Source organism: Malaclemys terrapin, chromosome 1 (genome assembly GCF_027887155.1).
Source record: "Malaclemys terrapin pileata isolate rMalTer1 chromosome 1, rMalTer1.hap1, whole genome shotgun sequence".
In the NCBI taxonomy this organism is placed as follows: domain Eukaryota; kingdom Metazoa; phylum Chordata; order Testudines; family Emydidae; genus Malaclemys; species Malaclemys terrapin.
In genome coordinates this window covers 298126531-298270709 of record NC_071505.1, presented here as the reverse complement: position 1 = coordinate 298270709, position 144179 = coordinate 298126531, and the positions used below count along the sequence as shown (strand labels likewise).

Genomic DNA, 144179 nt, shown 5'->3' with positions numbered 1-144179 from the left:
CTTGAAAGTTAACTGAGGCAAGAAAAATCTGTAGCCCACTGGTTAGAGCGCCCACAAGGGGGACTCAGGGTCTAGTCCCTGGACCTAGATGAATATTTGTACAAAATGAAAGATCTTCAACTGGAAAGCTCAAGCAAAAGCCCAGTGGTTCAGGTGCTCACCTGGGCTCAAGTCCCTACTCCAGATCAGGCAGAGTGATTTGAACCCAGATCTCCCACTTCTGGGTGAGTGTTCTCACCGCCATAGGCTGTGACTCCATGGGTGCTCCAGGGCTGGAGCACCCACAGAAAGAAACATAGTGGGTGCTCAGCACCCACTGGCAACCCTGCGGATCAGTGCCTCCCCCTCCTCCCTGCCGCCGGCCTGCCGATCAGCTCCTTCTCTTCCCTCCCTCCCTCCCAGCACCTCCCACCAGCCACAGAAGGCACTGGGGGGGCAGTGGGAGGAGCGGGGTCAGGAAGAGGTTGGGGGAGGGGGTGGGAAGAGGCGGAGCAGAGGCGGAGCAGGGGCAGGAAGACGTGGGGCTAGGGTGGGGGCTTGGGGAAGGGGTGGAGCGGGGCTGGGGCAGAGTGGGGGTGGGAAGAGGCAGGGCGGGGTGGAGACTTGGAGGAAGGGGTGGAGTGGGGGTGGGGCCGAGGGCACAGCAGGCATCAAGCATCCCCTGGGATCTAAGTAAGTCAGCACCTACGCACACCACAACCATTATTTGTGAGAAACAACTGACCCGGCTTCTGGACAGGGTTCACAGCTGTGAATCCCTACTGGAAGAAAGTGTCTGCCCCCCAGTCCAGAGTTAGGTGCCTAACTCCCTTTGAGGGGTGGGGCTTACGCCACACCTTTCTCCTGAGCATTTCCTACTGGCTAGCTTAGAAGGCTCCCTGCTCAACTCGCTGGCTTTTGTGAATCCCATTCTTAGGTGCCTAACTCTCTCCATGAATAGGGACCCTGGGTGCCAACTTGGGGTGGATTTCACTAGGCAGCAGGACAGCTAAACATTAGTCATTGCAATGCTGAGTCTAAGTCCCCTTTGTGGCTCTAGCCCTAGAAGCATGCAAAGCTTGTTTCAGCCGGGCCTCACTCTTATATATCTTTAAGAATAAAGGACCCAAGCCTGTTAAGTGCTGAGGTCCATTAGTTTCCACTGACTCAGTAAGGCTTCAGCATAAAGGCAGTGTAGTCCAGTGGAGCAGGCACAGACCTCTAACTCAGGAGAAGCGCGCTCTGTTCCCAGTTCTGCCACAAAGTCACTGCACACGCTTGCAGTGTATGTCTCTATCCAACCTATTTTACAGCTGGGGAAACTATTGCCTTCCTTTGAGATCTACAGAGGAAACAGCGCTAGGTAAGTGCTAAGTATCGGTAAGTATTGGTTGAGGGAGAGTGGCCCTTCACAATAGGCACCACCCCTGCACTGTGTTGATCATCAGCAATCAGGGACCAAGATCAGTATGAAAAGGTAATACTGTTTCTTTCAGTCAGTGAAATAGTCCTAATTGAAAACTGCACTTGACCAGATGACATGAGATGGAGAGAATCTGTTTCAAATGCTAGATAAAAATCAAATGTCACCAGCATTAAACAACTTATCCAATTTTAAATCTGGGTGCAGTGAAATTATAGCCCTCACTGGTCATGCCTGCGATAATAGGTAATCTAACAAAACAGTTTCCATCATAATCCCCTTAATTAAAGGCTGCTGTGTTTAAAAAGATGGGTCTGGATTTAACAAAGGAATGACCATTTGACAATTACATACAGAGTATGTGCAAGAGAAAATCATCTCATATCAACAGGTATGCACTTAAAAATACAGGTTCTGCACAGCTAGTTGAGTGTACACTTACTGAAGCCAACAGAGTTCTGTCCAGGTATGCCAATGACAAATTTGCCCCATTATGGAAGTGTGTATACAGTGTACCACTGTTCAATTCTGTGCAAAACACAAATGCTCATATAGCAGGTGCATAAGGGTAAAGGTGTGGCAGGGAATTACAAGTGGGTCATTATAATGACTAAGTAACTGAGTGACCTTTTTATAAATTCTAAGTAATTTATTTTTCCCTGGAACCATTGCAATAAAGCCATAGTTAGGAGCAAATCAGGAAACAGAGTGCGCCGTTCTGTAGCTATCATAGGCAGAATTTATGAAAAGTCCTCAGACCTCACCATATGCCTGCTGAGATTGACTGTTTAAAGTTAGAATTGCATTACGTCCTTTAGCCAAAAAAAAAGAAGAAGGACCTGCCTAAGTGGGCGCCACACAAAACGTCTGTTATCCACCTAACTATGGGCCTAATTCCACAAGCCCTGACTTATATATGCAATTCCATTAAAGTCAAAGAGACTATTTTTGTTAGGACTACTCATGGAACTAAGGATTTTGCAGGATTGGGACATAGTTGGATGTGGACCCAATTCTTCCATCCTCTCTCATTTACTTACTTACAAGAGTACTGATAACTCAGGGGGACTATACTCATAAGTACTATTCAAAGTGAACAGGAGTGACAGAAGAGACCCCTGGATTAGCAGAAAAAGGCTTTGAATGGACCAATCACAATAACAGATTTTGGCATCCTTTTTAGCCCAAGTTTGAACAGACAGGTAGAACTAAGGATCCTCCAATCCCCACAGGCTGTTTTTCCTGGTTTGGTCTGAGACTCATTAACAAGGCAGTCTTGGAAAGCTGGCACTGCTTGTGGGCACAAAGGGCCAGATTTAGGCACTTTGAGATACAGATAGGCAGCTAGCGAGATTTCCCCATTGGAAGTTGGGCACCTAGACCGTTTGGAAAATCCCAGCAGGAGCTAAAAAAGGTGCACAGTCTCCCCATGGGGCTAAAAGAGGGATTCACAGAAGCCAGTATACTGACCCTTCTGAACTAGCCCATAGAAAATGCTGAGGAGAGGGGTGGGGCCTACGTTCCTAAGTCGAGGCCAGAGGATTCACAGCTGTGACCCTTGTCTGGAAGTTAGGTGCCTCAGCCAGGTCAGTCCTGTCTCAAGAAAAACTGAGGGGGTTCTGCTGTTCCCACCCCCTTTACCAACTACCCCAGTGGTCACAACACTTACTTGGGATTTGGGAGACCCACATTCAAATCCCTCCTCCACCTGACAGGGTGCAGAGATTTGAGGCCACATTTCCCATATTCTAGGGCAGTACCAGGCTGTTGGCTATGTTGGGATGTTACACTCAGTCTCTGCTCCTGGAACTGTTTCACTTGGTGTAACTATTGATTGAGTCAATGGGGGAGGGTGTGGACCCAAATGTTAGATTTAGGCCCCTTATTCCCCCTTGTAAGCTCTACCTGCATCTTTAGGTGCCTACATACTTTTGAAAATCTGGCTCAGAGAGGACTACATTCTGTGGGGCTGACATCTTTCACAAGAACGGCATTCATGTTCATTTTAAAAGTAAGTAATTCATTACTTCTTACCTTTGATGGGGAGTGTTATCTCTTCAAAAATGTCTCTTAACATACAGCAATACAGCAGTGTCTCTATAATTTTCCTTGCATTGTACAAAAATCTGACAACAGGATTTCAAAGCCTTCAGGATTTTTCTTTAACCACAGCCCATCAATTAACTTTGTGTACGTATATGCAGTTCAGAAGCAACTGAAGCAAGTTTTAACTGAACATTATTGAATCCATTGTGTTATTTTCTAAATGAGAGAGAAGCAAACACTGTAATTTGGACCTAATGTGCCTTTCCAGACTTCCTTGACAGCTCCAGACAAAAGAAAACAAACATTTTGCTGACGGTTCCCTCTCACAAGTGGACGGGTACTTTTAGCATTTTCATGAAAAACTAAAGAGTGGGATTTTCAATAGCACTCAGCACTGGCCTTACTCTGCTCCTGCTGTAGTCAGTGGGAGCTCCTAAAGAGCAGGAGGGCTACTGCTGATTTCAATAGGAGCAGATTTAGGCCAATGCTGAGTGCCATTGAAAATCTAACCCTTACGCCCTGGTTCTCCAACTGCCTCTGTGCAGATGGTCACCTGCATGGCTGCGTGACAGCTCGGCACAGACAGGCAGGAGGCATTTGCAGACTCAGGGCCTAAAGGGTGCATTTGAAAGGTACCTATGTAGCATATGCAGTAAATCCTTAAAGCTGTGCCTTTAGGAACAGCCTTGAGCAAGAGGAAGCGTGTCCTCTGAGGCACAATTCCCTCCTTGCTTACAGGGTAGCAATTTCCTGCTGGCTCTGACCATTCCCTGCCCCCACTCTGAGCTGGAAGGAGTATGCATATGTACTGCTTAATCCTGTGTGCCTACGCCCAAGGTTATTCACAGTCCAATACAATATGAAGACCAGGAGCAATGACTTGAAGCTGGTGAAGGAGACATTTAGGAAACAACTAGATATTAGGAAAATGTTATTAAGGGCAATTGAGCAGGGGAATAGATGGCGGAGTTTCCATCACCCCAGGTATTCAAGAATAGGTTAGATAACAGGCGTGTGGGAGTGAGCAATCCTGTAAAAGTGCAGGTAGTTAGACTGGATGACCAAAGTGGTTTTATCCTAGACTTAGTATTTATTGAGATATGAAAGCACAGGTTCTATGGCCACCAGGGAATTCAGACAATAGCTCTCTGAGTCTTCAGTTTCATCTTCCTTAAAATCCCTTGCTGATTAATTGAAATGCTGGGACTATACACACCAGAATGTTGGCAAGCCAATATATTATTGTATGCATTGATACAACTTCAGTGCACTTCTGAGAAGTGCAAGACATCCTTGGGACCCGCTCGTTCTCATGGGAAATGCATAAAACTATGAAAGGCATTCTCAGTATGTTTATAAATATTCAGAAACTCTATCCTAAAGATTGCAAACCCTCCTCTTTTATCACACTGACATGCCCACAGCCCTCGGAGAGAATGTGTGTAACCACTACATTCTAATCATAGGGAAATCTCTAAATCTAAAAGGCAAAGCTGAATTTTCCACAAGGAAAATAAGCAACATGTACAATCATGAAAAATAATGCAACCAAGGCACCAATTCAAATCACCCATTTGGAGTAAAGGGGCTGTTTGACAGGGATATAGAAAAATCAGAAGAGGTAACCAACAGACAATGTATTTCTTCGTTTTTCCTAGTAACTAATTATTAAAAATACTTGTATAGCTAACATAATATTGGATGTTATTATTTTTAAAACTACCTTTTTTTAAAGCAAGAGTTTGCAACTGCTTAGCACATGGGCTAATTAGATATTACTTATTGATTCTAATATATCAATATGATGCATTAAAGATACCTGATTGTCATCCCAAGAAAGAGAAAACTTTTATCCGCAGAAAAGCTATACCATGGGCAGTAGCAGTAAAAATCTTCCCTACCACATTGCCAGGAAGGGTCTTGTTATACAGACACTTGTTCATGGAACTGAAATTGCTACTCATTTTACATAGGCCGTCAATCAGCCTTCAGAAAGCTTCAGCCTTGTCACTACCAATCTGGGATGGATTCAGACTAGTGACTTGGTTAAACATTTTGTAGCTCAGAGCCATCTAACCCACATAGGGATGGAGCCACTGTCCACTGAAGTCAATAGAAGGAGTCCCACTGATTTCAGCTGGCATTGGATTGGGCCCCATATATTGCAAAAAATGTTAGGAATATCTAACAAAATCCACCATGTGTGTAATTACCATATGGTACTGAGTTCAGTGCCAATTACTTTCTGTAGAGAGATGGGAGAGCAAAATATTTAGGCATGTTCACTGTTGGCAGATCTTTAATTGAAACCTGAAGCGGTAACATCATATTTCCAATAAGGTACTTGGAAGAAAATTAATCTAAGCAGCACTTTGTTTTTCAGGAGTTTCAGCCTCAGTTTCTAAGGCCCAGATCCACAAAGAGACTTAGGGATTGCAACATTTTGTTAGGCCATCTGTAAGTGTGTACAGAGGCCATGATCCAAAACCCATTGAAGGCTCAGACTAAAGGTATATCCCAAATCAGAAAAGACAATAAGAGGACCAAAAGAATGCCACCGTCCCTAAACAGCAGAGGGCTGTTAGAGGCAAAAAGGCATCCTCCTGGGACTGTCAACAAGGGAATGAGAAAGATAAGGTTTGTGAGGAAATACCTTTTATTGGACCAACACCTGCTGGTGAAACAGACAAGCTTTTGAGCTAAACAAAGCTCTTCTTTAGGTCTGGAAGTGTCCTGTGTCACTCAAAAGCTTGTCTCTTTCACCAATAGAAGTCGGTCCAATAAAAGATATTGCCTCACCCACCTTGTTTCCCTCATATTCTGGGACCAACACAAATACAGCAACTCTACAGACAACAAGGAAATCATACCGATGACATCTTTTGATTGATGAGGTCTTCTGATTGTTTTGACACTGCCCTTCTGGGATCTGAAAGAGACCACCAGTTTTTTTCCCCCCACAGACACAAGATTGGCGAAGATTTTCATTTCAATGAAGTGAGAAGACTATTTATCCTTCTGTTGTGATCCATCCACCACACCGGGAGGAAAAACTGTCTTTGTCCATTGAAGTGTTGGACGCAAATAGCGTTGTTTATAATTTTGACGACCTGCTTCTCTTTAAATGTTAATCACAGAAATCTCAGAGCAAGTCCCTCAGCTGGTGTAAATCCACATAGCATAATTGTCATGGAGCTATGTCCATTTACACCAATCAAGGATCAGACCCTCTGACTTTACCATCCACCAGTGTCACCTCCCTTTTCTTCACAGCTCTCCAGCAGTAAATGTCCCATTCCACAAACAGTTTGGTCTTTCAGTCTGTTACATAGAGAAGCAAATCCCAAAAGATGCCAAGCACCAGCAATTCACATTGACTTTGATATGGGTTGCTGGTGCCTAGGACCTCCCAGGGAACAGGTCATGTCCCAGAGATCCAGGTACCATTTAAATCTTCCATTGTCTCCTGTCAACCCTATTTCTCATATACCATGTTGGCCCCATTAGCCAGCACCAGCTACAAAGGACGTCACAGGGATAAATAAGGGCTTCCCGCACCAGAGCCAGAGAGATCCTCTTTAATCATTGGGCCCAGTGGCCCTCTATTTTTTTCTCAGCTAATGAGTGGCCTCATTCCTAGATGTGTGGGCCCAGCTTCCCTGTGTTCCCAGTGGGCTTTGAGCACTAGTTTCCCTGTGTTCTTTCCTTCCAATACTTTATCTTGCTTCATCAACCTCAAGTCACTATTTCCTTTTTACCTTTTGTTTTAATATCCAGGTCTTGTACTTCCAGAATCAAAATAGGCTCTGTAGCTGGACTGAATGATCCCAAGCCAAATTTCACAACATCTATTGTTTGCAACAGAGAGGGGGGAGGGAAAATTAACATTTCTGATAAGCATCATTTTCTTACAGCAACAGTTTTCTTAATGACTGAGTGCCCATTGTAACATAGTCTAGCAGTCAGTAGATCCCATTAGCTCTGTGATTCAAAACTGTGTCATTCACAGCTGCAGATATGCACTGTTGACTCCCCTTGCATGAGTTCAACTGTCTGAATGGTGCAAAGAAATTAAGCATATCTAGCCAAAGCTCTTAATAGCCACTGATGCAGAGTCTGAGCCATAAGTGTTGGGGAATTTCCCTTCACGCTAGAAACACCTGTTATTGTGGCATCCCGCACATGACATATAGGATGTTTTGAACAGTGTGTGTCAGAGGGGAAACTAAGCAATACAAATGTAATTCTACATGACCAAATTAACAACACTAATGACTCATACTAATGAATCTGGTACTATAACTAGTGTCCTACTAAAACACTTTCTTTTCAACTATTTCACAAAATATAGACTATAAACAACCAAAATGCGTTCCCTAGTTCATACCAAGATGTGTATACGGTAGCAGGCAAAGCTTCCTGAAAATTAGACTTTATAGGACAGATCCTGATCCTCCAGCTTAACCTGCCATCTGAGGTCTCCCTAAAGCAGATGTACAAATTTTGAAGATGGAATTCAGACAGCCAGTTTTGAAGAGTTAGCTCCCAGAGTATAAGCATGACTAAGAACTAAGAAAACTACACCACCACCAAGCTTGGTACTCACTACATTTACAGTTTAAAAGGCATCTTTTTTTCTACTAGCCTACACAGTCTATGGTTTACAGTTAGACAAAAATGTAGGGCATCTTTTCTATTGTCTCCAAAACACAGTGGAAACATACATTGCTGCGTAGACACACACACACACACCCAGCATGTCTTGACTAAGTCCAGGGTCACAGCATGAAAAGCTCAGAATTTTTTTAAAATATAAAAATGAAAGAAAATGGCATGAAAATGTTAACTCCTCATTACCAGGGACAGAAAACGTATGCAACTGCACACCATCAATTAAAAAAAAAAAAAATCAGTGCTAAGAGTGAGTTCAGCCCATATCGTTTTAAAAGATTTAAAATCACATAGACCACCAAGAACAAAGACACATCATAAAACACACTAGAAGCCCTCCTCCACAAAAAATTAGACCTAACATTTTTAAAAGCTAACATTTCCTCTTCCTAATCAATACTTAGCAAGCAAAATGGAGTCATGGAACAATTTTAAAATCAAGACTGGATGTTTTTCTAAAGGAATTTTTTCCGGGGAAGTTCTACGGCCTGTGCTATACAGAAGGTCAGACTGATAACACTGGTCCCTTCTGGACTTGGAATCTATTTTCTCAAAATTCTTGGAAAGCCCTTTATTCTATAAACAGCCAATAGCAAACAAGCATCAAGGGCATATATCCATTTCTGGACTGCCAGGTTTGTTTCTTTCCTCCACTAGTACATATTGCAGTTCCTAGTTACTGATAAAGCAACTCATAAACATGTGGTTTTACATCTGACTAGTAGAAAATGTAATGAAAGCACAGTGGTGGCAGAAAGCTCCTTAAGAGTAGGGAAAGTCGATTAAATTCATCCCTGGTGTCATTCTTCTAAAGCCAAACAAAAAACCTATACTCAGTAGCACTTCATCACTTTTAAAATGTAGCGTGCAAAGAGACTAACCACGAAGAACTTGGAAGAGAACCTACAGCCAGGCTTAATGCAACTGGCTGAAGAGGTGCAATGAAGTCCATGGTACCCAACACCCACTTGGGATAAATCCAGCCTATACTTTCTGGGCGTGAATGCATTATAGAGACCGCTCCCACTCCCAGTCATGTCAATTGTAATACGTCCAATATGTCCACAGCCAAAATCCTCGTTCAGTTCCCGCAAACATCAGATGGAAAGAATCTCAAGAGGCATTATCAGAAAGAATTCACATTGAAACAAACACTTTGTTCTTCCATTTGTTTTCATTCAGACACCTTGCCATTAATAATTATGACAGGGGATGTGATAAATGTCTGCTCAACACTTGTAAGAACAATATACTTTACCAAACACCAGAACAGACAGGAAAAACCTTATAATAAACTAATTCTTTCTTTCACTAGTCACTATTGCTGTGAGTCACTACAGCTTTGAATTGCATTATGCTGATTCCTCCAGGAAAGGAGTACACTAACTCTACTTTGTTTCTTTTAGGTTGATGGAATATTTCATTTTCCAACTTCAACACTATGTTGAAATACCACTCCCTTTAAGTTCTTTCCAAGCTGCATGAAGCTACCTTTTAATAGCCAATAGCAGCTAAGATACCAGAATTACACAAACCAATCCACTCTACGGATGAAATCCTGAGAGTGTTGATTTCATTGAGTCTCATGGGCTCAGCATTTTTCTTGATTTAGTCCCAAGTGCAACAATCTAGATTTAGAGAAAATATAATTCCCGATCCTGCAAGATGCTGAGCATGTTTGGTGTGATGTTGAGTTCCCTCAACTCCTATTGGCTTTGTAGGAAAGGAAATATTCTGAGAACCACAGAGGAGGAGATCAGGAGGATGCAGGATTGAGCCCTTGAAAGAAATCTAAATTCATGATTTCATGGGTAGAAAACTCAGGGACACAGGTCTGTAATTTAATAAATGTACATTAGAGGTTCTGAGGTATTATGGTATCTAAAGGAGGAAAAGCAAATAAGCAGGAGCAGCAAATCTGGGGAAACTCAGGCAGATGATTTAACAATTTGCTCTTAATGAACTGCACAATATGACACTTATATAGCAATTTGGGGTTATTGTCAACAACCCTATCTCCTTGGAGACTGACTTATGCCGCAGAGAAATATTAGATGGGAAATTAAGGTTAACAAAGAGTTTCCTACTGTTGTTCCTGGTAATATGAGCACTTTCCACATGAGTTCTAATTCTGTTTAAATGAGAAAGAGGAAGGGGGGGGGAATCCAAACAAAGGACCTGATTGTGCATCAGGATCAGCATTCACGGGGAACCCTAGTAAAGTCAGACACACACACACACACACACACACAGGTGCATGCTAGTGAATCCCGGTGCAGGGTTGGGACCATAAACTAGTTTCCTTTTTCTTTTTCAATGAACATTTTTGACTCTTAACAAGCCTCCTGAACGTAATTATTTTTAAGTTTCCTGTGTGTGCCAGAGCTACCTTAACTCAACTGCAATAACTGATTTTCAGCAAGGTCCTGTTTTTACCCAACTGGAAGGGTAAGTTGTTAATGTCCTTGTGCCTCAAACATGTTACTTACCCAAAGTTGCATTGGGCCTGACCTTGACAGGCCACAAGCCCCTAGATCTCCCTTTGCAGACAACGTGATATATAGGTCTTCAGCACCTCTCAGCATGGGGGCCAATGAGAACAGAATGGTTCTGTCAGATATAAACTTAGCTCTCCTGAGATGCCTATCCTTTTCACGTCATCTTTCACAATCCCCCCCAGTGTCCTAATGTGAAGCAGCTTAGGCAGTCAGATGAGACGAAACTTGGCAAGAATCACCATTTTTCTTTTAAAACGTATCCATCGTCTTCAGCAACAATCATTATTATTATTCCAAACTATAGGAACATTTTGTGCCAGCCTGCGCTAAGAAAACAACAAAGATACTAAGGGTCAATGCTGCAAACCTCTATTCATACAAGAAGTCAATTTGTCATATGAATATGGCTGCTCCAGGAAAGATACAGCACTAAATCCCGGATTAACAAACTCCTCGGTGGGACCCCAGGAGCAAGGTAGAGTTTGCAGGATCAAAACCATACTTTGAAAGTAATGATTGCTCTACTTCTAGGTCAACAAGGGAAATAAAACAAACAAGCATAAAGCAGTCAGACACTCATATTTGGCCAGAGTCAAACAGAACTCAAACCTCTAGTGTATTGAGCGATCAGAAAATGCTGATCTGGTGGAATTGAAACAGTCCAATGACAGCAGGAATCTTGGGTTTCATTCCAGGCACTGGAGGGGAGTGTGCTCCAGCGGGCAAAGACTCCTCTGCCCATTTTCCAAAAGCTTGACCCCTTTTGCCTCTTTCCCTCAAACCTGTTCCTGTCCCAAGCCTGTCTCTTTTCCAATCCTGGCTTCTTGTTCCAAGTCCCATTCTACTTTTCTACCCAGTCCCAGCCTCCACTCCTCAGGCTTCTCAAACCAGTTCAAGCCTCCTTGCCCAGCCAGTTCTCATCTCTCCCCTTTGCCCCCACTCCTTGGCTCCAGTCACCTTGCCCAGCCAGGCCCAGTTCCTCTTTCCTGGCTCCTCATCTGATCTGTCTCTCCCCTCTCACCCCTTGGCTCCCACTCACAAGGCTCCTCATCCAATCTCAGTCAGCCCCTGCCCTCTCTCAGCTCCTTGACCAAGTCTTTGTCCAGCCAGTCCCAGTTCTACCTCCAAACCCCAGATCCTTGTCAAATCTGTCTCTCCTCCCTGTTTTTCCCCATAGCCAATCCATTTCCCTCACCAGGTCACCAATTCTAGTCTCCTTGACCAATCAGGCCCAGCCTCCCCACCCATCTTGCTGTTTCAGTCTCCTCACCCAACCAATCCCACTCTCCCCACTCCAACTCACTGCCCCAATTTCTTTCCCAACCCATTTCTTTTCCTCCCCTCTGCATTTGATTCAGGTGGCTTCCTTCCTCCTCCATACTGCCAGGGAACCAGCAGGGGGGAGGCGGTCATCAAGATCACAGGAGAGAAAGGTTCCCTGCTCTCCTTCCAGTGCCCAGCCCCAGCCTGGCCTGGAGCAGCAATTACCGGGAAAGTCCTTCTGAGCCATCATAATCCTGATATGGAACATGCTCAATCGCTCTGTGGGGATGGTGCATACACAGCCTGGTTAGCACTAGGAGCTGAGAGAGGGTTGAGCATGCTCATTGAGGATGGAATCTATTTTAGCTATTAAGCTCTAGCAAGTCTTTGCTGAGCATGTGCAAACTGCTTTCAAAGACATGGCCAAATATAGGCGGATTTTCATGGGGCTAGCAAAAGGCACATCCCTGACACAAAGGCCGTAACCCCTGCCAAAGTTCAAGTCCCTGCTCAAAGTATTGCGGGCACTAGAGCATTTCAAAGAAAAAGTCACCGGAAGTTTTTAAGCTGGGCAAAATGTATTTTTCCCTAGCCTCCTTCATGGAAATGACACAGCTATTTTAGTTAATGTTTTCCAGAAAAACATTCAGCCTGAGGCATGGAAAAATTCAGCTCAAATTATTAAAATTTGGCAAAAATTATAAGCAACTGAAAACAGGGTCTTATCATGGGGAGTGTGAGGAAACCTTAATAATAGTATCTGCTATCAGCCCGGCCAATAAGAAGAATAATAATTTTTAAAGAATGGAAATAGCCTAAAAATTTCAAGCGCATTCACAATAATCTTTGCTACACGTCTCTTTCTTTCTGCTACTCTCTTCCCCAGCCTCTTCCTTCCCTGGTCCCATCGTATTATTAAAAGACTGAAGGCAGACTGGATGCTGCGTATGTTTGTTGTGTAGGACATGCACTCAAGTAGTTTCCACTACAGCTGGTAGTTTTGTACTACTGCACATTACACAATAACACAGCATTATTCTCAACAGTTCTTTAGTGTTCTATTCTTTCTGAAACAGCCCAAGAGTTTATCGAAATCCATGTGAGAACACAGGAAACTGTGTTTCCCCAACCCCTGAAATATCTCCCTGAGGAAGGAAGGTATATTGTCTTTTTGGTGCTTCGGTTTTGCTTGTGAGCTGGTTCAGTGAGCCTGTTTTTGCACTACGAAAGCAGACCAATTCAAATCTTCTTTGAAAATGCCATGTCTGCAAGACAATGTTTGTGTCCTTTTAATTCATGAAAATGGCTGGGTTTCCAGATTCAATGTAGCATTTCCAAAGACCGTGCAAACATGAGAGCTATGCTGATTTACACTAGCAGAGAATCTGGCCCATAATAAGGACCGAGCAACCTGAAAATGGTTTGTAAAACCCAGATCATCATCTAACTTTATTTTGAGACAGGGAAATGTACTTTCTGCAATTTTTTTTGCCCCGGGACAAAAAAACAGTAAGCTTTTTTTCCAGCATGTAGAAAAATAATATCAACATTCAAATATCTGTGATCAGGTGGTTCTTATAATCTTCAAAACTCTGAAAGTGAAACGGAACTAATGATGATAAAAATGGGCTAAATCTTGAAATCCTGACTCCTTTTTTACTCAGACCCTTTTCCAGTCATTAGGAATTTTGCCTGAGTAAGACACAAGTAAAAAAGGAGTAAAGATATCAAGATTTGGCCCAATAAATAAGATAACTCTTAACAGTTATAAAGTGGTTTACATGATGAAACTTTAATATGTACGTCACCATAACTTCTCTATAGAATTATAGCCTCATTAAGTCAAAATGAGCTTTTTTTTTTTAATACCATAAAAATGCTTTTAAAAATTCTTCTCCCCTCCCCTCGTTCTCTTCTGCTCCTCTCTGTCCTCTGCAAACACAAAGGCCGCAATTCAGGAAAGCACGTAAGCACATGCTTAACTGTAAGCATACGATTAAGAGCTTTCCCAAACTAGGGCCAGAGTGTCTCCTTTTGAATCACTCCCTTAGTGGGTTGAAGAGTCCTCCTCTCTCCTTCCTGTCCCACAAGCAGCTCCCTCCGACATTTCCATTCCCAATTTACGTTAGGTACCAAAGACCCAATCCTGCAAGCGCTTATGTATTTGCTTAACTTTAGGTCCAGGAGTTGTCCCATTGACTTCAGACTTTCTCAACAGATCATTGATTTCTCACATCCAAGAAGCTAAGCATGTAAGTGTTTGCAGGATCAGGACCTTAGTCCAGTGTTGTCATTGGGATCTTCCTGTTGACTTCAATGAACTTTGAAATATGGCATAAATTTTTGACAGTGAGAATAATTAACCCATGAAACAACTGACCAAGGATTGTGGTGGATTCTCCAACACTGAATTTTTAAATCAATATTGGATGTTTTCTAAAATTATTATGGGAAGTTCTCTGCCCTGTGTCATACAGGAGATCAAACTAGATAATCATAATGGTCCTTCCTGGCCTTGGAATGTATAAATCAAACCCTCAAAGAATTTTTTTAAGAGCTAAGCCAGTTTGGAGAAAGTTGTCAGGAAAAGCTCAGAGCTTCATCTTGAGAGTTGCCAAAGCCCTTCATTTCCTGATAAAGCTAATGGGTGTTAAAGATGCTCAGCGCTCCATATGAGCCAGCTCTCTGGGTGAAATGTCCTGCTGTGCAGAAGGGGGAAGTGACACCTCAGCCTCATACTGGCCCTCTGCACGGAAGGGAATTTCATCCTCCTCCTGTATAAAGTTCTCAGTGTTTGGTGACTCCTGAGACTTGGCATGTTCCAGCCTGCTCAATGTGGAAAAGAGAGCACTTAAAAAAGGTGATTTCAGTGTTCCCTTCCTCTCTCTGCAATTCATATAATGGGACACTTTCAGGAGGGCAAGACATGCATCAAGTTCACAGGATGCCTTCTCCATTTACTGACTCATAAATCTTAAACAGGATAGATACTTCCCAGCAACAAAACAAAGACTCCATTCCCAGTGGGCTTTTGTACTGAAGATAGCTTGTTATTCTCTCTTTTAGTTTAGATAGATGATAGCATATTTTGAAAATTACATGCAATCAGCTTTGTATTCCCCGTTCAACCTCAGAATACTACAGGGCATGAAAATGTGATGCATTGTTCCAATGCTCAGGGCTGGCTCCAGGCACCAGCTTAACAAGCAGGTGCTTGGGGCAGCCAAGGGAGAGGGGCGGCACCTGCGGCAATTTGGGGGCGTCAAGTCCCTCACTCCCTCTCGGAGCGAAGGACCTGCTGCTGAACTGCCACCGCCGATCACGGCTTTTTTTTTTATTTCTTCTTTTTCCAATTACCGCCGCTGATCGCGATCGCGGCTTTTTTTTTTTTTGCTTGGGGCAGCAGAAATGCTGGAGTCGGCCCTGCCAATGCTTATGAAAAATAATAACCTTTTTAAAGAAAAAAATTAAATACAGGACTTTAGAGCAGGTCCATTATCACTTCAAACTCTCTCCTCAACCCTTTCTGCAAAGGCAAAAAATATACTTAAAAAGCTGCAGAATAAAGGGTGTAGGGGCACTAGTTCAAGACCCCTAGATACATTTTTTTATACTCTAACAGGGATACAGTTGTACTTTTTAATCCAGTGTCTCTGCTGTCCAATTATCTGAATGCAATTTAGTCTTGGGTGGATTATAATAAGTTCTGCTTGAATGCAGCCAAGATAGAATCATCGTCGTTTGGTATAAGGCCAACCGTTAGGGAGTGGCAGCTTGCTGAAGTAGAATTCTCAGGGTCATTTTGGATTCTAAGCTTCCTACAGTATGTCCAATGTAAGCATGTAATCTAAGCTTTTACCACTCCAAGAATACCGCCAGGATATAGCAGTCACTGTAGGAATTCTTATTTGCTTGCTTATTTTGAAGTAATTCTAATGCCACAAAAGATGCACAGATAAGAAATTATTGGTACACCTGCTGCATAGGACCTATAGCTATTTCATATTCACTAGTTCTCCAGTTTTCAGAGAATCTTCCAGGCTAGATATGATGGTCTTGTCCCATCAGCTTCTTGATTTTGTTGTAAATCATAAAGTGAAGTGCACACAAGTAAGCAGAAGTTCTGCCTTTTTTTTTTTTTTCTTTCTTTTTTTCCTTTTTTTTTTTTTTATATAAACTTTGCCGTGTGGAAGATCCTGCTGTAGGCTTTCAGAAAAGGACTCTCTTTTAGTGCTTTTTAAACAGCAATGATAAACTCTGCAATTTAACCAGAATGACACACTCTTTATTATGTGCCTTGGAATATGTGCCTAAGGAGGTGTGAGTTAAAGGGGTAGGAACTCGCTTTTTACAGGGTATTATACCACGAACTTCTATGTAATTTTCACATATGACTTCCTGTAATACCATCAAGTCTCTATTGTCTTCTCCGGAACAAAGTCTGCTACTTTCCTCATTTTTAAAATATACTTGACATTTAAAATACCATCAAAAGCTTTGAGGTTTTCTGGCAGAAGCTCTAAAAGCCTTGCTTCCTGTTACTTCTACTCTACAAGCAGACACACAACACACACACACAGAAATTCACAACATTGCCTCACACCCTCCAGCTAGCCTGGATTTTTAGTGGGTGGGGGGGGGAAGTGACTCTTTTCACTTTCTCTCTCCAAAAATTACATCAATTCCTAACCTCTTTTTTAAAAAGAATAAGTCTTAAAGACAACCTTATTTTGCCTCTCTTGAGGTCCCTATTGCTAGCTGTCAAATGTTGACACAGTTTATGAACTAAATTCTTTGGTTCACTAAATCTACTCAGACCTATCACACATTCTATTTTGGCCAGTTGTCTCCTGTTTTTAGCCACTTTCTAAAGTTCTCCTGCCTAGGAGTCTCCTGAGTTGGAGAGCTGAGGAGAGATTCTAAACTGCACATTGATGGGGGGGGTCCTCCATTGTTAAAGTCATCGTGAGGGTACAGCAAGGAGTTCCCTTGCTAGTGTTTGCGCTCTCTTGACATTTCTGAACTGCTTCTCTTCACAGGGCGCTAAACAGGGCTGTTATGCTGCTAAATTCATGCATGGGATTGATAACCACTTTCAATGGCTACATCCTCAAAGGCCCAGGCTTCAAGCCCCCAATTTATAGAGCAACTTGTTGTAGGTGGGAGGGTGTTCCAGACCTTAGTCCTGGCTTCTATTCTCACAGACATCAAACTTCTCTTGTAGAGTGCCCCAGTAGTTCCCAACACAATACTGGACAGTGAATATTCCATTCACAGCCTCCTAAACTCTTCTGAATGACCCATTGTGCCAGAGGCTGATAGTGAAATAACTCCTGGATTACAACCCTGTTTGCTGGAGTGCCTCTCCCCAGAGCTCCGAGTATGTTGATCCTGTGAATAATGGAAGGATCTTGGCAATAGCTTCCACCGGATAATATCCATTTCCTCCCACATAAGAACTCCACTTCCAGCATGAAATATCCTTAGAAGGATATTTTCATTTAGGTAGGTATTCTGCCTTCACAATCAGACCGTCAGATAGGTCCTTAGCCTTCCTTCTTTGTCTTAAAAAGTTCTGTGTCCTGGTACACACTAATGGTGAAGACATTCAAGTGGTCATCCAATATTCATAACAGCATTAACCCCCTTTGCAAAGGCTTTGACTGTAAGACAGCCTATCAACTGCATTAATTCACTAATACTGATGAGTCCCTCTGCTCCTACTGTCTGGCCTATGGCAATGGTTGTACCTCGCTGAAACGGATCACTGACATTTTAGATGCCATCTTCCTTACTTCTCTAAACATCTAGCAACATGTTCTGGTCAGTCTCATTTCTTACCACAGACAGCAGCACACTTCAAAACCTTTGCCCTGTCTGGTGCTGCTCATGGCTAGTCTCAGATAAGTAGGCTTGATTTGTGGAATGTCCACCTGCTGCAGGGAGCTAATGTTATGCTTTACTCCTTCCTCTTCAGAGCTCATCGTCTAAGTCCCAGGGCTGTCAAACGCAAACATTTTATACAAATTTTAGTTCCATGAGTTAATGATACAAAAAAAGCTATGTAAATGTTAAGTTTTTGCCAAACTTACTTATCCTCATAGCCATCCAGGTGAACAACGTTTTGTCAATATTCGAGTTCCAGTTCTCAGAGGAGTAGAATCCTTTTCAGTGGGTTTGCGGGTCAAGCATTTATGGGTAACGGCTACATTTTCTACATTAGAAGAGGCAATTCTGTGAGATATGGGAAATGGGTTAGATTTAGACTAAGATGTTCTAACAGATTCACAAATGCTTATGTTTACAGAAACCATAGTCTGCCATATACAAAATAGCTACAGTCAGAACATTATTGCTTTTCACAGTTAATAGGGCTGGATCCCCCGCATTCTCTTTTCCCCTTTAACTGTGCCTTCATGTATGACGTTCACTAATTCTGAAAAGACAGTTCCTAGAGATATTAAAAGCAGAACTGCCTCACTACACTTGGCTAGGTTTCTGGTAATGTATCTTTAATTCTGCACATACTGGTAATACATTTATTTATACTGTATATTGTGGATTTGCTATTATACAGAGAAGGCAATACCATACCTGGTAGAAACAGAAGTAAAGCAACCTTTCAAATTCTTCCTTGCAAATGCTGGATCTTAAGCAGCAATGTGTGAATGCTCCAACCTGGTACATTGGAAACAAGCGCTTGGCCTGCTTGATAAGCTAGCAGCACTCACTTCAGCCTAACAGTATTCCAGCAATAGATCTGCAACTGCAAATACTTTTGAGTTTCTTGACTTACAGTTAAAGACGAAGGGATAGGTTTTATTTACACTAGGGCAACATTTCTCAAACTGGTGTCCCCAGGGAGTCCATGAGGGTACTCCAGGGGCTCCGTGGGCCCAACTGATCAACTCCTCCCGCTCCCTCCCAGCGCCTCCTGCACACAAGGGAATTGCTGTTCAGAGGTGTGCAGAAGGCACTGGGAGGGAGAGGGAAGAGCAGAGACAAGGCACACTCAGGGGAGGGGGTGGAAAGAGGCAGGGAAAGGAGGGGCAGCGGTAGAGTGAAAGCAGGAAGAGGTGGGGTGGGGATGGGGCCTTAGGGGAAGGGGTGGAGCGGGGAGCTTGGGGGCCCGCAACATTTTTTAAAACAAAATTGGGGCCGGAGGGAACCACTCCACTAGAGAATGTATTTACTATTTATTTTACACTGTCTTACCGGTGAAATGATGACACTCTGCCTCACAATGGAGTTTTATGAGCTGCACAGGCTGATTCCAAGAAGTATCTTTGGGAAACTATTCAAAAAGCTTCAGAAGCATTGATGTTCTACACTCACTAGCTAGAAAAGGCACACCCAGAGGGAGATAAGGTCTTGCCGGTGTTTCTGAGAAGTTTGTCCATGCTCCTGGTAAAACAGATTTTAAAGAGGATACCTACCAGGAATGGATTTTTTAAACATTCACTCAGGTTACTTCTCAGCTCTCGAGATTCCATCTCAGTAAGAAACTGAAGGAGAACGAGAAAGAAGTTAGATCGGCTATTTTACTTGTCTTAACGTGACTCTATGGAAGGAAACATTCACTGTTACTATTGTAAATTAGGGAGAACAATCCAATTGTTTCACCTGGGTTGAAATGCCACAGAATTACACCTCAGCATTCTAAAACTAGTCTAAAGGCTATTAAAGTTCCATGGCTGACCAAAAGACAAATGTAAGTTTATCTGGTCTCCAAAACACTTTAGGAAGAGGATACTGAAGCAGTAAGAGACCCAAGGAATGAAGATGTAGTTTAAAAGGTATGAAAAAACAGAAGTACCCTAAAGAGATTACATGATTATTTTCAAACAACTATGTGAAATATATTGTGCATTATACCACATAACTCAAAGAACTTGGATCACCATTATATCATCTAAGAGCAGCCGCCAGCCAAGAATCCAATCCACTAACAAGTGGCTGAGCTGCCACATAAAAGCCGCCACAGGAATAGGACACTGTTACTAAGAAAAGTTGCTAGGAACAGAAGACTTCTGGCTGCTTTCTGTACCTCCTGGTGACAGAAAATTGTAGCTTGTGATCAGCTGAGCTAAGTCATTACATGATGTTTCAACCAGTTTTTTCCTTTCACTGCTCACAGGCAGAGGACAGGCTGAACCCAGAATTCCTGAGTGGCAAATAAGCACTACATTTGTCAGTTTAACTTCTGAAAAAAAAAAATCTTATCAATTGGCTGATCGGCTCCTTCAGTTCTCCTGTCTGAAAAACTTGTACCAAACAGACCTACTCTCCATTGTCTTCACAGAGATGAGAGGGGAAATGTTGGCATTTCAAATAAGAGGGCCTTTGTAATAATAATTTGCACAAACGTACTTTTCATCCAAAAATCTCAACGCTCCTTACAAATGTCTAAAACAAATTAATTAAGCTTCTAAACCCTTCTATGAAGGAGGTAGCCACAGTCTCTGTAGGAAAACTACGTGGATTCTTTAAAAACATATTTCGGTTGGAAATGAATTGGCTAGAAACTAAATAAATGCTGAATTTGATACCTTAAAACTAGAGCATTAATGGATTTAGCAGCTTGAATTTTTCCAACAAATGCAGTATTATAGCTTAAACTCTCCAAGGCTGTAAATCCCAGACCCAAGATATCAGGCTTAACCTAAGCACAAAGGTCCCCTCAGCATCGGATATACTTCTCACAGGTGCTGAGTTTTATTTTTCTAACCAGCCAGTTCAAATTGAGGACAGTTTAATAAAACAGAGCAAAATATCCCAACAGTGACCTAGTCAAAGTATCATGTGCTGTGGGCATGATCACACCTTACCACAAAACTATGTTTGAACTGGTCATTAGACAGGAAACTATAACTTGCTGCACCTGGCCACATACCACTTGACTGTTGTGCTGAAGGCTGATTCTCTGAAAATGACATCTAGTGCACAGCAAGCATAGTCCGAGTGACAATACTGTTAGAGGTTCATCAGGTAGGAGGGGTGTCAAAGAAAATTAGGATGGTCTAAAAAAAAAAAAATCAAAAACTCTCACCCTCCTGGAAGCCGAGTTTTTATCCCGAAAAGAGAGAAGTGCCAGAGCCTCCAAAAAGTCCAGTAGGGACTTTGTTATTGATATTGAATTATGTAAGTGTAACGCTGACAGACCCTGCTTGTCGGCAGGCAGGACCAAAACTGGGATCTCTGGAGCTAAATGCATGTGCCTCTACCGCATGGCTATTAGCTAAGGCTGTAGAGCAGACTCATTAATCTCTCTCTCTAAGTGGTCTCGGTGCCACTAGACGGGACAGAACACCACACCCAGGAGGTGTGTGGGTTACATAAGCATGATACGAATTTTCTGAGGTGCCAGTTAGATGTGAAAGCTGAAATCTACCAAATGAGATTTGCCAATTGGATAAGCATTATCACCAGTATCCGACTGGAATTTCATTAGGAAATCTCTTTGTATTGAATCCAGGGAGCATTACTTTACTAATTTTACCACTAGGTTCTTTCCCGGTCCACTTTATCTTGGAGAGTATTTTTCAAATCAGGCCACTTAGTTAATCTTAACCAATCTACAAATGTATTTATTCACCAACGATCACATAAGTATATAATCCATAGTTTTATAGATCAAGTGCAGATACACCAAACATCCTAGGCACGTACCGAACGCAAAATACACATGCAGTTTTGTAAGAGATTAAATAGATCAGTGTTGGAGCCCAGCAGCTCTACCCAGTTCTTTAGTACTTCTAATACAGTTATCACACTTCACATAATTCTCCAAAATTTCTAATGCACTCTCTTCACCACACACAAATAGGGTGTGATCCATTGTTTATTTTTGTTCTGATCCATTTTTCAAAATACTTTCTCTACGTATCACTGGGTCAAACTGCCAACATAACAATTTCTCCTCATTAATCTAATAGCCAGAACACTGCCCAGATTCTGCTGCATATTCCAAACATCCACTTGTTGAAGTCTGTGACTGAAGCAATTATTTTTAAAATCTGCATCTTGTCCTACTGTCATTGGGCATGGAGAACAATTGATCACCATCCTCTTTATAACAGCTCTTCCCATGTTTGAAAATTATCAGTTCCCCCTCATGCTTTTTTCCTCAAAACTAAACATGTCCAGTTGTTTTAACCTTTCTTTATAGGTCAGGTTTTCCATATCTTTTCCTTATATCATTTTTGTTGTTCTGCTCTGGACTCTGTCCATATCCTTAAAAGGAGACATGCAAAACTGGACACAATATTCCATCTGACACCTCACCAATGCAGAGTAGAGCTGGACAATTTCCTCATGCGTCTTACAGATGACATTCTTGTTAATACAGCCCAAACTGATATTAGCCTTTTTTGCAACTGCATCACAGCATTGGCTCAGATTCAATTTGTGGTCCACTATAACCCCCAGATCCTTTTCGGCAGTACTACTGCCTAGCCAGTTATTTCCCATTTTGTATTTGTGCATTTGATTTTTCTTTCCGATGTGTTGTACTTTGCACTTGTCTTCATTAAATGTCATCTTATTGATTTCAGACCAATTCTCCAATTTATCAAGGTCATTTGAATTCCGATCCTGTCCTCCAAAAGGCTGGCAATCTCACCCAGCTTAGTGTCATCTGTGAATTTTATAAGCATACTGTCCACTCCATTATCCAAAGCATTACTGAAAATATTGAACAGTACTGGACCCAGGACTGACCCCTGCAGGATCCCACTAGACATGTCCTCTTAGTGAAACATTGCTAACTACTCTTTGAGTATGGTTTTACAACCAGTTTTGCACCCACCTTCTAGTAATTTCATCTTCACCACATTTCCCTAATTAGCTTATGAGCATATTATATGGGACACTGTCTAAAGACTTACTAAAATCAAGATATATCATATCTACGGCTTCCCGCCCCCTCCAGGAACCCAATCAAAGAAGGAAATTAGGTTGGGTTGGTATGATTTGTTCTTGACAAATCCATGTTGGCTATTCCTTATCACCGTATTATCCTTTAGGTGCTTACAAATTGATTGTTTAATAATGTGTCCCAGCATCTTTCCAGGAATTGAAGTTAGGTTGACTGGTCTGTTATTATCCAGGTCATCTTTGTTCTCCCTTTTTAAAGATAAATACTATATTTCCTCTTCTGCAGTTTTTTGGGGCCTCACTCTTCCTGCATGAGCTCTCAAAGATAATCGCTAAGGTTTCAGCTATTTCTTTAAGTAACCAAGGGTGAATTTTGTCGGGCCTTGCTGACTTGAATACATCTAACATATCAAAATATCCTTTAACCTGTTCTTGCCTGTATTCCCTCCTCTTTGCTGTTAATGCCAATTGTATTAAGCATCCATCCACAGTTAACTTTTTAAGTGAAGACTGACAAAGTAGCCATTAAACACTTCTGCTTTCTTGGTGTTGTCTATCATTAGCTCTCCTTCCCCACTAAATGGTGGATTTATACTTTCCTTTGTCTTTCTGTTGCCCTTCATATATTTATAGAACCTATTCTTGTTGCCTTTTATACTCTTGCTATGTGCAACTAGTTTTGTGTCTTCGCCTTTCTGATTTTGTCCTTTCATGCTTGGGTCATTCTTTTGAACTTATCCTTAACAATTTGTCCATTTCCACTTTTTGTAAGCTTCCTTTTTGATTTTCAGCTCATTAAAGAGCTCCTGATGCATCCACATCAAACCGCCAGAAGCAAAAACCTTGCTTCATTTCTCATTTTAGCTCAGTTATTATAGATATACTGGCATGAATTCTAACTTGAGCATTAACTAAGCATTTTGACACATTATATATAAACCTTGATCCTATAGCCATGCTTCTGAGAACCTCATAAGAACAGCCGTATGGGTCAGACCAAAGGTCCATTTAGCCCAATATCCTGTCTACCGACAGTGGCCAATCCCAGGTGCCCCAGAGGGAGTGAACCTAACAGGTAATGATCAAGTGATCTCTCTCCTGCCATCCATCTCCACCCTCTGACAAACAGAGTCTAGGGACACCATTCCTTACCCATCCTGGCCAATAGCCATTAATGGACTTAACCGCAATGAATTTATCCAGTTCTCTTTTAAACACTGTTCTAGTCCTAACCTTCACAACCTCCTCAGGTAAGGAGTTCCACAAGTTGACTGTGCGCTGTGTGAAGAAAAACTTCCTTTTATTTGTTTTAAATCTGCTGCCTATTAATTTTATTTGGTGACCCCTAGTTATCGTATTATGGAATAAGTAAATAACTTTTCCTTATCCACTTTCTCCACATCACCTCAAAAACCATTCCTACAGGAATTAGGTTTCTCTTAAGAAAGCTGGCTGTCATTTCACTAGTTTTACCGCGTAAAAAGGAAGCCTGCCCCTAGTAAAGATGGCTCCCATCACCCAATAGTTCAAATGGCACTAACGCCATCAACTACCCTCAGGAAAGATGACCACTGTTTCACTAAGGGCTAGATTCACAAAGAGAACTTAGGTATTGCAACACCCAATGCCTGGCTGCCCTGCCACCCAGGGGAATTCACAGTCCTGAGTTACAGAGTAGCAGCCGCCTGTTAGCCTGTATCTGCAAAAAGAACAGGAGTACTTGTCGCACCTTAGAGACTAACACATTTGAGCCTAAGCTTTCATGGGCTACAGCCCGCTTCTTCGGATGCATAGAATGGAACATATAGTAAGAAGATATATATACATACAGAGAACATGAAAAAGTGGAAGTAGCCATATCAACTCTAAGAGGCTAATTAATTAAGGTGAGCTATTATCAGCAAGAGGAAAAAAACTTTTGTAGTGATAATCAAGATAGCCCATTTCAGACACTGGACAAGAGGTGTAGGGTACTTAGCATGGGGAAATATATTCAATCTGTGTAATGACTCATCCTGGCTTCCCCTGCATTGGATGGGGAGAGTTAGAAACCTAAGAAAAGGATTCTTAGAAGTCAGCATGCTGAATGGGGAGCCACTTAAGTGAGCCAAGACAGAAATGCAGAGGAAAGAGGTGAGGCTTAGGGCCCAGATCCACAAAGGTAGTTAGTAGGGCTGTCGATTAATCGCAGTTAACTCAAGCGATTAACTCAAAAAAATTAATCGCAATTGCAGTTTTAATTGCACTGTTAAATAGAATACCAATTGAAATTTATTAAATATTTTGGATGTATTTCTACATTTTCATGTATATTGTATTCTGTATTGTAATTGAAATCAAAGTATATATTATTTTTATTACAAATATTTGCACTGTAAGAATGATAAACAAAAAATAGTATTTTTCAATTCACCTCATACAAGTACTGTAGTGCAATCTCTTTGTCGTGAAAGTGAAACTTACAAATGTAGATTTTTTTTTTGTTACGTAACTGCACTCAAAAACAACACAATGCAAAACTTCAGAGCCTGCAGGTCCACTCAGTCCTACTTCTTGTTCAGCCAATCGCTAAGACAAACAAGTTTGTTTACATTTAAGGAAGATAATGCTGCCCTCTTCTTATTTATAATGTCACCTGAAAGTAAGAACAGGCGTTTGCATGGCACTTTTGTAGCTGGCATTGCAAGGTATTTACATGCTAGATATGCTGAATATCCATATGCCCCTTCATGCTTCAGCCATCATTCCAGAGGACAAAGTTCCATGCTGATGATGCTCATTAAAAAAAATAAGCATTAATTACATTTCTGACTGACCTTCTTGAGGCAGAATTGTATGTCCCCTGTTCTGTTTTACCCGCGCATTTTGCCATATATTTCCTGTTGTAGCAGTCTCAGATGATGACATGTTGTTCATTTTAAGAACACTTTCACTGCAGATTTGGCTAAACAAGAAGTAGGACTGAGTGGACTTGCAGGCTCCAAAATTTTACAATGTTTTATTTTTGAATGCAGTTTTTTTTTCATAATTCTACATTTGTAAGTTCAACTTTCATGATAAAGAGATGGCATTACGGTACTTGTATTAGGTGAATTGAAAAATACTATTTCTTTTGTTTTTTTACAATGCAAATACTTACAATCAAAAAATAAATATGAAGTGAGCACTGTATACTTTGTATTCTGTGTTGTCATTGAAATCAATACATTTGAAAATTTAGAAAACATCCAAAAATATTTAAATAAATGGTATTCTATTATTGTTTAACAGTGCGATTAATTTTTTTAATCGCTTGACAGCCCTAGTAGTTAGGTGTCTAATTCCCATTGACAGGGCCATAAATACCTATCTTCACTCAGGAGTCTCAGCCATGAACCTTCTCCTGGAGTTAGGCACCTAAGCCAGGTTGTGCCTCTCTCATAAAAAACCCACAGAAATAGAGCTGCTGCCTCATTATACCCAAAAGCCAAGTGGGTAGAGCAATCACCTGGGATGTGGAAAACCTGTTTATATATCCTTAGACCAAAGAAAGAGTGATGCTATAGCCCATTGGCTAGGGTACTCCCCAGGTATATGGGAGAGCTGAGTTCAAATCCCTGTTCCAAATCAAGAAGAAGAGGGTTTAAACCCAAGTCATCTTCCTCTCAGGTGAGCAGTTAACCACTAGATTGTGACTCATACATTCCCTGTGTGGACCTACTTACCCCAGTCACCTTTTGACCATGCCTACAAAGGCAGGTACCACAGGTGAGATAGGTGGGGGAACACAGAGTTTGAGAATCTTGCTGGGGCTTAAGCATGAAGGAGGGCTCAGAGCAGCTTATTAGCTGTGAGGTAGCATCAGGATTTGATCAGTTTTGCCCATATCTTCCAGAAGAAACGTAGGCACCTAAGGGGGATTTAGGAGCCTACAAGGGTGAGGCAGCAGCTAAACAGTTGTTTTCAGAATGTCAGTGGCATCTAAATGTTGGACTTAGGCACTGAAGAGGCAGTTAGATGTCTTCATCCTTTTGTGAATCTAGCCATTCCCATCATATCACTCAACCTTCAAGCCCGCTTATGAGTAACAACCATTCACAATGTGTGATAAGTGACTGAAATGTGACCTGTCTGTTTTGTTGTGTGTCACTCATAACTGACCGATTATGATGTTTTAAAACTGTAACACTTGTTTTAAAGGATATTTTCCCTCTTTGGAAGTCAAATAATTATTTCATAAAGAAAACTGGATAAAATCAGAAATTCCGTCACATGCAACTACACATTCCCATCAGGAGGATCTGAACACAGACTGCTACCAATTGAACAGAAGGAGTAACTATTAGTTTCTTTGTTGTGCAGCCTTTAGGGGTAGATGTGGCACACACTTTGCTAGTGGGTTAGATCACTATTTGTTAGACAGGAGTAACTTATGTGGGTGGGAGTTATGTTCTAGTGGTTACACTTAGCAGCGCCAAGCCTGTCAATATGGTACATTCATTCTGAAAGGCAATGTGATGGGTACTTCGAGCCAATGGTACTAGTCCCATCTCTGCCAGCTATGACTTTGCACAACCTCTCAGTTAACTTACCTATAAAAAGGTTGAAGAGGGTTGATACTCAACTGCTGCTTAAGTGAGGGTATAGGAGGCTTTGCTCAATAAGAATTAGGAACCGCACAGAAATAGAAATAGCAGCGAAAGATGTTGCACATCAGCTCCTGGTTTCCAGCTCAGTATTTGCCTAGACTAAAAGTATAGTCAGATGCCTGATGCATCTGAAAGGTGGTACACATGCAAGCTCTGTAAAACTGGGAGGAAACAGATATACCCTACCCCCCAAACTTCACAAGGGATACACAAGCATTGTGGACTGTAAACCCTTTTAGGAAAATATTTTCTATGATGTTTGGAAGTGCCTAGCACAATGAAGACACTCCTAGAAACAAACAGCAACAAATAATAAAATATTGGAGGTTCTAAAATTTACACACCATGTTTCCAGCTGCCAAGATTCTAACTTTCCACCTTCGATAATAAAGAAAGATATATCTAAGGAAAGTACCTTTCACAAGCATATTGCTCTTGGGGTTATAGAGCATGGACTGATGAAATTTAAAAATATATGAAAATCCTTTGTGTTTTTAAGCAAGAGCCAGCATTGATCAGCTATCACATCTCAGAGTAGTGGAAATGCCTCAGAGGAAGCAGCACTGGGCAGAGATCTGGGCAAAGAAAGCCAAGTTTGCAATATATGCAGGAGTTCATTAGTACTGTATTTTCCCCCCTTTAGTGAGGTCTTGTGGTTTCCTGTGCATAGGCCTGGTGAGTGACAGTGCAGGTTTAGTCCCAGCAGCATTGATTACCGTTAGAGTCCAAGAGTCAGGTCTGATCTTTCTTCAGTAGTTCCTCACACTTTAAATTTCATGACAGGCTAAGGACTGGATAATGGGGCTTTTCCCCCCTTGTGTCTTTATTTCAGTATTTATCAACCAGCTGGTTCAGCTCCAGCATGATCTTGTTAAAATACAAGGGGAAGGGCTTGAACAAAGGATCCAAAAAAATCAAACTCCATCCCATCCTTCATGCATCCACATCATTAAAACGCTTAGGAAGAGTTAAAATTGCTTAGTTCATTGTCCTGAAGACTCTGCTCTTGCTGAGATGGACTATCAGTGCTATGGGAGCTGCCACCACAGACATACAACTAACTCCAAAACTTCTCTCACCAGCTAACTGTTCAGTAGCTTGGATCACATTCTTTCCAAGGCCCCAGTATATCTGAGACAGTGACTTTAACATCCTGCAAGATGTCAGAGCCATATGCTCTTCATCACGCTTTTTGATATGTAAAATGTGGAACTCCATCACCTCACTGTACCCATTGTATCCTTGGTACAGCTAGTTAGAAAAACAAATACTTCCTTTCTCCTACCCTTTGTTTGTCTTGGCTGTTTAGATATAAATTGCGGAGGGGGGAGGGGGCAGGAACTGGTTTTTACTATGTGTTTTTTTAAAGTGCCTTCTACCACAATGGGATTCTGATCTCAAGTGGTACCTCTAGCAACAAATGAAATACAAAACGTAAGAGTTCATCATCACGGCCTGAAAATTGGAGAGAAGACTTGAGGCTCTATCAGTATGTCTCAAATGATTTGTGGCAAACAGCTCTGGCTATGTCCATTCCCCACTCTATAAAAAATGAATAAAAGTAGTGCTGCCAATTTGACCGTTTGTGTCCACGCTCTAGAATCACTAAAAGAAAGACAGGCAGATACTTGAGGATTCTAAAGACTATAGTGCTGTAGCTCTTACTGTGTCCACCCTGGAAACAAGTAACCCACATTGGATGCATTTTTACCATCAATGCATAATGGAGGGGGGTGACTGCATTAAACAAACACCTTCTTAATACCTTAGTGTGGAAGTTCCTTCAATGCAAGACTGCAAGATTAATAGGGGTGATTTTTTTGAGGGGGGGGAAATAAGGAAAGGAGTGTTTGAGAGAGGTCTAACACCTTCAGTTACTAAACCAACTGTCTGACTGTGTAACCCACACACCTCCTGGGTATGGTGTTCTGTCCCCTCTAGTGGTACGGAGGCCACTTAGCGATTAATGAGTCTGCTACAGCCTTAGCTAAGAGGCATGTGGCTTTTAGCTCCTGCAGTAGAAACTCATGCATTTAGCTCCAGAGGTTCCCAGGTTCAATCCCGCCCGCCGACAACCAGGGTCTGTCAGCGTTACACCTGGCGATAGCAAGAGTTGTGGGGTTGTAAGCATCTTTTTGCACAGGTTCTCAAATGAGAACTACTTGATAGGAACCCACACGGAAAGGATCATGGATCAATAGCCTTTCCCACCTCAAAGAGATTCCCTTGGAATCCTCATTGGAATGGAATGACTGAGGGGTTTCTGGCTTACACCTCTAATGAATTAAAAGCTCACTCAACGGGGAAAATAATCTTTAAATGTTGACCGTCCCATTTAAGGCCCTAAAAGAACCTGGCATGCTTTCAACCAGCTGCTGTTGCAGCTCTGTCCAGAGTCTTCTTTTCCCCAGATCTGACTTTCATTATTAGGAAGCAGAATCCTGTGTATAAATGTAATTAAGGAGTTATGTAGCTCCTCCGAATATTTATCTTTTGTCCAAAGCCCCTCACATGTCACCTTGCTCTACAAAAATGGCAATTTTCCTGCCATCTTCCAGCTTATCTGCTCAGCATCTGGGCTTCCTTCATGTCTGTTTTTCCGTGTTCCACAAGAAGTTTGGTGGGTTATCAATTCCTACCCTTAAAAGGGCACAGAAGGCAATCTGACAGGCCATTTCATGATTCAACTTACCAAGTACCATAACTTGCCCAACAAGGCCATCTCTGAAAAGGCATCTGAAGCACTCTATCTTGAACGGGCCAGCAGGAGGTGGTAACTTATTTAGGCTCGTAAGCTGAGAATTCAACTCCTGCAGGGTCTAGTAGCTCCTCCTGGTAACCATCTTCTGCTGGCAGGCCACCTAGGCAGCAAACAGCTCCTGCACAGCTTAGGACATTGTGCTATAGCAAAAGGCAGCTGCCACATGCAACTTTAAAATCTAACAGAAGGTAAGTTCTGCTCTGGCTTAGTTCTGCCTCCCCCAAAAGAGCTAAAGCCCTTTTTGATCCTCAAGCTGTTGCTTGCCTTGATTTCCCAGCCAGCCACAGACCAAAAAGGCTCCCCCCCTACAGCATGTTTAGTCCTAAAAGGGTGAGAACCTTGTTACTGTGCAAAGACATCCATTTTTGTAATATATTTTCATTTTGCTATACCCTCCTAAGCTTTCAGTACAACTGAAGCTTGTGGAATGATTTCATAAGCAATTTATACATTGCCATGCAATGCCTTAGTGGCATCAAAGTTCAGTGAAACTCATCCTGATGCTTTGGGCAGACAGTGCATGCCCCGTCACGTAACTTGTCTACTGTGCTGAAGAGTAAACATGACTGTTTGGAGGGGACACCTTCGTGGGCTGAAGGGGATATTATAGATCAGTGTTTGTCACCCTTTTTGATACCAGGGACCAGCATGCTACTTTCCTAAACTGTGTCTGGAAGATCCTGGGGACCGGCACTAGTCCACAGACTGGCTGTTGAGAAACACTGCATAGATGACCATGGAAAAAGGAACTTCGAAAGTTCACAGCCAACTTATGAATGAGCTCTTTGTAAGAACTGAGGTCAGGAGTTGGGGCTGGAACCACTAGATATTTCTTCACAAAGGAAAGAAAACTAATTTCTTCCTCATGCAGATGGAATTCCTCAGGCAGACAGAGGTTGGAGTGTGTCCAAGCCGCTCCGGAGATGGAGCTAGACTCTCCTTGACCACTCAGTAGGGAAAGACACAGGAATAAGCACAAAAGGGACTTGAGGTGCAATCGAAGAGGCAGAGAGATACTGAACCCCCCACTCAGGGAAATAAAGAACCACAGAGTGAGAGAGAGAGAGAGAGAGAGAGAGTGAGTGAGTGTGTGTAAGACCCAGAGAGCCCATCAATGCCAACTGGCAGAGGGCACACCATCTCATAACTCTCAGCAGCCCTGGCACATTCATGACCCCAACTCGCTGTTGTCATCATCTGTATCTAAAAGGTGTCGTGTCAGGTGTCATATGCAAACTGGTAACACACTGGTCATTAACATTATTGTGTGGTGCACATATGGGAGGTGTACAAAGAATTATAGATGTGTGCCTAAGCCCAGTTGGTCCTACACAAAGCAACACTGGTTTGCAGGCTTGACTGTATCTCCAGTGTAATTAGACATGGTGAGACCAAAGCCAAGAAAAAACACATTTACACAGAAGGTAAACAAAGCAATCAGGCGAGCAAGGGGGAGAAAATGGCGAGTTAAGAATTTTGACCAGGGCTGGAGACTGCACCCCCCAGGAAGCCTTTCTGCCTCTTTAGACAGAGTCAGTGAACTTTAGAAAGATACAAGCAAAGGCAAAAAGCCATTTTATTATCCATCCCTGAGGGGACAATAGGGCACAGCACTCTTCAAGCCTGTGAAAGTTGGGTCCCCAGGTCTGGAGGATTAAGGATGCTGATAACTTGGTGTAAGTAAGGAAACTGCTTTAGCAGAGATTGTAACTTGCTAGAATTAAGTTTGAGGCACTAGAAAATGTGTTTTGTTTGTAACCATTCTTTTTCTTTCACTCTCACTGCAAATCACTTGAACCTATGTTCTTTATTAGCAAACTTATTCTTGCTTTATTACAAATGGCTGTGTCACTGTGTAGGTCTTCAGCAAAACTAAGAGGCTGGTGTGCATTCTGGCTCTTTGGAGGCAGTGAACATGATAACTGCTGTGAGGATCCAGTGAGAGGGACTGGATGCTGCAGGGGAGGTGGTTTGGCAGAGACTTGGGTTGGGAGGGGCTGTAGTGCCACCCTGCAAGAAGTAACCAGGGCTCTGAGCCAAAGTTGCACAGCACAGACAGATCCAGGCTTAGAGGAGGCACAACCCCTTACTTGTCTGGATGAACCCCCAAAGAACCACAATGTGTCAAGGTCAACTGTGGGAGATTGTATCAGCGGAAGATGATTAACTCAACAGAGGTACATATGAAGTGGAAGAAGTTTATCAAAGCATTTCTGACCTGTGGGGATGGGGAGAAGTGAAAAGATGGAAATGAAGAGGAAGGAGAGGGAGAGATAAGAGTAGGGAAAAACAGGGTCAATAGTTTTTTTTTTTTTTTTTTTTAATTCTTCAGGAGGGAAATTTGAATAAACAAACATTTAAGCATAGCAGAGATTTGAAGCTGTTCACCTGGAACCACCATGTCCCAGGCTAATAAACTTGAGATCTTTGGCTTCAGAAAATTGCTACAAACACCTCCTCTTCCATTTCAGAATTTATTCAGCCACGTGGGTTATTTCTGGATTAAGTACCCTCAAATTAGATCGTGTTCCATTTTTTTTAAAAAAGGTTCTGCTGCCACCCCACTCAGACCCCCTCCCATGATTTTAGGATCTAATCTGTAACGTGCTAATTTAAGAGTAATTCCTTCCTGTGGTTTTATGTAAGTTTTTGTTTCACATTTTCTAAATGTATTACATAATGTTCTAGTACATTAATCATCATCTCATGTCATAGCAATTTTATTAAAAGCTTATACTTACAAATATGCATTCTGAAGGGATTTCAGGAATTTTTGCAATTTTCTCTGAACGAGGCTTGTTGAACCAATGGCAACAACGCTTGAGCTGTGTAAAGCAGCTTCCAGCAACCAAGTCTCTCTACACAATATATCTTGTCAATTCAGGCATGGATTCTTCTTGTGTTTAGTCCCAAAGAGTTATAAACAAGTTAGTTTTATCACAATATGTTGTGATAAAATACTTAACACAGCCCTATTAAGTTACTGTACCTGATACAGTTCCAATTCCAGAAGAAATTCCGAAAGATAATTCCCCTTACATGAAGTACTGGAAAATCTGTTAACTATTTTGCAGTTAGTGTTTGCTTATTAATATGGTATCATCTTGCTGAACTCCAAGACTTGGTACCATGAGGTATTTTTCCACATAAAGTTGCTAATGCCAACAAGATTGTCAAAATGGGATTATCATTATTGAAAATATTAGGCAGTAAGGAATGTAATTATTAGAGTGTTTGAATAGGATAACTGCTAATCACAAGTAGAATCCTGGTACAAATCTCATTTCCAGTATACAAGAAAGGACACAAAACCTTTTTAACATAATTTATATACATTTATGGCTTTATACAATAACAGTAAAGGATTGTTCTTGTGTCTGTAGGTACATCAGGCACTTCTCTGAAAATATCCAATTATGAACTTTAATTCTGCGATGTTACTGAATAAGAGCAGTGGAACACAGAAGTGCTGTTACACCACCCACGAGTAAAATTAGCCATATTTACAAGCCATTCTCTGGTGATATTGCTGGTTTGTGGAACAACCCTCAAAAAGGAGGCTAGTTTTAATGCCAAGTTTTTTTGTTTGTTTGCATAAACCACGCTGCATTTTTACGTAATGATTACAAAAAAACATGACAACATCTTATCTAAAATCAGTTATAAATTAAGAATCCTAGCAATTTCATAATGAAAATATGAACTTCAAATCAGTAAAAAAATAAAAAAGTACTAACATACATCCAGTGGTTTAACAAGTGCAAATTTTATACTATTTTAGAATTGGTCCAATTTTAAGTTCTCTCCTCTTCTTAGGGATGCTCTGTTGACTTAAGCCAATAATAAGCAGTACAACTTTTGCTTATAAATGTAGGCAATTTGTCAGTTTATCCAAGCAGAGCTTTCCAATTAATGCATCTACTACCTAAACACATATCATATAGCTATATTATGGAAACAATACATCTTTATATTTAAAATATCTGAACAGCTCTATAATACAATATACTTTTAAAAACAGTACAAACCAGAGAAAAGTCAAAACCAAAGCTGCATAGGTAAGATCATCTGCACAATTCACAAAGCAATCATTTACAATAATTCTGACAAACTAATTTACTCCAAAAGTTCGGTACTTTTACTTAAAAGAATTTATTACTAGAGGTCACATAATGTTTGCTTTCAAGACAGACAACCTACCCTTCATTAGATTTCACAGTATCCCACAGTTACAAGCAAAAATATTAGAACTTTGACACACAAACAAAATAAAAAGAAAATGCAGAACCAAAATTCCCAACATCTATAAGTATCTATTCTGATAATAATCAAACAGGACTTCCTGCAGCCTATTTTAATTAAGGAACGGTTGCATTCAAGTTCATCATAGCTATAAAAGAAAGAATATATTTGTAAGTTATACAGTAGCAATAAAATTATAAGAGGTAAATTGTTAAACGTAGCATGTTCAGCTCCTGCGCCAGAGGGTCAAATTTCAAAGGGTCTCTCTTTTTGCACACAAAATTGGCACAAAGGTCAAATAATTATATGTAAGTACTTCACTTACTCTAGTCAATTGCCATTGGAGAGCAAAAATTTTGCACATGCACCAAAAAGGAGGCTCTTTTGAAACTGGTCCCACGGAGTCTTCTGCTCATGCCATGGCCAAGAGCTGTGGTCACATTTCAGGTATCATTAATTTGATAGGGAAGATATTAGACAAATGCAGGCTGTTTTAGTGAACTGCCAGCACTGAGCAAACACTGTAATTAATATCATAGACTTTGTTATGTTTTGTTAATCTTCTCTCTCCTGGCACGTCCCACAAATGATCATGGAGAAGATGGGAGCTAAAATGGGATTATAATCACTTTCCAGTTATGGATCACTTGAAAATAGTACAGCAGAAAAATTCATTTCCATCCCTGGAACGATTGTAAAATTTGCAAATATTGTAAGTGCAAAATAAAAATCCTCAGTTTTTTGGTTTGTTTTTGGTTTTTTTAATATAAACGATGTGCAGTAATCAGTGGCAGGCAGGCAGGCTTACCTTCCCATTCATCCCTCAAAACACAATTTAACTATGTAAATAAAGCAAATATTTACCAAGTAAAGGCCCAATCCTGGAAACCCTCAAATAGCTGTCAATGGGCCTAATCACCTAAAGGTAAAGGTTTGCAGGACCAAAGCCTTAGTAACTAAAGCTATCCCTTCTCCTTAAAACTCCTGTGTTTCTGTAACTTTGCTATTTCACTAATCTTCCCCACTCCCAGAAATGGAGAACAAATATGTCCTTCCCTGAAATGTTATATAATGGACGTTTTATCCCTCATGTAGTTTTATAGTAGCACTTTCAACCCCCCTAAAATAGGGTGTGATGATAAAAATGCTGACAGACCCTAAAACTAATGCTAAATACAAATGGAAATTCTGTCATTTACTTTATCAAAATGTGAACGTTCTTAAAACAAAGATCCTGCTTTTGAGTCCACAAACATTATGAGACCTCCATGAAATAAATACAACATGAAGCACTGTACAAGCATCTAACAATGAATACTTAACACTTTGTGGTAGTCAGGGTTAAAATGGTAATAGAAGCTGATGAAGTTTCTAAAAATGCATATACAAAACCGATTAAATATTTCCTAAACATGAAACGGAAAGTGTCTGTCTATACACATCACTCTTCTGCCAAAAAATATGGGACAGAAATGTTTTGTATTCAAGGTACTCATTAAGCTTTTCTCTTTCTTTAGTAGCACTCTAAGGTGCTAAGCACATATCTAAAAATGTTCACTTCATCCAGTTAAAATACTGTATAAATGAAGGTTATGAACGCTGCCAGATTTTAGATTCTGTAAATTTTTAGGTAGGCTATATAGCAAAGTAGACTTTAATTATAAGAACAAAATAGCTTTATAACTATTTCAAATATTCTCTCAAGTCCAACAATAACATTCATTAATCTGGAAATCAGATCCACAAATATCTTTGCATAAATTTACATAATAAAAATATCAGTAACATACCAATTGCCATTTAATCTATTGTTTGTTTTGAACATTTGACTATTCAATGAGCTTAGCTGGATCTTATTTACCAGGCCTCTCTTTTCTCATATGAAATGTGTATCAATTTTAACAAATACAAGGCAGCTCATACAGCTGCAAAACAAAGTCCACATTTATCTCAAATCATCAGTTCAGCAGATGTTAACTTCAATAAAAGTTAAACTTACTTAGGGCATGAGACCACCACAGTATTACAAAAAGTTTATAGTTTTTTTGGACCAAACAGATATTTTAAAAAAAACAATTCTCCATCTACAGCTCATACTGTACAAAAACCAAAAGTACAACATGATGCAAAAGTATTTTCTGTGATTATATGGTGTAGTGAATTTGGCACTTCAGAGTAATGAAATTTCCAATGGCACAGTTCTTATCTACAGCAGCACATAACCTGCAAACACTGGGCAAACATCCTGTACAGGAAAAGTCTGTTTGCTGCCAATTCTGACAAAAGGAAAAAATGAGAACAGTTTTATCAAGAAAACTAAAAGAAGGGCGAAGGACATCTTTGGACTACTTTTCTCAGTTCCTGTTGTCAGACAAGTCTGAAGAGCTTTAAACTGTAGCCTAGGAAAAAAACAGAAAAAACACAATGAAACAAAATACAAAAGACATCTTCACAAAAAAGATATAGAATACGTGCTCCAAATAGCTCTAAGTCAGACAATAATGAAAACTACCACTTTGTTATTTTATATATTTATTTATTTTACTACTACTGGCTAGATGTCCAAAACTACTACTCTACCTGTCCAAATAAATGCTAGAAGTCTGTATTTGGTATCCTCATTGCATATGTATAAGTCTAATGTCATTTGCAACCCATTAAAAAAGCTAGCAAGTTAGACAACAAAGTGATGGTAGATGCAGGCACATGACACTGGAAACCATTAAAGCTTTAAGCATTTCCAAATCTGTTAAAGCCTGTACTTTTCCTTTAAACTCATTTTCAGATTATTATTTTTAAAATAGTATGAGAATTTACCTTGCACTAACTCCTAGCCCGACACCCAGCTGTGTGTGGTAGTCTTTACACTGTGTGGAAAACTTTGGTTAGGCAACACACTGTCAAAGTTAAAATCTAATGTTTCTCCATCCATAAGGTCATTACGAATAATTGACTCCATGTCACAGTCCAACCGTTCAATTAACATGTCATCTAAGTCACTGGGAAGCTTCTCCTGATGGAGAGAAACAATTCCCACTCTTCCATAGCCATTGCAACTGTTAACAGCAGCATAAGGGTTCATTGTATTCATATGCATTGGGTGACTCATAGGCACTTGTAATGAAGTTTTCACCGTGGACAAACGATTTAAACCTGAAGTATGTGACATGGTGTTCACTGTGTGTGACAAGGCACGACCATTAACTGCAACTGTTGGCTGATTACGTCCTTGGTGTGGGTGGGCACTGGGAGTCATCATTTTGTTGTGGGATGGTTGGTTACCATATGTTGACATCACTGAATCTGTGACCATCAGCACATTTTGGCCCAATACTCTACCACTAGGTTGAGAAACACCAGTATCTACTGATGTCAAGATATCATTGTGCGGCGGAGAATCAGAAGTTAGTAACTCCTTCAGGAGTCCTGCAGGACAGTTATATTGGCTGATCGTTCCATAGCTTGATTTACTGTCTTGAAGAGTTTGCATAGGCATCTGGGGCAAAGAGTTCATGCTAGCTTGAGCATATGTAAATTTTCGGTAGTCTGGATTTGGTGAACCTATACTTGTGGTTGGTGATGCAAATGAATAACCTGGTGTTTGCTGCATCATTGTAGCTGGTGAAGACTGGGTTGATACGGTCAGTGATGTACTAGGTGACAAGAGGTTGAGATTATCCAAAAGATTCTCCATATTTTCAGAATTGCTCATCTCTGAAAGGCTGGGTAGAGTAGAAGCCATTTTGGTAGCTGATGAAGGATATACCATAGAGTGCACATCCCCATCTCCAAGGTCATCTTGTTCTGTCAAGATTGGAGAAAGCCTTCCACTAATTGTACTAGCATTAGAGCTAGTTCTAGGTCTAAAGGTACTCCAGTTATCAAAGTCATCATTACTGTGTGAGCTGGGGCTTGCAGGCCACTTTGAAAACTGTGATCCGGGGCTGTCTCCATTTCCTTCTTGGCCTGACTGAAGGGCTGCCTTTTTCTTGGCAGCTCTTCCTCTGCTTTTCGCGAACTTGCTGTTGTTGTCCATGGACGCTGCTCTTCTCCTAGGTGACTTTCCACTCTTTCCTCCTTCAGGGTTGAGCATCCACCAAGAACTTTTTCCTGTTCCTTCATTCTGCACCCTGATAAACTTGCTGTGCAGCGACAGGTTATGACGAATTGAATTCTGAAAGATAAAATATGGGATAAGAAACGGGCCAGTTCTCTTTATCTCAACATGTAACACTTAAATGAGCAGGCCATTCTAACGCTACTTGTGTGAAAGAGGCTATAAAAATAACTGACTGAATTACTGTACAAAACTGAAGTTTCCAAAACACCAAACTTTTAATGGCTGTACCCAGTATCTTTTTTTTTTTTAAAAGGAATATTTTGCTTAATACCCTTAACGTAACCTATATTTCAAAACATTTTTGTGCATCAAATCTCCTTAAAACACAGCCAGTGGCACTACTAGCAGGTTCTGCTAGAAATCCTTATTTACATGATTTTAACTCCTCCATAGGAGAAAAGAAAAATCCCTTCAATGTTTCATTTAGTTTGAAAACATAAGTGTAATGGTAAAGCTTGGAAGGGTGCTAGTTTAGAAATATACGTATTGGTTCAAAACTGGCTTAAACGAGTTAGCCATGCTTTGTCATATAATTTATCATATGGTTTAATTGTATGTGACATGATAAAAAGAAGAAGAATTTGGCATGTGCCAAAGGCATCAATTTGAAACATGATAAGGACACCAAAATAAGAAAAATTCACTGAAGAACTGGTTCTCAACTTGATTGTACGAGTCCCTGCTAATGCATAGCCTGCATTTAGGCAATTTTATTAAACAAACGTATTTTTTAACCCAGTACATGAGCAACTGTTTCATTTCTATCTATCTATCCATCTCATCACACATACTACCTGGCAGTAATATCACAGCTTCAGGAGGGTTACTGCTAAACAAAGAAAATTTGAATAATTATACTTTTGTGACAAAATATGTATTAACACAACAAACAGTTTATCCACCGGTTCAAAAATTTACCCTTTACAAAAACGCCTAAAAATGCAGGGCCTCATATGAGACTGGATTCATTACAATCAAGTTGTAAAAATGTATTTTTCTGTAATATTTCTTTATTTTAAATAAAACTCAAATTATGCAAGAAACATGGGATTGCTGTAAGACAGCAACTACAAGGAAATCCAGAGTTATTAATATCAATGTTGTGGATAGCACTTTAAAGCTAAAGCATGACCCAGCCTCAACCATACAATCATGTAAGCCCCAACCTGCAAACACACACAAGTAGTTAAACTCTCAGAGTCTATTCACATGCATAAGTAATTTCAGGATAAGGTCTCAAGTTAAACAGATAAAAATTGCAATTGCTAAACAATGAGGCAAGAGGGAAGACAAACAGCAGAAAGGAAACATGACTCATGGAGAGTTAAACTTCATCCTTAAAACCATCTTTTTCTCCTTCAACATTTTAGTATATGAAATTAACCATTCTAATACCCAAAGGCACAAGAGTTAAAGGATGACTGTACTTCTGCAAAGAGAAGAGACTGCTCAAATCTTCAACAGAGCCACTGGAGCTTCTAGTCACCTCCTGAGACATGAATGGCTTCAGAAAAGCCACTGACCCCAGGAGATCCAGTGTGTTCTCTGTCTGGCTGTGAAATCTCATGCCATTGATAAGCAATTTTGCATAGCCTTGCCCAAGGCCCCCATTCCTGCTGAAGGTAAGAAAGGGGTAGCGTGTCTACCTAAATGTTCCTGGTATTCTTCCTCAAATACATGAGCCAAGATCAAGGTGGGGATGAAGCATCAGGTAGGAACCCAATAACTGAGGATGCCACATGAAGAATAGGGGACCGCATTCCCAAAAGACCATCCTCATGCTAAGGCCATCTGGCAGCTGGACATTGATAGGTGGAGGACAGACAAGTCTCCAGCTGCACTTTCTCCAGTCCTGACCAACCCAGGGACTTTTTCCCCCTCCATATGCTGCTGCAGGGCCACAGCCCTGTTACAATTGTGGTCAAGCGGGCCTACCCCCAGTTGTGAGCTCAATGGCCAGAAACTGGGTAAAAGCTCAAAATGTTACACCACCTACAACAGTGAGTATTGACAGAAAGGGTATGAAGAGATGCAGAAAGACTGGATTAGTGCAAATTAGAGGGCCTATCAATCAGACCCAAGAACGGTCGTGACTTTTAAACAGGAGAATGTAACTGGAAAAGAATGGATCAAAATTGGTGTGCTGGAAATTAGGCCTAATTGGTGGGCAAAATAAGATCTGAGAAGATGGTTTATTCCACCCATCACCCCCTTTTGAGGTACTTATAGAGAGACTTTAGGGATTAAAATGGCAAAATGGACTCCTTGGGGATTCCTCAGGAAAGGCTGGCAGGTCTCCGCTTCACTCCAGGGATTGTGCCCTTCTCTGGTGAGCCGCAAGGGTCCTTTTGACACTCAGACCTCAAGACACCAATTGGGACACCTGACCACCACTGCTGGACCAGCGAGAACCACAGATTGATATATGTGAGATTCTGCTCTGTCCTTCCTTCCCTTGTGTGTTCCTTCCTGTCCTCCTATCTTCTCTCTCCCCCAGCTTTTCAACTGCACCAGCACAATGGAATAAGATGGCCCATTCAGCCCTGCCCAGCCTGAGACGGTCTGGTGAAAGAGGCACCTGACCGAGGCAGCCAGATGATATCCCACAGCAGGGAAGCAAGCCAGGGTCTAGAGCAAGAGCTGTCGTGAGTGGCCTGACAGCTCAAAGCATCTGCCTGTGACTGACCAGCCACCTCGAGACAGGAGAACATCAACAAAAAGTCACATTCCTCCACCTTTACTATCTCTTCTTTTCCCCTTGTTTCTGGTTTGTCAAAGGCAGGAAAAGTAACCACCAGTCACAGGGTCAACTCAAAATTTTACGGGAGAACTAACCCTATCTTCCCCACAAAGGATTATTTCACAAAAATAAGAGAATAACCAGTATCGTCTCTCTAAAAAAGGAACTTTTAATCACAATTAATCACACTGAGTGGTTAAGCCAAACAACTTCATCTCCAAAATGCTTTATGTTTCGTTTTTTATTCTCTCTCTCTCTCTCTCTCTCTCTCGTGTATTCCAATCAATACATTTCTAAATTCTGGCGTGACATTTCTAATGTGTTTGCCAGGAGACTAACCAGACCGAGGTCTATGTACTCAAAACCCTGAGACATTTTAAAGTGCTTAGTGTTATACACTGACAGCGCCACGTTAACATTTTGTCTCTTTGGGCCCACTTAGTCCTCTGAAATTAAGACAATCCCCGTTTTCTCAAAGTTACCATTACTCAGCTAATGAGTACATCTCACTGCCTGTAGCAACACCCAGATGGAAGAGGTTAGCTTGCTGACTTGGTTGAGACCACAGAAGGCAACTTGAGTATTGTCTCTCAACCATCTGAAATCTCTAGCTGCTATGGGACCAGTCAGAGAATTCTCTTTGTGGGGAGGGGGCTCTGCCACATGTTGAGAAGAGCAAATATTGATGTCCCAGCTCTTCAACGCCAATCTCTTTTTATTCAGCTCCTGGGGCCAAAGAAAACAGTTTAAGGAGGGTGGCCTGTTTTCTTGTTGTCTGAAGGAGAAAGACAGAAGCCAGCAAGGGCAGCAATACCTTCCTGGCAATGGCTCTAGCAACTTGGAGCATCTCAAGAGACACACTGTCCCTCTTTTTCCATGCAACGGTGGCAGAGACAGACCTACACGCAGGTGGAGGTACAAAATGCTGCCAGCGAGTCAGCAGTGGCAAACTCCTCTCCCACACTAACTGCTGGAGATGCTTTCAGGGTCAGTTACACTGAAGACCTTCAAGATTTCAAAACAAAGCTAGCAGTAAGCTGCCAAAGGCTCTGCTGCAAACGTGAGCCGCCTCACTGCTGCAGGGAATCTAGAAGAATTTTAGAAACAAAAAAAGTGTAAATTGTTTTTTTAAAAAGTAAAAAGTAATCCAATTAAAAATACATATCAATATTAATGCCAGAATTTCCACCCTCCATTGTGAAGGGGATGTTTTTGTTCGTTTTAAACAGGCTCTCTAATATGAAATAGTTAGAATGGGGATATGCCCTTCTTTGGCACACTACTTCTTTCATCTCTGATCTGAGGATATGTACTCTAGTTAGAACAGTGGGGATCACCATTTTTTATTCTCATATAAGGGCCCAACCCTGCTAGTGATAATACTGCCTGTCGATGCTGTGTACCTCTTAACCACCTATCATCTTTGCTGGGAGTTTAGGGCTCTCAGCACCTTGCTGGACCCAGACTGAATGCCCTTCTCTTTACCACACCTGGCATCTCATCTACTGGCTATACGCCAATGAGGGCCAAACAACTCCTTTGGCAGTCCAAATGTCACTTTTTGGTTGACCATAAATTTCACTGTTGCCCCTGCAACAGGCTGAACTCACTGTAGATCAGAATATTCAACCAAGGTCTCCCATGTGGCAACAGAGAGTCAATCATTTCAAGTATCTGGATCTCCTAGAAAATCCAGACAAACTCAGTCCTTTGTTACCACTTTTGAGATGTAGCTGAATTAAAGGCTGATAAAATTACAGATTTAGAAATGTTAAAAGAAAATTATTCTGCAAGGCTGTTGATTAAAAGCCTCCTGCACTAGCTCATTTTTATTGCATTTTGTAATCATACTCCATCTTGGCACAGATATAGTGTTTACTATAAAAAAAAGCATCAAACACATAAAACACTAGGCCATAGAAATGCAGCAACATTTAACTCCTCCTTCCCTAAAAAAAAAAGTGTTAAATATTTAAGAAATTACTGCAATTCCTTAGTCATCAAAAATGTTATAAACTGGTATTATTGTACTGAGGACATTTGAGGTCACTCTGAGTAACAGAGCTGTCTCCTAACTTTGCCAACAATAAAAAAAATTTTCCTAACAGGAAAAAGTTTGCAGCACAGAGCTTGTTACATAAATTCCTGTTTTTCACACAGCCAGCAGGACATTAAAGAAGCTATGATTTACTAACTTGGAAAAAGTGTTGAAGAGGTAAAGCTTGTGAAAATATGCACTGCTGTTAAATGATGTTGTGTCTACAGACCTTTGCCAGACACAAACATGACTGATAAAAGTATAGTTTCAGCAATGGAACTTGGCAGCAAGATGAGCAAGTGTGGTTGTCAAGATTCAGAGGCATTCATTTCTGAACCACCAGCCAAGCTCCTATGAATAGCTATTTTGCTGCAGATCACTTTAAAACTGTTTTTTAAAATTGAATTTGAAGTCAAACCTTTAAACTTGATTTGAAAGACATGAAATGCAAATTGTATTTAAACTGATTTTATGTGCAAAAGCTAAGTATGCGAGTTAAATTTCAAAGCATACGAACTGGAATTTTATCAAAAGCTAATTATGAATATGGTAGGACTGCTGCCACCTGTGGGGTGCTCCTTGGGATTGATTCTATATCTGTGACCCTAAAAGAAAGTTAATGAAGTCTTCAGTTCTATTTGACCTTTGGGGGGAAATAAATAAATAAATAAATAAACCTGGCTCTGCTGTATTTCAGTATAGACAATGGTTTATGACTGTGCTTGCCATTATTTACTTATTTGAGAGTCAAAGTGTACAACTGTAATTAACAAATACAATACTGACTTTGTAATTAGCAAATAGCAGCTAATAAAATGTAGGACGACCCGTGGAAGCTATTTGTTTCTGTCAGTGAACACATTTTTTCAGCTATAATTTACTTCAACTAATTTTAAAATGAGGTAAAAATCTCTCAATCTCCCCTCCCCTTTCCCCTGTGACACAGTGAGTTCAGCTGCTAATATACTGAATTTAAGGCAAGGATACGAATGTGTTAAAAAAACAAGCAATCCAAAATTAATTGGCAGATGCCTGAAAACTATACCTTTCCTCATTTTCCAGACTTCTCTAAAGGGAGAATACCCCCTCTTCCCGCCCCCCCCCTTTTTTTGGTTAGATTTCACATTGTTTGCAAAGTAAACTGTTCTCTGAAGTCATATTTTTTGTTAACTGGGTGGAGCAAGGGACATTTGAGAAAACATCTCCACTGCAGTATATCCGGATTAATAAATATGGACAAGCCTACAAGCTTAAGAGAAACATGTACAATTAGGTTGGTTTTATTTTCTCCCTACTGAAAGATGATGCAAACATGGGACTGAGAAGTAGGAAAGATAGGTAACTTACCCGACAAGAACTATGGTTCAAGGTGTTTATCAATGTGCATCTCACTATAACCACGCGTGCACCTTATGTGCATAAGATCGAAGTGTTTTGAATAGCACTGGCCATTAGAGCTGTGCATGCATCCTCTGCCTCCTCATTGTATCTTACAAGTACATAAACGGTGGGGCAGCCACAATCCTTCCTCAGTTCCCCTCACAACCGTCAGTGGCCTGGCCTGGCCAGGAATGTCTCTGGGGAGAGTGATCTCTTCCTGTTCCTAGAGTGCACTGGAGATCGGCTGCTAGAAGAATGTGAAGGGCAAATCCCAATACATCCTGTAAGGCCCCAGCAACATGCCATAAGGATGCGGCAGACTTGTTTGATATTAGCTAGTCGACGCCATTCCTGATGGAGCAGCAACAGAGCCCCATAGGGAGAGCCCATGGGTCTTTCAGTGATACCACCTATGGATCTCAGATGAGAGGGTTATTTGCTCAAAGGAGGTGAGTACATATGCCTTGGTGATCAAAGGAAAGAATAGATTTCCTTTTGAGGTGGCACTAAGGTATATGGTGCTCTCAGTACCAGGATCTTCACTGGTACCAGTAAGTGCCTATGTATCAAAACAGAATCCTGGTTCTTGTAGGAGCATATCAAGTAGCCTTGGTTCAGGTGTAGGCGCTGATGCTGCATCCTTGGATCACTGACACTGGGGTTGGTGTTGGAGGCATTTTTCTGTCCCGCAGACCACTCTATCACCAGCTCTCCATGCCACCCGGGGCTTAGTAGTTCTCTCCCGTGAGGCCTTAAGACGACTGACCATGTGTGAAGGCACTGAGCGACACCTGGATTCTCTGCTTCGGTGTTCAGTGGCCTCTCTTGGTCCTGGACTTCAGTAGTGGAGATATCAGCATCGGTTTGGTGCTGGTGTGGTCTTCTCTGCTGGTGGGTTCTGCTTTGGTGCTGGTATCAGTGCTAATGCTGGACTTCGGTGTCATGTTTGCCAGATGGGAAGCTAGACAAAGCTGGTTTGTCCAGTACCAAACCTCTGGTGACTTTCTCTTCTCCATGTGAAGAAACCTCATAAATTGTTCCAGGAGATTAAGTTTTTGGTAGCACTGGAACAATTTTTTATAGTGATTGTGCTGAGAGCCATTGAACCAAATTGTAAACCCTGCATACAATGGAAACCACTTCAAGTCAGGGCGTGCTGCCGCCATCACCCCTAGTTCCAGCAGCCTTGTGTCAACCTCACATCTTGTGACTTACACGTTCTCACTATGAACAACAGGCATACTGAGCATCTACTCATTATATGGGACGCTCCTGGACAAAACCGGCATCTGCTGAGCTCATTTTTCAGTGGGATTAATCTGTCACAGGAAGGCAGGGCTTGGAGCCCACATTCTCACCATTTGCCATGTTGAGGTGTCTTATACAGAAAGTCTTATGGTAGAGTAGGGGAGCCTGACCACCTAATTTTTAGTCCAGACAGATCAAATTCATTCGCAGCAGTTCTTCATAGATGAAACAAAAGAGTTTTGAAGGAGTTTGGGAAGACGTAGTTGAGGCTACAGACTAGCAGGTTGGACACTCGCTGGCGTCTGTGTGGCTGCCGTGGTTAGTAAGAAGGAACTGAGGGTCACAGCTGCCCTGTCCATTAGGCCCTCCCACAGAAATACAAGGAGGCAGAGAGCGCATGAAAACCCCCAATGGGCATGGCTCTTCAAAACACTGATCTCGCATACACGTGCACCTACAGCAGGATCCACATTGACACACTACAAAGAGCTTCAGATTTCTAATTCCACATCTGCCACTAACTCACTGGGGGTCGTTGAGCAGGTAACATAGAAACCTCACTATCTCCAGTTTTCCAATTTGTCTCACAGGGGATGAGGAAAGGATCAATGCAAACACGCTAGAACTGTAAAACATTATATAAGTATTAAGTATAACAGTAATGACATAGAATGTACACGCATGCAAATACAGAGAAAGAAACAGTAATGCACCCATTCCAAACTCATGCGGATATAATCCTGCTATCATGTCATACTTATTTCTATAGTGATTTATGTAGATCATCCAAATTAGTGCAAATTAAACCTTTATAACTACTCTTTGTATAAAAAGGATTCCCAGCTTCATACTGAGTGTAATATGAATATATTGTACACTATGTACATGAATATTTGCTAATATATCGTTTTACTTTTAATGAGAATAAGATTGTGCTGGAGGGAATGTAACATAGGACAATCAGAATTATTTGCGGTAAAGGCACAGTAATGATCGCTAGAGACATTTGTGAGATATAGAAAGGCAGTCCCCTCCATTAAAAAAAACTCAGCCTACATTAAGATTTAAAATTAAATTTTGTGCAAGCTTTATAACAGCTACCATCAACACAACTACATGGGGAAAATACCAACAAATACTACAGAGTGGTGAATGCTGAAGATTCAATTAAAGAAAATTAATCTTTGATTGGATGCAGTATCTTAACTGGATACTTTATATAAACAGACTTTGCTTAGAATTGAGATTCATAAAATATTGAACTAGGATATAAATAAAAACAGACTACAAAAGATTCGGAGATTTGCAGAATAGCTGTGAAGGATGACACTATATATTAATAAAGTAGCAGAATAATGATCCAGTGCCAGAATCCCTAGAAATCATTTTAAAATATTGTTCCACGACTATTATGGGAGACTAATGGGTGTGGCTTTTTTGTTTTGTTTCTCCAGACGGCAGGAATGATTATGATCACTCAGACAAAAATGTTAATCACTAATTTCCTGTTTAACAGACAGCCTATTTCACCTTTGCCACTCTCTCCAGTTACACCCAAGTCATCACAAATAGAGAGTGTGGCACTGTTTACAGAAAACTTTTTTTTTTTTTTAAGGCAGCTTCACTGAAGTGTTTTAGCTCCAATTAACATGCAGAAGTTCTCATGTGAATTAAATATATCAATTCTATTTGACTACAGAGGACTCTTAAAATACTAGAAACACCCTCCCACCCAGAAGATGCAAGAGAGTGGGAGTCTAATCTTAATGTATGCCTATAAAATGAGAAACATATTGAAATCTGAAAATAAAATGTCATTACCTTGTCTTTATTATGTTAGGCTAAGTTAACACTGGGAGGGCTTTCGGGAAAGGAAAATCATAGGGTTTAAAAAATAGGCCATCACATTAGGGCTTTGGGAGTAAACTCCCAGAAAAATACAAGTTTTTGTTTAGGCGCCCGTATTAGGTGAAAGGTAACTACCCGGGAGAAAGACTGATGTAGTAGCTTGTCATCTCTCTCTGTAGAGATAGAGCCTGTCCCCACTTGGGGTCTTCTTTAGGCTACTTTGGTTGAAAGTCAAACATTTTGCTTTGAGGTCAATGCAGACTGACCTGAAAATTCTCCTTTATTGGAGAATCAGGCACTCCTGGGCCTGGTACCATCTGCCTCTGGAATTGGTTATCCCTTCTGCTGTACCTTGTGGAGAAAGAACTATGAAAAGACTCTTTGATCTTATAAAGCAGCTGGTGCTCCCTCCTGTGCTGCCTAGAGGAGGAGAGTGTCTTTTTATTCTTGTTGGAGGACTCTGCCATTACCATGTCCATTGACTCACCAAGCAACTTTCTTGTCAGTGTATTTTCCTGAATGTCATAGTTCCACGTATGGAGCCATATACACCTACGAGATACCATGTGGTACCCTACCACTCTAGACAAAAAGCAAGGAGTCTCTATGGATGCATCTGATGTATGAGACAGCAAATAATTGTCTGAGTGGGTCTCAGTCTGTGGGTCTTCTCACCTTGTAGAAACAATCCATCCAGTAGCACCTATCTCCATGCTAGAACCTCTCTGCAAAGCATGTGGATGCCATGATGCTCTTGAGGCCGCTAACGTGGACTCAGTTTCCTCTCAGGGATGAGTCCCCCCTATCCTGCCTGTGGAGTCCTTCGGAAGGAAATCTCCTTCATTAGGAATTGCTGTTTCCTTTACTAACGATGATAAGGTTCCTTAGGTAGGGTGACCAAATGTGAGGTTACATTGGTGAACACTGCGGATCCTTTGTAGCCTGTCTACTGCAGCATTCAGATTACTAAGAGGCATAGTCGCTGACTACATGGGTGCTCCGGGGTTGGAGCACCCACGGGGCAAAATTAGTGGGTGCTCCACAACCACCGGCAGCCAAGCTCCCCCCTCCTCACCTCCTTCTCCCCTCCCAGTGCGTCCTCCCCTCCCCCCGCTGCCCAACAGCTGTTTGGCAGCACTTAGGACTTTCTGGGAGGGAGGGGGAGGAACGGAGACAAGGTAGGCTCAGGGGAGGAGGTGGAGAAGAGGCGGGGCAGGGACTTGGGGGAAAGGGGTGGAATGGGGGTGGGAAAAGGTGGGGCAAGGCAGGAGCAGGGGAGGGTCGAGCACCCACCAGGCAGAGGGGAAGTCAGCGCCTCTGCTGAGAGGTTCCCACTGTGATCAGATGGCATCCTCCAAAGCCAAGTGGATAGGACAACAAAAGTCCTAGTCTGACAAAGCATTTCCTCATTTTGTGCCTGCCTTTGCTCCAGAGCCAGGTCTCCAAGTGATCTGGGGTAGAAGAGAACCAGAGGCACAAGAGATGATGTGCAGGATAAACTGAGTCAGATAGTTAGCCCTCTTCCCACAGTCTCTCAGTTAAGGCTTTTTTTGGGGAGGGGGGTTAATACGTGGGCACTTCCGTGCTTGGAATGGGTGGAATTTGCAGATTTGGAAGATGGATTCATGGTTGTTGTTTTTCTATTTAGCCATTAGGCCCTGGGTAGCACCTCTGAACTCTTAGATTTTCCTAAAATGATGGTAAGGAAAAGGGCTGTGACTCAGATTGAGATGGCCTACAAATATTCTTTAGAGGCTTATGCGTTTTTCCCCATAGAATGTGGCAGTTTACTTTGGGCCCACTGTGGAGCTGTTATAGGGGAGAAGGGGACAGATCTAAGATGCACCCAATGATCTGTTAGGGGATCCCTCCATGTCTCAGACTTGGCCATTTCATCCTCTCTGGGGCTTTTCAGCACAGGCTCTCTGGACAGTACCTAGTCCTGAGAGAGAATGGGCTGTCTCCCCTGTGGTCAGAGATATAGAAGGGGCAGTCCCTGAAAGGATTAGACTCCAGATTTAGAAAACTGCCTGATTGGTGGGAAAGCTGGTCCGCAAGATGAAACATCCAGGGAAAAAACAGAGATGGGCCTAACCAGGGTACGTGTGTTGGGTGCCTCCTGGTCTCATCACAGCTTTGTTAGGGTGGGACTGATGCTAGGATCTGGCAGACCTGCAGTCTACAGCAGTGGCTGATCATGCAATCCCTGTAGGCTTCACAAGATCCTTCAATCCTTTGTCCATCCTCAGAGCACTGTTTTCCCTACACCAAGTCAGCCACATTCTGCTGTTGCCTGTGAACTCCCTTGCTGAAAGGGACTGTGTTCACTGTGCCTTAGCCAGGATCGCAGAAGCACAAATATCCACTCTATTACTGGAGAAGTGCAAGAAGAGCAGATTTTTTTCCCTTGAGCATGTTAGCTAAGCATACATACAGGTGAGAAGCCAGATTATATTACCAGTATTCTAGGCAACAACCAGGTATGCTGATGCAATTGTAGTTTGGATTGTCAGAGTCCTATACTTGTCTTAAGTGGACACAGAACTGATGGTTGATAGCTATGCATCTTAATATTGCTGCCATCATCTTTGAAACGGCCTTTGAGATGTGTTTAGTTTTCAGTTCTCCTGTGTGAGAAACATTAATTTCCATCACTGCTTGTTTTTATGACATCTGTTTGTATAACATTGTGATGCTCTGTAAGCCTTGTGGAAAAAAGTGTTTATATCATTGACTCTAAACAACGTTACTCTAAAGCATGTTTGTAAGGGTTCAATGGACCTTATTCAAAGGAGACAGAATATTATTTGTCAAAGCTAGCCGTGGAAAGCAAGCAGAGGGCAGAAAAACTAGTAGATATTGTTTCTTCTCCCTATCCCAATTCTGGAGAAGGTGGAATCTCATAACTTCATTAATGTAGGTTATACAGCACGTAGTAAATGGGAAACAAATTTACTGGTTTAACTCAAATTCCACATTAACACAGAAGTGCCTCTGCAAGCAGAGATCACTTTTAACTTTAGTTTTTGGTTTTACTTTCCCTCCTTCTCCCACAACCGTTTACCTTTTACCCACCACAAAACACACACACACCAAAAAAAACCAACCTTTCCGTTTAAAAAATTGTTACTGTGAGAATTTAAATACAGAAAGTCAGGACGCTCAAGGATCTCACAAAGTTAATTAAAATGCAACTTAACTGATAAAAGTATTCATAATTGCAAACGATAACATAAAATACTATGGGCACTCAAGCTGGACAAAGCTAATGTGGCCTGGATTCCTTTACTTTTGCATTTCTTGAATGTGTGCCTACAGGTGCAGGAGAACAGTACACACATGCACATGTCACACACACACGCACACAGATATCACTTCACCCACCTCTGGAATGAAATGCAACTATGGCAGCTGTTGAACAGCCTATATCAACACTAGGCCTACCAAAAAAATCTTGACAATGGTGTGCTGTGACCACTGCTTTTCATGCTGACCAGTGCTGTCTCGTTATTTCCTTATGCTCCCCTTGTCCATTTGTTGTATCTATCTATTTTCTTTTATCTTGTACTTAGATTGTCATCTCCTCAGAGCAGGCGCTGTGTTTCTGTTGCATTTGTACAGTGCCTAGCACAGTGGGGCCCTGGTCTAAGACTGGGTATCCTAGACACTGTTGGACCACCACCATCTCATTCTAAGACAGGAAGAGAACACTGCTTTATGCAACTGAATCTGCAAGAGGAAACAGACTGAACAGAAACAGGTATATAACCAGGACACAGGCCAACACCCTATTCTTGCAAAAACCACCACATGTTTAATATCCGGAGGTAGTCAGGATATCAGTCGTCAGCTTCATCTAAAAGAAAGCATCTCCAACGGTGCAGAATCCAACACCCAACTGGAGCAGTGATTCAAAGCAAAGACAACCACCTTACTCGAAACACCAACACTGCAACCTGCAGCTTTGTGCATTTCTCTTGAAGGTCTCCCATAAAGTTACTGACTGGGCCCAATCCCAAGGTGGTATGGATACAAAACATGGATATTCTTTCAGCCCAAAGTACCCAGTTGTTAAATCTATGCCTTTTTCTGTTTACCTATTTAAAACTTATACATGACAACATTCTAACTTTTAAAACAAATTGTGAACTTTACTGTAAGATTCATATTCCAACTGCCACGTTTGAGCCTTGAGCAAAATATTTTCCCCTTACCGTTTAAACCAGCAAATTATACATTTCTGAAACAGTTTCAATGGAAATACTGACAGACAGTTAAAAGGCATCCTAACGACCCAAAAGACTAGTTGGGTGTTTTTTTTTTTGTTTTTTTTTTTTTTAAGTATAAAAGCACAAGTGTCAAGGCCTTACAACTATTCATCTCCTTCTGGCAGCTATTTATTTTAAGGATTCCAATTTTGTTTTTCTCTTTTGTATATTTAAGCTAGATATTTAATACAGAGTTTAAAAGACAGCCAAATGGTGACACATAAGATCTCTTCAAAGAGACAATTCACACACTGATTTGTTTGGAATGGGATACACTCATTTTTAAAAATGTAGAACTTCAGATTATCAGAATGTTATCTATGAGAACTGCCATTTGCAACAGCTTCCAAGGATATTTTAAGGCCTAGATGAGTATCCTAAAAATAAACTTGAAAGAAAAAAAAGGAATGCAAGTTTTCTGTAGGTTTTGTTTTTAATATTATTTAAACAATCACATCTAAAGGTAAACTGCTCTTTATAGAGTTACTGTAGCAATTTTCCACTACTGTATCATTAGTTTACCCCTGCACAATGTTTACAAACACGTTCATATCCAAGCATTCATTGAACAGCTGGAAGAAAAAGGGCCATAGATTATGGTCCATGCTTTGCTTATTTTATTATTTTTAGTTTCAAAGATTTGGGGAATGTTTCCAAATTTGTCTTGCTTTAAAAATAAAAAAAGAAAAAGTTCCCCCCAGGAACGCAGAGTGTTTTCAAACATTTTGTTTGTTGATCATTCATACATTCATAAATTATTCACAGTATTTGGCAGGCCATACACCTTTTCTGTTTTAAAATGTTTATTTTTGTTCCTTTAGGTTATTGTTTAGGCCTGGTCATAACATCTCTGAGGTTGTTTTGAACAGCAAAAAAGGAAATAAGCAATATCTGAATGTTTTTACAGTGGGATATAACCTAGCGGCTAAGCAGCAATACAATGCCTATTCAACAGAAACAAGGGTGAAGATAGTAATATTAACTAGAAAGTGACAGTTTGTAACACTAAGAAGGCAGAGTTCTAAGAAATATTTTAATACACAGTACACACACAGAATATATGTATGCATGCATCTACACATACTGCATATGTACCTTTAAGAATATTCAAGTCGGTGAAGTCATTGTCTTAATGCAATGCTGCTTTGCAGACACGTCTCCACTCTACTTCCCACTACCTTCTTTTGCAACAACTAAACACAGTTTAAAGCCATTTGTTTTTTATTACTTGGCTCCCAAAGATGGTATTATAATAACAGGCACTTTTTATTAACACCGGAGTACAAACTAATTATGTACTCTAGATCTGTTTTAAAAAAAAAATCAAAGTACAAAAATGCAATTGGATATAGCTGAGTAAACTGTGCTTTTGTATCACTGGAAATAAATATCTTCTTATTGGTCAAGTTGGAATTGATAGGTATGCCTACCAGTATACTATTCCTAAAGTTATGGTGTTCACACCCAGTGCTGCTAAATACTTGTTCATACTACAGAAAATCTGTAGATCAGTTTTAGGGCAAAAATATCAATTGCATATGGGTTTAAGTGTGGATTTGCAGAATAAAGAGCTTTCCCAATTTAGTTACTATTTTCAAGGATAAACATTCAAATCATTCATGTAGGTAAATCCAGCTAGACAAGCCATCAAGATGGCAGTCTAAAAACTCCATGGGTCGGACTTTTTGTGGGTTGTTTAAGGGAAGGAGACACTGATAGGTTTCCAGCTTTTTCTGCAGTTTGATTATGAAACAACAAGAGGGACAAAGACTGGCAAATCATCAATGAAGAGAGGGATAGCCTTCCATTCTAAAGAGAGTCAGATTTACAACCTCGTTCAAAAACATGAGAGAGTTCCACCCCACCCTGTCACCCCTCCAAGCAGACCAGTCAAGAGAATACAAAATAATAGGGAATAACCCTCCAATTTCATTAACTGCTTTGCTTTAGTCAGTTTTGAGGGAAGCAAGATTTCTCCAAAACTCAAAGGAATCAGTTCCAAAATAAGTTTAAAACAATCATCACTTAAGAGGCCACACAGCCAGAAGAATGCAAGACATTAGTTTCATCTAAGGTATAGTAACCTGCTTTTGTTGGTTAAGAGAACAGGATGTAAAGATCTTAATTAAAAAAAAAACAAAAAAAAACTTACTTTTGGATCATCCCAACGTGAGCCTCAAAAAACCCATTTGCTGGGAAGAAACAGGTTTTTCTGCTATTTCATTTGACAACCATTTGACTCCCCAAATTGAAGGACTCTATAGACTGCCAAAATGAACTTTAAAAAAAAAATTACTGATTATATCACAGCAGAGTATGGATATCCAAAAATACCTTTCTTTTGGAACTGGAACACATTCAACTAGCTTGTTCAATTCATCTGCCTAATACTTTTGGCACAGCAGACAGCATAAAGGCTGGTTATAAAAAATGCAAGAAGTTAGCTAGCTAAAACAATGGAAAACTTATGTGAGGGTGCAATCCCTTGCATGCAGATTAATTAGAAGATATAATAAATCTTTTCCATCTCTAAATTTTATGATGTTATATAACCTTTAATAACTAGTAATCAGAGATTTGACTGGGTCAAATTATTAGGAACGGGAAATAAGTTTTCCTATGGATATTGTCACCTGCATCTATTCATGAGGTTTTCTGGGGCTATATAGGATAGTTCTAACATCCATCTTTGCCTCTGATCTGCCCCAATTCTCTAGGCATATTAAACTGGAGAGAGCAGCATTAGAAGAATCTTAGGAATATAGCAGTTACCATGCCAGATCATACCGATGGTCCAACTAGTTCAAGTATCCTGTGTCTGACACAGCCAGTACCAGATTCTTTAAAAGTACTAAAAACACCATGGTGGATAATCATGGAGTAATCTTTTGTTCACAGGAGAAGTATTATTCCTAATTCTCATCAGTTAATGATTGTTTTATGCTCTGAAGCATGAAAGTTTATCTTAACTTAAATCGTCGATCCAACGTAACTGAATACTCTTCATTATCTCAACTGTCTGATTTGAAATTTCAAGGAAAAACTGAGAACAACAATCTTGTGAGACAGGTCCTGTAGAAGAGCTATTTTTAAAGATTCAGTCTTTTTCAAAAGACTGTTGGAAGGCTGATTTAAATGAGAAGGACATGGAATCTGCTAGTCAAAGGCTTAGCCATTCTGTACTACAAGTTACCACAAAAGAAGCCATGCTGCCTTTTAATGGTGTAAAAATGCCAAAGGATAATGTAACCCACACACGTTCTGGGTGTGGTGCTCTGTTCCACCTAGTGACACCGAGACCACTTAGAGAGAGAGATTAATGAGTTTGCTCTACAGTCTTAGCTAACAGCCAGTTGGCTTTCAGCTCAGGTGGTAGAGGCTCACGCACTAAACTCCAGAGGTCCTAGGTTCCATCCTGCCCACCAATGACTTGGATCTTTCAGTGTTACAACAACACTTGACTGTTGTGCCAAAATACAGCAGCATTCAAATCTATCTCTAACTTTTAAAGTTTATTGTTGCACTTGGCTTACATTGCTTCTTGTGTCTGGCTTACATTTTTACACATTAGATTCACTGTGCACAGATACCTTCGGAGTGGGGGAGACTAAATGTACACCTCTGTCTGCCTTCCTCTTTGCCAGTCTCTCCATCCTCTGCCTCAAATGAGGCACTTAGAATGGAGCTTAGCTCCCCCTCCCGCTTCTCTCCGATTATTGCTTCTGTACCATCAAATCCAGAATCCCACGTATCCATATTGCCAACCCCAAACATTCAAAAAATTATATTTTAAAAAATAATACATGGGGGGGTTACTTACATTCTGGTTTTTGAGCTTTTATGAATTGTGTTTACAAACTTTTCTCTGCAACCACCAGGTCTAGAAATGTACTTTATTACAATGAAAGTGAAATTCTCATGTAGTCAAATGATTTCAGGAGCTGGGGCTTTAGGAAAAACACCTAATAAAACATTGTTAGGCTCACACTAACATCATGGAAACTGGCAACATTGGTTAGGGCTTCCCAAGGAAGGCAGACGACAGACAGACGGAGGGCATCAGGGGTCCCTGTATAGTTGGTTTGAGAGAGGGGGAAAAGCAGCATTAAACTTAATGCTAGGACATCATATAAGGAGGCCTTGAGATAGGAGGGTCAAAGTTTGTTAAAAATCTTGTTCCGGAAGGACATCTGAATGATTTTCCAAGGAGAATTTTAGCATCCCTACGTTTACTCTGCTGACTAAGACTACAGAAGGCTGATCTATCAATAGCAATCCCTGCTGTAGGGCTTATTTCGAAAAGAGACAAGGTAATATCTTTTATTGGACCAGCTTCTAATGATGAGCTTCACTCAGGTCTCTTCAGGTCCATGAAACTAAAAAGTCTCTCTCTTTTACTACCAGCAGCTGGTCCAATAAAAGATATTCCTTCACCCACCTTGTGTCTCTCATATCCTGGGACACACATGGCTACAACAATGCTGCAAACAACAGTGGAAGATATCTTATTTCAAAAACATATTTTAAAGTAAAAGCTAGAAACATCAGCATCTCCCCCATTTTGGTCAATTTTTGCTAACCTCTTTGAATTGGAGAATCCTTCAAGGATCATTTAAAAGAAAGCACGTGATAAAAATGAAACTTAAGGCTACACATTCAGCCTTTGGGAGAGTTTTGAGAAGCATTTAATCTCAGTTTAAATATTGTTCCAATTAAATCAATTTCTATATTGTTTGGCTGACTGGTTTAAACATGGCTTTGCATTGTCCACATTGAAATTTAAATTTCTTTCACCTTATGAATAAACTTCTCAGAGACCCAGTGACAATATGCTGGTCTTCTAACATGATTAAAGGTATAATTCAATCTTGTAATGCAGCTGAGACCTAATTTTTAAATGGCCCTTCAACCTGTGTTACTGCCTCGGTTTAGACAATTTGGGGATATCATTAGGTACTATATATGAAAAAGGGGTCTTAAACATGCACGTGAACTATCATGTTTTAATTAGGCTCTCTGACAACTGTTTTTAATCAGTACAGACATCCCTTTAGCATCCCTCTAGCTTAGAGGCTACAGAACAGTTTTAACCATTTGATTTCATCCACATTTTTTCTTCTTTACACTAGAAGCCAGTACAGTAAGAACCATGTTTACACTACATTTGAACACTATTCCCAAACTTTGCTAAAGGGTCAGTGTGGGAAAACAAGCTTAAACCAGATTTATTTCAGTGAGCATTACTGCATTAAGATGTCAATGTAGCGGTGAGTCGCCTACCAATAGATACTTGAAAACCGTTACAGAGTATGTCAAAAAAATAAAGCAAGAAAGTTTAATTAAGAGTCTAGCACTAGAGAAGGTGCATCAGAAGTGTGCAAATGTGCATTTGAGAACATTTAGGGCATTTAACTTTCAGTAAAAGCTACTGTCAGGAGTTTCACAAAAAAATGTGAAAGGGACCATGCGCCATGAAAAACCAAACAGTTTTACTAAAAATTTAAAACGAACTTTCCAGCTTGTGAATTTTTGTCTGTTTTCTGCACATGCACAGAGGAAAGCGTGGGAGAGACAGAAGTGATGCAGTGACTGAGCTTGCTGAGGAATGGATGAGTGGTCTGGAGATAGCTGGGAATGGAGCACTGGCTGGGACTCGCAGACTTGGCTTAAGAGAAAAGGAACCCAGCTCTCCTCAAATAAAAACCACTATTTTCCTAGTTTGGAAAAGAGAAAAAACCTGTTCCCTTTCTCCCAAATTCTTGTTGTTTCTTGTTCCCCTCTTCCTAGTGCTTTTCTCTGTGATCTAGTCTGCAGGGCAGGGTCCTTGTTACAGCTGCCTCAATGGGATGAAACCATCCAAAAATTGAGAAGTAAACACTTAAATTTAGAAAGCGACAGCTTAGAGAACATAGTAACAACTAGCAAACAATACTGCTTTTGCAGGGTCAAGGCACAGACCCATTCTCCTAAACTCCTCTCCTTCTCACTTCTGACAGGTTTCATTCCCCACTCAGGGCAGGCAAATCTATGGCTAGAGCTGTTTCTGTAGAGACGCTTGATAGTCTTTAAAGTCTGGAGATACTGTAAAGCAGTGGTCACCTCCCAGTCGATTGCGATCTCAGGTGGTGAAGGGCTGCTGCTAAGACAGGCTCCCTGCCTGCCCTGGCCCCACACTGCTCCTGGAAGTGGTCACTGTGGTCCCGGGGTAAGGGGGGCAGGGGTCTCCCTCCACACGCTGCTCCTGCCTGCAAGCGCCACCCCCGCAGCTCCCATTGGTCAGGAACAGGGGGGTGATGCTTTCAGAGAGGGGCAGTGCATGGAGCCACGTGCCACCCCCCCAAGGGCCCCAGGGGTGCACTTGCCCCTTCTGGGAGTGGCATGGAGCCAGGGTAGGCAGGGAGCCTGCCATAGCGGCAGCCATGCTACACCACCAACCAGGAGCTGCCGGAGGTAAATGCTGCCCAGCAGGAGGCTGCACCCCAACCCCCAGCCCCCTCCTGGAGTCAGCACCCCAGAACTCCTCCTGCACCCCAACACTCTGCCCCAGCCCTGACCCCCCCCGCCGCCAGAGTCAGCACCCTGTACCCCCTCCTGCACTCCAACCCCCTGCCCAGGGACCCCTCCTGCACGCAAACTCCCTCCTAGAGTTTGTACCTCTCACGACCTCCTACACCCCAACCCCCTGCACCAGGCTCAGCCCAGAGCCCCCTCCCACACTGCGAAACCCTCGGCCACAGCCCAGAGCCTGCACCCGCTCCCAAACCCCAACCCCCCGCCCAGTGAAAGTGAGTGAGGGTGGGGGACAGCGAGCGATGGAGGGAGGGGGGAATGGAGTGTGTGGGGCGGGGGTTTGGGGAAGGGGCAGGGCAGATCCTGGGTTGCCCTTAAATTCAAAAAGTGATCTTGGGCGTAAAAAGGTTGGAGACCACTGCTGTAAAGTGTCACAACAGACAAAGGCAGATTCTAAATTAGGAAATATTCCTGACAAATTTTAATGTCTCACATTACAAAATATTCCAATTGTTTATAAGGAAAAGCTGCATGTGATAGCCATCGAGACACCTCACTCCATCTTAGAGAGGAAAAGCTCAGTTCTGCTACAACCTGCTCCATGGAAAAGACAGGTGACTGTGAAAGAAGTGCTTGATATAAAAGCAATGTAGCAAAGCAACAACAAGAAGGCAGCCTTTTAATTTGTAAGTATTAACATCTAAGAACATGCCACTCAGTGCTACAGTGTGTATAACCAACTTCAGTATTCCTACTTTGAAGCAATCTTAAAATTCACTTTTGCTACAGCCATAGTTTTAAATAATTTTTGACTATTGATATATACTGAATTTTTGACCATGTATAAGCTATCTTTTGATTCTAGGAATTTTTCAACATAAAGCCCAGCAACTTAACAAATGCGGGTAAATTTATTTCTTAGCTCTGTACTAAAATATTTCTAACATCTTATAAATCATTGTTTGGTTCACATATGCATTAACATCGATATTTATGAAATTTAATGTTGCCCATTAAATATGTCAATATGCCCTATGAAAAAAGGCACTTTTATCCAAGGGAAAAATATAGCTTTAATTACATGTCCAATTGTCAATACCTTTGACCTTGCTCCTGAATATAGGTATTTTCATATACAAGGCCTTCATTGTCAAAGACTACATTGTCCAAAGGTAAATTTGACCTTTTAACATGCTGTCAAACTTAGTGTAAGTAATTCCAGCCAGAACAGTCTAAAGATATAAATATTATAGGATTATCTACTAACTAAAATTCAAAATGTATTCTAACAGCACTGTACACTAACGAACCTTTCATACGCTACCAGTTCAAAATTATTCAGATAATGCAGGTAGTAATGCAATTAGAGTATGCTGCACGATACTCGATGCAGTGTTACAGAAGTGGTATTATGGCTTCAATCACACAATGCTTTACTATTTGTGTGGTGTTTTTAATAAAAAAAGGTATTACCAATAAAAATCTAGAAAAACAGTGATAAATTAAATTTAAAAATAAGTAAAAATGAGGAATGGAAAAACATGCTGAACAGATCCTTTCAACCACAGATAGCATTAACTCAAAATTATTCAGAACATATATCAACAACTTACTCTACACTGTAGTTTGAAAGATGCCGTTGAATAAAAGTACTTTCCAACCATTAAAAATGCCATCACCATAAGTTTTAACCGCACAAAGCAGTGCTTAACAATTTAGGACAGGAAGCAAAGATTAGCATATCCAATTAAACCTACAGAGAGTGTTCCAGGTAGGCTGAATTATAATAACCCACCTTCAAATTTGGCCAAGACCAGAGTTAACACTTCTATTCTTTCAAGTAATCTCATGGAATTGGAACAGATGTGTTCTAGACCAATGTTTCTCAACAACCAATCCATGGACCGGCACTGGTCCCTGGTATCAAAAAGGTTGAGAAACACTGTTCTAGACTGTTTTAAATTGTATCAGAAGCACATTGCACACTTATGCCTTGCTGTGGCACTAGTTCCATAATGATAGAAGGAAAAGAGTGCTGTCTTCTCAATCAAATACCATTTCCTAGGACACATGGAGTTTTTCCTTGACTTACCATTCAGTTACTGACCTGGCAATAATGCTGCTTAACTTGTGAGGTGGTAAGAAGCCAGACCATTGTTCCTAAAAACAAACAAACTTGTTCTACTAAAGAGCAGCAAACTAAGAATTTACACCCACTGTAGTGGCTTTGACACTGAAGGGCTATTTCTTCTTGACAAAAGACATTGGGTTTCTCTCTATTAGGAGCTTCATTGAGTTGGAAGTTAAGATTGGAATATTTTTAGTTATTAATTATGTTTACTGCAGTAGAGTTTAAGGGTAACCAAAGAATTGGGCTAGGCACTGTACAAACACTGAGTAGCAGAGAGTCCCTGGCCAAAAGATCTTACAATCTAAATTGAAAACACAGGCACGGGGTCAGGGAAGGCGTGTAACACAAGCAGAGTAAACAATGTTCAATTATTTCTTTTTTTGGAGGGATGGATTTTGGTAGGAGGGGATAAGCTAAATGGAAAGAAAAGAGAAGGTAAAGAGGGTGAAGTGACAAGGCAGGGGAGAAGAAGGTAAAGGGAGCAGGTATTGAATTACAGGTGAAAAGACTGAAGAGGGGAGAAGGGAGAAAGTTGGAGCAAATAGTCAATCAGTACAGGGCAGAGAAATTCAAGTTTTTGCCCATATCATCATCTCTCTGTAGGAAAACATACTTTTCTTACACCTGCAGTTGCAACTAGCCAATTAAGTTTTCTAGCTCATTCCCCTTTCATAATGTCTCAAACCAAGGTCTGATGAAACTTTATCCCAATTTACATATTTGCCAAGTTTACTTAAATTTTACTGTAATGACTGTCAATTCTACATTAACACTGAAAAGCAAACACTTTCCAGGGTAAGTAGCAGCATAAATGAAAGCTCATACAGATTGCTTGGCTAGTGACAGCATATGACAAAATAATTTTTAAATAATTTTATAATAGATTCTGGGCAAAATATTGGCCACACTGAAGTCCATGGGAGTTTTTACCATTTAATGGTTTATCTACGAGGCCTCAATGCATGTTTGAGACAATGGTGTAGGGAGAAGGGATTTAGGTTTATTACAAACTGGGGAACCTTTTGGGAAAGGAGGAGCCTGTAAAGGAAGGATGGGTTCCACCTAAACCAAACAGAACCAGGTTGCTAGCATGTAAAATTAAAAAGGTTGTAGAGAAGTTTTTGAACTAGGGGCTGAGGGAAAGCTGACAGGTGCAGAGGAGCACACGGTTCAGACAGACCTACCCTATGGAGAGGATTTATTAAAGGGGTTCCTCTATATCCTATGAAAGAGGAGAGGATAGACATTAATTAGTACAGGTAGGAACTGAAGTGAAACAATCAAACAAAAAAAGTTCCATTCACTTATATTACATGAAGGCAGACTACTAAAATATTGCCAACTGTTGTAAGTGCTTGGATACAGATGCTAAAAGTCTAAATACTAAGATGGGTGAACTTGAGTGCCGGGTATTAAATGAGGATATAGATATAATAGGAATCACAGAAATTTGGAACAATGACAACCAGTGGGACACAGTAATACCAGGGTACAAAATACATAGGAATGACACAGTAGGTCAAACTGGTGAAGGAGTGGCACTCTATGTGAAAGAAAGCAGAGTCAAATATAGTAAAAATCTCCAATCTGTACCACAGAATCTCTACAGATAGGAATTCCATGCTTGACTAATAAAGAGTACACCTCTACCCCGAGATAACGCGACCCGATATAACACGAATTCGGATATAACGCGGTAAAGCAGCGGTCCGGGGAAGTGGGGCTGAGCACTCCGGCGGATCAAAGCAAGTTCGATATAACGCGGTTTCACCTACAACGCAGTAAGATTTTTTGGCTCCCAAGGACAGCGTTATATCGGGGTAGAGGTGTATAGAAGTAGGAATATACAATTGACCACCTGACGAGGACAGTGACATGACTGAAATAATCAAGAAGATTAAAGAAGTTATAAAAACAGAAAACCCAATAACAATGGGGAATGGAGATAGTTGCAGTATTGACTGGGAACACGTCACCTCATGATGGGATGCAGGGATAAAATTTCTAGACACCACTGATGACTGCTGCTTGGAGCAACTAGTCCTGGAACCACAAGAGAGTAGTAAAGGCAATTTTTGATTTAGTCCTTAAGTGGCACACAGGATCTCGTCCAAGAGGTGAATATAGCTGAATCACTAGGTAATAGCAACCATAATGTAATTAAATTTAATATCTTTGTAGGGAGGGGAAACACCAAAGAAACCCACCACACTAGCATTTAATTTCAAAAAGGAGATCTACACAAACATAAGGAGGCTAAATAAATTGAAATTAAAAGAAACAGTCACAAGAATGAAATACCTGCAAGCTGCATGGAAACTTTTTAAAAATACCATAATACTACCGTTGCTCAAACTATATGTATACCTGAATTAAAAAAGAACAGTCAGAAGACCCCAAAAAATGTTACCATGGTTAAACAATGAGTAAAAGAGGTGGTTAGAGAAAGACATCCTTTAAAAATTGGAAATCAAAACCTAGTGAGGAAAATTGAAAAGGAGCATAAAAACCTCTGACAAGTCAAGTGCACAAGTACAACTAGGTAGGCCAAAAAAATTTGAAGAGCAACTACTAAAAGACACAAACTAACAGAAAAAAAGTTAAGTACGTCAGAAGCAGGACGCCCGCCAAACCAAATCTGCGGGTCCACTAGACCATCAAGGTGCTAAAGCAGTGGTCACCAATCGGTCGATTACAATTGACTGGTCAATCCTAGAGGATCTCCCAGTCAATCGCAATCTCTGGTGGTGCAGCGGGACTGCCGCTAAGACAGGCTCCCTGCCTGCCCCAACCCCACGCTGCTCCTTGAAGTGGTCAGCGCGACCCTGGGGACAGGGGTCTCCCTTCGCACGCTGCTCTTGCCTGCAAGCATCACCCCCGCAGCTCCCATTGGCCAAGAATGGGAGCTGCGGCCAATGGGAGCTGTGGGGGCGGTGCTTGCAGAGAGGGGTAGCGTGCAGAGCCACGTGCCACCGACCCCCACACACACACCAGGGGCTGCAGGGGCGTGTTGGCCCCTTCCAGGAGAGGTGTGGGGCCAGGATAGGCAGGTAGCCTGCCTTAGTGGCAGCCACGCCACGCCACGCCACCAACCAGGAGCCACCGGAGGTAAGTGCTGCCTGGCGGGAGGCTGCACCGCAAACCCCAGCCCTGAGCCCCCTCCCAAAGCCAGAACCCCAAACCAGCCCAGAGCCCTCTCCCAACCCAGCTTTTGTAAAGGGCAGTCATGCCTGACCATTCTATTAGAATTCTTTTAGGGTGTCAACAAACATGTGGACAAGGGTGATCCAATCAATAGAGTGTACTTGGACTTTCAGAAAGCCTCTGACAAGGTCCCTCACCAAAGGCTCTTAAGCAAAATATGCAGTCATGGGATAAGAGGGAAGGTCCTATCATGGATTGGCATCTGGTTAAAAGATAGGAAACAAAAGTTGGGAATAAATTATTCGTTTTCCACAGTGGAAAAAGGTAAATAGCAGGGTCCCTCAAAGCTCTGTAATGAGTGCAGTGCTGTTCTACATATTCATAAATGATCAGGAAAAGAGGGTAAACAGTGATGTGACAGTTTACAAAAGATAATAAATTACTCAAGTTAAATCCAAAACTGACTGCAAAGAAGTTACAAAGGATTGGTCCACACTAACCCCCCACTTCGAACTAAGATACGCAACTTCAGCTACGTGAATAATGTAGCTGAAGTCGAAGTACCTTAGTTCGAACTTACAGTGGGTCCAGACATGGCAGGCAGGCTCCCCCGTCGACTCCGCGTACTCCTCTCGCAGAATAGGAGTACCAACGTCAACGGCGAGCACTTCCGGGAACGATTTATCGCGTCTAGAAAGACGCGATAAATCGATCCCAGAAGATCGATTGCTTACCGCCGGACCCGGAGGTAAGCATAGACCTACCCAAAGAGATCTCACTAAACTGGCTGACTGGGCAACACAATGGCAGACAAAATTCAGGGTTGATAAATGCAAAGTAATGCACATTGGAAAACAATCTCAACTATACATACAAAATCAGGAGATCTTAATTAGCAGTTACCACTCAAGAAAGATCTTGGAGTCATCATTGATAGTTCTCTGAAAACATCTGCTCCAGGTGCAGCGGTAGTCAAAAAAACTAAATGTTAGGATCCACTAGGAAAGGGATAGATAAAAAACAGAAAAATCTCATAATGTCATTATATAAATCCAAACCTGGAACACTGCATGCAGTTTTGGTCAACCCCTTTCAAAAAAAGGTATATTAGAACTGGAAAAAGTACTGAGAAGGGCAACAAAAATGATTAGAAGTATGGAATAGTTTCCATGTAAGGAGAGATTAAAAAGATTGGGACTGTTCAGCATAGAAAGAAAACTAAAGGGGGATAAGACAGAGGTCGATAAATGCATAAATGGTGTGGAGAAAGAGAATAAGGAAGTATTACTTACCACTTCACATAACATAAGAACCAGGGGTCATCCAATGAAATTAATAGGCAGCAAGTTTAAAACAAACATAAGGAAGTACTTCACACAATACAGAGTCAACCTGTGGAACTGGTTGCCAGGGGATGTTGTCAAGGCCAAAAGTATAAGTGGGTTAAAAAAAGAATTAGCTAAGTTCCTGGAGGATAGGTCCATCAATGGTTATTAGCCAAGATGGGCAGGAACAGAACCCCATGCTCTTGGTATCCCTAAACTTCTGACTGCTAGAAACTGGGAGTGAACAACTGGGGATGGATCACTTAGTAAATGCTCAGTTCTGTTCATTTCACCTGAACCATCTGGTGCCGGCTACTGTTGGCAGACAGCATACTGAGCTAGATGGACCACTGGTCTGATACAGTATGGCCATTCTTATGTTCTCTGTGTTTAGGACATATGATTAACATTAAACATATTATATGTACGCTGTAAGGGCTGCGGCATTGAGTCAATTTTTCTTTGCCAGTACTTCAATAAAACAAGTTAATAAGCTAGCATCTCTCATTTAAGAAGAATTCATTTTTATGTTAATTGTACTATGAGCATTCTGGGTGGCAGAAAGGAGTACAAAAGCATGCTTACATATACTCAGGTTAGAGAGCAAGAAAATACCTGGTGACCATGAAGTCAATTATGATTAAGGCTGCGAGTTTGTCACGGAGGTCACGGATTCTGTGACTTACCGGGATCTCCATCACTTCTGCAGCAACTGGTGCAGCTGGTCCAGGGGCTGCCTGAGGAGCTTGGCAACCCCTGGGCCAGCCGCACCGGCCACTGCTGTGGCAGTCTCGAGCCACCACCCCCCTCAAAGGTCCTCCCCAGCAGCAGCAGGAGTTTGGGTGTGTGTGGGAGGGGAGGCAGGCTCTGGGCAGCAGTTACCTTGGGAGGGTCTCCTGAAGAGACAACATGTCCCTCCCTCTTAGTTCCTATCTCCACGCCCTGCCTCCACCCACAGGCGCAGCTCCCACAACTCCCATTGGATGCAGTTCCCGGGCAATGGGAGCTGTGGAGCCAGCGCTTGGGGCAGGGGCAGTGCACAGAGCTAGGAACTGAGAGAGAGACATGCCGCCACTTCCGGGGGAGCCGCAAGGAGCCAGGTAGGGAGCTTGCCAGCTCTGCCAACCCTCCCCCCCATCCCCAGAGCACCCGTGGCACCCCTGGGCTGCCCCTCCTAAGGTTTAACCACACAGGTCATGGACATGAATTTTTGTTTACTGCCCATGACTTTTACTAAAAATACCCAGTGACTAAAACTTAGCCTTAATTATAATGCATCACGCATAGAGGAGAGTGGACACTTAGCTAGCCAGTTTGGCAAATTCTGCAGAGTGATTAAAGAATCAGAGAAACGGAGCTTGCATCTCACTGCTAGAAACATCTCTTCCACATCACTGCATTAAGAAATGTTGGAGGGTAACATGGAGAAGCTTGATATCATCTACCACTCATTGCTAAGCACGGCTGTCTGAACAGTACCTGCTCTGTGACGTAGGGAGAAAGGGGAATGGTCTGGCATCTTTGTCAAACACTAAAAATGCACCTTTTTCAATAATCTGGGGAAGGGGGTTCAAGATTTGCAAGCAACTTCCTCCAGCTTTAAGAAAACAATGAAATGTAGGGAGGTCTGTCCTTATAGAAAATGCACAAAAATAGGTTTAAATTAGGAAAGCAGCTGTTTCAAACTCAGTCACCCTTTCATCAGTAACAGGACTTTAATTAGTACCCATCTGCTTCCTGTTTTATACTACAAATCTAACTTTCACCTGTTCAGCAAAACATGAAGAGCCCCCGTTAAACTTTATAATAAATAAAAATAAGATTAAATTGATTAATTGTAAGAAATTATGTTCTAGACACTGGACTTCCATGTTCTTAAGTATTAAATACTGTAGTTTATTAAACTAAAAGGGACAAAACCAAAATTATGGAACTTGAATTTTTACTAACCGGCATTAATATAGGTTTATAGTTATTATACCACATGATTAATAAGTATTAATGAAGCAGTACCTGAGGACCTCAAACAGGGGTTATGAATGTTTCACGTATCTGAAAGATTAAATTTTGCACATATTGACGGCTTCACTCTCCCCCTGCCCTCTAACTTGGGAGTGGATTTTCAGACCCTGCCAGCTAAATAGAAGAACCAAGAGAACAGGTAAACTCCTATACTAACCAAGAAGAGTGTGTTTATTTTCACCAGTAGCAAACAGTTTTCCTGTCATCACTTCTGTTAGGCAGCTATCCTGTTTCACGATGTTTAGTTGGAGATTCACAAAAACGTAGTTTATTTTTATGCCTGCACTTTAAGATGTTCTTACAATTATTAGATATATAAAATATAAAAATCCAAACAATGGAGATGCACTTTCAATCCATCAAAATATGAATATAAACTTCACTTTTAAATTAACATATATTCTACCTTCACCATAAACTCGGGTGGGATGTGTGGGTTACACTAAAAGGCCTTGGCAGAACCAAAAACTTTCAAGAAAGAAATGACTCCTCAAAACAGTCCAGTGGAACTTCAGCAGTAACCAATGAATAACATGATACACTACTAGCAATTACTGGCTACACCATCCACTTCATAAATGTGACAACCACAGAGTTGCTAACGTAAAACTGGATGTGAATGACAAACTATATGTAGCAAAGCTTGAGTGAACACAAGTTTAGATCTCTGATTAGAGCAATTCATCCAGTGTTCTCAAAGCAATTTACAGTTAAGCTGTACAACCACCAAATTGGATGTACATATTGTCTCCATTTTATATGGGAAACTGAAGCAAAGACTTGCTTAATATCACACAAGTCAGTTGCAGAACTAGGTTTACAACCCACGAGTTAAGACTCTCAATATGCTTCTTTAAATGCAAAGGGTTATACACTAGGCAACTATATCAAGCTATATATTACAATATCATTGCCTGATAGATGCTGGACTTTTGTCACCTTTGTCCATTCTCTGAGAGGATGAAGGAGAACGAAGTCTGACGATGGAAAAAAAGCTCTCTCATCACAATGCTAACAAGAACAGAAAGCAACAAAAAAGGGTGGAGTAACTGAACACCAAATGTTTGAGTCCTGGATTACTCCCTAGAAAAACGGATAGAACAACCTATATCTAAGTATTCAAATTGGTGCAGCACAATGCACAAAAATGAACTGTTTAGATTTTGTTTACCGCTAAGATTTAAAGACTGTATTTAGTGTTCTACTAGAAATACTACTTAGTGATTTTAACTAAAGATATTTCCATGACACCTCAAGCAGCATTTCAGAAAACTTCACCCAGGACTGAAATTCCAGATTGTCTCAAGAGCATATGACAAAATATTTGTACCAGAAATTCTGGCAACATATCATACAGATGGATTTCTGAAAAATTAGCGTCCAAGAATAACCCACTCTCAGTTCCAAATATAAATATTTAATCCAAACAAACTGAATGTTCATTTAACGTGGTGCTACAGTCTCCCCTCCAATCCCCCCTCCACACACACAGAGCTCTTGCTAACCACAAGCCTGAGCTCTTAATTAAAGCTAAATAGAAGACACACAGGAAAGCAATCTAATCCAGCCACCCACCAGAAACAAATTCAACAAAAACAAAAGAACAAACAGAAAGTCTACACTAAATATCAGGTAGCTATTTTACCCTCATTGTAATCTCTGTCCTACATCATGAGAGCCCCCGAAACTGGTCATTCCTGATCTTGACATTTCATTCTGTGGGACCAGGTACCATCTTCACATGGACCATGCCACCAAATAAATTCTCAGAGTGATTTCACATACAAACTGAACGAAGGTGACAAAAATTGGCCACAACAGGCACCACACAGGATGTCTCCTGAGCATGTGGGTGGACAGGCAGAGCAACAAAAAGTGACAGTTTGTGCTGGTACCCATTGCGCCTCTCACTTCTGGATGTCCGTGCATGCGGAGTTCTGTGCTAGCACACAACTACTCTGCAGACAAGCAGCCAAAGGGCATGCATGTGCTAAGTCTAACTTTTCAGAACCATAAAAGTCTTAACTTTCCCAATTTCCTCAATCCTGCATGTTCATATGTATAATCTTTATGTTCCATTAATTAATAGTTTTGCATCAACAGTGCATCATATGAGCTGAGGCATGAAAACATGTCACAGTTCTAGGGCTGGTCACCAGAGCATGACTGAAGAAGACTAAACACAGATGTTTAAGCAAGTTCTTGTATACCGTTTTCAGGGTCCAAGGTTAGCAGAATTGTACAGACAAGCTTTTAAAGTCTTATTTAGAAAATATAGTGGAAAGTCTTTGTATAATTCATCTAGAATTTTGCTACTTGGTTCGTAGATTAGATCTGTTTTGTTTTGGTAGTTTGTTTTTTTAACTACTAAATTTTATATATGCAGTAAGCCAACCTTACCTAATCCCAATTTTTGTTTGCAAAGCTACTGAATCGAAGGGGATTCCAAGATATGTTGTAACAAATAGCAAGAGAGCAGAAGATTGTATTTTAAAACAAAAACATATTAAATACATGCCAGACACCCAATATATATGAATTCTTACCTTTAGTACATCTTATACCAGTAATAGTTGTGCTTGACAGCAGCTAACTTTTGTATACATTATTATTATTATTATTAGCAAAAAATATTTACACAACGCTAGAAAATATACTGTAGGAAACAGCCATGGATTGATCAAGGAATGGTCTTGGTAACTTACAGGAGTTTTTCCCATTCTAGGATTCTATGAAAAAGCTACGACCAAAATTTTCAAGCTTGGCACTTAGACCAAAATTTTCATATTCACATCTAAATAACTGTCATGTTACATTTGCATACAGACTTTTTAAAACGAAATATGGATGAGATGGAAGGAGAAGTGAAACAAGAACTGCAGAATGAGATTTCTTGATAGGAAGAGCATTACAGTCTGAGGCACAGATGTTAACTATATGCCATTTTTTCCTTGTAGGTTTTGTCTCAATATTGACCTAGTCAAAACTTTATTTAGCCTATGAGATGTGAGATGATCACAGGCAGTATACAGGCTAAAGATTTGCTGCATTCAACAGAGCCCAAGGGAAAGAAATAACAGGAACAAAAACCAAACCTGCAATACATCTATGGGTGTAATACTTTATATATTTTACCCTTACTTGGGGACTTAAAATTTGTCAAAATTAAGTCTTAGGTTTATACAAAAATTACTGATATCATCCATTCCTACCACAGAAGCAACCAAGGATTCTCCAAATTTGACCCCTGCACCTGTGGAACTCGTTGCCAGGGGATGTTGTGAAGGCCAAAACTATAGTGGTGTTCAAAAAAAGAACTAGATAAGTTCATGGAAGATAGATTCATCAATGGCTATCAGCCAAGATGGTCAGGGATACAATCCTATGCTCCGAGTGTCCCTAGCCTTTTATTGCCAGAAGCTGGGAGTGGACGACAGGAGATGGGTCACTTGAGGATTGCCTGTTCTGTTCATTCCCTCTGAAGCACCTGGAATTGGCCACTGTCAGAAGACAAGATAGTGGACTAGATGGACCATTGGTCTGGCACAGTATGGCCATTCTTATGTTCTCAATTTATGTTGAGGACATATGATTAACACAGCACTACTGAACATATTATATGTACGTGATAAGAGCTATGCCATTGAGTCACTATTTTTCTTTGCCAGTACTTCAATAAAACAAGCTAATAAGCTAGCATCTCTCATTTAAGAATAATTCATTTTTATGTTAACTGTGCTATGAGCATTCTGGGTGGTAGAAAGGAGAACAAAAGCATGCTTACATACACTCAGGTTAGAGAGCAGGAAAATACCTGGTGACCATGAAGTCAATTACGATTAAGGCTGCGAGTTTGTCATGGAAGTCACTGATTCCATGACTTTCTGCGACCTCCATGACTTCTGCAGTGACCAGTGCGGCTGGCCCGGGGGGCCACACTGGCTGCTGCTGGGGCAGTCTCAGGCCATTCTTATGTCCTTAACTGTTCAAACTTTGTTCTCTAAAATAAACAGAGTATGAGGTAATTCCTATTTATTGAATCTCAATTTTGCTCTTGTAAAGTACACTTTGAAAAATATCACAACTAAATTTTTCTTTGTAATTCTCAACTATTAAGAATACTTAAGAACGTTAAAACAGGCATTTCAGGGCCTTCAGTGTATCAGTAGCCATGATGATGAAGAGCCATTAGTAATCTAGGAGGCCAATGACACTATTAAATCAGAACTGTATAACATAACATGGCGGAAAATGGTCAGTCAGAAATAACTCCCTATTCAAAAGCAATATTTAATATATTAAGGAAATCTGTCACTGTATCTGATCACTAAAGTAGCATGGAATTTGGTTTATCGCTAATAAAACTCCTACATGCAGTGGTAATGGTGAATCTTTTTGCTTTCAAATGCAAAACGTGCTTTCAAAAACAATTAAAAAAAATTCATTTGCCAACACTATTAATTCCATTAATCTTTTGGACACTTCAGTTCTCACAAGAACATTAGAAAATTTGTGCATTTCTGCTTTAAGCTTGTGACAGGAAGCTAACAAGGTGATGGGTGCAGTATAAGATCATCATCTGTTAGTATTTTTATTTTGGCTTGTAATTATGTATAGTAATCACTTTATCATATACACCGTGTAGATACGGAGAGAGTAATGTTGCACATATTGAAATTAATACACAGAAAAAAAGCTACTATAACCTTTATTACTGCTAGATCTAGTATTAGGTTGGCAGCAGCTAGGAACTTTGTTTTCATTTTATAAATATAATCAGATTAACAGCAGGACTGAATACACAACAGAATTATTCCAATATATATTACAAATCATACTATTTTCTCTCCTGTTGGCTTCAATATTTGTTTGATGCCCCATTGAATGCTGCACACAATTATAAAAATAATAAATCAATCAGCCATATTGAAATCAGGCCACTCCAGCCACTGTTCCCTTCTCAAATCGGAGCCCAGTTCTAGCAATTTACAGGGATTTGGACCACATCATCTGGGTAAGAAAGATAGCCAAAGAGGGTTACTACACCAAGTTCCTCCAGGCCCCTTAACACCAGCATTTGCACTTTGAAATTCAGGACCTTCTGGACAAGGGAGCCATTTGCTCAGTCTCCCACCCCCCAGGTGAAAGGTGTCAAGGATTTACCATTAATTATTATCTGTACTACCATAGTGCCTACTAGCCCTAGCCCTAGACGAGAGCCCTAGTACTAGGTGCTGTACAAACACAGAACCAACAGACCATCCTTGCCTCACTCAGAGATCCTCAGATTGCAAGCTAAGGCAAAAGATGGATACAAACAAATGGGGAATACAAGGAAACCATAAGACAAGATTGGTCAGCATAATAGACAGTGGTCTCAACACACCAACAGCCTACTTGTTATCCAGTTTTTTTTATAGGTATCATGGAAGAGGAGCATTTTAAGGAAGGTTCTGAAGAAAGATAATGTGTTAGTTTTGCAGAAATTTACAGAGAGCTCCTCTCAAGCATGAGGAGCACCATGGGAGAAAGCACAAAGGTGCTTGGTTGAAAAACTAGTAAGTGGGTGATGGCGGCTGCCATCCTGGGCTGATCTGAGGTGGGAGTCAGTATCTCAATAGTGAATGTGAGCTGTTAGGTAGAATGGGGGCAGGTATTGAAGGACTTTGGAAGTGAAGACAAGTAGCTTATGTTTAAGGTGACAGAGAGGGAGAGCCAGTGGAGAAAGGCAAAGAGAGGGGTAATAGGGTCAAAATGAAAGGCTAGGGAAATGGTTTTTGCAACAACATTCTGAATCAATATGAGAGGGGCAAGGCTGCATTTATCAAGGCTAGAGAGAAGGATGAAAATGCATGAGGTCTTGTGTCCCCTGATTTTTGCTAATGCAAATTTCAAATGGAAACACCTTTAAGTGTAGTCTTGTGTCCTTTTCCCGGAGTGATTTTTGTTTCTTAACTGAACTATGGGACATCTACCTTCATGTCCCCATCCACATGGGCCACTGGCACTTTCCCTTCTTCCCCTTAGGTGATCAGCATTACCAGTTTGTCTTCTCTCCTTCAGTTTGTTGTCTACCCCTTGGTCTCCAAGAAGATCCTGATAATTCTGATAGTCAGAGTTCATCTATAAGGAATATACTTATATCCCTATCTTGAATGACAACCTGATTTGAGCATTCTCTGTACTCCTGCTGGAATGGTCATGGGACAGGATGCTGTAGAAACTGGAGTCTCACAATTTCCTAATCACTTGAAACAAGGCTTCCAATTACTACAACAGAAATAGAACCAGGCTCCAAGATATGGCCTCTGAACAATTCCTCAAATATTGATTCACGATTGCCTGAGCCTTTCAAGGCCAAGTAATTTAGGTTCTTATGTATGCGAGGTCTGAAACTGAGAAAACAACAGATAGTTGTTGCTAGTACTGTTCTAGCAGTTTCCACTATTTCAACTATTGTGTGGATAAGACTTAAGTTACCATAGAAGACCCAAACAGCTATGAATATGTATCTGAGATGCTCTGTTCAGAAATGTTAGAGGTCCTCTCTCTCAGCGCCCATAGAAACTTCCACCATCTGAAAGAGTCTTTTGAAAGAGATTAGAGGTAAGTTAATAATCAGAACATCTAGTACTTCAGTCTCCAACCTGAAAGGAATGTGCTAAGAAGAGACTGCCTGCTGAGTAATACTATTCCTATTAACGTGTGGCTGCAGGACAACTTTATGGTCCCAGGATCTTGCTTTTTGACAAAAACACACCACAAGACTGCAACAGAAAAAGTTTATATGGCAGAAAAATATTGAAGTAGTAGACAAATCAACTGATTTTTCAGATAAGAGAAGGTTCAATATAAAACTGTATGGGAAGGATGCAAATATTAACATTGCAAGAATAACTGTCTTGTGAACAACTAAAAAGCTATATGAAAACTGAAAAAAAAAATAAACACAACAAACAAACAAACAAAAAACAACACCCACTTTCCAAAGTATTCTGACAGGAAAGTAAAAGCATAACAGAAACGACCACCACTAGCCAAAGAAAGACATTACAATCGGATGCAAATTCTTAAGATAGCATAATCCTTTCTAATGATGTTTCTGCCTAACAAAGAATAATTCAATATTTGATACTAAAAGGTCATACATAAGAAAGGTCTATTTTTATCTCATTTTTTCCTTGATGTGTTCACATTTGTGTGCTGATGCTGCTAGATAGAGAAAGTAGTACTTTCATCCCCTTCTTGAGTTTATCATTAAAAAACAGTTTGGGACAAATTCTACACTTAGAAAAGCATGGAGCAATTCCCACTAGCTACAATTGTTTTGAGAACAGAATATAGCCCATAATGAAGAAAAGGCAAGTAGCAATTATAAAAGCATCTTCCATGAACTCATTTTCTAGCAAGGAGACCTTCAAGGAAGAAAATCCATTCAACACTAAAACAGCAGCAACTCTCACTATATTTTCACTTGAGCACACGATAGTCAACTGTACCACTCAAGTTTAGAAAAAAGTTATATCATTTTGATTAGCATCATTTTTCATCTTTGAGGAACCTAAGTGTAGAAACTCCTACTCTACATTTGAGAGAGAAAATTGTATCAGTTTTTAGAACTACTGACACTCTGTAGCCTTTCCCCATACTTATTATGCTTTCACTTCAAATTATTATGAATAGACACTAGAATACAATCTATGATTATATGATTATAAAAAAAAGAAAATAAATTATTCAATAGACATTTTTGGTTAATTATATGACTGATAATATTCCACTCAAACTGTGGAATGTTCAAGTGTCATTAGTGGAAACAGATAAGAGCAACTCTGTATAAACGCAAAAGCTTGTCTCTCTCACCAACAAAAGTTGGTCCAATAATAAATACAGTATTACCTCACCCACCTTGTCTCTGATTTTTTTTTTAATGTAAGAGTGCAAGGAGTTTAGTAGTATCCTTTTGTATACCTCCTGTGTATAACTTTAGAGGTTGCTAGAAACTCAATCCATTGCCTTTCATTACAAGTTTTCATTGCTTGATAATGGATGGTATTAGTGCTCATATATACCAAGAATTAATATGGAACAATAAACAAACTGGGCTGGAAAAGGTGGAGTAAAGAGTAAAAAAGTTTGGCTGGAAGAACATCTGGATTTTCCTAGATGTTTACCAAGAGAAGTGGCAAATACTGAACAATAAAAAGTAATTGAGATTTAAAAAAGTCAAGAAGTATGGTTGAAGGCTTTTCTTCTTCTAATTCCTCTGAAAGGAAATTTGTATTAAACCTCAATTCATTACTTCACTGCCAAAAGTGATTTTTAAAATATTTTTTAACAATTGCTTTCCTGTAGACAACACAAATGCATAGTGAATTCTAGATCTCCTGCAAATCTGTTTTACATCTTAGATATAAAATAATCAGATTCCTGTTGTCTCAAGCTTAAATAAAATCACTTCATGCACATTTTGTTTGTAAGAAAAGCCAGGCAGTACCTATGTACTACTAGATGGTAAACATGACCACCTGGTTCTTTCATAGAAGTCTTCACATTTTGTGTAACAGCCAGTTTGAACATTTGTTAATCTAAAATACTTGGCATATGGCTGAACTAACAATTAAACAACATCCCGATAAGGCTGTTGTGAGTTTATTATAAAATATTTATATTGCAGTAGCATTGATCAAAAAGGGAGCTTTGTTGTACCAGGTATTTAAGAGGCACTGAAGTACACAGGGTCACTGGTCCAAAACACACCACACACCCAACTCTCTAATGAGACAAGCAATGCATGACAGATGGGAGGATTCTATGAAATATAGAGATTTCATATACGTATACATTAACAAACATGAAGTTTTCCCCCAACTGCTCCTTAGCCCAGCCATTAAACACAGAGATTTCTTGCAAGAGATTACATCAGAAGTGAGTCTTGAGAAAGGATTTAGACAGCACAGAAAGGTGGTGTGTAAGAGAACACAATGATGTTTATGGAAAGAGTTCACCAGTTTATCTTCTGTAGTTCATAATTTCACTGTATATTAGAAAGACACCCAAGTATAGAAAGTTATACTCTGATGGCAAGAATTTTGCCAGTGGAAATTGGCTGTTTGGGAATAAACAGCTAAAGGAGATTAACTACAGTACCCATATCAGATCTATTTCCTGCAAAAATTCTTCAAAAGCACAGCATGCCATTTTCACGTGCATGCCATGCAGTTGAATTTTAAACTACCATTCATAATAATGCAGACTGTTTTGCATGGAAGCTTACAGCTGAATATTATTTATGGTGAAGCATCCAATGAGATTTGTGTGTGCCTTATACAAACCATTTTGTTCCCAGAACACCCCTGATACGCTTAAATGCCGAGTGAAATGTGAATACAAGCACTAGAATTTAATGTAGCAGAAACTGCTATAGGACTGAGCAGAAGCCTAGGAGTGAAGTGCTTCATGACTTATTTCAACATTTTTAAACCACATGGGTGCCTATTTTACATTGTAGGACTGTTGACAATTAAAGTACAATTAATAAAAGAGCAAGCAGCAACCCCACAAATTATAATAAAAGAACATAAAACATACACTGCAGATGATGAGATGAGAATGGGATGATCTGTTTTATCATCCATCAAACAGCATTTCCCACCCTGAAAACTCTCCTACAATGGCTGGCCTTGACAAGGTTGGCCTACAGAGAGACTGACCTGGGCTATTTCAGACAGGGAAGAGGAAATTAGCAGAGAACACTAATCCAACAGTCCATAGTCATACAGCATTAAAGAACCTCTGCAGATCTCAGGTGTAGTATTATGGAAAAGGAGGGGTGGTCTCTCTCAGAATGGCCCTCCTGGCCTGGGACCTGCCCGATTCACTATCTAGTCTAGGGAAAATGAGAGAACCCCTTTGCCTCAGTGTATCCATCTGTAAAATGGGAATAACTGCTTAGCTACCTCAAAGTGGTGTTTAATTTTAGCAGATGCTGCCTCACATCCTTCTTTATTTCAGAGCCTTCTATTCCAGCCACATCGTCATATGGGATGGATATATCCTCCTGCTTCATTCTAAATACAGAACAAATATCTCACTATTTGCATATAGAGTGGAACATATATTGTATGTGTGTATATATATCTCCTCAATATATGTTCCACTCTATATGCATCCGAAGAAGTGGGCAGTATCCCACGAAAGCTTATGCTCTAATAAATTTGTTAGTCTCTAAGGTGCCACAAGTACTCCTGTTCTTTTTGCGGATACAGACTAACACGGCTGCTACTCTGAAACCTGTCACTATTTGATATTACTATCTGCATCAAACAATGGATCTCAGCCTGACCTAGGGTTCTTTTTGTTCTTAATGTTTTTAAATGCAGATAGTAATATCCAATAGTGACAGGTTTCAGAGTAGCAGCCGTGTTAGTCTGTAACCTTATTTGCCACTGATATTTCATTGATTCCTTTAGATTCCCCTTGATTCCTTTAGCTTCCCCTATCAGACACTTACAATTTTTTAAAAAATTGTAACATTCATTGCCATTAACTTCTCCTTTTTTCCATTCTTTATACAGTGATTTTTTTTTAATGTTTTATTTCTGGTTTCACCTCATCATCTTTTAGCCAGGATGTTTTTTTGACCAGTAACTTTTTTCATGTTTATGGAATTGTTGCTTTTGAGACATCCAGCAGGATGCCCTTGAGCAAGTGTCCCCCCTAGGCTGAAGTTGCCCAGGTCTGAACATCTTCAACTCAACAGGCCCAGATCAATTACACCTAAAAGTCATAAAGGAAGCAGCTGAGGAGCTCTCTGAACCACTAATGTTAATTTTTACCAAATTTTGGAAAACTGAGGAAACTCCAAAGGATATTAGGATTGCCAAACTAATTTCAGTATTTTGAAAGGAGTAAAGGGATGACTCAGAACTATGTACTGGTTATCCTGATGTCAATTCTGGGCATAATAAGCAAACAGTTAATTCACTCTATCAACAAAAAATTAAGAGGCTAAAAATATAATTAATACCAGTCAGCATGGTTTCATGGAATGTAGGTACTGCCAAACAAACCTGTTATCTTTTTTCAAAAAACAAGATTATGGGCAGTTGATAAAGGAACTGCATTGATATGGTACACTTGGATTTCTCCAAGGTGTTTGCCTTAGTATCATGACATCTAGACTAAAAAAATTCCATTATATTGAATTAACTGGGCATATACTAGATGGATTAAAAACTGCTCACTCTAAACATAGTTAAGCTATCAATGAGTGGGGCCGTTAAAGGAGTCCCTCAGGGATCGGTTCTTGGTACAATACTGTTCAATATTTTTATCAATGATCTAGATAAGTTTACAATGACAAAGATTGGTGGGGGAGTAATTAATGAGGACTGAGTTACTGTTAGAGTGATCTGAATTGCCTGTATAAATGGTTATAGTCCAACAAAATGCATTTCAATACAGCCAAATGCAAGGTAATACAACTGGAAACAAAGAATGCAGACTATACCAACAAGATGGAAGACTGTTTTGGAAAGCAGTGACTAAGAAAATGACCTTCTAAGTCATTGTAGATAATTGTCTCCATATGAATTCTCAATGCAATGCTAGGGCATTAACAGGGCTAATGCTATCCCTGGACATATACAAAAGTAAATAAGTAAAAATAGGGAAGGGATATTGCCTCTGTACACAGCACTGATAAGACTACTAGAATACTGTGTCCAGTTCTGGTCTGCACACTTCAAGGAGGATGGGGGGGGAAACTCTGGAGAGAGTTCAAAGTAGGGCCACAAAAATTATTCAGGGCTAGGAAACAAGTCTGAAGATATAAGGCTTAAGGAGTTCAATCTATTCATCTTATCAAAGATAAGATTGAGATGTGACTTGATCCCTGTGTATAGTTACTTATACATGGAAAAATATCTGATAGTGGGGAGCTTTTCAACCTTGCTGACAAAGGCATAACAAGATCCAATGGCTGGAAGTTGAAGTTGGACAAATTAAACCTTGAATTTGGCAACCTTACTGCAGTTGCCTAGCAGTAAAGGTAATTAAATATTGGAACAGCTAAGTAGGGGAGGTAGTGGACTCACCATCGCTTGGAATCTTTAAACATGTATTTTTAAGATAAGAAATTAAATATCTTTTTAAAAAACATGTTTTAATCCAATTTCTGAAAAAAAAACAACTGTGGCCTGTCAGACAAGATGATCAGAGTGGACGCTTCTGAGAGTCTCTGAATCTTTGAATGAATCTCTGAAAAAGGAGTTTTAGTAGGAGTTGTATAGCACTCTGATGTTAAATGCCTTAAAAGCACTACACGTGGTTAACATTTCTTCCTTTGTAGCAACACCAAGATTACATAGCAAACCAACTTCTCAGCATAATAATGAGTGGCTACTTTTATATTTCCCCAAGGACTTCATTTTAGCATGGTTTCAGATCACACTTTTCAAGGCCTGAAGAAACTTACTCATACAGCAGCTAGTAATCTCTAATTGGGAATGGGGTTTTTTGTTGTTTTTTTTAAAAGAGGGTAAAGGAGGAAGTGGGGATGCTGAAATCCAGTCAAGTGACTTTCATCAATCTAAATTATTCAAATTAAAACTAATTAATTCAAATTAAAACAAAATTAAAAATAGAGTACTTAAATATATGTTTTAAGCTGCTTTTTGCATGTCATGCATGCCATAACCTAACATGAAGCTTTAAGTATACAGTAATCCTATGCATTTTTTACAATTTGTACTCACAAGCCAGTTTGCTGATTATATGTGAACTTTGTCCTGTTTGTGGTGTGTGTGTGTGGTATGTATTATATATTTGCACAAGCCAGTCAGTCATCTTACACTTTTTTGATTTTAGGATTTGAGATAATGTATTCAAAAAGATCATTGTTACATCATTTTGCTCAGAAATGCAAGTCATCTAACATGCCACAAATCCTCATCACTAAATGTACAGTGCTTCAGTATAGCCTGCAGAATGTGCACAAGAGCACCTCTTATTTCATCATTCTTCTGTTTTTAAATTTCAAAACAGAGCATCACTCCAGATCATCCCCTTCATATTTTTTCCCCCTTTTCTCCCACTCATGGAGTTCCTGTCAGTTCCCTCTAAGGGATATGGGATTCTTCCCTCCCCTTCCACCCATGAAACTCGTGGATTTTTGGCACATCCACTGGGGGGCCAGGGCTGTGTCTCAATACTGCGACCTGTCCCAACATCTATCCCAGTATCTCTATGGCAACAACTCCATAGCCAAGCTGTCACAGGCCTCCTCACTGACTGCTGCCACCAAATCTTCCCTTGAGATCACAGGTGCTGGAACTAGAGGTGCTGGGGCTGCTACTGCACCCCCCGGCTTGAAGTGGTTTCCATTATATACCAGGTTTACAGTTTGGTTCAATGGATCTCAGTACCCCCCTACTATACAAATTGTTCCAGTGCCCTGCTTGAGGTTGTTTTAGAGCACCCGGGTGGTAGTGAGGAAAAGGAGCAAACTAATACTGAGCCTAGCAGCACAATCTTGTATTTCCTGCAGGTTTGTCTAGGAGAGGATGTGTCAGAGTAGCTATGCCTCTTAGATTCCTGGGAGGGATTGGCATGTGGAAAGGGAGGGATGATGCAGCAGAAGTTGCACACCTATATCAGTTTCACCAAATCTGAAACCCACTGCTCATGGAGGCAGAAGCAATTTGGTCCATGATTCTACGAAACATTAGCTATGACTTACAGCTACTCACTTATACAGCTGAAATTGTTCAGTAATGAGTGCACTAAACAGGATCTTTTTTCAGTGGTATATACCTTTAGAAAATCCTGGTTTGAAGTTCTTGCAGACTTTACAGAGGCAACTTTTCCTGTCTCTCCTCATTTTTTTTTTTTTTTTTTTTTTTTGGAGGGGTGAAAGGTAATATGGTATACTACTGGTTGGGTGGGGAAAGGAACTAGATATTCACAAATATAGTCTTCATCCGCCTACTCCGTTTTCTGTTTGTAACTTCACATTCTGTTTTTATTAATTTTCTATGTGTATTTATAACTTCTGAAAATGCTAATAAAAAAAAATCACTAAAAAAATTCCACTAAAACTGATCCTTCTGATGGTGACAGAGTTTAAAATTTGTTTATGTGGGTACTTAAACAAATACAAAGTTGCACTCTCATAAGTTTCTCTACAGTATTTCAGTCACTGACCTCTTCTCGTCCCCCCCCTTCTCTGACTGCAATATCATGGCTCTAGAGGAGTATGTTCTCATACGTTTTGATAGTTACTTTTCGATGTTTTACGGCTGACTCAGTGGGTTACTCCAACCAGTGACAGGGAGGGTGGTTTTCAGTTCAGCCTAGCAAAACAAATGCTTCTTTCAGAAGTTCTGGCCTGGTACCACCTTCCTGTTGACATATATGATAGAGGCCAAAGTCTCAAAGCCATAAAAACTAGCAAGATCAATTACCTGAAGTAACAGACGGCATGGCATGCAACCCATATTTCTATATAATTTATTCAGAAGATCATTTCTTTTTCACATTAGCAGTCCAATATCAACTACTGATTCAGACAAGCTCCAAATCCATATGACTAATATCTGTAGCCATATGTGAATGCACATAGTCAACATTTTGAAAAATAATTTATTAAAGTAATTTATTCAAAACACATTTTCCCTTAGTTTTCCCACCAATTATGATCCTAAAAAACAGACTCTCTGAATGGATCTACAAATTAACCTATTATAAAATTAATGAGGCACAGTCTTTTTTTTTTTTTTTTTTTTTAATAATAAGAAAAAAGCCCATGTAGCCGAGAAATGTGTTCTACAACAAGAGACAGCTTCTGCCAATGGTCAAATCCTGAAGTAAGTCAAATCTTTAGAGAACCCAAGAAGTTGCTAATTGTGAACACACATCCAAATGTCAGAATGTTATCCTTATGCCACAGAACAAAAGATTGAAAAAAAACCACAGATTTATGGCTATGTCAGAGTTTAATAGTTCTGTGCTGTTGCCACCTTCTCTGATTGTCCAGGAATGTCATTTTAGGGGAAGGGCTTAAGTTCAAAGGCAGGTTCACACAGTAATTAATTGCTCAAAATAGTGTGATTAGACAGAGTCAATATGTATTTTGGTATGGTTTGTGAAAAGATATTTGCTTTTTCTGGACCACGATGGGCTGACATCGTTGTTGTTGTTGTAGAATACCTTTTGGTTGAAAACATTCTTCCTAGAAAGATCATTCAACGTAACTTATCATCTGGGTTTAGTGCCAATATACAAATATTGTCCCCCCAACAGTAGGCTACTCCGTTTAATATTCCTTAGGCCATCTGTTTATTTCCTGAACCACGACAAATTAAAAAGAAGGTATATTAGATAAGTTAGTTCTTGTGGTGTAAATGCAAACTGCCTAAATCTGAAAGCCATCAAGTGCTCGGAGAATGAAGAGTAACATTAAACTGTATGTATCCAGAAGGTCCACTAGTTTTCTCAGAAACTGTACCACAGAGCAAATGGCTTAGAATGTATACTGATCATCTTCTAAAAATTCTACCCCAAAAAAAAAAATCTAGTTTTTAAACCACATTTAAAGTTTTAAAACAATGTTATATTAAAGCATTAAAATGTGACAAAATATATAGTTTTTATATTTAAAAAGCTATGAGCTAATCACATTGAAGCCTAATTGTATATATGCCGAGCACATGTACAGTAGAATGAAGCATCAGCAGCAGATTCCTGTTTGATAAACGTCAGATTGTTCCTCTTCATCATGCATTATACCACCTTTATAGAAATTGGTTTCAGTACTGTAACTAGACTATTTAAATATCTAGAATTTGGTCTCTGCAACACAAAGTTCTCCCAATTGTAAAATATAGGCCAAAATTTTACACACAAGCAATATATCAAACCAATATCTTAACTTCTGTGTGAAAGGCAATTATTTGCACTCCTGTTTTAAACATATAGAATACCTTTCTAGAAGAAACATTTATTTATTTTTATCTCATGGGAGATGAGCAGATTTTGGAAATCTCAGGAAGGAGCCCTGGAAAGTGGGCTAAAAGAACTGCGATAGAGTGGTTAATAACTTGATCTGGTAATGGTGACTTAAATGGGATTGAAGAGCTGCTCTGTTATAACCTTGTTTTACTCTGGGGATTTTAGAACCATTGTTTTTATTACAAGGAATCTATGAAACTTTATAATCAAACAAAAAAGTCTGAAGACACAATATTCCTTTTCATGGGTCTCAGAGGGGAAACTGAGACAGGTGCATTTGTTGTGCTGTGGCCTTCCACTGAAGGGCACTCCAGGTGAGGTCTGCCCTATCACAGTAACTAACATGCTGTACACTAAGAGAGCAGGTAACTTCAATCTCTGACTGTGTAAATTTCCTTCACGTCCAACCTTCCTTCCATCTCACTTGTTTGACTAATTGTTTTCCTACATCATGGAGTATCTAACCTAGCATGTAATGTTTCTTAATGATCTAGGAAGATATACCCATGGCACTGTATGAATAAATTCCTTCATAATGCCATGGGAGGTTTTATAAGACACCCAGAAAAAAGAAAAGTAGTCTGTGGTGTAAACATGTGGTTGTGATTATTTGGTAATCTGTAGATAGGATTTATAAATTCTGTGAGAGATTATGAATTCTGTCAAACTACAAACTCCCTTTTGAATGGGCAGCCTTTTGCTTTCTCTGTTTGCCTTCATATTGGGCTCAAATTCCAAAGGCTGGTGGCAAAAGAACAACAATGTAGTTTTGAAGTTAAGGGCTCTTCCATTGCAAGGGAATAGCTCTGAACAAAAGATTGGCTCCCAACAAGGAGAACAGGTTTTTCTGATCACCTGATGAGGCTGAGTAGGATGTCACCTGACAAAAGTAGGTAAAAGTTATAAACAGGGAGGAGCTGATTTATCTGGGTCTTTGACCATTTTATGTCTAGCATGGGAGGAAAGAGAAACAATGAAGGATGTATCGGCTGCATGAAGCAGGATACCCTGCCTCCCTTTCTGAACACAGATGTCCCCCACTTCCCTTCCCCACCCCCACCCAGCAAGGCAAGGGGTGGAGCTATTAAAGGGCACTGCATTTACGATGTTTATGTTTTATATGATCTATACTCTCTCTGGTGCTTTCTATGATAAATTAAAAGAGCAGGAATGTGTTATACTTGAGCAAAGTTTCTCCATGTGCTAAATGCTTCACAACTACGGCATGGCTCCAGAGAGAGTAAACCAGAAGCTTCACACCTTTCAGGTAGAGTTCTGGGATAGGGTGTGTTTACGTTAGGGGGCATCTGAGGCGTCAGCCCTGTGTCCAGAGGGGTTAGGCAGTTGGGCAGCAGGTTCCAGCTCTCAAAAGGGGGTGCCAGACAATGGTTCTGCACCCCAAGAGTGTGCCAAGGGACCCAAAATTGGAGCGGTGGTCTCCATTCAGGCCCCAGAGGTTTAAGACACCCCAGGATCCAGAGGCTTGGATTCCCCTCACTGCAATCTAGTGGGTGGCCAACAAGGTGGCACCACACTAGATTTGTGACAATGGCATACAATCAAATATGTAAAGACTGACTATTTACCTTTGCAGACACGCCATGACTGAAGTAGTATCAAATGACCCAAGAGAAAGAAAGGGTACAAAGAAAGAAAAGGCAAAGGAAATACTACTACTCAACATGAAGGGAAAAAGTACTTATTTATCTCTGATGTTGACCCACAAATTGCAGCTTAACAGCAGTACATATTTAGTAAAAATTCTTTAGAAGGTGCTGTTTTGACAGCATACTCACTCACATTTTCTTCATCTCTGAATAGTCTAAGGAACTAAGATTGCCAAAACCAGCGCTAAAAGGCATGCAAATTAAAATGCAGCAAAGAAAGTGTTGATCACCATCTACCTCAGAGCAGAGTTTTTAATACAAAGATTTCAAACATACAGAATTTACAAAGTGGACCTACTGAAGGACTCTTCTTTCTGGCTTAACTGTGTTACTCTAGATGGCTCAATGGGAAATCTGCATTTGATTAAGAAATCAATTACTTTGGCCCCAATGTTGGCAGGCTGTAGGAATGCTGTAACAGCAGCGCTCTCAACTCACGTAGGCAGGGGTAGAGAAAGAGAAGAAATAAGTTATACTGATTAATAGTGGACTCTATAGCTAATTAAAGAATAATGTTACACAAGCGCACACAAAAATCCTGCTTAGTCCTCTAATGAAGTAGACAGTGGTTGCACAGTGGCCATGAAAGCAAAAGGTATAGTATAAGTTGATTCTACAGGGCCTAACCTGTTTAAGAAGGCAGATGACAAGAAGATAGCTATTATATGCACAGAAAGTTTTACTGAATTTAAATCTAATATTTTCTGTTTAAGAGCAGAATGACAACTGGTAATTTACCAGGAGATCTAGTTTATACTATTCAATATTCAGAAAAAGAACTGTGTGTTTGGGTTTTTCCCTTGCACAAATCTGAGAACAAATTTAATTCTCATGGAAGTGAGAACCTAGCCCTGTGCAATCTTCCTCACACAGATACTCCTGGATCTTGCAAATATAAACTCTATCATGAAATTAAAGTGGTCTGTAGTCTTCAGAATTGTCAATCAATTCTTCCATCTTCAGTCTGTTTCCTGTAAGTAACTTTAATCTTTTGTTTTAAAAGTACACAGCTGCATATGAATCAGGCTCCATTTGTCATCCATTAACAAAAATCACATAAAAGGACAAAAAAAAAAAAAACACCCTCTACTCAACACAATAGCCCTTCAGTTGTGGAAACCTGGGGTCAAAATAGATTGGGTGGCAAGTTAAAGGACATCATCTGGACCAAGCAATTTCTGGACTAGTTAGCCATATCCTCTCAGAAAAATGCAAAAATTGGAATTGCACTGTTATTGCAGGAAGGAATAAGGAAATACTGGCAGAACTACTCTACCTGCGAAAGCTGGTACAGTACCTTTCTGCACTACATTTGGATGCACTCAGTACTATTACGCCTTTTATTTAATGACACATGAAGGACCCCCAACAGAGAGAGATAAAATTGCCTGAGTAACTACATTTCTTTCTGAGAGCGCCGAGAGCTATACTCAGTTGCCTTGAAGAATCTCTCATGAGGGATACTACCAAGTTCTGTCTAACTACTTCTCCTGTTCAATGTGTTAGAGTCCATTAGGAGGCATAGACTCGAGTATGCTGGGGGCACCAGGTAATATATCTCCATCTCTATGAGATGCCAAAAGAGTACATCAGCAGTGGTGCTTTAGCCAACAGCAACCTGGGAAGAGTGTTCTGTTACATCCTCCAATATGGAACTCAGTCCCTTTCTCACTCCCCACACCCTGTTTCCAATAGAACCTACATTTGCTGAACCTTGCAGATGGCCTGAAAGTCATCAGTAGCCTCAGGTGGTTTTTAAGAAAGTGGAATAAGAATATATGGGGTAATTAGGCGAGAGATTGCACATTGTAAAAGGTGCATCATTTACTGGGCGGCGGGGTAGGGGGGGTGGAGAGTGGATTGGCCTGTCAAGTACTCGTGTTCTAGGCATTTTTATCCTCAGTATGTATATTTTAAACTTACTTGTATAAATACCTAAAGCAACAGGGCAGACACGTAAATCTGAAGAAATAAATGTAGCACCTATTATCCAGAAAGTTACCGAAGTTCTTTACAGACATTTAAAAAGGGATCCAATTACTTGCCCACCACTGAAATACAGCTCTCTCCAAGGTAAGGTAAGGTAGTAGCCATTCTGCACTAATACTACATAGCCATTTATAAGAATGAAAACGAAGCTTAATTTCTCCAGTTGAAGCTACAGGGGGAATTCTAGGCAAGCAGAATGTAATTATGTAATTGGAATTAGGCCAGGATACCGGGGTTAACACTGTGTACTTACAAAAAATGTGTCAAGGGATCTTGCAGTGATCACTAGGTGCCATCTACTGAGTCATTAGTGCCTCTTCCTGTAGAATCTGGGTTTTCCTTGGAGATCTCCCATTTACATACAGATCAGGCCCAACCCATATTAGTTTAAGAACACAGCACACGACGGTATAGCTGGAAGTATACCTACTGGGGTCACTTTTAAGAACAGTAAAATATGTATGAATTAAAAGAATGAAATCTTTTCCTATAGTAAAAAAACTGTAATGAAGGCAACTTTCTATTTGGCACCACCTATAGTAAAACCTGCAAGCAGTACTTATACAATAAGATGGTGTTTAGGACATTCTGGCAGAAAATCTAAAGCATCCAGGTTGTAAAACCCCGTAATAAGTAGGTAATCCTAGCTTGGCGTCCAAGTTGCTGCCCTAACCTGTTCCTTATGATTATGATTTTAAAATGTCTCAGTGTCAGCAGGTTCATTGTGAGTCAGAGCTGAAATAATAAGTGGCTTATTTTCCATCCTGATGGAGGAAATACATCACGGCTCATTGTGGCTCACTTACAGAGCCTGTTTTTTACAGGAAAATGTAAAAATAACTAAGTCATTCTGCCTTACTGCTCTTATTTTTGATTAACAAAGCCCTTACTACAATTAAATTAGAACAGAAAAAGCACGTTTTCAATATGGTCCACAAAAACAATATCCAAGAAAAACTGTAGAAGAGCAAATGGCATAAACAGTCAAGAATATTAAGTCTGTGATAAACACCCTCTTCTGCCAAAATGACTAAACTAGTCAACCAATGTAAACAACAGACTACTTCATTTGAAGGGAAAACATAAGACCTGATCCTGCAATCTTTTACTCCAAGGAGTTGCTCTCTCTTTTTTTCTAACCTAGGCCTTGATGAGATAAATACATGCTAAAAAGTTACCCAATTAAATGTTTGCAGAATCAGGGCCCATGACTGCGAGTTCCTCAGGGCAAGGAATGCCTGTTGCTAGGTGTTCATGCAGGGTACAGCATAAAATAACCCGAATCCTGACTGGGGCCTTTGGGTGCTACCTGAAATGTACATGTTCAGCAACAACTCCTCGTGCAGAGATTCCCAGAGAAATTTACAGTGTTTCTCACATATAGAAGGGAAACTGGACAATGCACCAAAAATTGGTCTCCAATTTACTACAGAAGCATATATAACTAACATATATATTAGCAGTAGTAGTACAATTGTATTTATAGACTCCAACTAAAATAGAAAGGATTGTGCAAGGATCTGCATAGAGACCGGACAGTCCCTGCCCCAGAGTTTACAGTCCACATAGACAAGATAGACAAAGGGCAGGAGAAAGTAAGCATCATCATTTTACAGGCAGGGAACTAAGGCACAGGGATTAGTTGATTTGCTCAAGGTCACACAGGAAATCAGCAACCGAGCCATGAGCTGAATTCAGATCTCCAAGGCTCTGCCCTATGCTTTAATGACAAAAGCAAGAAGGGGGGAGGGGCTTTAGAACAAATTGATAAATTTAACAGTAATAAGTCACCAGGACCAGATGGTATTCACCCAAGAGTTCTGAAGGAACTCAAATATGAAACTGTAGAACTACTTAAATGTAGTATTTAACCTATCACTGCAACAAACCTCTGTACTAGATGACTGGAATGTAGGTAATGTAATGCCAAATTTTAAAAAAGGGCTCCAGAGGCAATCCAGACAATTACAGGCCAGTGAGCCTAACATCAGTACCAGGCAAACTGCTAGAAATTATAATAAAGAACAAAATTATCAGAGACATACATAAACACAATTTGTTGGGGAAGAATCAACATGGCTTTTGTAAAGGGAAGTCATGCCTCAACAACCTATTAGAATTCTTTGAGGGGGTCAATAAGCCTGTGGATAAGGATGATCCAGTTGATACAGTGTACTTGGATTTTCAGAAAACTTTTGACAAGTGTCCTCACCAAAGGCTCTTAAGCAAAGTATAGTCATGGAATAAGATCAGTAATTCATAGATCAGTAACTGGTTAAAAGATAAGAAACAGAAGAGTAGAAATAAATGGCCAGTTTTTACAATGGAGAGAGGTAAACAGTTGGGTCATCCAAAGTTCTGTGCAGAGACTTGTGATGTTCAACGTATTTGTCTGAAAACGGAAGTGAGCAGTGAAGTGGCAAAGTTTGCGGATGACAAAATTATTCAAGATCGTGATATCCAAAGCTGACCACGAAGAGCTAGAGGGGGAATCTAACAAAACTGGGTGACTGGGAAACAAAATGGCAGATGAAATTCAGCATTGAAAAGTGCAAAGCAATTCACATTGGAAAAAATAATCCCAACTACACATATAAAATGATGGGTTCTAAATTAGCTGCCACTCAAAATACATCTTGGAGTCACTGTGGATATTTCTCTATAAACTTCAGCTCAATTCATAGCAGCAGTCAAAAAGGCTGACCGAATGCTAGGAACTATTAGGAGGAAAAAGGATAGAAAATAAGATGGAAAATATAATGTCCCTGTATAACTATTTTGCACCCAAACATTGAATACTGTGTCCAGTGCTGGTCACCCCATCTCAAAAAGGATATGGGGGAAGTGGACAAGGTTCAGAGAAGGGCAACAATGATGACCAAAAGGTATGGAACAGCTTCCCATATGAGGAGAAACTAAAAAGATTAGAGCTTAGAACAGAGACAACTAAGGGAGGATACGTAGAGGTCTATAAAATCATGAATGGTGCGGAAACAGTGACTAGAAGTATTATTTACCCTTTCCCACAATACAACCAACAGGGGTTACCTGATGAAATTAATAGGCAGCATGTTTAATACAACAAGAGGAAGTACTTTTTCACACAATGGACAGCTAACTTGTGAAACTCATTGCTATGGGATGCTGTGATGCCCAAAAGCATAACTGAATTCTAAAAAGAAATATGTTCATGGAGGACAGGTCCATCAATCGCTATTAGCCAAAGATGGGCAGGGATGCAACCCTATGTTCAGGGAAACCCTAAACCTCTGATAACCAGAGGCCGGAAGGGGAAGAATGGGATATATCGTTCTAACTGCCCTGTTTTGTACACTCCAACTGAAGCTCTGGGACAAGCCACCTGGAGAGACAAGATACTGAGCTAAATGGACCATTGGTCTGATCCAGTATGGCTGTTCTTAGGTTCTTAACCACCCTCCCCTCCATATTATGATTTTTGTAAATAGACAATTTATATTTTCTCTGTGGTACAATCACCTGCAATATAAAACTTTTTTTTAAAATCTACAATGCACATACTACAGTTGCTTTTATTCCATTGTGAAAATATAGCATTCATGTGAAGATAAAACCACATATTTGTATCTCATACTGTATTTAAAAAATGCTTGTAGAATAATGTGTGTGGAGCTAAATAAAAAGGATCATGTAATATTTTATTTCAATAGCTAATATTTAGAGAGTTGCTTTTACTCAGCTCTCCCAACCCTAATCATTGCACATAAATCTACAGTACTAGCTTTAGAGAAATTAAATGAGGCATTTTTAAAATCTAGTAAATGAAGTCTGATGGGTTTGGGGTTTTTTTTAGAAAAAAATAATCAGATTTTTTTGTTTAAATTGGATTTTATTTTATTTAATTTTTTTCTTTTTAAAAATAAATCTGTTTAAAATGAAATCTGAATTTAATACAAAATATGTTGTGGCCTAAACTATTATAATCTCTTAAAACATTTAAACAAGAAATAATTATGCTGAATCCATGAGCTTCTATCAAAAACCGAGTTAAGTCTGCTTTTCTATATAATGAAAGATGTTTTCCCCCAGTTACTAACTTTCCGGTCAAGCTTTACAAATGTGGCACAACCGCTCATGTACTGTATTAGGGGTTTGTTTTATTTAATAAGCAAAAAATGTATATGCTGTTTTGTATGTTTAATTAAATTCCAGTTACCATCTTAATGCAGCTTGACACAAATCATGAGCAAAAAGTTAATTATATTAGCAATATATCATTCACCATTTTCTAACATAGTAAAAATGTACACTTAAGAATCTGAAAATATTAAGCTACATACTTGCTTCAATAAAAGTATAGTTGTAATGTACCCTCCTAGCCAACAAAAATATATCAAATCTAGTGTAAAGGCTGTATTTAGTTTAAATCAATGTGTTTTAATGGTTACAACAGTTAATGAAAATGCAGTTTTCTGTAGAAAATTACCAAAGTACAAATGGAAAAGGGACTAAAATCAATTATTTAAATTTGAGACTTTCCACTTGATTATTTAAATCATTATTTAAATTTTTCCACCCTGGAGGATGGATTACAATCTACTAGTATGGAAGGCAGTAGGGGGGAATCCTAAGAGGCTTGTCTCTATTAAGAGAACAGAATTTTGGAAGTTGGCTGGTAAACTGGAAGTTCTCAAAGGAGAAGCAGAGGCATCTAGTAGGGTACAGTAAGTATCTGTTAAGTCCTGTCTCCATTAGTGACAGAATAAATAGCCCAATAGTGAAACATACAGAGGATCCTTAATTGGGAGGAGTTCTGAGTATGTCAGATATACCACCACAAAGACGCAGAGATTAGAAACGTGGGCAGAAAATGGAGACGTTCATCTTCAGGGAAAAATATGAGCAAACAAAATCTGTTTGAGGTGGGGAAGGTTGAGAGGAAAACACAGAAAGCAGTGATGCCAAGTGAGACGTGATAAGCAAATATATCAGTTTGCAATAGGATGTGGCCCAATAAAAGAAGGGCCAATGGAATTTTAGGCTGCATATATTGGGGCATCACATCCCAGAGGTATTCATCCCGCTGCACGCTGCTCTAGTGTGACTGCAGCTGGAATACCAAGTTTAGTCCTGGACACTTTTTCACCAAGACGACAAGTTTGAGGGAGTTCAGAGGAAAACAGGCAAGCAGTTAAGGGGCTGAAGGGACTGAGCTGAATAAAGATTAAATAGAGAATAAGTAAAACACAACTTGCTTAAGTGACAACTCAGGGTTGGGGCCACTGTCTACTAAAAACAGTCCCGCAGGTTATATACATCAAGATGCAAACATCAGTATTTTCAACAACCTCATCTTATTTCTACAGCCCTCATTTCCCCTACATGTTTGTCCACACATCACTCATGTACCTTGTCTCAAAATCTGAATGTAAGTTCCTTGCTTGGGATGGGGACATCTTTTATTTGTCAGACTTAATGCACTTCTACAGTGCATACCAAACATTTTAAGTTGAAACATATATGAAGTGTGCATATACCAAGGAGGGGGTGAAAATATTTAGCATAGTGAAAATACCAGCAATAATATGAAAGGTAAAAGGAAAGTAAACTCCAGCCTCAATGTAAACTCCATAGCTCTGCATACTTAAAATACACTTACATTTAGGGCAGTGTACAATAGCCAACCATCCATCATTGAATTGCTCTCTCTAATATCTATGACGGTAATACCATATGATGTGAAGTTTATACATTTATAATGCTCACTGAGAAATGGCTTAGGGCTTGTCTACACTACCGAGTCTTTGCTATGTAACTATGTCAGCAAAGCACCCTATTGGAGACGCAGCATATGCTGACAACAGAAGTGTAACGTTACAAACTGCTACCATTACAATTTGCTACCAGTAGTAGTTACTAACATCTAGGTGTTTTTTCCTGCCCTGTCATAATTAGCTGCCTCTGTCTTTCCCAATCTCCCCTGGTGCAGGGGTAGCAAACTGTGATGAATGGAGGCACGCCTATTACAATTTGCTAGCTCTTACCTTTCCCCATCTCCTGATGCAGGCGGTAATAAATTCTGGTGGTTGGGGGGTACTCCCATTACCATTTACTACCAGAATGTCCTAACCACCACCTATAGTAAAACCTGGTTCGCTGTCAAACTGGAGGGTATTTCTAGTGGGGTCCTGCACAGCTCAGTCCTGGGTCCAGTACTAGTCAATATTTTCATTAATGACTTGGATAACCGAGTGGAGAGTGTGCTTATAAAAATCTGAAGACGACACCAAGCTGGGAGGGGTTACAAGCACTTTGGAAGACAGGACTAGAATTCAATGACCTTGACAAATTGGTGGATTGGGTCTGAATTCAACAAGAAGAAATTCAATAGAGACAAGTGCAAAGTACTTCCTTTCCTCTGCATAACTACAAAATGGGGAATAACTGTCTAGGCAGTAGTAATGAAATGGAACTGGGGGTTATAGTGGATCACAGCTTGAATAAGAGTTAACAACATGATCCAACTGTGAAAAGAGCTAATACCACTTGGGGTGTATTAACAGGAGTCCAGAGGAGAACAACAAAAATAATTAACAGTTTAGAAAACCTGACCTATGAGGAAAGATTTTAAAAAACTGGCTGTTTAGGCTTGAGAAAAGATTGTTAACAGATCTCCCCTGAGCTTTCTTCCAACATGTTAAGGGCAGTTATGAAGAGGACGGTGATCAGTTCTCCATTTTCACAGAAGGTAGGACAAGAAGTAATGGGCTTAATCTGCAGCAAGGGATATTTAGGTTAGAGATTAGGGGGAAAAACTAAGTATAAGCGTAGTTAGGCTTTAGAATAGGCTTCCAACGGAGGTTGTGGAATCCCCACTATTGGAAGTTTTTAAGAACAGATTAAATAAATACATGTCAGGGATGGTTCTAGGGTGTAGTTGGTCCCGCCTCAGCCCAGGGGACTGGACTTGATGACTTCTCAAAGTGCCTTTCAGGCATACATTGTGCATGTTCTTATGATGATCAGTCACTGATGTCACAGGGCGGTCTTCAACAGATATATTTATACCATTTCCCCCTCTTGAGCTTTGATTAGCTCAGCTATTAGGTGAGGAAACAGAGAGCGACCTGCCAAGTGCTGGCCTACAATGGAAATATCCTATGCAGCTTCAGAAACAAAGACAGATCATGTCTAGTAACGGATACACCATATTTATGGATGTTTCTGGGTCAGGTGATGTGTCTGTGTCAGGTGATGTGCTGAGACACAACATCACAATGTTTCAAGTAAGCTGAAAATATTTTTTGTTTCAGCCTATCATACTGTCTCCTCACACTTTTATGGATATTGCAATAATAGACTCATTAATATTACCCTCATAATGTAAGAAAGATGTAAACACAACAAATGCTGTGTTTGTAAGTTACATTTTCTGGGGAGCACATACTTAGTACAAGATAAGGTTTATATCAAGTGTGGTTACCAAACAGGCAGATGCTGTGATCAAAGAGGAATTTTTACAGTTTAAGCATCAAAAACATGGTTCAATTAATTAACTCTAATAGGACAAGAGTGCCATCACTTTATATGCATTAGCCCTGTAAAAATACAATGGAGACAGGGCACTTTAGTGTCTCCAAAAGGCAACCAATGCAAAAGAGTAACAGGATAATTCATCTTAAAAAGAAAATCCTTGATTTTGGTAGTACAGAACAGTAAGCTTGTCAGAATGAAGAACATGACTGAAAACCTATCATAACAAAATACATAGCATACATAAAAGGCTATTGAATTAAAATATGCAAATAGAAGTATAAACAATTCAATAGGAAAAACATTTATGAACAAATGAAGCAATAGAAAAACTGCACTTCAGTGTTTGTAGGATGGAGAATTACTTATAGAAAAAAGGACTGTTAATAAATTTTCAATTACAAAGGCATGAGGAAATAATATGTTACTGGAAGTCCAAAATAGTACTGAATGGTACAGGAATGTACAACTGTTTTAGGTATATGGATTCTTTGAGAGAGGTAACAAAAAGTATGAAGTTAGTGTGCCCTAAAGGCTCAAAAACAAAATGGCAAATTAAAAGAACTGTATTTATTTATTTATTTTAATTTCACGACTTTTAAGTTCATAACTCATGATCTTTGAATATTTGTGGTTGTCAATCTTTACCTTTGAGAAAGATTTCATACAAGACAGTACAGTACCCTAAAGGCCAGATTTTTAAAGGAATGTAGGTGACTAGTGGGATTTTCAAAAGCATCTTGACTCTTTCAACCTTTAAAAATCTGGCCAATAGTGACTATTTGGGAGCCAAGGTCTACCCAAAAGTGGTGACATGTGAAAAAGGACGAGGGTGCAGGATAGAGAGGCAAAGTAACAGTTGACAAAGGCAATCCCTGTTGGTGGATTATAGGAAATTGAAGCATTTTTGTCATCAACCCAGGAAAGTCAGTCAGTCTTGACGTCGTATGATCCCAAAGAATAAACTTGTGCATTAAAAAAAAATGAAAAAGCAAAAAATTTAGAATTAAATACTGATGTCGGTACACTAGAAAGGCTGAAATGTGATTGCTGATGCTCCTAGCAGACAAGAATATTTTCAATGATTATTGCTATAAAAATATCAATTAAATGGCATAATACATCTAGCTGCACGTTGTTAACGAAGATAAATGAAGTGCTAAGAGTATTAAAAATGACATTTTAAAAAGTAAATTAAAGGAGTGATACTCCATTTACAGTGGCTTGCAAGAAAAAGGCAGTACCCTTCAGGAAATCAGAACAGCAGATAAGAAAACTGAACTGTAATGAGCCTTTATAGAGACACAAACTAATAATGAATGGTTAGTTGACTTGTCCAGAGATTGGGAAGAATTGTGCTTTTAAGTTCACAGCCCTGGGAAGCGCATGATGAGATGAACCATCCCTTAAGGGGGGAAAAGTCTCTCTGCTCCCCAACACCCCATTTTTGCAGGCACTAAAGATGGTGCATCCCATCTGAGGTAACTGTTACCCCCTCCGCCCCTCCCCATCCCAGGGATTTCCCCTCTGCTGCTATCTTGCAGAGCTTCAACCCCATTCTCAACACCAGCTGCTACCCATCCCTGATTTAGCCCCTCTCTCCTCTTTCCCTGTCTCCCATTGTTAGATCTTCCTGTGCATTCAGTTTGGCCCCTGCAACTCCTGTGAGCAGCAGGGAGCACATTGCTATCTCCAGGAAGAACAGAGTCAGGGCAACAGCTTCAACAGATGTTATTGAGCATGCTCGGTACCAGCAAAGCACAAATTCTGACAGTCAGCAGATTGTAACATTACACAACACCCACCTACAGCAGTTAGGGATGTGACTTTTTTCACACCTCTAGCCAACAAAGCTACATCAGCAAAAGTTTGTAGCATAGAACAAACCTTCCATTCAGACTACAATCAACTTTGCATGCAGAAGAGAGTCATGTACTCACACCATAACTGTTAAATAAAGGTATTTAGGAACAACGTACAATAATGTATTCAAAATATAGATGTAAGTGTAAGATATATTCTCCTGCTTTTCTTTTCAAGTTCTGCAGCTCCTCTTGGCCAACAGCAGCTTGTAAACTGACATTCTTAAAGCTGCAGAAAGGCATTATTTTCAATTGCTTGAATAAAGTTTCTTCAGTTCTTTAAACATTGTTTAATAAGAACTCAAATTTATCATGACCGCCGAAACCACAAGATCTTTTGGGTCACAGTGATCAAGATGGAGAGCCACAATTGCTCTGGGGGGGCTTCTCTCTCTCTCTCTCTCACACACACACACACACACACACACACACACAAAATCAATCCACCCACCAACCTACCTGTACCATAGCTTGTTGACATCTCCTACTGCCTTTTAGCTGAAAAAAAATTAACAGTTCTGGTGTTCTCTATCTACCCCTGTTAAGCCATGGCAACCCATTAACTCTAAAGCACCCATTCAGAAGGAAAGATGATCTTGTAGTAAAGTCATAAGATTTTTTGAGTTCTATTCCTGGTTCTACCACAAACTCCTTATGACCATGGGAGACTTAACCTCTGTGCCTCGGCTTTCCCATCTGTAAAAATGGGGATAGGAATACTTCTAACTCAGAGGGGTGTTCAGGATAAACTAATTTTTGTAAAGCACACAGAGGTCTTTTAAGACATTCAAAGTATCACTTACTCATACACTAAGTCACTATTCATACACTACATACAAGCCAAAATAAGTGAAAATATTAAAGTGTGACACTGATATAGAAAAACTATCCAAATGCAAAAAAGTATCTCATTCTGCTGAAACTTATCAACACAAATTCTGTAGAACATTAGAATGACTATGTAAAAATGGTACCTCACACAGGAGATCTGCTCCTTTTGTTTAATCTTAGTTATAGAAACCTACTGCTCCAACAAAACAAATCCGTTTTTAACTACTCCTTACTCCTGTTAGCTATAGCATTACTACATTGCTATGGGAAAGTGAGATGCATTCATTTCTGACTTCTGGTTCATGAAGAGATTTTTTTATTTCTAAAATGCATAGAATTTTATGTGGAAGGCATAGACTGTACTCAAGGAATTCCAGTGTCACTTTAAAGCCACTTTTCACACTAGAACCACACTTTAAAGGAGTAATAAATCAAAGAAAGATCAATAGAAAGTGAAGAAAAAATAGCCAGTGTTCATAATAGAGAGAAATTTAGAGTATGAGAATTTGCAAGCCCAGTACAGATACATGCCAATTCATTTTAGCCAAACATTTACCATTTTCTGCTCCATCCTTCAAATCTCCCCAAGTACACGATATTTCAGAGTCAAGACGTGTATTTATGTTATAGTCTGTCCCCCATTTTACAGATTTTTAATGCTGGTGAGCACAGATATAAGCAGACATATTGCAACACTACAGATGGCAAGTCTTATTTAACTCTTAAAACAAAAGCTTGCTGCTCTCCAGTTGGTATTGGAGTTCTAAATCTATTTTTGCCCCAGACCAGGGGTGAAAGTAAGCAGAAAGTGGCAGCCAGTACACAGCTGACTGTACCGGCAGGGCCGATGATGTGGGGGATAGGAGGGGAGAAGAGAGAGACAAAAAAGAAAGCAGCCCCGGGCCCAGCGATTTAAAAGGGTCCGGGGATCCTGGCAGCGGTCGGAGCCCTTGGCCCTTTAATTCACTGCCGGAGCCTTTAAATCACTAAAGGACTGGCTGGGGGAGTCTGGCCCCAGCCCCACCCCTTCTGCCCAAGGGCCTGCCCCTTCCGGGGGGCCCAGAGCTACCGCCCTCTCCCCTCCTGTCCCCACCCCCAAACCTTGTCCAGGACCCAGACTCCCCTGTGTACCAGTAAGTCTGTTAAGTTACTTTCACCCCGGCCCAGACAGAATACAAAACTGAAGTATGTATATTTATTTTAAAATAATTAGTATTAGAATACTTACTGCACAGACATTTGTCTAACAAAAATTGTATAAGATTTGATTACTTTTTAATTTGAAATTGTTTAATACTCACCCTTTGTTTTAAATGCACTTGAGAGTGAAAGAACATACTATTGAAGCTTTTATGGTTGTAGGTAAAGGCTGTCTTCTTTAAAGAATAGTGAGAGTACCACCTATAGGATTTCCAACAGTTTCTTTTCCAAAACTGTTTTCCATTATGTAACAAATTAAACGTCTTTAAAATGTTCCTCCTGACACACACTGTTCTTCTTTACAAGAAAATTTTACTTGCTTGCTTACAATGACACAGAGTAGGGTCTTACTAAGCCAAAACTGACCAAAAGCCCCCAACATCATATACCTTATGTTCTGCTTGTCTATATATGATACAACATGCCAGTCACTGTTTAGCTCAACATATTTCAAAATTATTTCTCACTTCCTCCACCACATTTGCCAAGAAAAAAATTTTTTGCTTTCATTTTTAAAAGCCACACCTCCAAGTTGGGGGGAGGGATTTTTGCCAGTGAAACATTTTCAGATTACCAGAAGACTGCACTCTTAGTTCCTTTGTTCTAATACTTAAAATATTCAGCCTTTTAGGCTTCCTAACTAGCACCAAATAATTTACAGTTAAGTACATTCCTCAGACCTGTTCTGAGAGCAGGAAAAGTTGCAACTGACAGCTGTCATGACAATCTCTGGATTCAAACAAATGCCTGGTGATTAATGTCCATACAAAGCATGCACATGTGACTAAACAAGCATTTTGCAATTCTGTGACAGAGCATACATTTTAGTGGTTTCGGTTTTTTTGCTCCATTAGCCTGGTAATGGAGATACGAAAGCAATCTGAGAATTGTATCTGTTTTGAGGTTATGATCATTTTAAAGTATGAATTGCTTAATCTTAAAGTTAACAGATTGTGCACACAGTCCTCCAGGAACTGTATAGACATACTGTTAGTCCTGCAAGCTCCAGACTACAGACCTGAAAGTGGCACTGTTATTTGGTACAGAAGTTTGATTGTTCTTCACTATTTCCTGAATCTCTATGTTTAATTTATAAAACACCCAGGACTTCATGTCTATTTTCATTTCCATCCCCTCTTAACCAAGAGCGTCTCTCACCACAGCAAGAAGCATGTTGAACAGGCTGAATGATTTTCAAATACAAAAGTTAGTGAAGTAAAAGAAACTGCTCTGCTAGTTGAACCAGCAGAAGAAAAACACTAGAGCAGGTCTTACACATGCTGTTTGGAAGAGGACAGTGTCTCACACCAGCTCACTTTACAGTGACAAACAAGGCTGCCCCTTCTCCTTTTGTGGCTCTCCAAGGTCAGAAAGAAGATTTTCAAAATCTAGCTGTACTCATGCACAAATGAATTCCATCAGCTTTATAGTGATGTTCTTTAACTGGGCTAATGATACAAAGGGGAAATCCTAAGTGGCCAAGAAGTTGTCCACTTCCCTTAGCGCTACTATCCTAGTTGAACAACACTAATGAAAACTTTGTATGTGTTGGAAAAGGAGGTCCCAATCATTAAACAGTAGGAAAATGTATTCCTGCTTATGCGAAAACTTCCATTCTTTGAGTAATAAAGTTCACAAATCAGTTACAATGGGTGGAAGCAGAATCAGATCCGTCAGGCACCAGCAGCAGCCCACATCCTGAAGTTCCATCCAGTTGAGAACTTCCATAGCCAGGATAACTTAAATCTACTGTGGGGGGGGGACTGCAGCCTTCCAGCTGAGCCTCCCCACCCCCACCCTCCAAAATGAGTCCCGGGGTGGAGAGCGGAATACACAGACCGTTCTTTTTGCCTCTGGCCTCTCTCAGCCTAGCTTGCTCATTGCCTGAAGAATGCAGAGGCACCAGCCCCTACAAATGCCTCGGAAGGAGAAGTGGAGCTGAGGAGATGATGTCCCTGGCTGGGAATCAGTCATATTATTGAACCAAACTCTTAATCTAAAAATGTGAAGTTAACTTTGGAATTTCCCTCAAAACAACTCTGAGCAATGAGGTCTGGCTGAGTTGCCTACCGCTGCTGGGATAAGAAAAAAAATGGAGGGACCTTCAGTTGGTGGGATAAGACAGGTCTGCTTCTGCACCCAGCTGCAAGCAGCCTGAAGTACCCATTGTAACGGATATGTGGACACTATTATGAAGAATAAGAATGAGGAGTACTTGTGGCACCTTAGAGACTAACAAATTTATTTGGGCATAAGCTTTCGTGGGCTAAAACCCACTTCATTAGATGCATACAGTGGAAAATACAGTAGAAAGATATATACAGAGAACATGAAAAAATGGGGGTTGCCATACCAACTCTAACGAGACTAATCAATTAAGATGGGCTATTATCAGCAGGAGAAAAAAAACTTTTGTAGTGATAATCAGGATGGCCCATTTCAAACAGTTGACAAGAAGGTGTGAGTAACAGTAGGGGAAAAATTAGCATAGGGAAATAGAATGAAGAATGTAATTACCTGTCCATAATTTGGGATAAATTTAAATTTATTAAACAAAAAAAAGCCTAGCCCCACAAATTATTTAAATACATTTTTCTAAGATTCCTTACCTATATTTCAGTTTAGATTACAAATGAAAATTTAAAGAACTTTCTCTCTGTCTTTATTTTTAAAAAACATGCATTTCACTGAGCAGGTTTCAAAAGTCATTCACAGGTTGTTTCACTTACAGGTTGTTACACCACCACCACACTGCTGCTAAGACCGGGCTCACCAAACTACATACGAATATTTAAGCGTGAAATGAGACAGAGTCCTGTGGCACCTTATAGACTAACAAAAGTATTGGAGCATAAGCTTCCGTGGGTGAATACCCACTTCGTCAGACGCCTGATGAAGTGGGTATTCACTCACGAAAGCTTATGCTCCAATACTTCCGTTAGTCTATAAGGTGCCACAGGACTCTGTCACTTTTTACAGATCCAGACTAACACGGCTACCCCTCTGATAAGTGTGAAATGTTTTTCAGTTTCAAGATTTAGTTCATAACAAATTTTGCAAAAAAAAGGAACAGTTTCACAAAATATGCTTAATTTCACTTCCATGATAAATCCACACTCATATATGTATGGTCTCATTGTTGAAGGAGCACAAATTCATTATTTAATTACATTTGAGTTTTGTCTGACTCCTGTTTCAGCCCTTCAAACAGAGAACGACTAGTCATTTGCTCCCGTTTACCCCCAATCCATAATACAAGGCACTCAAAACTAAAATAACAAATACAAAACAAAAAAAGTAATGTGTTACAAAATATGAAATTAACCTGTGGAACCCAGGGCTGCAGGATAATTTGAGGCAAATAGTTTGTGATTAAAAAGAAATTTGATATTTTTATGAACAGAATCTGCTGTTACACTAGTTAAAATAAAATTACAAGTGTTAATAATCCATTTGCTTCAGGGCATAAATTCATCATCAGCTACAGGAAGTAGAGCTTTCCCCATGCATCAGTTTTATCTGTAGCACAACTTTTACAAATGGACAAACAATCTTAGCTTTTCATTCTTGGTAATTAAAATGGTCCTGTTTGATTGGGAGAAGAAAACACAGCCGCCAGAGTTTTATAAGCTTTGACAGAATTAATTTTTTGGGTTTCTCCAGCCCAAGTATGCACTCTGTATGTGGCTGTACACTCCACTGGTATGTGCTGGTGTTTAGAGTGAGATATCAAACAATAGTTTTTAAATATGGTTTTGAGGTACATCGAACAGTGTGTAGCTAAAATCTCTATTAAAAGTTTAAAATGTCAATAAAACATTAAGTGACCTTTATTAATATTTTCACATATGTATAAAGAAAGGCATTCAGTTAAGTCTATTTATAAGGAAATTAGAGCTTTGAGAAAATGAAAGTGAGGGGGAAAAGTTTAAAATATTACATGAAAATTCACTTAGCCAGTATTTTTTAAAAGTATTTAAAGGACTGATATTATATGCCGTTCTCTCTGAGAAAACTGCTAGTGTCACAAAGAACAATTACTAGAACATCCAGAGAGAAGGGAAATCCCTTCTCAAGATTCCTCAAGGTTATGAATCCATACTTTCTAAGACATTCAGCAACTTCTACTTGCAATTTTGGTTCCAAAGACTTTGTCAAACTTAACTCTTCCAACCATGACTAGCATCTATAGCACTGCAAGACTGGCTGTTCATTGAAACATTCTGTGCCTGGATGTCTGCTACCTCCAAAGAGCATAAAAAGTATGAAGTAACATGTATCATGATATGAGGTGTAGCTGTGAAAAAGAATGAACTGGCAATTAAATTTGAAAAGTTGTAAATACTTTGTATAAGAGAGGCATTCTGAAGAAAATCTGCAATTTACTGGCTTTGGGGAAAGGTATGGCCGATAAAATGATAATCAATATTTAAATAACTGCATGTTAGAATGAATATACATAACTCACTTCAGAAGTGGTTTTCCCAAACAGGTTTAAAAAGTTCTAAGTTAGAACAAACCTACACAGACTTCTGTTTATCCTTTTGGCATATTAAACTGAATTCAACAACCAAAAGGATTAAAGAAATTTAAAATCCCAATCTAGAAGAATCAACACTTAGCTTATATTTTAAAACAAGTATTTTGCAATGTTTTATTTTAACTAGCAGAATAGATAACGTAGGCCCAATTACATGTGAATCTCAATTGAACAATCTCAGTCTTAAATTTACCATCATCAAAAAAGCAATTAACCCTTAAAATTACCCCAATATCTTACTATTTAGAGTTTTAACAGAATGTCAATGTTGTTTCTCCAAGACAGAAATATTTAAAATACTGAGGTTTTTTGAAGGGCTTTATTTATTGATTGATTAAAGTCTGTTAGCTTTACTTCACATAATTTTCAGTACAGCTCTGGGTATTCGCAGTATCCTGAAGAAAATTAAGCAAAAATTGGGATGGACACACAACAGTATAGTCCAGGGGTTCTCAAACTGGGGGTCGGGACCCCCCAGGGGGTCACAAGGTTATTACGGGGGGGGTCGCGAGCTGTCAGCCTCCATCCCAAACCCCACTTTGCATCCAGCATTTATAATGGTGTTAAATATATAAACAAGTGTATTTAATTTATGGGGGGTGGAGGGGTGTCACACTCAGAGACTTGCTGTGTGAAAGGCGTCACCAGTACAGAAGTTTGAGAACTACTGGCGTATAGTCAAAAAATGTAATGTGTTAACCAGCACTTTCATAAAGTGCAATGTATTCATTACTCTTTGCCTATGAGAAACACTACCCAGATGGTATTACCTTTTCCTATAACAGTAACTGACTAGTACTCTGTCACCAGGGCTGGCCCCCAGCTAAGTCTCTTCTAAGGAGAACCAGCCAATCCAGATCCACCTGTGCATAGTTAACTGGATACATGGCTGAGCAGCAGTTAGTTAGTTAAGGAACTCCCAGGGCCCTAAAGGGTTATGAGGACTCAGGCAGGAGCCCAGAACACAGAGGAAGCTCCCAGGGAGAGCGCTTCTCAGGAAAACTGGGTAGGAAGCTACACCCAGGGGCATCTCCCTAGAGAGCAGAAGCTTCCAGAGAGAGGAATAGCCTCAGAATGCAGAGAGAGAAAGCTCAAGAGGAGACAGCCTACACAACTCCCCAGGAAGGGAGGCCTGGGAGACACCATGAGTCAGCATATGAGAGACAGCAAAGATCCAAGCAGCTGAGAAGCCTGGGGACTTATAGCAGAAGGAGAAGGCTTGTTTACATATGTTTGGCAGTTGATTAAATAAGCTAGACCCCACGAAGGGGCATTGTTCACTGTATACAAGCCTCATTGAGCATTCTGAAAGGCCACTAAGGGAAACTGAGGCACAGACCCAATTGTGTTTCCACACCAGGGCACTCCGGAGTGAATTCCCACCATAACATACCCATATAGCAAAGTGTTTAAAGCAGTGGTCACCAACTGGTAGATCGCCATCGACTGGTTGATCCTGGAGCCTCTGCCAGTTGATCATGATCTCCTGGTTGGTGACCACTGCTTTAAACACTCTGCTATATGGGTACGTTATAATGGGCATTCACCCCTCCACCGCTAAAAGTCCGGCAGCGCAGCAGGGCTAAAGCAGGCTCCCTGCCTGCCCTGGCCCCACACTGCTCCCGGGAGCGGCCAGCACACCCCAGGCCCCGGGGGAGGAGGGACAGGGGTCTTCGCACACTGCTCCTGCCTGCAAGCACTGCCCCCGCAGACCCCATTGGCCAGGAATGGGGAACTGTGGCCAATGGGAGCTGCGGGGACAGTGCCTGCAGGGAGGGGCAGCATGCAGAGCCACATGCCCCCCCTCGCCCGAGGTCATAGGGGTGTAATGGCCGCTTCCGAGAGTGGCGTGGGGCCGGGGCAGGCACGGAGCCTGCCTTAGTCCTGCTGCGCTGCCAACCGGGAGCCACCCAAGGTAAGTGCTGCCCGGTGGAAACCCGCACCCTTCTTGCGCCCCAACCTCCAGCCCCCTCCCGGAGCCACACCCTATACCCCCTCCTTTACCCCAACCAACTGCCCCAGCCCTGTGCCCCCTCACAGAGCCAGCACCCCATACCCCTTCTTGCACCCTGAGCCCCTGCCCCAGCCCTGAACCCCCTCCCAGAGCCAGTACCCCAAATCCCCTCCTGTACCCCAACCAACTGCCCCAGCCCTGAGCCCCCTCCCAGAGCCAGCACCCCATATCCACTCCTGCACCCCAACACTCTGTCCAAGCCCAGAGCCCCCTCCTGCACCCAAACTCCCTCCTGCACCCCAACCCTCTTTTCCAGGCTCAGCCTGGAGCCCCCTCCCACATTCCAAAACCCTCGGCCCCAGCCCAGAGCCCGCATTCCCTCCCAAACCCCAACCCAGTGAAAGTGAGTGAGGGTGGGGGAGAGTGAGCAATGGAGGGAGTGGGAATGAAGTGAGCGGGGCGGGGCAGATCCTGCGTTGCACTTAAATTCAGAAAATGAGCTTGTGCATACAAAGGTTGGAGACCACTGGTTTAAAAGTTACTAGGCTAAATTCTGCACTCAGTTATACTTTTGTAACCCCACTAGTTTTAATGGGGTTGGATAGATATAGCCAAGGACCAAATCAGACCCACAAAATGTAAGTAATTTTACTTCTTTAGGCCCTTTAATATGAAGGACCTAGAAGCCTTGAAGTTGGAAGCGTACCATTTTGGAGATCCTGTTAAAAAGATGATCACAGTGCAGTCTGCTGGTCACATTCAGACACAATGTGGCCTGGAAACAATATTTTGCACTGTAGAAGGTGTTTTCATGTGTGCTGCCTTCTGAAAAGCAGTTTAGTTGTTCTTTTAATCTCAAGCACCCAGCAAATATGAAGACACCAGCTCTCATTTACTCCTATTGCCAGGATTAATATGGACAGGAGCAAAGAATGGGGACAACAGAAATAATGCACAGTATTGCACTAAAAATTAGTAAATACTACAAGTTAGGTAAAGAGTCAAAGTGCAACATCAACTAAGACTCAGCCAATTTTGGATGGTTATAACTAAGCCTCAGTTTCTAATGACTGTGTGGTGCATGTGCAAGAACACCCTTCAGTCTTTTTACAGCCTCAGTTGCTAACTATAAGCCTCCAAAAGTAAAGACGTGAAAAAAAGCATTTGAGATACTGTACAGCTACATTATACAGGTCATTTCTAAACTGTAAGAGAACATTAAGTTGCCTTGCCGCTGTTTTACTAAGGGATACAAAAGCCACCCCCCATACTCTTAGCGATTATTCCTATTATATAATTTACCATGAGGCATAAAAGGGATGGAAGGCGTGTCCCAGCTCACTATTACTGGCACTGATGCTAGTATTTACAAGTCAAAAGTCAGTTAGGGATTTTATTCTCTTAAATCCTCAGGACTGACCATTGCGGGATTTCCACAGAAATAACCCACAGAAAAAGATCTACCTTGAACATACTTAACAGATTTCTATTCAGATACCCAAGTAGTATTCTCCATTGCTTGACAATAAAATATCGATATTCTGACAATATAATATGGGGATACAATATTTCCAAACAGCAATATCTCCATTGCGGATAGGTCAAAATGAAGCTTCAAGGTTAGAAGAAGTGAAAAAGTTGACTATCTGCATCATGTAGCTTTAATAAACACCTTCTCCATCAAACCTACTTACCTGCCCAAATGAAAGAAGCAATAAAGTTGTGTCTTCCTGACCACAAAGGGGAAGAGTCAGTGGCGCTGTTTTCCAGAGAAATACAATACAATGTAGGAAGTCACAAATTAAGTTACAAGTTGAGTGGAATGTTGAACATTCATATACTGATCTGACAGGCTAGCGCTCAGTGCATTCAACTGAAACGATCATTTATTAAAAATATCTATATGCAATGCTTTTTTCTTTGTTTTATTCTCATAGTAGTAATTGCCACACCTCAGGACATTTTCTTTAGACAGGTATCAGGGGGTAGTCGTGTTAGTCTGTATCTACAAAAACAACAAGGAATCTCATGGCACCTTAAAGACTAACAGATTTATTTGGGCATAAGCTTTCGTGGATAAAAACCTCACTTCTTCAGATGCATAGAGTGAAAGTATTGACTGTGAAAGAGTATTGAAAGAGTGACAGATGACTAAACTGCCTAGACACTGTGCCTCAGACTAAAAACTCCGCCCAGAGGGCCAGTCCTCATGAACTGATTTCTGCATTTGTTATTGCTCAAGTAAAAATTGTCTTTTCTTCTATTCTTTATCTTTGGAGGCTGTCTGATCAATGGCCAAAGCCAGTAATACTGCTATTCCAGTTGTTGTAAAGAATGTGTTAGCGCTCTTTGCTAAATATTCTCCTCCTCCCTGCTCCCAAAAATGCTTTTTCTATGCATGTGCATACTACTATTATGCAGTCAGGCTAACAGAATACGTATTGTGCAATCACTGGAGGCAATTCATATCTGTTAGAATATGAATACCCTTAATTTTACTAGAGGACTGTTCAGTTCTTGGAGCACAGATTCCCTTGGTGGTAGAAATTTGAGGACAAGTCTATTATAGTGATAAATGTGGATATACGTGTTCAAGGAAAAAGGAGTGGTGGGGATGAGGGGGGGAGATAGGTGAATGTTTAGGTTTTTAACTTCAAACTAGGGCTCAAAAGTTGTTCATTTTATCATGCAAGTAATAAAGGAGGACACGCAGTTTTTGCAGTCAGATTATGTCTGTATTTGAAATGTAATAATTTGTTATAACTCAGGCTATGGCTACACTACAACTTAAGTCAACATAAATTATGTCACTCGGGGGGGGGGGTGAATTAGCCACCCCCTGATGACATAACTTATGCCAACTTAAGTGTTGGTGTGGAGAGCACTATGTTGGCGAGAGAGCTTCTCCCGACGACATAGCTACCGCTGCTTGCAGGGGCTAGAGTATTTAAGCCAAGGGGACAGCTCGCTCCCGTCTGTTTAGAGCAGCTACACTGGAGAGCTTACAGTGATGCAGCTGCACCACTGTAAGCTCTCTAGTGTAGCCATAGCCTCTGTAATAACATTTATACACCTGTGACCTCCATTAGGATGGCTTCACAAAGCCATCCTAATGAATGGAAAGAAAGCAAAGTGGCCTCTAATTAGGAATCTAATTACATTTTGGGTTCCCCTTCCCCCCCAAAAAAGGATTTTTTTTCCTCTTTCCTATGAGCTCCTAAGATCTAGGTTCAAATCAAGTTTGAATCAAAAGATCGAAGTTCAATTTGATTAGGTTAAAACAATTGTGTTCTTGCCCTAAACTTTCCTGGACATTGGTCTAGCCCAGAGGTGGGCAAACTACTGCCCGTGGGACCATGCTGCCTGGCCCTTGAGCTCCTGGCTGGGGAGGCTGTCCCCCAGCCCCTCCCCTGCAGTCCCCCCTTCCCTGCAGCCTCACCTCGCTGTGCTTTCAGCGCTCTGGGCAGCAGGGCTGTGAGCTCCTGCCAGGCTGCACGGCGGCACAGCTGGCTCCGGCCGGGCAGCACGGCTGCCAGTCCTGCTGCTCTGAGCAGCATGCTAAGGGGGTAGGGAGCGGGGGGGGGGGGTTGGATAAGGGGAAGGGAGTCCTGGGGGGCAGTCAGGGGACAGAGAGCAGTTGGATGGGGTGGAGGTTCTGGGGGGGGGGGCAGGTCAGGAGATGGGGAATGGGGGTTGGATAGGTGTGGCAGTCCCGGGGGGCCTGTAAGGGGGCGGAGGTGTGGATAGGGATCGGGGCAGTCAGGGGACAGGGAGGATTGGATAGGGGATGGGGTCCCAGTGGGCAGTTAGGGGTGGGGAGGGCCAGGGGACAAGGAGCAGAGGGGGTTGGATGGGTCAGGGATTCTGAGGGGGGCAGGAAGTGGGAGGAGGCGGAGGCCAGGCTGTTTGGGGAGGCACAGCCTTCCCTACCTGTCCCTCCATACAGTTTCAGAACCCTGATGTGGCCCTCAGGCCAAAAAGTTTGCCCACCCCGGTCTAGCCAAAGCCTCCATTTTGGCACAAGGCAGTCTTGGTTCAAAAGGCCCAGGTCTAGATTAACAGAGAAGAGGCAATTTGAAATAGTTGGAGACTGCGCTGTGCAGAGAACCCAGTACCTGCACCATACCTGTCTCTAGCAGATTAATCCTTCATGTTCATTAGCATCAAATTCATGCAGATTTATTTATTTTTTAAAGAAGCATTCTGTTATCAGGACTGCTGACCAACTAGAGATTTCACATTAAGGAACCTAACTAAGAAATCTCTTTCTGAACTGCTTCTTTATCATGAATCTTCCACTCTACCTCAACTATTTACTTTCCTTGCTGGAACAATGAGAAAAAAACAAAATGCTTTATTGGAAGAACATAAACAGAGATCAACCAAAAGCACAATATTTTTAAGACTCGCCACCATAAATATTCTACTTTAAATAGTCTTAACTGGTATATATTTATCACTAGATAATTAACATACTCCCTGTAATACATAACAGGAAGTCTTATTCCTTCCTGTTACCTACAGTATATCAGTGCCAGATACACATGAACTGCCAGAATATTTGCAAGCTAGTCTAAGAACTAAAGTAAGTCTTTAAGAAAACTCCAGCCAACTTGAAATCCTGACGTAAAAGGGCTATTAGCTCATAATTCAAACTCTTAACAAAAAGGAATTGGTGAACTGGCCTATTACTAGTCAATGAACTAATATTTTAGTGGCCAATCTCAAGTCTCCTTAGAGTGAAAAGATTTAGGTTCACCCTGGCACAAGCATCTCCCAACTGTTTTTCCTTCTTCCAAGGTTTGAATCTGACAATGGCCTTGGCTACACTTGCAAGTTACCGTGCTGTAAAGGCTCCCCCAGCGCTGTACCTCACTCCCCGTCCACACTGGTAAAGCATTTGCAGCGCTGTATCTCCGTGGTTGCAGCGCTGCATGTACTCCACCTCTCCGAGAGGAATAGCGAATATTGCGCTGCCGCTGCAGCGCCAGTGTGGCCGCCCTATGCGCTGTGAACGGCCTCCAGAATTATTCAGCAGTATCCCACAATGCCTGTTCTAGCCACTCTGGTCATCAGTTGAAACTCTACTGCCCTAGCCACAGATAACCAGCCATGTGACCGACCCCTTACGTTCCCCGGGAATTTTAAAAATCCCCTTCCTGTTTGCTCAGCCCGGCGTGGTGTGGAGTGCTATCAGCGAATCTTTCCAGGTGACCATGCCTCCACGCGCCAAGCAAGCCCCAGCATGGAACAATGGCGAGTTGCTGGACCTCATTAGTGTTTGGCAGGAGGAAGCTGTATAGTCCCAGCTGCGCTCCAGCCATAGGAATTACGATACCTTCGGGAAGGTAGCAAAGGACATTATGGAAAGGGGCTATGACCGGGACACCCTGCAGTGCAGGATTAAAGTGAAGGAGCTGCGGAGTGCCTACCGCAAAGCCCGCGACGCAAACAGCCGCTCGGGTGCTCCCCCCGCGACCTGCCGATTCTACAAAGAGCTGGATGCGATACTTGGGGTTAACCCCACCTCCACTCCGAGCACCACCATGGACACTTCAGAGCCGGGGGGGGGGGGTGGAGGAGGAGGAAAACGGGAGTGATCGGGGTGTTTCCATCTGGCCCACCACTGAATCCCTGGAGCCATGCAGCCAGGAGCTCTTCTCGAGCCAGGAGGAAGGTAGCCAGTCGCAGCGGCCGGTACTTGGTGGAGGACAAACAGAAGAGCAGGTTCCCGGTAAGCTTTTTTTTTTTCCGGGAAGGAATTTTTTCGGTGCGGGCTCTTTGGGAGAGGAGGGTTAGGCATGCATGCCTAGATGCGGAATAGTGCATTGATGTGGTTTATCACATCGCGGTAATCGGCCTCGGTAATCTCCTCGAATGTCTCATCCAGAACGTGGGCAATGTGCTTGCGCAGGTTTATCGGGAGAGCCACCGTGGTCCTTGTCCCAGCCAGGCTAACGTGTCTGCGCCACTGTGCCGCGAGGGGTGGGGGGACCATTGCTGCACACAGGCAAGCTGCATAAGGGCCAGGGCGGAAGCCGCATAGCAGTAGAAGACCCTCCCTTGCTTCCCAGGTCACCCTCAGCAGCGAGATATCATCCAGGACGAACTCCTGTGGAAAATGTTGGGACAGTGTTCAGTGTAGGTGTCCCCTGAAGCTGTTGGCTCTCCCCAAGGCACAGAAACCCAGAGGACGGCGCAGCCCTGAAACAATCAGTCCCCCTTACTCACTATTTTGAAGCTCCTGGGGGATGTGTGCGCTCTGTTTCGGCAGGAAAATTATGCTATTGTGTAGGCCCTGTGTGTTTTCTACTCCTTAAGTGCGGGTATAAGTGTCTGGTTTTCTACTCCATAAGTGTCTGGTATAAATAATGCTGCCTCTGTTAAATGTTGCGTTTTGCCTATACAGCTGCATCAGCCTTGAAACCTCAGTTGTCCCTCTTATCGCCTGCTCAGAGACTGCAAAGACTCAGGAAGAGACCTCGAAAAAGCAAAGCAGACATGCTGCAAGAAGTGATGCGGCAATCTATTAAAGAGAATGAAAAAGCACAGGACTGGAGGGAGAGAGAAAGCAGAATCTGCCAGGAAAACGCAGCGCACCGGCAGCAAAGCACCGCGCACCGGCAGCAAAGCACCGATGGGCTCATAAGCATCCTGGAGCGCCAAGCAGATGCTATCCAGGAGCTGGTAGCCGTGCAGAAAGAGGAGCAGTACCGCAAACGCAAAGGCCATCCTCCCCCCCCCCCAGCCCTTGTCCCAAAACTCTTTCCGTTGTGCCCCACTGTCACCTCCAACCCACTTTCCCCAACTTCCATGTTCTTCACGCCACCCGCTGCCTCCAGTATCTTCATCACCCAGCCCTGAAAACCACAACCCTTACCCTCTGCACTCAACCCCCATCACCATGCAGTATAGCTGTCCTGAAGTGCAGCACTCACTGCTCAGCACACCAGACAGGACATACGCAAATCTGTGATCTGTGAGCACTGTTCCCCACTCCACCCCCTTGTTTCTTTTCAATAAATGGATTCTTTGGCTTTGAAAACATTCTTTATTATTGCATAAAGTAAAAGACTCCTTAGCCCAGGAAATAAACAGGCACTGCAAGTCTGCTTGTCTGCTAAGACAAGATTGGAACTACTGCACTTCACTCCCGTGCAGGGCACCAGATATCACTGCTGGTTTTCAGCCTCAAATTGCTCCCTCAAGGCATCCCTAATCCTTGCAGCCCCGCGCTGGGCCCTTGTAATAGCCCTGCTCTCTGGCTGTGCAAATTCAGCCTCCAGGTGTTGAACCTCGGAGGTCTATGCCTGAGTGAAGCTTTCACCCTTCCCTTCACAAATATTATGGAGGGCACAGCACGCAGATATAACCGCGGGGATGCTGTTTTCGGCCAAGTCCAGCTTCCCATACAGAAATCGCCAGCGGCCCTTTAAACGGCCAAAGGCACACTCCACAGTCATTCGGCACTGGCTCAGCCTATAGTTGAACCATTCCTTGCTGCAGTCAAGGCTCCCTGTGTAGGGTTTCATGAGCCACGGCATTAACGGGTAAGCGGGATCTCCAAGGATCACAACGGGCATTTCAACTTCCCCTACCGTGATCTTCCACTCTGGGAAAGAAGTCCCAGCCTGCATCTTCCTGAACCGCCAAGTGTTCCGAAAGATGCGTGCGTCATGCACCTCTCCGGGCCAGCCTGTGTTAATGTCAATGAAACGCCCACGGTGATCCACAAGCACCTAGAGAACCATAGAGAAATAGCCCTTGCGATTAACGTACTCGGATCCTAGGTGGGGTGGTGCCAGAATAGGAATGTGCGTCCCATCTATCGCCGCTCCACAGTTAGGGAACCCCATTTGTGCAAAGTCATCCACTATTTCCTGCACGTTACCCAGAGTCACAGTTCTTCTGAGTAGGATGCGATTAATGGCCTTGCAAACTTGCATCAACACGATTCCAACAGTCAACTTTCCCACTCCAAACTGGTTTGCGACCGACCGGTAGTTGTCTGGAGTTGCCAGCTTCCAGATTGCAATAGCCACCCGCTTCTCCACTGGCAGGGCAGCTCTCAATCTCGTGTCCTTGCGTCGCAGGGTGGGGGCGAGCTCCTCACACAGTCCCATGAAAGTGGCTTTTCTCATCCGAAAGTTCTGCAGCCACTGCTTATCATCCCTGACTTCCATGACGATGATCCCACCACTCTGTGCTTGTTTCCTGAGCCCAAAAATGGCGTTCCACGGTGCTGAGCATGTCCGTGAATGCCACAAGCAATTTCGTGTCGTACACGTTACACGGCTCGATAGCATCATCGGACTCCTCACTCTCACTGTCATTTTGGATCTTAAGGAATAGTTCGACAGCCAAATGTAACGTGCTGGCGAGACTCGTCAGCATATGCCTCAACAGTTCGGACTCCATTTCCCGCAGACAGATCGCGCTGCACAGAAACCATTGAAAGATGGCGCCAAAGGTGGACGGAAACAAAGGGATTTCTGGAATGCGAAGCGATGCATCACGGGGCATTGGGACAGGACCCAGAATCCCCCGCACCCACGCCCCCTTCCCACAACCCACAGCGCCTGAATGGGAACAGGTGCTCTGTGGGATAGCTGCCCATAATGCACCACTCCCAATAGCGCTGCAATTGCCGCAAATGTGGCCACGACAGTGCGCTGGGCAGCTGTCAGTGTGGACAGACTCCAGCGCTTTCCCTACTCAGCTGCACGAAGTCAGGTTTAACTCACAGCGCTGTACATCTGCAAGTGTAGCCAAGGCCAATGATTCAAGGGGGAATTATTGATGGTTGCTCCGGACTACATTCAACAAATCAGAGCTAGTAATGTTAGACTCTGTTGATACTTCAATAGCTGCAAGAAAGAACTTTTTTTTCTTTTCTGATTTTAAAAAAGAATTAAAAGTTCCTCTTTACCCAAAAATCAGATACCTTGACTGGAAATTAAAAGAACTAATTTAAGAGAGACCTAGGACTACAGTAATTCCATAACACAATGATTCTAAAGCAACCCCTCTAAGAGTAGTGAAACTGGGTCCCAAACACTAGAGAAATTTTAATATATTAATTCATTGAGTTTGCAAAAAAACCCCACTTTATTTAAGGGATTGATTTAATCTGGCATATACAAATTGCACCCACTGTAGGCAAACTAGGAATCTTCAGCCCTGATTCATTACTGCATTACTCCAGTTTTACTCTGAAGTAGCGCCATTGTAAGTGTTCTCTTTCTCCCTTCAGCTGTTTAAAATAGGCCAAAATGTGCCTTCTGGACTAGCAGAGAAGTGATGTCTGACTCTAAATATACTCCAGTGGCAACAACACTTTACCAACTTGCAAATGAAATTTGGGGTGGCTTTAGCTCAATCACCACTTGCAATTATCTTATTCACTTTATGGGCATAGGAAGACTGCCTTCTATAGCGTAGTGGGTAACAAATCCAATGCCTTAATCTCATTACTGATAGATATGCAATTCATGTAATTAAAGTCACCTAATTTAATCCACTTCCCTTTAAGTAAACAAACATTTCTGCTGATCTTGCAGGATGTAAGCTCATTTGCACAATAAATGCAGTCTAACAAGTCACCATATTTAGAACAAGTTGCTTCAGTCTTATCTAACTGCCTAGTTTAAATGGATAATTACTGGAGTCAAACCTGAGAGAATTAAAGAATTTGCTAACTTTTGTTGTAATATGGAATCACAAATTCGCACTATCAATGTTAAACCCAAAATCTGATCGGATCTATGTAGTTCTATTACCTATTTGAAAAGTTGATGTAATCTGTATTTGAACTACTCTTTTATATAACCAATTCTTGCACCTCAGCACTCCTAAGACACTCTCAAAACCCAGCATGTATGACCATGGGAAAAGTTTCTTTACAAGATGTTAAATAAGGACTGTCACAAGTGGTCTAGCAGTAAGGCAGTCTAAATAATAAAACACTGCTGAATTCACTATTAAAAAAAAAGACAAATTCTATGTACTTCATAAAACCTATATGAATGCAACGTTAAGACTGAGACTAGGCCAGATCCAGCAGATCAGTAGAGTACAAGGTGGGAGGAATGAAAAGGTTCCTTAAGGATCATGTCACTCTTTCCTGATCCAGCTGCTGTTCTGTAAAAGAGCCTGTGTGCTGGATTAGAGCAACATAAGGACTGAAGAACTGATCAAATTTAGACCAGCTGCATGGGGCAGAAAACACAGCTGCAAAATAACAGGGTATAATTGCTTTTCAGGCATACCACCTTCCCCCATTCATGCTTCTGTATTACAGAAGATGGGGCAAAAGGGAAAGGGAGTGCCATCAGAGCTGCACATTGCCTATGTCAGCAGAGGATCAGCTTTACATTGGAGTGATCTCCCCACACCAATTACTTTAGGTTATGTGAAGCAAAGTAGCTGCACTGCGCCATCTGGCCCCTTTAAATAAAAGTTCTAACTTTGTACAAAGTTATAGTTTCCATGGAGAATAAAATGGCTGCTTGCACATATAAATATTTCATTACTGTCTATCTGATTTCCCCAATGCTTTCTACATCCATTATGACAGCGCTCTGGTTGTTGTGGGAACAACAGCTTTCAATTCCTCCCCCCTTTTTTTGGTGGGCAATTAAAATCTCAGTTTTTGCACTGCTTTAATAGTGTTTTTGAGCTTTTAATACCTTTCAAAAGAGAGAGAAAGAAAAGGGCAGTGACAGTGGGATTTACACAGTTCTTTCACATTTCAGTGCCAGCACTGGGAAGGTCTAATATGGGAGGACTTCTGAATAATATACTGTCTTCACGTATTGCAATATCTAATCACTTATGCAAGTGCTTCTATGTATTACAGTGCACAGATATAATTTAGTTTCTATACTCTGCAGGAAAGAGGCCATCTTTAGCTTGTAAAGCAGATTGTGGGGTTCTCAAAATATAAGTCTGGATAAGTACTCTTGTAAGGAAATGTACTGCACATGCACAATATACTATATTCAGTACATGCATGTGAAATTTGGAACTTAAACTGCTTGAATTATGTGAGCACAAGACAGCCGCAATAATCACTGAAAACATTACTCTGTGCTGTTGCAAACCAAACAGTTGAAAGGATTTTCTAGCTTGCCCAAAAATTAATTTCTAGACCAACAACAAATATTTCAGAAACATTTCAGAGAAGTTTCAGCCCTAAATGTCATCAGCCATGGGCTTAGAATGAGGAAACCTTCTCAATACAAAGCAGCAGCAGCACAGGTATGATACACCAACAACCACTTAGCTATTCTCTTTGTAAGTTGTAACTTGCAACTTACAAAGTTTAAGGAGTACTGAAACATAGCCAGGTCTTCTCATTACCTCTGTTGAACCTCATTTTTTCCTCCCACATTATTCAGCAATAAGCCTTAACTTTTTCCTCTGCACATCAAAATTCTAGAACTAATCCACTCCACCCAGCGATGCACGCAGTTCCAGCAGATTTTCAGCAAACACTTTTCAAACTGAGCCTCTTGTCCCCTGATGTATCCACAAATGGTAAAGTACTTCAAAATCTTTAGCAACTATTGCAACAGTGTTTCAAATGGAGCAAATAAACTCACCCCTTAAGCATCTCTCAGATTTTAAGCAACTTCATGACACGTAGTTTCTTCAATATTCATATAAAAGAGATCTAAAATAGATACCAAAACTAGTGAAATCAAAAATCTGCAGCAGTCTCCAGTGCAATCTTAGCATTTGATTTCATTCACTGTATCCTCATTTATGACCTAATTGAAAGCTACTGCAAAAGCAGTCATGTTACATTGCACCAGGGCTAACATATGATAGATGCACATTACAAGCCTGAAAGACAGCTACACAGCAACTTTGCTGGATGAAGACTCATGAATAACTCAGCAAATATATTCTTTTCAGTAGGTAAAGTGCAGTAAACAATATTTAAATACAGTCCAAACTAGTGAAATTCTATATGCAGAAGCATAAATGCAGTTCTCCAATACATGCATGATTGTTCACTTGTGCATTTTAGATATAAGAAGTTCAGGCTAGTGTGGTAAAGGGCAGAATTCTTACCACATCAAATTCAACTGTCCTGCATTTTAATTCATTCTACACAACTCATCAATATTCTAGTGTAAACTAGCAAATGCTAAGAAAGTCACAGTTAACTGTTGCATGTATGACTTAACCTGAGGTCTCTCCTGACTTCAAACAGACGCCTATCATCAGCTCAGATCCGCTATTGTATATAATTTCAGAAAGAAAGAAAGAATGTATTTACTAGAAATATTTGGTATGTCTTTGTATTAATTAGCTGGCAGGATCAGTACCTGCTATACTCAGAGTTACAAAATCACTTCCATTAGAACTCCCTGTTTTCACATTTTTTCCAAAACAAAAAGGTGGCTGAAGACTGAAGCTCAGCATGGTCATAACCAGTGTCCTGTGTATTTTGCAATTCCATTGCCATGGAATTTGTCAGCAATTATGCTCTCAAAGCATTCATTTAAAAAAGGGTGTCTAGCATTCATGGTTTGTAAAATAACAAGGCAGTGTCATCTTGAATCTGCAGACAGCCTGAAACAATAGTTCATAGAGGCGTGAACTGCCCAATTTATCTCAATAGTGTTGACTCAAATCTAAAGAACACTGCCAATTATTTTACTGTGGATTATTTTATCAGAAACATCCAACTAAAAGCTTTATCCCACCATCTCAGATTGCCTCTCTTACACTGTCCCGTGTGCCAAAAGCCATAGCTACCAAAATCTCCAGCTCCCCTGACAACTTCTACAATGCAGTTAATACAAAAATCTGGAGCATATTAAAAAAAAAAATCAGAAAAGGACATAACCAAACTGAATGTATTATAAAATGGCCACACCACAATGGCTAACATACAGATTGCCTAATTTTATTTCGCCATGAGAGGATGACAGAATCATGGGCTTTTACCACAAAACCTAGGTCCATCTTACCACAGAGTACATGGGCATGGGGGTGGGGAGGAGACAAGTAAGGTAGGAAATAAATAAAAATGTTAAAGCACTTTTTAAAAAAAACCACTTAAGAGCATGCTCAATATTCATCTCTGATTGTTAATAGATGCTAATGAAAGTATGTTCCCCTTTAGGATATGAAATGCATGTTCAAACTGCCCAGCCTTAGGAGAGGACTTGCACAGGGACATGTGCTGCTGCTGCATTAACAGTTTGTATAAGAAAGATAAGCATTAATGAAACACACATAGGAAAATCCACACCAAAAACAACCTGCTTTATCAAGAAGAGAAATTGTGATCTTCGACTGTATGCAATTTTGTTGCATTCACAGTATTCTGCACATTTTAGGTTCGCATTCAAGATTTAATCGGAAACATTAACTCGAGCCACCTTGGACATACACACTATGTTCCAGTCTTGGTTTGTTTTTTACTTAATCATATACCTTAATATTACATTCATATATATGGCATAAGGGTAAAATTTAAAATATATAGGATTTGTAGTATGATCAAATTAACATTACTGTCTGAATTTTTAATTTTCACATTCCTGACTTCCTGCTACTTTAATTGTGTGCAACCTACAGGGGCCTGATAATTTTTTTTTTTAAATCATACAGAAGTGAGGGTTTTTTAAATCTACTGCTGTTACAGCTGGTATAACTAAAAGATGGAAAAGATCTTTCATGTGCATTTGACAGCACATGAATTTTCTGTCCATTAATTTCATTGTTGCCCCAAAACAGTCAGTTTTGCGCCTATCTGTGTGGACCTTTAAAAATACTGTTGCCTTCTGTTGTCTGAAACAGAATAGGAAAATGAGTTTATAAAGCCACAGAAGTTGGCAAGAAGACCTCAGACCTGAAGTCACTTAATTCTTTTTTTTTAAACCAAACTAACTAGCTTTCAAGTTGCCAGAATCATTTTAATATTACATTAAACTAACCTGTACATCTGAGATACATATACATCCCTTTAAAACAAATATGCTATTGCCACATAAGTTTGCCACAAGTACTAATTCCCAAAACTGGCTTTATTTTCCTGATCATAACATCTCAGCACATAAATAAGAATGCAGGCACTCTTCTATACAGAGCCTCTCACTTGAGTCACTGGGTTTGAATCTTGCCAATTAAAAATAGTGAAAGTTACTACTGAGAGCTATTTAGTGGCTTGTATGAAATGAGGTGGCAATGGACAGATATTTATGGCTATGAAAGATTTATTTTGACATCAGACCAAATATGTTTATTTACAATAGGTTTTAAGTTGGCAGAGTCCCTCTCACTGAAAGTTAAAGACATATAGCAATGCATGATGTTATCAGTCCACGAATCACTTAGGAAAGTATCAATTTCTATCGCAAAGGCACAAAGTTAGATACCTACACTTCTTGTATCATGACTGTTTGAGCATGTAACAATTCTGCAGTGTAAATTCAGTGTCTATCAACTAGAATCCTATCACCTTCCATATTAAAAAAAAACCTACATGTTTGATAAAGCCTATTTTAAATACTTCAGCATGGAATGTATTTTTGTTATTTCCAGTTATTCAGATATCAAATTAAGGTTTCTCAAATTTTTGTAAAGTGCTCTGTACTCTATTTGCAAAAGGCTTTTGAAATATTTAAGATTGTGTTATGTGGCTTTTCAATCAATACCACACCCTAGAATCATCTTTGTATAGACACTTATTCAATGATGAGTTAGTCAAGACCACTACAACAATTCTTATGGATAAAGACATTCAACTCAGCATATGCTTTGGACTCACCCTATCAGGCATACTTCCACTCATACTTCTGCAACTTGCTATCATCTAGTCTCATTCCTATAGCCAGGACAACAGGTAAATCTAGGTGATCAAGCCTTCACTAAGCCAGAAGTCAAGAAGGTGTAACCAGTGATGCAATCTTAATAATCTCCACAAGACTTAAATAATATACCCAATTTACAGCGAAAGCCATCAAAAGTTAGTAGTATTTTCTGTTTCAACAGAACATTCTGTCTAAAGAATTACTCTGAGGATATCTGAATGTTGGTAGGGTCAACTTTTGGCTTTATTCCATTTTCAAAGGCTGAATAAAAGAACTAGAGCAGCAAGTGCTGAAAGAGAGGATGTGATAGATGTTCTTTATAATTAATCTCACAACTGTTCTGAAGTAAAACAAAGCTGCACATCATGCAGTATGTGCACACCAGGTGTCTGAGTTTATATAGGATATCTAACCAAAAATCATCAGACTTATATAAGGAAAAAAGTTACCCATAGTTATTTCCCTCAGTCCACTGCCACCACAACAGACTCCATTTCTTAACCACATTCTACCCTTATCCGCATAACTTGGGTAAGAGATTGTTTTGACTGGAATAGTACCATAAATCTTTGTGCTTCTTCACAACATACTCAGTAACTTTCTTGTTATCACTACAACAGATCTTGGTCTTTCTACAATTCTTTTTAAGCAAATATGGTTATCAACAGTGTTTGTTACTGTTCAATAGTACAAAAGGGTTTGGTAAAGAATGTTTAGGCTCTCCCTTTGTTGCATGATTCATTCAGAAGAGTTGATGAGCATGTGGGCATTGGTTTTTTGAGGGGGGCTGGCAGAGTTTACATTTCAGACTAGAAATTCTCAGGAACTCTACGCAGACTACGCACACATATAACTGAGATCAATTTTACCTACTTTAGTAAAGGTTACTTAAGTATGTACTTAAGTACAATTTCTGTGTAATGTAAAATTATATTGCCTTTGGCTTTCACATTCCTTTTATTCACAATATGGAGATGAAGTTTTAACAATCAAGAAATATACCAGACTAGACCTGGACTCTGTTTATTTTCAGTACCTGATAGATAAAGCTGACCTAGTTAAACTGCATTTTTCACAAAAAGAATTTTAACAACTGAAATTACAATTTGGTAGTTATAGAATCACAGACACTTGAAACTGAAGAGACATATTCAGTGACCTAAATAATCAGTTACCAATGCAGAATATCATAACTAAGGCTGAAGGCACTGGAAATTAGATCTTGTTTAAACATTTCATTCTGAATTTCTACTCAAAACAAGGTGTGTAATTTGACAGCTCACTACATTAGGTTTATAATTGTAAAAGCATCTAAACTCGAACAACAACAATATGGGAAGTTTTTTTCAGACATTTTACCCAAATAAGACATGCAATCCAAGTGAGAAAGAGGCAACTATACTATACTGTGTATTGCAGGTCATAAATAAATGGACCCAAGACCATTACAAATTCTGTCAGCAAAAGTTTACCCTCTAATCTATATTCAACCTTCCTAGTAACACTCCTTTTTCAGGGCCCATAACTGACTGAAATTTAGAATGTTTTAATTACACCTAAAAAAAGTCCACTGATTACAATACTGTACTAAAATAACAGATCCTGAGCCAAAAAGACCCTTATTCAAGCTTAGCCATTGATTCATCATGTTAAATGAGGCAAGTGACTTGAACTCCTTGTGCCTCAGTCAACTCAGCTATAAAACTGGTTAAAAGCAGAATATCCTAGAACATATTATGGTGGAGCAGTAGCAAGACAATAGTTAAGACTGCATGAGGGTTTTCAGTTCAACAGGACTTGGATAACTAACCCTGAAGTGGGGGGGGGGTGTAAAAAAGCCTCCACCTACTACTTAAGCAAGAAATTAGGAATGACTGGATGTATAAGTGGTTAACCACTTTCCTACCATCCTGTCAAAAATATGCACGAGGAGAAAAAGGAATCACAGTCACTTATGCTCAAGGAGAGTACAATAAACATTAAAAAAGCCATACTTAAATAGGGGTTCATAGACTATGACAGCCCCAAAACCCCCCAAACATTCCACATCCAACAAAGTAACAGTAGCAGTTTTTTAGTCTATAAACAAATGTTGGGAACAGTAAAGTCTTAATTTGAGAGCTAAAGCTCTGTAGGGCTTGTTAAAACAATGCACCACCAAAAGTAATAGAATACAAAGTAATTAGTTAGTGACATTCTTTTTAGACTTTCTAGTTTTTTAAATACTCCTTTACTCAAACTGAAAATGCACTTGACATAATCTCAGCCTATACCAACCGACTGCACAACCACCTGAAAGATCTCATTTTTAAATGCTGGTCTTTCTGTTAAGCTTGATCATTCAAATTTCTTCACACACATCAACCTTTAGGTTTCTTAGCTCCTACCGGTAAATTTAGCAAAGTATTGTCCTTTTGTTTTTGTAACTTTATACTACAAGAACTCTGCAGGATGCTGTCTACCTATAAAAACAAAAAATGTTCCTTTCCGAATACCATATCCCGAGGTAGAGGGGGGAAATTTAAAAGACATTGTTTGGATGGACAACTACCCCAATATTTAAAAAGCCTCAAGTATTATCTAAACTAGAAACCCAAGTACAATGTATTTGGAAAAACTGATAAATCTACAACATTGCAAAATTCAACTAATAGTGACTGAAATTATATTATGAACCAGCCAGAAGAAAACACTAAAACTTGTAAAATACTGTGGAAGTATCAAATTAATTCCTGTGATGTAACCCACTGCGTGGGGGGATTTTTCTCCCTTTTTAGAGGCAAAAAAACAGAAGGCCTCTTCTAAAAATAATCTGGTAGGTAGTGACAAAACCCTATATACCTCTGTCATGAAAGTATACAAAGCAAGCTTTATACAGCATCAAACCAAAGGTTAACTTCTTTGAAGTAAATTAACTGTTTAAATATTGTCCCCAGTAAAGACTATGGGAAAGGGCAGTGCATTAATAATCAGTGTATTCAGACAAGTAGCACTTTGTAATCCAATTCAAATAGACAGTTTTAGAAAAGATGTAACTGATTAATATAGCAGGTTGTCTAGCCATCATTAGAGCTAATGGCCAACTTTTAGAGTTGCTGGTGATGTGTGAAGTGACAGAAAGGTCAAGCCACTTGCTATAGAGAACATGTCCACTGTTGAACAGCTTTAGAAGTCTGAAAGACCAGAACTCTTGGCTGTTTGTTATTATCATCACTCCCACCCTGAAGCTGGAATCAGGACTTGATGCACAGCCAGTGTGTGCTTGCTACCCCATTCCAGCCTGTACAAGGCAGAGTAGCAAATTCTATGATCAACAGGTCATCTAGCAGTCTGCTACTTCTAGACAGGCAGACTTCATTCGGAGGGAAACAGTGTCCCGCCAATTAAAAAAACCTGTAAACTAAATTTAACAAAGCCATTACAATGAACACACAGCTCACTGGGAAAACATTCAGTGTTACTATAACCCTTGTCCCGCCTATGTCCCTTCCCCGTTTTAGTTTATGACCCCCCTCCCCTATTTATTGGGTCATGTCTGAATTTAGACTGTAAATTCCTTGGGGCAAGGACTTGTCTATTTGCTTCTGTGAAGCATATATCAAATGCCTGAGCACATAATGAACAATAGGATGAAAAGTTGATTTTATATGAAATAGCACTAGCGCTACTAGCTCTAGCTAAGCTACCTTTAATAAATGGCAAATTCCCTCAATAAGATCAACTGCAATTGAAGTCTGTGTCGGAAAGGGCTCTGTACTCCCCTACTTACTTACAGGGGAAGGTCTCACACAGTGGGTGAAGGGCGCTGCCGTGTGTTTTAGGACTGGATCTGAAGCACGAGGCACCGGCCCTTTAAATGCATTTCACACATGGACAGGCTTGAACTTTAGCTCCACACCGGGCACAGTACAGGCAAAATGAGCTAGTGTCTGCTGCCCTGTCGCCCCCAGCACGTGGCACCCTAACACTGCGCTTCTCTAGCTCTCCGCTAGCCCTTGAATCTCTGTCACTTTAAGTTCGTCCCAACTCTGCAAAGGGAAATGACACAGCGAGTCTCCGCAGCCGGCTGGCTGCTAAGTTACAAACCCGGCACAAGCAACTTCGGCTGCCCTTTTAGGCAACGGGGAAAGTGGCAGGCACCCCCTCGCCCCCGGGGACAGCCGCAGACACATGCAACCTGTGACAACGTAACCCCTGCATCTCCCCTTTAAGTCACGTCCTCCTGTCTCTTACCAACTCTCGGGGGGAGGGGGGAAAAGAAACACTTTTTTAAAGTATTCAACCACATTGCAAACCGAGCCAAACCTGCCTAAGCTCCGGCCACCCCAGCGCCAGTGAACAGCCAACGAGGGCAGAGGGCAGCCTGCAAATCACTACGCTGCCCTCTAACTTCGTGCACTTCACTTACGGGGGCGAGGGAGCAGAATTTGCAGCGCTCTGCAACCACCCTGCTTCCCCTCCAGCTCCCCGATCACTAGGGGGTTGCAATGCTCCGCAATCCCCGGTGCACCCTAAACCCAGGCACGCACCCCGCTAGCGAGGGGCCGGGTGTGCGCCGCACCGCCCGGGAAGGAGCTTCCTGCCTCCCCTGAAAAAAGCGAGGTTGGAAGAGGCAAGTGTCCCCGCTCCTCCCAGGGTCCCGGGCCGGCCAGCTCTCCCCACGCCCCGCCGCCTCACCTTCCAGCCGGCCGAGCTGTTGCTGTCGCCCTTATCCTTGAAGTAGGGGACGCTCTTGACCATCCACTCGTAGATCTGAGACAGGGTGAGCCGCTTCTCCGGGGCGCTCTCGATGGCCTTGGTGATCAGATCGGCGTAGGACAGGTTGCCCCAGGCGTTGCGGCGGGCCGAGCTGCTCTTGCGGGGCTGGCCGGGGATGGGACCCGCGGACAGGGCAGACACCGGCGGGGGGTGCTGCTGCTGCTGGAGCGGCGGTCCGGGCTGCTGTTGCTGCTGGTGGAGGCAGCCGGCCTCCTGGCACTGGAAGTCCCCGCACAGGCAGCCGCCACCGGGAGCGGCCCCTTCTGCTGCACCCGCGGTGGCCGGGGGCAGCGGCGGCGGCTCGAAGTCTTCGCTCTCCTCCAGCAGGCTCAGGTTGCCGATGAAATCGACGCTGACCGCCGAGGCAGAGGCGGCCCCGTCGGGCTGCCCCCCGCAGGACGGCGCCGGGCTGGAGGTGGCCGAGCTGGACGGGTTGAACTCCGGTCTGGGCAGGGGCCAGGTGCAGGAGCGGGGCCGGGGCAGCGGCTCGAAATCGGGGTCGATGTCCACGAGCTGGGGCGCTTCAGCCATGGTGGTGGTGGGGAGGGGACGGGCTCCGGGGGAGGCAGCCGGGGAGGCTGCGGGCAGAGAGCCCGCAGGAAGGAGCGGAACGGGGCTGGAGGGAGCGCAGCGCTCCCGGGGCGAGCAGAGAGGGGGAGCGGGAGCCCCGGGCAGGAGCCCGGAGAAGGGGGAGGGAGAAGGACACTTAGCTCCGCCACTTCATCAAGGCTGCCGGGGAGGGTCGGTGCTGTCCGGCTGGGGCACCCGCCAGCTGCAGCCTGACTCACTCCCCCGGTCGCGCAGCTGCCTGTTGAGTGTACGGGACGCGGCCGTGGCAGCAGCGACTCAGCGGCGGCCCGGCAGGGACTTACTGGAACTCCCGCCCGCCCCGCAGCCGCGGCGGGGCCCGCCTCCTCCCCCCTCCTTCGCCATGTGATTGACGGGCCCGCCCGAGCCAATGGGTGCCCCACGCCGCTTAGGAAACGATTTGCCTGTCGCATTATGCAGAGGCCAATTTTCCATGAGGGTTTCGTGTGTGTGGCTGCTGGTAAGTCAGAGTGTTTGCCTGAGCCTGGCTCGGTGGTGCGGTGCCTGTAGCCGGAGCAGGGTTTGTTTACTACAAAATGAGCAGAGAAGCAGCTTTGGAGTTTGCTCCAGGGTTTTGCAGCAGCGGGACTCGCCTGGCTGCAAGAGTTTGTTTTGAGCTCTGTATGAACATTGCACTGATTCCTAGGCGGGCTTCCCTTGGATTGCTGCCCTGTAGTCATTAAGTGGCAATTATCACTGCAAGGTATTCAATTTATTGCGTGCAATCGGTTCTCTGGGTGTTTCCCCTATCGCTCAGGTAATAAAACTAAATGACAGGAAGGATGGTCTAGGTTAGGGAGTTTGACCGGGGCTCGCCAGACCTGGATTTGATTCCCTGCTCTATCACAAACCTAGAGCTGCTGCAAATCACTTATCTGGGCTCCCCCATATGTTTCCATCATATACAGGGTTTACAGTTTGGTTCAGTAGCTGTTAGCACCCCCAGTGAACAAATGGTTCCAGCACCCCTGCTTCTGTGTAAAATGGACGTAGCAGTGCTTCCCTGCCTCGGAGGTGTGTTATGAGGATTACAGTAATATATTAAGGACTGTGATATGCCGTGGTGGGGGAGCTGTGTTGGTCCCAGGATATTAGAGAGACAAGCTTGGTGAAAAACTGAAGAACCATTTACTACACCTCATGTACTCCAAATGAGTCATCTCAGACAAGAAATCATCACATGCACCTGCCCATTGGAAGAAAACAACCAGGAAACTTACCTAGAAATCATGTAGGAAACACAAAACAATTATCCACAGAAGTTGGTCTAATAAAAAATACCCACCTTGTCTCTTTAAGGATTGTGAGGTATTCATGGTAATGGGAACTATACAAGTACCTAAGGTAGATAGGAAAAGACATGCAAACATAAGCACGCACATCCTCTCTCTATCTGTGGCAATTATTTTCTATCAAATCATTAGTCTGCTAGGGTAGCTCCTACTTTCTCTTAACATGTGAGGGACTTTGTTGTCTGGCTTTATTTTGAAAGGGAAAGCTTTCCCTGAGCTGAGAGCTCCTTAATGGACAATTGGTTTTAGGGTTGATAAGAGTCGGCATCCAACCCCCTCAGAGAGAGAATTCCTGCCAGCAGTGTTGGACTATGCAATGTCTGATCTGATGGACACAGACGGCTTCTTTTGCTACCACCGTCTATCCTGGCTTTGGATTTCTCCCTGACCACATGGAGATCCAGACTACTTGCTGTTGCTGATTGACAGCTGTAAGCGGCAACAAGGCCATTGAACTACTCCACCCACCCACCTGACATACACATAACAGTCAACATAAGCTTAAGAGACTCTTTGCAGTCTTGTCAGTCTGAGCCAGCCCTTCATTTAGAACATACAAAAGCATGATTTAATGCCTTTTCCTCCTGCACACAACATCTATGGGATAAATTAAAAGACAATTCTTCCAACACAGGCAGATGTTCTGTTCTTCCTGACAACCAGTTGTTGCTCAGTAGTAAAAGCAGCCTGGGAGAAGTGAGGATCAAAGTGATTGCTGGTGTAACTTCACCATCTTCCCTTTTGGCCAGTGTACTTTGCCAGGAGATGTGAACATTGACTTAAGTTGCCTCTATTTTTGCAGAATATATATTTTATATCGTGTTCCAGTACATGACTTTGAGATAATTACATTTTTAAATTAACAATTAACACATTTAATATTGCTTTTCTCAGCCATGGCCACATAACTTAGTAGGGCTTTACTCTCCCCTCCCAATTAGACATCGGTTCCAGGATGTACATACAAAAGCCAGTATGTTCCAGGGAATGTAGAAATTTAAGTTCTATTTAAAATTAAAGATGTTTTCTTATAGAGAAAAGATCACACAGGATGATGCATGACTGCATTTCAACACTGCCTACAAATTGGCAACTCCAAATTTTAGAAGATCCCGTTTGTCCTTACTAGCAGCAGTACATTTAAGAATGTACTTTTGACATGGAATAATAAATCACAACTTTCACCAGTAGCAGCTGACAGTTCATCCTTAATTCTTATAATTTTATGTTTATATATTGAAAGAGTGTGAGCTTAATGGTCCTTACATTGTAATTCCTTGGTTTTGCTGGCAAAAAATAGGTTTCAAATCCTACATTCTTGGATCACAGCTACTAAAAAATTACCTTGCCAGCATTGCTGCCCTTCACCCATCCCTCAGACACTGAATACTATAGTAAGGGAGGTATATAAGTACCTAAAATAGGTAGTTGAGCATTGTGGCTTCTTGTTTCTTTCCAACTGTGTTTTTTCTAAATAAATGATTAGATGTAATACAGTACAAAGCTAGACACTTAAAACATTACTAACCCCACCACTCAGTGTTGAATCTCAAGGAGCCCACTGAGACAGGATTGCTTTCACCTTCCAGCCAGTAGATCTATTGCCCTTATCTTTAAATCAAGGTGGGCAATGTTTTTTTTTTAAATGTAGCTCATTGCTCCTATAAAAATAGATTTTGATCAGGAAAAACAATAATGAAGTCAGTAGAGTTAAGCTAGGTGTGATGGGGTGTATCTACCTGGCACTGACCCAGCTGGGGTCAACTGCACGCTGTGGGCTGAAGAGGCCATGCCCCCTTGCTCTGCTAGGCATATTCGACCTGGAGACAGGCTATAAAAGGGTGTGGCCCAGCTCAGTTTGTGCTGGCTGAGGAGAAGAGTGGATACCTGTTGCTAGCTCCTGCCAGGGAGTGGCTGGAGTTACAGACCTTGGAGGCTGAGCCAGTGGGATCGACAGCAGAACCCCTGCTGACCCTGGAGGACAAGAGTGAGCCAGAAGGCCAACATTCCCAGGAGAACTGACAAAGCAGGAACCCAGGGAAAGTGACTGTTAAAATAGGAAACTGAACCAAATCATGTATCACTGGTTTCACAGGCCCTGGGCAGGGGCCATTGGAGAAGGGTGGGCCCAGGTCCCCCTACCATGCCCCACACATTCCGCAGGGCATGGGCACTGCTCAAGGATTTTGGCTCTTAGGCCACGCTCCCCTGAGAGCAAGGGCAGCCCCAAGGATTCTGGCTTACTAGGCAGCACTGCCCTGCTTTGTAGACTAGGATAGTAATATCTACTCTAGCCATTTGAGCTGGAACTCATTACTTGTCACACATGACTGAACACTCCATGATGGGGTGTATCTATCTCACAACTACACTGGGATAGTTCAATGGTTTGAGTATTGGCCTGCTATATCCAGGGTTATGAGTTTAATCCTTGAGGGGCCATTTAGGTGTCTGGGGATTGGTCCTGCTTTGAGCAGGGGGTTGGACTAGATGACCTGCTGAGGGTATAGATCCTGATATTCTATGATAACAGGAGGGTAAAACCAGTATAAGACTAAATTTAGGCCTACCGTGTATAATTTGTACAATATACCATACATTCACATATAAACGTTTGTAGTTTAAAAACTCTTTTCAAAATGTATGGTGAGAAGTGAGAAATCCAATCCAATTTGTAACCGTATGTGTCATGTTTATTTTCCAGAATGACAAAGGTGATTAAACCTTATTACAGGCTGGCTGCCTGTCAAATTTCAGGGTTTATTTGTTTTTAAGTTGTCATTTCTGAATTATATTTACATAAAACCAGTACATTTTAAAATATTTTTTTAAATTCTATAAAAAGAAAAATAGTCCCAACTCAGCCTAAAACCTTCGATGCCACATTTCAGTTTGGAGAAGAGTTATTTAGCAGTGTTACACAACATTACAGTGGTTTCCTGTAGTAAGAGAGAGCACCCAGATTTAAAGAAGCAAAGATGACATAATTAAAAGAGAGGAAAACTATGGTGGTGTGTTTAAGAAACAGCATCTGGACTTGACATGTTTAGCAGGTAGTCAAAAGTCTATGCAACTATGAAAATATAAATAAAAAAAGCTGTAAAATAAAAAATTATCCATCAAAATTATAAAAAAATTGAATTCTCCCAAGCTTACTTCTGTGTTGATCTTTCTACCTTGACCATTTTACAGGATTAACATTGCATTTTCCTATCAGGAAAGCAGTTACATTGTTGATATTGTTTACCTCCTCTTCTGTCAGATTCTTTGTCATGTTTGTGCCACTTGTTATTGCCACACTCACTTCTTGGTCAGATCTTATCAGTGAACATAAATATAAAATAGTTTGTGCTGCCTGTTGTTAGTGGGATTGTTGAAGTATGGCCAAGGCAGATACCAAGAAACAAAAATTCCAAATTTCCAAAATGCTGCATTTTATTGACAATTCAAGGAATAGACACAAGGAACACATAAGACCAAATACTGCATCATTAAAACCAATGGGTGTTGGACATATTACATACTGTAAATTCCACTCCATCCCCACAGATCTTTATTAAGAGAATAAAGACCTATGGGCCAATCCTGTACACTTTCCTCAAATGAGTAATCCTTATTTATGCAAAAAGCAACAGAGAGTCCTGTGCTTTTTATAGATCCAGACTAACACAGCTACCCCTCTGATACTTATTTATGCAAGTAATCTTACTGGCTTCAACAGTGTGGGCTGTCTAAATAAGAATTACTTATGAGAGGCCCCAGTTTAGAAAGCATTTAAGCAGGTGCACAAGTGCTTTCCTGAATATGAGTGCTTTCCAAATCACAGCCTAAAAAAAATTGGAAGGTATGGCCCTTCACATCCACCAATTTAAGAATTCAAATACCATTGTGACACAAAACAATAAATAATGTTAGCCTCTAACCCCAGTTTTACAAAATTACTGAATACTTTCAGGGAAACTCTCCCACCATCTAAACAGCCTCTTTTGGTTCTACTAAAGGTGCAGCCTTGTTCTTTGTTCCAATACAGTTTAACACAGAGACTGCACAGCACGAGACATTACAGTACCAGGTTCATCCCATCTCCCACAATGCCCTAAATGGTGATGGGTGCACCACAATTCATTTTCTAGTCCTACACATTCCATTCCCAGCCATTCTTCTTTATCATCCACAGCATCATCTCATATTTTTCCCAGAATAAATGGCTGAAGATTTGTTTTGTATTGTCATTTTGGGGGCTCACAGTGGCATAAAGCATAGTCTTCTATTCACATGCTGAACACTGAATTATGCAGTAACACCTGTTTGAGGCAACCAAAATTAAGGGTCGAAGTGGCATTCTTTTTAATACTGTACATATAATTTAGTTTCTGAAGTTTTCATCAGATAAGTGAGGATTATAGTCAATGGAAAGCACTGTATACAGTGCATATCTCCTTTTTTGTATATGTATTTTAAAAAGAGTTATTTTAATAAAAGACAGAAAATAGAGACAATGCCAGGTATCATAAGTGCTGCGGTGCTACAGAAGGGATTCATTTCTGGAGGAGGGCCTGGTGCATTTTGCACTCCTCCCCCCCTCTGTCCCCCCTCCCGCCTCAAGTTTCTGTCAGAGGAGAGTAGCTTCAGTTTGTGATCAAGGATCTATGGGAGCCTGGGCAGCAGAGATGCCGATTCAATGCTTACCTAGCTGTTTAAATGCCCCAGCCAGTGCCATCCACTTTGGCTTCTCCCCTGGCTGACTGAAGACCTCTTAACAGTGCAAGGTTTGCAGATGTCCTCTGTCAGTACAACTCCCATTCAGAATATCTTTTCACAGGCAGGGCCCCTGGCTTTTAGTTATACTAGCAGGAGCCAGTGTAATCCAGGGCTGAAATCAGCCCTTTATGTACAATACATGAGCAGAACATCAAAAAAAGCATTTTATGTCACTTAGGAAATGTGTGATACATTATTCCCTTCTCCTATCCCCAAGATTGTGAGGTGGCTAGGTGTAAGCTATGCTACGGTGTCGGTCTGAGCCAGAGGTGCTGGAACAGTTTTCATAATGGGGGTGCTGAGAGCCATTGAAGCAAACTGTAACCCTATATATAATGGAAACTACTTCAAGCCAGGGGTGCTACAGCACCTCCCCTCCCCCCCCCCCCCCCCGCACCCTTAGTTCCAGCACCTATGGTCTCTGAGCCATCAGTGTTGAAGTGGTCAGAACACTGAAGTTTGACTTAAGTGGGAGTATTGTGGAAGTAAAACAAGCAGAGTTTGGCCCATTAAGACTAATATTTGGTTTAATTTTAAAAAATGTATTTATTATTTACAGCAGCACCTAGAAGTCCCAGCGGAGATCAGGTCACTGCATTAGACACTGTACAAAAACATAGGAAACAACAGTCACTGCACCAAAAAGCATAGAACTTAAACAGACATGAAGGACAAAAAATTCTGCTCTCCATTACACTGGTGTAAATCCAGAATGAATCTGTTAAAGACAGTGGCACCACCCTGGATACTAAATTAGTACTAGCTGCAGAGCATGCTTGAAATGTTTGGAGACAGGTATCACTATAACCTAGAGCTAGGGAAATAATGCAAAAAAAAAAAAAAAAGTTTGGCAAATATTTGTTGATTAATTCACCTTAGCAATGTTCATAACTTATTTGTATTCCGTTTCTGCAAACAATTCAAACAAATTTTACAGGCAAAAAAATTTTACGGGAAGAAAATTTCAAAGTTGCACCTTTGAATACCCACAGGAACCAAATGTTAAGTTCACACATACAGGTATTCATACCAGTCAAGGATGAGAAATAATAACATGACCTATTGTGACTAACACAACTCAAATTTCCACTATACATAAACAATTTTTTTAGTAAAAAAACTAAAAGAATATTCATTGAATGAACTCATATGATGAATACATTTGAGGAAATCACAATCTGCTCATATGCATGTCATGAGCAGAAAAAGAAGCTAAATCAACCAAATAAATTGCCATCAGTTATTCTCTCAGCTCTACTATAAACCATTGCAATCTGAACTCAATATCAAACATTTTAAAAATATATGAAAAAATGCTAAAAATACATAGCAATTACATATGTTGTTTACTGTGGACCAATAAAATAAACAACAAAAGTAATGCCTGCATAGTTATATCCCTTTTTAATGTGTCATGTGCAATCATTGACTCAGTGTAAAAGCAGGAGGTAAGAGTTTATCAGGTTTCAGTTTTGACAGAATCATACGGTCCACCCATATGCAAAGGCCAATCTGCCCAGGAGTAAACATACTATGAATAGTGTGTGTATTTTCCAGGGTATCATGTTTCTGTTTTGTCGTATATATGAGCCATTATAATATTCTCTCACATATTACATTCAACATTTTAAGTGAATTCATCATTTGTTTTTTTCCTGATATATTGCTGGAGGAAAAATTGACTTGCATCACATGATAGCATTTGTATATTAAATAATTGTATGTTTAAGCAATAAACTAAAAACAGGACATTTGACAGTTACACTATAATCCAGCGGTTCTTGTTCCTTTTATCCTGAGGAGGCTTCATGATTTAATCCAATGCAGTGCTCGATAATTAGTTTTTACTTTTTCTCTTTACTTCATTGAAAAAAAATGTTTTCTACATGTCTGTTTCAAGAAGAATAATTTTATACCCAAAGTCAACATAGAGGCCTGTGATGTAATACAGGTTCTCTTTTAAAAAATTGACCAGGGTTAGGTTGCCTTAATTACGTCACTCAAAGATGTGGATATTTATAGCCCTCAGTGATGTAGCTAGGTCAACCTAACTTTTAGTGTGGACCAGCCTTAGTTTTAGCAGTACTCACTCTGCTAATAGTCCCACCGAATTTGGCCCTTAGGCTTAATTGCTTTCTGGAGCAAGGTCTTAGTTTTCATTCATATGAATTACCTCTGGGGATTTTTCTTCATATCATTTTGAAATAATGAAATTAATATTAAAAAGAACCCACTGACATGCACAGTAGTATCTGTTTATGATGCCCCATTGGAAGGAGTCTGTGAAGCAGGGGCAACAGATTTTACCTAAAAGTGCGGGGGCCACAAGGCCCTGCCTCCTTTCTGGCCCTGCCCCTATCCCCCCTTCCCTCTGAGGCCGTGCCCCCTGCCAAGCTACAAGCTGGATCCTGGCTGGGGAGCCCAGGCCCCTCCATCTCCCCAGGATGGGGGGGCTCAAGAGCAGCCCCCAACCCATGTCCCTGCCCCCAGGCTCCCCACCCAGGGCAGGTGGAGTATCTGCAGCCCCCCACAGCTGCCCACACGGCTCTTATTTCGACCTGGCTCCGGCTTTCAGCCTGGCTCGGGGGCTGGAGAGCCACCTGGACAGCTGTGGGGAGCCACGGACCCTCCATCTGCCCTGGGCGAGGGGCTGGGGGTGAGGTCATGGGCTGGGACTGCTCTGGGACCCCCCCTGGCCCCGGCCAGGTGGAGGGTCTGTGTCTCCCCACAGCTCCCTGGTCCGCTCTTACCCTGGCCAGGCTCCAACTTCTGGCCTGGTCGAGGGGCAGGGCCTCAGGGGGAAAAGGAGGGGCAGGGAGCTGGGCTCGGTCAAAAAGTGGACAGGACAGGCCCGTCCACTTTCAAAAAGTGGGAGGGCCATGGCCCCGCTTCCCCTTCGTCTCGGCACCCCCCGTCTCGGCACCCCTGCTGTGAGGTTAGATTCACAAGGGAGACCTAGACATTACATCACAGCATGCTACAAAACATTTAGTGCATAGTAGCAGCGTCCACGTAGCCAGTTAGTGCATGGCAAGCTAGTGTGCTGTAGATTTATATCCCAGCTTGCCACGCACTAAATCTCCATGTAGACAGGCCCTAAACCCATGAAAAAAGAGTAAATGTTTTAAATTTATCAGAAGATTATTATTGGAATTTATCTTTTAAAATTATATTAAAGGAAAATTAAAGAAATACAAAGAAAATATTGACATAAGGTTTTGGGTCTCTCGTGGGATGAAGTAAAAGCAAAAGTGTGGTGGTGTTTCCCAGCCGGGGGGAGGGAGGTGGGAATCACCAAACTGGCTTAGGGAGACCTGGGACAAAGGAAGGGATCAGTGTTGTTGGAGAAAGTTGCAGAACCATTCAGATCCATTCAACCACGCACACTGCAAAAGTGCTGCTGGATCTGAGATAATGCAGCTGGTGGCTCCTTGAAAAGCCACCCACCTTCCCTCTCTGCCCCCATGGTGGCCACTAATGTAGCTGTCTGCAAAAGCGGTGTACGTATTCAAGACTGAAGGCTCAGGCAGCAGCCAGCCTACTCAAGTTTCTCTTCTGTTCTCCAACGGCCCTCAGTTCAGCTGTGGGTTGCACTAATGGACTCCCTTCATCTGTAGCTTTCTGTGGAGTGGCAGAATAGGAAGGATCAGAGCTAGCAGAGAAAGGGAAACAGGAAGAGGGGTAGGAAGGGAAAAAGCGAGCAAAAAGATAAAGAGGTGGCAAAGGATTAAAAGAATTCACAGAAAGGAAAAGATGCCAAGAAGGAGGGAAAAAAGAGCAGACAGAAAAGTGAGACAGAAAATGGATGGAAAAAAGATGGCTGCAACTATGCCAGAATCTGAAACCCCCCATTTGGCAACCCATCCACATTCCAGACCCATGGCAGCTTTTCCATCTTATCTGGGACCTTGGCATGGGCGGCATATGAATCCTCCATTTGGGGAAGCTGTGCACGCCTGGAGTGCAGCCCCACCCCAAGGCCCACCCCTGCTCAGCCTCCTCCCCCCAAATCCCCGCCCATGCTCCCTGAGGCCCCCTGCCCACCACTTGCACCTTTTTGCCTCCTTGCCCGGCTCCCCTCACCCAACCCCCCGCTCCAGCCAGCCGGCCGCTCAGCACTCGCGTGCCCTCTTCACCTTCTTCCACAAGGCCCCTATGTAGGCAGAGTGGGGATGAGAAGAGGTGGAGCCTCAGGGGGAAGAGGAGGAACGGAAGCGAGGCCTTGGGGCAGGGTCACAGCCGAGGCACCCATCCTTTCGGCGGTGGCATGCTCCAAAGGTGGTGGGCCGGCTGTTTGGGGAGGCTTAGCTTCCCTGGCCTCTTATACCCACTGCCTATGGACCTTGGGGACTCCTATGCTGGAGCAATGTGGACAGTGGCAGATTAACATATGCGCCCATGGGGCCCGTGCCCAGGGCCCCTAGCCAGTTTGGGGCCCCCGCAGGAGCGCCAGAACCTGGGTAGAAGTGGAGGGACCACTGGCATTGGAACTGTGGCCCCACCTCTTCCCCTAGAGCCCTATCCCCTGGCCAGGACAGAAGCTGGAGCCGGGCCATGGTAAGAGCCACCCAGGAAACTCGGGCCGCTGTGGGGAGCCCTAGACCCTCCACCTGCCCTAGGCGGGGGCCAGGGGGTCTGAGAGCAGCCCCCGGCCATGTCCCCACCCCCTGGGGCACGCTGCTGCCGGTGGAACCCAGGGGCAGGGGCTCTGGTCCGGCCTCATGCCCCCTTCCCAGGACCTGCAGACATGCTTTGCAGGGAGAGGTGGCCCTGCCCTGGCCTGGGAAGTGGCGGGGAGCCCTGGGAAGGTCACAGGCAGTGAGGAGCTGGGCAGGGAGGGCTCCTCTAGTGCAGCTCCAACTGCTACTGGCCGGGCCTCGGCTGCCGCCCCACTCCACCTGGGCTTGCTCTGTGCCTGAGCCCGGTTCCCACTGCCAGGCTGCCCCTGCCAAGGCAGCACCCACATGCAGCAATGCTCCTCCTGTTGCCTCTGGCCCAAGGCTTGCAGTCTCCCCCCAACTACACCCATACTGCTGCCACTCTGTTCCTGACTGAGGCTACTGTGCCCATGCTAAAAAGTGGGCAGGCTTGGCCCTCCCAGTTCTGGCACCAAATGGTCTTTGTGCCCAGGGCCCCAATAAATCTTAATCCGCCTCTGAATGTGGAGGCAGTGTACTGCAGGATTCTGGAGTCGGGGCAAGATTGGGTAGGGCAGTGGATGACCTACTGTTGCCAGTATTGTCTTCTACTGGCTCCATGGATTTCTATGTGGAAATCCAATTGGGAATTGATGGTGCTTTGAATTGAGCTGCTGCAAAGGAGACCCAGCTAATTGCAGGGCTTTTTCAGGAGGAGCCATGCTAAAGAGGGTGGGTGGAGCCAGCAAAACTGCACAGATGACTCATCCTGTGTGTCCTTTCTTCTCAAATCCATAATACCCAAGACTCTTCCCACCTCAGGAGATAATTGCCCTGAAACTGCACCAGTTTAATTTCTCAGAGTTTCCTGGCCACTTTCCCCGCCCTCCTACTGATTTCTCTGAGGGAGGGGACAATGTAGCCTATAGCCTATAAGAACTTCGTATATCTGATGATGATGCTGGTGCCAAACGAAGGATCCCAGTGGGTGGTAAACCCAATTACACTGTGGATTAAAGATTTAAGATGAGCAGCCCTGAAAGAAGCTGTTTACAACAAAAAGAAAAACATTAGAAAATATCATGCCGTCAGGGTCTAATTCATAAAAAGAGATCTTGGGACCTGATCCAAAGTCCACTACAGTCAATGGGAATCTTTTCATCAACTTTAAAGGGCTTTGAATCAGGTATGTAACACGAAAGCAATATGCTTCAACTGATACAATAAATGCAGTGTCTATTTCATGGGCCAAAATCACAGCTGGTGTAACTAGATGCAATTCCCCCTCCTGCAGTGGAGTAGCCAGCCCTAGGTATTCATTTGGTCCCTATTTTAATGGATCAAATTCATATTCTTCCCATCAGCTGTGACAGCCTCTCTCATACACCTGAGCAGATTAATAAATTATCTGTTCTGGGGCATCCTTCAGTAGTTATTATGCTTCCCTGGAAAGTTTCATTTTGTTTCTCGTTCCTTACTTACCAGTGAAGCAAAAGTCCCAACATTCTAGCCAAAATGGCCTCTGATAATGATACAATGAATGGCTTTGTTTTTATATTTACAAATAAAGAATCTGATGCAAAACTACAGATAGAAGAATAATTAAATCACAGTGCACTAGAAAAAATAACAATGCTTAATGCTTTCCGCTTTAACAGCACTTTTCATCCAAGGGTCTACAAACACATTGTAAACACCAAAGCAAAACCATCCTTGTGAGGTACGAAGAGAAGATTATAGATATTTTATATTTCCTTTTCATACCTCACAGGGTGTGGGGAGGGGATAGTGTATGAAATGCAGTAACTGTTCAACAGTGCATAGCAATAATACTACCCAACGGTTAGGTACAGGAAGTAAAGAAGAATACCACATACATTTGAAAATGTAAGAGGTAAGTTAGGTAGCCAGGATGTAGTTTTATCTGAGTTGGAATTGGACCCAAACACTAGGGTTAACATTCTCTTTTGAAAAGTGCCATGGGATCTACAGAGTAGTTTTTAAGTCTACTGCTATTGTGTTCTCTTTTCATAGGTGAAAGTCCCATTGACATCTATGGCAGTTTCACCCAGGAAGTGAGAGCTAACTATCAGAGCAGAAACCCGTTGTGCTGACATGAGAGAAGAAATCTGTACTTGGTTCACAGCTCCAAATTTCTACTTTTTTGGTAGAACTGAGATGAGAATTGTAACATCCTTTTAATGCAATTCCTTTAGGGAATGTTGTCAGCCCTTTAATGATTCAGATTTGTTTTGATTAGAATTAATAATTTACTATATTTTTTCATAGTCTGTCTTAGTTTAAGTATACATCTGCCTTGACTGTTTCTGGATAATTCTGGTATCAATGAGATTTTTTAAAAATCAAATTAAACAAAAAGCAAAATCTGCCTGCTTCAAAATATTGTAAAGATAATTTTTATAGCATTTTTTTTAAACAGGTCATCAAATTTGAGTGGTAACCATTGTGTATTATTTAACCCAATTGCTGAATAACTCTGACCCATTTTTTAAGCACCTACTGTGACAATAAAATTGCTACACAAGCTTTAAAAGAATAAACCTCAATCAGCTTGTCATCACATAACTTTCATAACACCTTTGGGGAGCAGAAATAAACGGTTAAAAGGAAAGTTAGCTGACTCATTTCATGAGTAGCTGGTGGTAGTACTAGCAGCTTGGAAGTTAACAGATAAAAATGTTATCTAGTAAACTGTAAGATACTTTTAACAATTAGTGTACATAGTTATGTACAAATTAAGTTCAGTTAACTCTGTCCTAAATTTGTATGCAATTTGTATTAGATAATACTATTCTGATAGCCTAATTGAGGTAAATTAATAACTAGAAAAAAGAGTAAGAGAGCCTTTTATTTTCATATCTTTTACAGAACAATTTTAGTAAATTCAGAATTCGGTTACTCTTGACTTCATCAGTGGAGTTACTCCATATTTACACTGCCATAACACAGAGCAGAATTTCTCCTAGAGAGTCTGGATTCATTGCTTTATTTCTATTCCTGTTAAAAGCAGGGGCCGTGCCATTTTATTTTACACGTACAGTTCAGTTTCACAGTTAAAAAGGATTCAGGTCTCTTCATATAGATTTCGGTTTGCTCTAACCAGCCAATTCATATGTGTCACCTGAAGTATCAGATACCAGAGATTATCCCTCGATTTGTTATTCTTGATTTGTACGTAGTAAAATCACATTAGCATTTGTGGGGTTGAAGAATTCTGTCAAATGCCACAAAGGGGAGCCATGTCTTTCCACAGCCAAATTAAAATAAGCAATAAGTCTAGTCACTATGCTACAAAGCCTCTCTGAGGAGAGCCACAGAAACAATTTAAATTAGTCACTGCTCTATACTGCCTAATTATGAGTATCAAAGTGAGAAGTGTGTTAAGACTTAATGTGCTAGGTTTTTTTGTTGCACCCACAACTTGTGTAATCATTATCCCCAGTGCGGAATGGATATCAGATGCTACGAAAACAGAAAGCTAGCATTTTACCCACATTATTCCTGTGTAAATTACTACCAAGGTGCAGGACAACAGCAAATCAGGCCCTCTCTCTTCAAAATGTGAATTAGAGAAAAATGAAAGGTGTGAAGGGAAGTGCACCTATACCCCTTTGGTCTTACTTTTGGTGTACCTGGAAATAAAAAAGTCCAGAAGAAAGCCATCGTGTGAATTTATTTTTTGTATATAGGCCTACCCTTTAAGTTTGATTCTGCCTGCAGTTACCCCAGCTTACACCAGAAATAACTCCATCAAATTAAAGGCATTACACCAGTGTAAAACGGGTGTAAGGAAGGAGATAATCAGGCCCTATACTGTCAGTGAAGCATAACCCCAACCACTATTCTGGCTTTTGCTAAGCCAGATCTTCCCATTGCTATATCAGCCCGTGCACACATGCACAATTATTGTGACCTTACCTCCACATCTGGGCACTTGTCCCTCATTCTGCACTGTAAGAAGCAATGCAATGCAATCAGGAATTTGTTTTTCATAACTTAGCATATCGTTGTAGAAGCTAATGCAAAGGCGCTATCTAGGGTTGCCAACTCTCTAATTGCACAAATTGCTCTGCCCCTGTTCACTCCATCCTCCCTCCCTCTGTTGCTCGCTCTCCCCCACCCTCACTCACTCGCTCATTTTCACGGGGCTGGGGCTGGGCTGCAGGAGGGGGTGAGGTCTTCAGCTGGGGGTGCAGCCTCTGGAGTTGGGCCAGAGATGAGGTGTTTCGGGTTCAGGAGGGAGCTCGGGGGTGAGGCTGAGGGGTTCGGAGTGTGGGAGGGGGCTCCATGCTGAGGCAGAAGGTTGGGGTGTGGGAGGCAGTACGGGCGCTGAGATGGGGCCAGAAATGAGGGGTTCAGGGTGCGGGAGGATCCAGGCTGTGGTAGGGAGTTGGGGTGCGGGGGGGGGTGAGGGCTCCAGCTGGGGATGTGGGCTCTGGGGTGGGGTTGGGGTTTGGAGTGCATGAGGGGGCTCCAGGCTGGAGCCAAGGGGTTCAGAGTGCAGAAGGGGGTACCAAACTGGGACAGGGGGTTGGGGTGCAGGAGGGGGTTCAGGGTGCAGGCTCTGGGAGGGCGTTTGGGTGCCGGAGGGGGCTTGAGGCAGGGGGTTGGGGCATGGGAGTGGGTTCGGGGTGCAGGCTCTGGGAGGGAGTTTGGAAGTGGGAGGGGGCTCGGAGCTGGGGCAGGGGGTTTGGGTGCAGGAGAAGTTTCAGGGTGCGGGCTCCAGGCAGCGCTAACCTCAGATGGCTCCCCGGAAGCGGCAACATGTCCCTCAGCTCCTAGGCAGAGGCGCGCCCAGGCAGCTCTGCATGCTGCCTCTCCCTGCAGGCACTGCCCCCAGAGCTCCCATTGGTCGCAGTTCCTGGCCAATGGGAGCTGCGGAGCTGTCGCTCAGGGCGGGGTGGGGGCAGCACACTGAGCCCCCATGGCCATTCCTCTACCTAGGAGCCAAGGGACATGTCGCCGCTTCTGGAGAGCCGTGCGGAGCCAGGTAGGAAGCCTGCCTGCCTCACGCCAACCGGACTTTTAATGGCCCAATCAGCTGTGCTGACCGGAGCTGCCAGGGTCCCTTTTTGACCGGGTGTTGCAGTCGAAAACTGGACACCCAGCAACCCTAGCGCTTTCCGAATGTGCAAAACTGTCATTGTTGCTCGTAGGAGCCAACCAGTGCCTCATCATGAGCAGAGCGTCATGAATCACATGATGCATGTCTGACAAAACAGAAGTGGGAGTTTGTACTTAGAACCTATATAATGCTTTTCATCTTCCAAGGCCTGTCTGATTAATCCTCACATTACACCTGTGAGGTAGAAGTCAACATTCTTATCCTCATTTTAACAGGTGGGGAAGTTGAGGCAGCTCCGCTGCAACCTTCCCAAAACCATGGAAGAAGTCAATGTTAGAACTCATGAGTTTCTGGCTCCCACTCGTGCTCACACCAGTAGACCACACCTTTCTCTCACTACAGACACTGACTGATGCTGAATGGTAAATGAAAGAGCATTACCAGTTAGTGATTCCTTGGAAAGCATGCGGTTAATAGAGTTTTACAATTAATAGAGATGTGATCAGCGTGACCAACCTAGTGTCCTATTGTTAGTGCTCTGCACTGACAACTGAGAGAGAAGGTAGGTATGCCTTGTGTCATTCATTGCCCCTCTTTCCCCCCCCCCCCCAGCAATTAGGGATCAGCACTGATTGACTTTGAAAGGAGTTCATTCTAATCTTCTTCATCTAGAAGAAAGGTGGCTGTGACACTAGTCTCAGGGGTAGCAGTGATGAAAGCAGGGGGATATGAGTTCTATCAGGTCTCTGTGAGGAACATAGAGGATCCCAAAGAGCAGGTAGGGATATACACATCGTGTCTTTGTTTATCGTACTCACTTATTTATAAGCATAACTCCTTGGCCCTGGGTCAGTTAGCAGCAGCTACTGAAGCTGAAATTTTTGAGTCTATGAGCCTCTCCCACCTGAGCCAAAAGATCCCTCCCTGTTAGCTGAGGCTGTCAAAGGCTCATCAGCCTCTCTAGATGCTCCAGCCCCCACTAGAGGGGGACAGAGCATGACACCACATGGGTGCAGGTTACATACATTTAAAAATATAGGCCACTTGACCCCACAAGCTGTTTGCTACCTGCAGTGAATGTAGTTTTGGAACATTGAAACATGTTGTCAAGTGTAATGCTAACATCTGAGACAAAGCAGAAAGGTTCAGTTCCAAGCAGTGAGCTCCATACTTTTCAGTATTCAGAGCCTAGGGTTCCCAGTCCGCCAGGATTAGCCTGGGGTCTCCAGGAATTAAAGATTAATCTTTAATTAAAGATTATGGCATGTGAAGAAACCTCCAGGAATATGTCCAACCAAAATTGGCAACCCTATCAGAGCCCCCTAGAGAGGCCAGGTACTTCGCCTACTCAAAGTACCTTGTACTAATGGCTATTGCCCTCTTATTTAGTGTCATTCCTGAAAGTGTTGCTGCCGACACATCTGGAATTAACATGACAGTGCTGGAGCCAATTAGCCACTGCCCAGAAGGAATGTCACTTTCCCATGGCGGTGCTTCTCTGACAGATATCCTAAAGTCCCCTTTCCTCACCCCAAAGATTCTCTGTTTAGAGATTGTAACTGTAGAATGGATACATGCACATGAAACTGATGCAGACTAGTCAAATTCAACAACCAAGTCCTTTGTCCCACTCACACCCTAGGTCAGTCAAATTCATCAGTCTAGGGTTGGTTCTCTTGTCAGTATATTCTCCTTTTTCGTACACAGTAAATATGACCCATGTGTCATCATGTATTATTTTAGACCTTCGGCTGGAAGTAGTCTTCTCCATTACCCATGTCTCCCAGAATCTGACACCAGCTCTGGGTAGAAGAGACTTTTTTTCTCCCAGAAGACACTTGCCACTAAAAATAAATAGCCATGAATAATCAGTGTGTGAACTCCCCTTGTTGGTGTGGTTTCCATCAGATAGCTAGCTAATACTCACTGTTCCAAGTTCTGCCCGCTGGCATCATAGCTTGTATTAGCAGCTATTGACACAGATTTGGGCGTATAATTTTTTCCTCCTACCAGTTTGACATTCTCTATTTGGTATACATTAACCCCTCTCCTATCCTCTGGTGTTTGTAATGAAGTGGAAGCCAATAGGGCTGCCTTTGGCTCCATTCAAAACAGGGTTGGGAGGGAATAGCAGTTTGCTAAATAGAGAAGCCAAAACTGGCAAGGAAAAAAACCTCCATTTTCCAAGATGGATTTAACCTTCTTTACTCACTGGGAGCTTTGCCTGTGTCATGAGTGAGGATGGTGTATTGAATATGGCTCTATCAAGAACGATGGAAGTAATAATATTATAAATCACATTTGATAATGTCCTTTTATAACAGCCAATGGGCCACATTTCTCTCAGTTGCACCTGGGTAAACCCATTTAATTCAGTTTAGCCCAGTATGTTTACAGTATAACCAAGTAAATACCATCCTTACTTACAAACATGAGTACCATGCTGCAAGCAGCCAATACTCGGGCTGTTTTTATGGTTTCAGTAGACCCCAACATAATTATTCATGGGGACCCTATCTCCTCAACTTCTCCTTTCTTCTCTCCCCACATCCTCTTTGCTCTTCTGATTTTGGTTGTGAAAAAGTGGAAAGTAAATTGTGGTTCTTTCCACCAAGGCTGGAAAAGGAGAGTAGCAGATTTTCCCTTCCCCTTTCTCTCAGGGTAGAGAAGGCTTGGTTAACAAGTCTCACTGTTTTCCCAGAGTAGGACAGTAGACACAACACTGGTCTTCACTTCTGCTAGCTCTGCCAACTGCACCTACCATGAGGCACAGTGAGCTGGGTGTCAAGGCTGTCAAACCCGATTCAGCTAGGTACCTAAGTATGTACCTAAGTAAACCCATGAATAACCCCCTTAACTACTTACCTGCTTAAAGTTAGGTGCATGCTTATGTGCCTTGCTGAATCAGGGCCTCATCCAGAAGGAGATTCCAAAGTTCTATGGTACATTTGGGCTTATCACATAATCACTTCCATATGCTTCCTGGGTTTTGTGGATCACAAAAGCTGGCTTTGCAGCTATTTCACGGAAAACGCAGAATTGTTTCTAAACGGGCAGCTCCCAGTTGATATAATTTATTTTCATTCCTATCTTTATTTGCATGAACACTAAACTTTTGTTTCTTTAGAGTTTATCTGCTTCTGGTGTCATAAATCTCTGTCATCTAATCATTTCCACAGCAACCAATTGGGATGTCACACTGGGGTGTGACTCGCAGAGGAGGACTGAGGAGTAGGAACAAATACACTTAATAAAGAGAGAAACTGCAAGGAGAACTGCAATGGAGAACACCAGATTGAAATAGGGCCCAATCCTGCTCCTATTAAAGTGGTGGGACTTCTGTAATTAACTTTAAAGGGAGCGGGAGAAGGCCCATGGATTGCTGAATGAATGTTTGGTGTTTTTTTCCTTAAGGAAATCATTTTAAAATACCAAAGCAGTGGTGGTAATGCAGGTCAGAGCTCTGTGCCCACTCCATTTGAACTGAATAATTGAATAAA

At 41.5% G+C, this 144179-nt stretch overlaps 1 protein-coding gene across 1 annotated transcript; it reads right to left on the bottom strand.

The window, feature by feature from the left end:
- Window positions 1–32848: 32848 nt before the first annotated feature.
- FOXO1 (forkhead box O1) lies at window positions 32849–125081 on the bottom strand. Its single transcript, XM_054015227.1, has 3 exons — window positions 124235–125081; window positions 37204–38560; window positions 32849–36785 (listed from the first exon to the last, which is right to left on the bottom strand). Exons 1-2 carry the CDS (start codon window positions 124844–124846, stop codon window positions 37217–37219), a joined length of 1956 nt encoding a protein of 651 aa, XP_053871202.1. The 5' UTR covers window positions 124847–125081; the 3' UTR covers window positions 32849–36785; window positions 37204–37216.
- Between the last annotated feature and the right edge of the window lie 19098 nt (window positions 125082–144179).

Bases quoted from the DNA above. Each gene is read 5' to 3' on its own strand.
- FOXO1 (XM_054015227.1), bottom strand. From the start codon at position 124,846: ATGGCTGAAGCGCCCCAGCTCGTGGACATCGACCCCGATTTCGAGCCG. The intron at 38,561-124,234 runs GTGAGGCGGCGG...TTTATCTTTCAG, and splicing joins ACAGCTCGGCCGGCTGGAAG to AATTCAATTCGTCATAACCT.